Here is a 144179-nt window from a genome sequence, read left to right on the forward strand (position 1 = left end):
TCTACGGATACCACGATCCCAAGCTATACACAGTTCATAGTATACTCCCCACAACTCCGCCAAAGCGGCTGAACAAATGCCAATGTTGAGTGCAAAACCTCCCTGCCACATCCCGTTCTCATCTCTCACAACCCCACCTGCCGTAGCAAGCCCGAGATTTCCTCTAGATGCTCCATCTGTATTCAGTTTAAACCAACCATTAACGGGCCTCAACCTTGAGATCTGTTTCTCCACACGTTCCCGGACCACCAAGTGCTTTCTAAGCTTCACATTAGCACTTATCACTTCCTGAGCTTTGTCTTTAAGGAATTGAACCCTATCTCGACATTTTCCTTTCTCCCCAAAGACATAGCCACATCTCCATTTCCAACACCACCAAACAGTTAGAGCAAAGAACGTAGGCCATAAGTCTCTCTGTTCTGACTTCTTCCTCCCTAGATTCTCAAACAGCCATTCCATGAGAGTTTGGTTAAAGAATCTTGGTTGTTTAGATAGTGGGACCATTCGCGCCCATAACCCTGAAGCTGCAGGACAGTCGCGAAGAACATGAAGAATAGTTTCTTCACCACCCTTACACAATGGACACACACTATTCTCACTTATGTGTCGACGTTTGCGTTCCATATTTGTCATGATCGCTTGATGAGCTACCAGCCATAAGAAGACTCGGACCCGTTCTGGAGCAATAACGCGCCACACCCGATTATAAAATTCCTCCATGTTCGGTCTCAGCTCAACATCTCTAGTTAAGAAAGCATAAGCTGATGTCACCGTAAAAGATCCATCTTTGCTTCCTCCCCACGACATTCTATCTCGTGCTCCAGTGACATCATCAACTACTACTGAGGCCAGTCGTAGACGATTATCCATTGACATATATGGTTCAATTGTTTGAAGTAACCAACCATTCCCACTCTGCCAAAGATCACGAACCCTTAGCTCCAATATTTCTTCCGGGACATCTACCATGCTCAACTCAGCTAATGGTTCATTCAACAGCCAATTGTCTTTCCAAAAACGGACCCGGCGACCGTCGCCAAGGACCCAAAATAACCCTGGCACTACAACCTCACAGAGACTCAGCACCAAACTCCTCCAGGTCGGCGACCAAGTTCCCCGGACTATCAACCATGATAAATCTTCTGCCGCACCCACTCTAAATTTATTTCGCAGTATCTTAACCCATAAGCCCTCCTGTGTATTTAGTAACCTCCAGCCCAACTTAGCTAACATAGCAATGTTCATTTCTTTGGCTAACCGTATTCCAAGTCCTCCTTCAGTCTTCGGTTTACAGATCTTCTCCCAAGAAACTAAGTGTTGTTTTCTGTTTCCCTCACTACTTTCCCAGATAAAAGATCGGGCAATATTATCTAATTGATCCAAGGTAGCTATCGGGAGAGCTATTGTACTCATAGTATGAATTGTGATCGATGAGAGAACAGATTTAGTAAGTGTTATCCTCCCCGCTAATATCATGAATAAAAGATGGCCATACTATATAATCGATAGGAAAAAAAATCATAATATATTATGTCATATAAGTTTTTTTTTTTATAAAATTATTCGCTGACCTATATTATGTTATATACCTATATTTATTTTGTCATATATGTATTTTAATAAAGTGGTCATGAGTTTGACATATATACTTTTTACTTTTAAGTCATTTAATTTTGTTTCGCTATTAAAAACATCTACTAAAAGAACATAAGGAATTTGTATGATACATTTAATAAAAACAACCAATAAAAAAGTTATATAGTGTGGTAAATAACGAATAAATTAAAAAGATTACACATAATAAATCAGATCACATGTGTAATATGTGTAAGATAAGATGTGGCACTATAACATTTTATAAACGTATAAGATATCCCTATATATTAATTGAGAAACATTTGAAAAGATGTAACCTCAATTTTGTAATAATTAAAAAAACTTCTTGCTTATGTGTCAATTAATTAGGTAGTTAATTAATCCTACGTGTCAGTCTCACATTGAAACTGAAAAATAATGTTGGTCCAATTCGATTTTTATATCTCACTAGAAACATTTAATATCAATTATATGATATTATATGATATTAACTAAAGCAAGGTGGCTATTTATTATATATTATTTCCTTAAATAAAACCTACGGAATTACCTAACGTGATTATGATATATATATTTATTAATGATTTTAAATTATGAAGATTTGCTAATAATCTGTATGATTTCTATCATTTTTGTTTAATTCTTTACTATTAAAATAAATTACACAATTAAATTAATCATATATTAAAAATTTAGATTTTTTTTGTATATGTTGTATTTTGAATTTTTCAAAACGAGTATAAATTATTAAAACTGTTAAAAGTCTCACATAAACTTTTGTGATTAATGTTTAAATTTTTTTCTATAATAAGATACAGTAATAATAAAATCATATAAATAAATAATTTTATTTTAATAGGTGTTTATGTTAATATATATATATATATATACTTCACATCGTTTAAATTTAATTATATATCATATACGATAGATAAGATTGATTGTTTTGATTTATTTATTCTAAAATAATTACGAATAAACAAGAGCGGTCATTTGATTTATATGTGCAAGCCAATTTATTACATAATAGTAACTGATTTCTTAGTTATTTAATATATAATTATTATTTTATCATTTCATATTATGCAGAAAAATAGAAAATAAGTATTTATTCTGCACAAGGCGCAGATCTTAACCTAAGTATGTATTTCTTTAATAATTGTGAATCTTAAACATTTTCTAAATCTCAGGCCAAAATAAAAGAAAGAAATGAGAATAAACTCAAAAATCAATATTTATATCGATCAATAACCAAAATGACACAAAAAAGAGAAAAATATCGAAGATAGATAGGATTGGCACGTGAACGTAAACTTCTCATAACTATAATTAACTTTTAAATTGCTAAATCATGATATAAAACCGAGCTGACATAGTTTCATTGTAAGTTTGTAACCAAATAGTAGGCATGAGATTATTCGGCTTAAACGTTAGGTTTTTATGCGATAAATAAGTTTTTAACCTAAAATATTTTTAAAAATGGGATCAGTTCATTATATTATAGTAAACAAATTATGTAATTAACAAAATTTTTTTTTTAAATTGTTTAAGAGCCAAATATATTAATTCGATCAATAATATAATTTTTTTCCATACGATATTTCTTAAATAACTTTCATATAAATTTACCTTGCGAAAGACGCAGGTCTTATCCTAATATTCATTGTAATGTGTCGATTAGTCCAATAACATTATAAGTATTTGTCTTATCTTATACATTCTATACTAATATATATATAAGATAAACCTTATTATTATACACATACCATTACTATGTTTTAACCGTGAGGTCAAATGAATCTTGATATCTAAATGCTACGCCTAGAGAGAACTTATCCAAATGATTCAGACACGGACTGTTATTATGTTAATAAATTTTCCAAGGGAATATATTATTAAGACTACAGTTTGTCCAAAGTAATTATAAGAGCGACAGGTAAGCATTAATAAGTAGTTTGGAAACGACACTTCAGCAGATCCATTTTCTAATTAATACAAAATTGAACTTACAACTTTTTAAAAAATTCTAAAATAATATATAGGATATATGTCATGTCACATTTTTTAGTGAAAGTGATTGTAGTGATGACACATGACAAATCACTTCTCAAATAATATATATGAGATTTTTGTATTTGGTACGTATCTAATATAGTATTTACAATATATGGATGGTATATCTAAATATTGCTTTTATAAATAATATTGCATTCAAATAAAACAGTTAGATTTTAACTTGTTCATTTTAATTTTAGAATAACATTTAAATACTAGTTTTTTACGGTCATTTAAATGCTAGTAGTTTTTTTTAAATGTAAGATTTATATTAGTATTAAAGAACTAACTATATTGTAGACTAAAAAGAGTATGGTTTGATTTAGAAATTTTGACGATTTTTTGCAAATTTTGTGATTTAACAGAAATAAAAAATTTACAGTTTGGACGGGAAAATAGATTTTTGCATTTTTGGTGAAAATAAGAGTTGTGAATTTGGCTGCAAAAATTAACCAAAAATAATAATATATTTTCAGTTTTAAAAGAAAAAAACACAATTTTTATAATTTTGCAAGAAAACATGATTCTACAATTTTGACGAGAAAACTTGATTTTACAATTTTACGGAAAAATTTAATTTTGTAATTTTGACAGAAACACAGTTTTGCGGTTTTGGTGGAATATTCATTTTTGCAGATGTGACAGGAAAACAATATTTTGCAATTTTAGTAGAAAACTCGATTTTATGATTTTGGCAAGAAAACACAATTTTACGGTTTTGCCAAGAAATTTTGATTTTGCAGTATTAGTGGAAAAACTTGATTTTCTATTTTGGTGAAAAAACTCAATTTTCGGTATCAGCAGAAAACTTGATTGTACGATTTTGGTAAAAAAAACTCGCTTTTATGGTTTTGGGGAGAAAAATGATTCTACGGGAAATTTTAAATTTGTGAAATCAACGAAAAAATTAATACTTTTAATTTTGCATAATTTAAAAACTTTTGATTGTACGATTTTGATTGTACGATTTTGGTAAGAAAACTTGCTTTTATGGTGGTTTCGGTATTGGCAGAAAACTAATTTTAAAACGTGTTAAAATTTTAATTTTTTTAATTTTGAATAATTTATAGATATATTTTATTTGTAACTTTTATATATGTTATTGCTATTTTATTTGTTTAAAGAATGTATCAGTCATCTTTTAAATACCAAAAATACATCAAAACTAAAAAATTAAAACCTAAAAGCATGTTTATTGTATGTCTCTTAGGTTGGATCTCTTAACGTAATATAAGATACGGTCTCTTAGCTTTTAACTAAAAAAACTAAGAGACATATCTTAAATAAGAGATATAAGACACGTCTCTTAGTTTTTTTAGTTAAAAGCTAAGAGACCGTATCTTATATTACGCTAAAAAACCTAACCTAAGAGACCTGTAATAAACATGTTCTAAACCTAGAAACCAAAACAAAAACTTAAAAAGCAAAAACCAAAAACCAAAATCTAAAAACTATAAACCAAAATCTAAAATCCAAAAACTAAAACTAAAACTATTTCAAACATCGACACCTCGAGGAGATATTATTTGATTGGAAAAGTAAACAAATACTTCATTCACATCGGTTTTGGGTCTCTCGGCCATTGTGATTTTGAAGCCCTTGATTGGCCCATCATACCGGCTTTTATTGTTTTCAATTTTGATCAACTGATGTGTATTGCACAACCAGAGCCAACATCTGCGACTGCGCCACGAAATTAAGTTGAATCAGCTGGAAACATTTTCTTGGGCACGACAAGATACATTTTCTACGGACAGTTTCTTAAGTGATAGACATACTTTAATTAGTCCATTTAATCAAAATTTTGATGTCATGTGTATTGATTTGAATTGTCGGTTCCCTGCTGTTGGTGATGTTAATATATTTAGCAAGAGAGATTTCTATTCAAAGTTCAGAAAATAAGAGAGACTCCCGTTTTGCTTCCTCCGCTATCAGTGGCTCTAAACATGATCGTGATCGTCCGAGTCAACCCTGCTATCAAATTGTCCGATGAGTCCTTCAGTCTCTCTCTGACTTTCTTCGAGTTCGCTGGAAAACATCTTTGAATATCAGTTAGGACAAGATACATTTTCTACAACTAGTTTCTTACGTGATTGTCATATTTTAGTCCATTTAATCAAATTTTTGGTGTCATGTCACATATGTATTAACTTGAATTTTCGGATCTCAGCTGTTGGTGATGCTAATATATTTAGCAAGAGAAACTTCTATTCAATGTTCAAAAAAACAAGAGACTCCCATTTGGGCTTTTCTGCTATGCAGAGCGGTGCTAAAGTTTATGGTTGCCATAATAACTCTCAACAATAAAATAATACATGTTACGAGAGAATAGAAACATATAAATAAATTAAACTAACTTTGGTCAAAAAATAATAATTAAACTAACAACAAATATTAATTTACAACTAGATCTTTTTTATCTTTTTAATTAATATTAATCAATTCCTTAATCATTAAAAGTAATTTGCTGCCATAAGGGAAAGTTTATATTTCATACTATGATCATAGTGCTTTCATTATAGTATAAACTCCAATTCTAATATTTATATTTTGATATTTTCAGTAATTTAATACTGAAACTACTATAACGCCACCGGTTAACTATTTTAATAGAAAAATTTCTTGCAATCATACTTTAATATCAATTGAGATAATATAAAAAAGAAGATTATTCTCTTCTCCTATTGCCATCTCATCAAATAGGACAAGGAGGTGGCGACACATGTCTCATTTACAAAACACAGCGCATAACTTATTAACCGTGTCATTGTTTTCTTCGTTGAGCCGTCTAATTGTGAAGCCCATCGCGTGGTGAAAGTCGTGGTGAAACGCAGCGTCACTACAAGAAAACAGCGACATACTGAGAGAAAAAATCGTCGGTATGTCGTCGGAATAACGTTATTCCGACGACATACCGACAAAACAAGTCCTCGGAAATAACTCCTTGGAAATTCCATTTTCCTCGGAAATCCCTCGGAATTTTCCGACAGAATTCCGAGGAAACAAATTTCCGAGGAAACTCCGAGGACCACCAGTTCGTCAGAAATCTCCTCGGAATATACCGAGGGAGAACGTCCTCGAAATTTACCTCGGAAGTTCCGACGAAATGATCCTCGGAATTTTCATCAGAAAATTCCGAGGAAATGAACCCTCGGAAAATTCCGAGGAACAAGTCCCTCGGTATATTCCGAGGGTTATTTTCCTCGGAGTTTGAACCCTCGGAAAATTTCGAGGAACTTGTCTCTCGGTATATACCGAGGGTTCATTTCCTCGGAATTTTAAAAAAAATAACTTTTTAAAAAAAAATAAAATTTTTGAAATTTAAATTCGAAAATATAAAATTAAAATTAAAATTGAAATCATATTAGTTAATATTCAAAGTTGTACAAATAAAAATAAAACATTCCGAGTTTTAGAAAAAAAAAACTACGGGTCTGACACGTCCGGGAACACCTCGTTCGGGTACATCCTCTGCATCATCTCCATCATTTGGTGGTTCAACCTCATATGTGCCTCATAGCCCGCCTGTTGAGCCGCCATCTGGGTCTCCAACAAAGATATGCGATCATCCTTGTCCTTCAACTGAGCCGTAAGTACTTCTGGATCAACAAAGGGTGGTGGTGCAGAAGAAGGAGGAACCGACCGGATGCGACGGCCCAAACCGACCATACGTCCCTTCTTCTTTGGAACCGACTGAAATAGAAAATAGTCAAATTTAAATCAATAAATAAATGAATTAAACTTAAAAAAAAAAAAAAACTTACGGATTCAACGATTTCTTTGATTTGAAACCGGGACAAGTTGGTCGAAGCCGTCGAAGCGTCATCCTCGGTTTGAAGCTGAGACACTTCGTCCTGCACCTGAGTTTGGACCAAGGTGACCACTTCCCTCACAAGACCGTCATCAATCTGGTCGGTCTTCTTGTTGGTATACGCTCTCTTCATTAGGGCGAGATCATCAACCGGCTCGCCATCATTTTCTTCCGCCTTGAAAAAACATAAATTAAAGAAACATTAGAAATTAGAAGAAATGCACAAAAAAAATAAAATTTCAAAATTTAAATAATTGAAGAAAAAGCGACTGAACTTACCATGCGATCTCCCAGAGAGGCAATAGATTGAGCACCCAAGTTATGCTTGAAGACGCCCTTCCCTTTACGGTCGCTCCTGCGGTTGGTGGAGTTGGTGGAAGAAGTTTTTTTCGTCTCTTCCTTATCCCAATGCGCACACAACTCCGTCCAGACCGTGTTGTTTATCGACTTTGAGACCTTTTAATAAAAAAAAAGAGAAAATAGTTAAATAAATTAAAAAATCGTTTAATAAATTTAAAAAGTTGTTTAATAAATTAAAAACAAACCTTGTTGATTTCTCACTTCTTCTTCCACTCGTGGATCTGCTTCCCATAGTTGTTCATAACTTTATGGACGAAGTGGTGATAGATAAAGAGCGTCTCATCGGAATTCCAGTTGAACTCTTGCTGAAAAAAAAACACAATTAGTAGAAGGTTTATATTAAAGATTAAAAATATAAGTTAAAAATTAGAATACTTACCGCAAACTGACGAAACCACAGATGCTGCTTGTCGGTAGGGAAGTGAGTGAAAGTCGGATGTCCCCTGTCGAGGGCCGAGTACATCATACGGTTGATCCATGCGCTGATCCCGTTCCCGGATCGGTTGAACCTAACAAAAAGAACAAACGGTTAATAATGAATCAAATTAAAGAAACAAAAAATATGTTTAATTACCATGTTTGACCCCGTCCATATGGATACGGAGTGAGATAGGGAAGATGGTCACGACCGGGCTGTCGAACCAACTCCGCAACACTCATCACTCCCGGAGGACCCGGAGGAGCAGGAGCAGGTGCAGCAGCGGGAGCGAGAGGAGCAGGAGCGGGTGCAGCAGAGTGAGATTTATGGTAGGAGCTGTGGGGCGAAGGGGAATCCTGAAAATGGCTGGAATCCCGAGACTGGCTCCCCGTACCACCACGACCACGACGCTGTCGAGGCCGGGTCTGATCATCGTGAGACCTGTAAATTAAAAAAAAAAAATTTAATAAATATAGAAATATATAAATTAATTTTTTTTTTAAAAAAAAAAATCCCAAATAATAGTTTTTAATCACGAAAAAGTTTTATAGATATTAAAAATGTTTAATAAATATATAAAAATAGTTCTAATAAACAAACAATAGTTTTAATAAATAAAAAATAGTTTAATAATTACAAAAAATAGTTTTAATAATATTAAAAATGTTTAATAAATATAGAAATTTATATAATATAAATATATATATTTTTTTAAAAACAAAATCCCAAATAATAGTTTTTAATCACAAAAAAAGTTTTATAGATATTAAAAATGTTTAATAAATATATAAAAATAGTTCTAATAAACAAAAAATAGTTTTAATAAATAAAAAATAGTTTAATAATTACAAAAAATAGTTTTAACAATAATAAAAATCCCAAATAATAGTTTTTAATCACAAAAAAAGTTTTATAGATATTAAAAATGTTTTGTAAAATCGAAAAAATCGAATTTATATACAAAAAATGTTTTGTAAAATCCAAAAAATCGAATTTATATACAAAAATCGTTTTGTAAAATACAAAAATCTAATTTATACACAAAAATTGAATTTATATACAAAAATCGATTTTATAAATACAAAAAAAAAAAAAATTTATAAAAAAAATTCTAAATCAATTCAACAAAACAAATCATTCAACCAATTCACAATTCTAAACCTATTATACAACCAAATCACAATCCTAATCAATCACCCTAACAAAAATCTATCAAATCTACACAAAAACCTAACAAATAGAACCTAAGATAGTGGGATAGGGTCCTTACATGATTTGTGTAAGAGAAGGGGGAGATCGCCGGAGATATCGTCGGAGAGAAGGTGGAGATCGCCGGAGAGGAGAGAGGAGCCGCGCAGAGGAAGAAGAGAGAAATGGGGAAGAAGAAGCGGCTCGGGGTTATAAAACCTAGGGTCCGACGGATAGTATCCGTCGGAATTCTAATTTCAATTTTCGCGAAATATTTGCCCGGTTAAATGAAAAAGTTCCGAAGAAATTCCGACGGATACATAAATATCCGTCGGAATATTCCGAGGAATTTCCGAGGAACTAGTGTATAAGTGTTTCAAAACGAATTGTAAGTATTCCCTTTACCGTTCATTAAAGTGTATAAGTGTTTCTCTTATGTTGTGGAGATTTCGTTCATACAATCAGAAAAGTGTTTATTATAGGGTAAGGAACACATTTTTGACTTCATAATCAGTCTAAGACACTTAATAAGTGTTATATAAGTGTTATTCAAACTGCAAAACGTCGTTTTCGGTTTAAAAACCCTACTTCCTCGGAATTTCCTCGGAATATTCCGAGGAAATTCCGAGGAAACTCTTATCTTCCTCGGAATTCTCGGAATATTCCGAGGAACTAGTGTTTGAGGTTTCAAAACATCGATTTTTTTTGCCGTATTTCATTTCTTATACAATTGTAATGCATACCATTGAGGATTCTTTGTATAGATGATCATAAACCATGAAATAACAAAATTTCAAAATGAATTGTAAGTATTCCCTTTATCGTTCATTAAAGTGTATAAGTGTTTATCTTATGTTGTGGGGATTTCGTTCATACAATCGGAAAAGTGTTTATTATAGGGTAAGGAACAAATTTTTGACTTCATAATCAGTCTAAGACATTTAATAAGGGTTATATAAGTGTTATTCAAACCGCAAAACGTTGTTTTCGGTTTAAGAACCCTACTTCCTCGGAATTTCCTCGGAATATTCCGAGAAAATTCCGAGGAAACCCTTATCTTCCTCGGAATTCCGTCGGAATATTCCAATAAAAAAAAAAAAGTCGATGCTAGTTTGTTTCCGAGTCATCATCACCAGATGAATCTGAATCTGGATCTTGGTGAAACTCTCCAATCACTAGTTCATCCTCTACGTGAACGACGGCTTCCTCTCCGAAGTCGGTTAAATCGACTACAAGGCCAACTCCAGCTAAATCTTCTGCTGCACTTAAGTTGCCGGATGTGCTTGGTTGTAGTGGGTCTTCCAGCTCAGAACTTCCCTGAACTCGGCCTCTCGGGTTGAGTCTTGTAACAGTAACCCATGAATCATCTCTGTTCCTTACACGGGTGTACTTGATATAACAAACCTATAACATTTAGAAAAATTATAAATTAATACACATGATGATGAATCATTCTGAATAATTAACATTTAATTACCTGATCGGCCTGAGAAGCAAGAATGAAAGGATCATAATATTGCAGCTTTCGCCTCGAATTTACTGATGTAACACCAAATGCATCTGTTCTCACACCTCGATCTGGAGTGTTGTCGTGTCAATCACAATAGAAAACAGTACAGCGCAATCCAACCATGCCCAAATACTTTATTTCCAAAATATCATGTATGTGTCCGTAGTATACATCATCTCCTGATGCAGAACAAACGCCAGCATCATAAGTCGTACTCGAACGTCTCCTCTTCTGAGTTGTGAATGCATATCCTCGAGTACAAAATCTCGGATATGACTTCACAATAAAGTTTGGTCCAACGACCATCTCACGTATCCAATCGTCAAATGTTTCACCCCTGGCCAAACCAGCAGACACCTATTAATAGCACATATATATATGTTATATCAATAAGTGTGAATTAGTATAAATATGTGATAAAATATATTTTAATTTGTTTAAAGCACTCACATAAGTAAAGATTCATCCAGAAAATTCTCTCTGCTTCATTTCTTCTAGTTCGTCCTCTGTGGCGTATCTATACTCGAACCGCTTTTCGGCCATGAAAATCCTGTATATGATGACAATAATGTAATTAATTAAGATTTAAATTTCAACTTGTTAAAATAAAAATTTGTAAGTTAATTTATTTACCTCTCATATTGAAGAACGTCTTCGCAGTTGGTGAGCAAATATGTTTGCAAATGACTGCGCTCCTGCTCAGTAAGTCGACGATCCTTTGGTTTTCCGCTAACTCGTCCAACGTCTGTGAAAATGTCTGGAACCGTAACATGATATGTTGCCCATTCGCCTCTATCATCATGCCGAGGAGGCCTTCTGTTTTTGGTCTGAACTTCTGCTGGAAAGTAGTACTCGGCAAAGTTTGAAGTTTCTTCATTGATCATCTGTGCGACTAAAGAACCTTCCACCCTACTTAAATTTTTCACCATCTTCTTCAAATGGAACATATACCGCTCATACAGATACATCCATCTATACTGCACAGGACCACCAAGTTCCAATTCTCTTGCCAGGTGAATAACAAGATGCTCCATAACATCAAAAAATGAGGGAGGAAATATTTTCTCAAGGTTGCACTGAATCACGGCTATGTTAGTCTTCAAATTTTCAATACCTTCAAGAGTCACTGATCTCGTGCATAAATCGCGGAAGAAACTACTTAGCCCTGCAATTGCTTCATGAACATTTCGTGCTAATAGTTCCTTGAAGGCGAACAGAAGGAGGCGCTGCATCATTACATGGCAATCGTGGCTTTTCAAGCCAGTAAACTTTCCTTCCTTTCTGTCGATACAGTTACGCAAATTTGATGCGTAACCGTCTGGAAATTCCACATCGTTTGAAATCCAATCAAAGAACGCATCTTTTCCCTCTGCATCAAGTCGGTATATGGGAAAAGGAGCCCTACCATTCTCATCAACATGAAGTTCTGAACGAGCGGATATATCGACTAAATCCAGTCTTGACTTCAAATTATCCTTTGTTTTACCTTGAACATTAAGGATCGTGTTCATGAGATTGTCAAAAAAGTTCTTCTCAATATGCATGACATCTAAATTATGCCTTAGCAGATGATCCTCCCAGTATGGCAGATCCCAGAAAATATTTTTTTTGTGCCAGTTATGTAGTTCTCCAACAGCATCTACCGGAAAACGCTCATGTCCACCGACGTCTGGCGTCCTTTCTGCACCAAAATCTCTTAGTTGTGTCTTCAAATCTTTCCCACAAATTTCTGGAGGTGGACTATCAAACACCCTCTTGTTCTTCGTAAACAAATTCCTACTCCTACGATATGGATGATCAGGTGGTAGGAATCTCCTGTGACAGTCAAACCAACACGTTTTCCTTCCATGTTTTAGTTGGAAAGCATCAGTATTATCTTGACAATATGGACATGATAGCCTTCCATGCGTTGTCCATCCAGATAACATACCATATGCTGGAAAATCACTTATTGTCCACATTAGTACTGCCCGCATTTGAAAGTTTTCTTTACACGAAACATCGTATGTTTCAGCACCTTGAGCCCATAGTTGTTGCAACTCATATATTAGTGGCTGAAGAAACACATCAAGTGATCTCTTAGGATGCTCTGGTCCGGGAACGAGAATCGAGAGAAACAAAAACTCTCGTCGCAAGCACAAGTTTGGGGGTAGGTTGTATGGTGTAAGAATGACTGGCCATAGAGAATACTGTCTTCCACTCTTGCCAAACGGGCTGAAACCATCAGTACATAATCCAAGGTAGACATTTCTTCTCTCATACGCAAACTCGGGATACTTTGATTGGAAATGCTTCCACGCTTTTGCATCTGAAGGATGTCTGATCTCACCATCTGTTGAGTGCTCCGCATGCCATCTTATTGGTTGCGCTGTGCGTTCAGACAGATACAACCTCTGCAACCTTTCCGTCAAAGGCAAATACCACATCCTTTTATATGGCACTGGAACTCTTCCACTCGTATCTTTATAACGAGGCTTTCCACAAAATTTGCATGTAACCCGCTGTTCATCCGCCCTCCAATAAATCATGCAGTTGTCGCTGCATACATCTATTACCTGATACGATAAACCAAGACCAGCTACGAGTTTCTGAACCTCGTAGTATGAACCAGGAGCTACATTATCCTCGGGTAGAATACCTTTTACAAAATCAGCAATCGCATCCACACAGTCTTCAGCCAAATTATAATATGTTTTAATGCCCATCAATCTTGTAGCAGATGATAAAGCTGAATGACCATCTCTGCAACCTTCGTACAATGGTTGCTTTCCAGCATCCAACATATCATAAAATCTCCTAGCTTGTGCATTGGGTAAATCTTCCCCTCTAAAATGATCATTTACCATCTCCTCAGTACCTACACCATAATCTACATCCGTTCTAATTGGTTTTTCTAACCTAAGCGCTGGCTGAGGTTCGCTAGTACTACCATGTTCATAATCAGTTTCCCCATGATGATACCAAATTTTGTAACTTCGTGTAAACCCACTCAAATATAGATGAGTCCAAACATCCCACTCTTTAATAACCTTTCCATTTTTACAATTAGAGCAAGGACATCTTAACATACCTATTTTTGCTTCCGGTTGTCGGTGAACTAACCCCATGAATTCGGTTATACCTCGTTGGTATCCTTCCGTAAGCAATCTCGTGTTCGGATCCAAATGAGGTCGATCGATCCAAGAACGAAAATAATTTGAAGAAGACATGTTTTTTATGAATTAAATTCGTGTGTAAAGAGAGTAAGAGGGAGGATGAAGATATGGAGTGAATGAAGAGGAAGAGGGGTGGTTGTATTTATAGTTGAAATCCTGCCGACAGACCGAGGAAATTCCGACGGAATTCCGACGGAAACGGCTAGTTCGTCGGAATTTCCTCGGAATTTTTAAAATCCCCCAACGGCTCTCTAACGGCTATAATATATCCTTGGAATTCCTCGGTTTTTTCCGAGGAATACATTTTTCCTCGGTATTCCATAAGAATATTCCGACGGATTAATATTTCCTCGGAATTCCGTCGGTATATTCCGAGGAAATTCCGAGGAAACCAAATTTTGTGTTTCCTCGGAATATCCTCGGAAATTCCTCGGGATATTCCGAGGATTTCATTTTCCGTCGGAATGTCCGTCAGAATACCGTTGTTTTCTTGTAGTGCGTTTTTTATTAGGTTTAACATGAAGTGCTTGCTCGCGTCTCCAGAGGATGGCGACCCGCGTTCCCCAGCCGATCTTTCATCTCCTTCATCCTGCGCATCTCTGTAATCGATCAAGCGTCTTTAATCCCCTATTAATCGATCACCCACGATCTAGATGCAAGGCGGTGGAGTCGACTATAAGAAGGTATGCTTTCATCTTTTCAGAGACCACAACTCATTTGTTCTAAACTCATCGGAAAAAAATCTGTGCTATGGCTAACGTTTTGGTCTCCTCTCCGATCTGCAGACCGGCCGCTCCTCCTCCATCGTTGAAGTTTGCTCTGCTTCTGGGAGGCCAAAAATGTCCGTCCAAGAAGAAACCCGCAAAAGACTAAAGTCGATACCTTCTTTAGTGAAGACACGTGGCGCTGTTACATGAAAGCAATTTCTTAGGTGGCTGAAAGGAGAAGAGAGTCCCTCTCTTCTTTATTTAATAAGAAGATTAGGACAATACACATTTTCTACAGATAGTTTCTTAAGTGATAGACATGTGTATTGATTCGATTAGCCCGGATCTCTGCTGTTGGTGATATTAATATACTTAGCAAGAGAGATCTCGATTCAATGTTCAGAAAACAAGTAAGACTCCCATTTTGCTATCAATGGCACTAAACGTGATCGAGAACGTCCGAGTCAGCCCTGCAATCAAATCGTCCGATGACTCCTTCAGCCTCTCTCTGACTTTCTTCGAGATCCGCTGGATAAAGTTCCATGCTAGTCAGCAAGTCGTCTTCTACAGACTCACCGAGTCATCATCATCACCCCAGTCATTTCACTCTCACATCCTCCCAAAGCTCAAGCTCTCGCTCTCCCTTGTCCTCAGCTTCTACCTCCCCCTTACCGGCCGCCTCACGTGGGCCCCACAAGACCCAAAGCCGTGCATCATCGTCTCCAAGCACGACACGGTTTCGCTTACCGTCGCAGAGACCGACGCAGACTTCTCCCTTTTATCCGGCAAAGGACTACGTCGTCCGGCCACCGCCTTTCATCATCTGGCACCTGAGCTAACAGTCTCTGACGACTCGGCGACCGTTCTTTCTCTCCAAATCACGTTGTTCCCGAACCAAGGATTCTGTATCTGCATTGCATCGCACCACTCCGTCGTTGACGCTACAACATCAATAGCGTTTATGAAATCTTGGGCGCATATTAGCAGATTGCAAGAACATGGCAACTCCACGGAGTCTCCCCTTCTTCCAGAGGATCTAACTCCCAGCTTTGATCGTACCATCATCAATCTTCCTCCCGGGCTTGAGTCGAAAATGGTGTCGTATCTCTCAAAGGAGAGCCATAACTTTAAATCCCTGAAGCCGCCTCCCATCGATGAGATAGGCACGGACATTGTCCGTGTCTCTCTCGACTTAACTCTGGAGGACGTCGAGCAGCTCCGGGAACGGGTCAAGAACCATTCATCTCGGGAGCTTCATCTGTCAACCTTTGTCATCGCCTACGCTTACGCATGGACGTGTGTGGTGAAAGCGCGTGGAGGCGACGCGAACAGACCGACACTTTTTTGTTATACAGCAGACTTTAGGTCTCGGTTAGACCCGCCACTTCCCGCCACATACTTCGGGAGCTTCGTGTTTCCGACAGGTTGGTTCCATTACGAAGCGAGAACATTTCTGGAAGAAGATGGTTTTGTTAGAGCTGTCGAGATTCTAAGTGATTCGGTCAAAGGTGTTGGTTCACGAGGGATAGAGTCATTCTTTGAGGACTTTGTGGAGGCAAAAAAGAAATTTAAAACAGGTGTACAGTTCGGATCTGTAACCGGGACGACCAGGTTAGGGATATACGGGTTAGATTTTGGATGGGGCAGACCCGTTAAAGCAGAGGTTGTGCACATTGACCGCAATGAAGCCTTCTCTATGTCAGAAAGGAGGGACGAGTCAGGTGGCGTGGAGATTGGCGTGTGCTTGAAGAAGAGGGAGGTGAACACTTTTATTTCTTTATTTAAAGATGGCCTAAGACCATGCCTACACTCAAAATGGGTACCGAAACTCTAAAATAATGTTAATTCTAAATATTACATCTATGAAATAATTAACTTTTATATATAAGTACTCCTATTTTTGTTTTTTTTAATTAATAATATTATTGTATGTATTCTATTGATAATGTTCTTATTCTATTATTGAAGAAGATCGATGGCTTCTTGGAATTTTAGTTTATGTGTAATAAAGTATCTTTTCATTTTAAATTTGCAATTGTTTGCATATTAAATTTGCAATTGTTTGCATTTTAATTTAGTTGTCTTATTTGTGATGTTACGTGTTTATAAAAGTTGTTAAAAAAAGTTGCAAAAGAAATATCCTAATCCTAGATTCCTAGGTTTCCTTAGAACAGGCGCATCAGACAGTTTCTTCACAAAGCTCTTGACATTTTAATGATTAAAAAATTAAAAAAGGAAAAAAGAGACAGCATAGAGTGGAGAGACGTTTCGAAGTAATAACATCATTATCCCAAGCTCTTAATGAGTCTCTTAGATTAATTTTGAATTAAAACAAAATCAAAAATACATATTAACACTAGGGGAAGCAAGGGACGGTTCTTAGTGTACACATGTCAAATCTCCAAAGAAATCAATCTCTCAAAAGCCATCACCACCTCTGATATCCTCTTCGATATCCTCTCCGCCAGTCTCTCACACTCCTCGTCCCCACCGACGCCATGCTTTTTGACCTCGACATGAGGTACTCTCTTCCCATGTACATCTCCACCCTCAGTCTCCACGCTTTACCTCTCCGCCTCACGATTTCCGAGCTCCGATCACTCTCCAACGCCTCCTACGTCCCGACTTTCCTCACCAACGCCTCCTCCGTCCCGATCAATCTCTCTGCGTAATTCTCACTCGTTGCAATTAGGTTTCTCACGCTGATGATTCTTCTTCTTGTTCATCGTCATCACCTTCTTCTCACTCGTCGCAATTGGGTTTCTACCCTTCTTCTTCTTGGACAACCAATTGTTATCAGGAAAGAGAACCTGGAACTCAGCCTCTTCTATGCAACTCTGACAGTGACCTAAATCAGGTACGTTCTTTTATGGACTAAATTGATTGTTGATTGGCCGAAAATTGATTTGATATGCTTCAATCTGTCCCTGCTTGGTCTTGGATTGTAGATCATATGATCATTGTAATGAAACAACTTGTTTTAATAATGTGGTTTTGCGATATTGTTGTGTTTTGATTAAACCAATGGCTAACCTCAAGTTCGATGTGTTTTGATCTTCAGACTTTTTTAATGAATTGATTGGATTAGAAGGGTGAAGCTGATATCTCTGTTGTGCTGATAGATTCAGTGGCTCTGTTACTCTCAGTAGCAGCCAAGATTGGAAGGAAACGTTGAGGGTCCCACCTCCTGATACTCGTTATCAGACAGCGGTATAGCTTGCTTCTTCTGAGATTTGGTTTAATAAGTGGAGGGTCTCTTTATGTGTGTATGTGAACCTTCTTGTTCAAATATTGTCTGCGGGAAGTGACAGCTACAAAAGGAAATGAATTCGAAGATTACTTTCTGGAAAGGGATCTTTTAGAGGGAATATACGAGATGCGTTTCGAGAAGCCATCTCGTATTCAAGAAGAGAGCACACTACAAGAAAACAGCGGCATACTGAGGGAAAAAATCGTCGGTATGTCGTCGGAATAACGCTATTCCGACGACATACCGACGAAAAAAGTCCTCGGAAATAACTCCTCGGAAATTCATCTTTCCTCGAAAATCCCTCGGAAATTTCCGACGGCATTCCGAGGAAATGAATTTCCTCGGAATATTCCGAGGACTTTTTTCGTCGGAAATTCCTCGGAATATTCCGAGGAAGATGTCGTCGGAATATTCCGAGGGATACACTTCCTCGAAATATTTCCAAAATTTAAAAAAAAAAATTATAAATTTATTTTTTTAAATTGAAATTCGAAAATATAAAATTAAAATTGAAATAGAAAACATATTTAAAATACAAAAAATAATAAAATAGTTTTTATAAATAAAAAAAAATGTTTTATAAATACAAAATTAGTTTTAATAAATATAAATATTTTTATAGATATGAAATCATCTTTTTATAAATACAAAATGGTTTTTATAAATACAAAAAATAATAAAATAGTGTTTATAAATCAAAAAATGTTTTATAAATACAAAATTAATTTTAAAATATGAAATCATCTTTTATAAATCCAAAAATCGAATTTATATACAAAGAACGTTTTGTATATTTAAAAATAGTTTTTATAAATACAAAAAAAAAAATAGTTTTATAAATAAAAAAAAAATGTTTTATAAATACAAAATTAGTTTTAATAAAGATAAATATTTTTATAAATATGAAATCATCTTTTATAAATCCAAAAATCGAATTTATATACAAAAACGTTTTGTAAAATCGAATTTATATAGAAAAAACTTTTTGTAAATACAAAAATAATAAACAATTTATAAAACAAGTTCTAAATCAATTCAACACAACCAAATCACAATTCTAAACCTATTACACAACAAATCACAATCCTACCCAATCACCCTAACAAAAATCTATCAAAAAACTTCTAAAATCATCAAATCTACTTAAAAACCTAACAAATAGGACCTAAGAGAGTGGGATAGGGTCCTTACATGATTTGTAAGGGAATGGAAAGGATTCGCCGGAGAGATCGTCGCGAGAGAAGGTGGAGAACGCCGGAAGGAGAGAGAGATCGCCGGAGAGGAAGAAGAGAGAAATGGGGAAGAAGATGCGGTTCGAGTTTATAAAACCTTCGGTCTGACGGATATTTTCCGTCGGAATTCCCTCAGTATTTTCAATTTCAATTTTCGCGAAATATTTGGCGGCTTGTTTGCCCGGTTAAATGAAAATATTCCGAGGAAATTCCGACGGCCACTTAAATATCCGTCGGAATTTCCTCGGAATATTTTCATTAATTCGAGCAAAAAGAATATCCTGTGCATATATTTTTATTAATTTATATTGTTCCTCGGAATTTCCTCGGAATATTCCGAGGAAATACCGAGGAACTAGTGTTTGGGGTTTCAAAACATCAATTTTTGTTGCCGTATTTCATTTCTTATACAATTGTAATGCATACCATTGAGGATTCTTTGTATAGATGAGCATAAACCATGAAATAACAAATTTCAAAACGAATTGTAAGTATTCCATTTACCGTTCATTAAAGTGTATAAGTGTTTCTCTTATGTTGTGGGGATTTTGTTCATACAATCGGAAAAGTGTTTATTATAGGGTAAGGAACAAATTTTTGACTTCATAATGAACATAAGACACTTAATAAGGGTTATATAGGTGTTATTCAAACCGCAAAACGTTGTTTTCGGTTTAAAAACCCTATTTTCTCGGAATTTCCTCGGAATATTCCGAGGGAATTCCGAGGAAACCCTTTTCTTCCTCGGAATTCCGTCGGAATATTCCGAGGAAATTCCGAGGAACTAGTGTTTGGAGTTTCAAAATCTCGAATGTTTTTTTATAAACGCATCGATCGATGGATTTATGTCCAAAAACGCATCGATCAATCACTAAGATGGAACAAAGCGTAACAATGTGATCGATCGATGAGATTATCCCATCGATCGATCTAGGATATCAAGTGTTCCTCGGAATTTCCTCGGAATATTCCGAGGAAATTCCAAGGAACTACTGTTTTGGGTTTCAAAATCTCGAATGTTTTTTTATAAACGCATCGATCGATGGATTTATGTCCAAAAACGCATCGATCAATCACTAAGATGGAACAAAGCGTAACAATGTGATCGATCGATGAGATTATCCCATCGATCGATCTAGGATATCAAGTGTTCCTCGGAATTTCCTCGGAATATTCCGAGGAAATTCCGAGGAACTACTGTTTTGGGTTTCAAAATCTCGAATATTTTTTTATAAACGCATCGATCGATGGATTTATGTCCAAAAACGCATCGATCGATCACTAAGATGGACCAAAGCGTAACAATGTGATCGATCGATGGGTATATGTCCAAAAACGCATCGATCGATCACTTGTTCGTCGGAATTTGCTCGGAATTTTGTGAGGAACACATTTCTCCTCGGAATTTCCTCGGAATATACCGACGGATTAATGTTTCCTCGGAATTCCGTCGGTATATTCCGAGGAAATTCCGAGGAAACCCAAAATTTGGGCTTCCTCGGAATTTCCTCGGAAATTCTGAGGATTTCATTTTCCGTCGGAATGTCCGTCAGAATACCGATGTTTTCTTGTAGTGGCATTCCCATTGCTTTAACCGGTAGTGATTTCTTGCTAGAGACAAAACGGCACATGAAAGACTGGTGCCTTCTGCATTCCAGCTCTTGAGAAAATTGATCCAAATACCAATGTTATTCAAGGTATGCTGGTTTATTGTTAGGAACTCCTTCTGTATTTGCGAACAAATATAGTTACAGTCTTGAGTGTGTTTATTTTTTATACAGCCATGATTCTAGTTCCAACACGAGAGCTGGCTCTTCAGACTTCACAGGTTTGCAAGGAGCTTTCCAAATACTTGAATATCCAAGTGATGAAAAAATTGTAGGATTACTGCTAAAAATAAGTTTTCTGATTGATTGCATTTTACTCTATATAAATGCATTACTATACTTACCACTTTCTGTAATCAGTTTTAAAGTTTTAAATAGAAGTTGTTTTATTGTGCCATAAACTTCAAAGCTTTTAACTCTTTACAAACTATCTTACCAGGCCGACAAGCTGTTGTCCGCAGAGTTCCAAGCTTTTGTTTGCAGAGTTCCAGGCCAACTATCCTCTTGATACTCAACAGTTTACAATGTGAGTATGCACATGTTCTGTTTCATGTTACATCTTCTTCTTTTGTTGTTCTTGTTATTGATTATGGTGTGTCATTACTTGCATTGTGAAGATATATCAAAGTTTATTCTCATTGATGTGTTGTTTTATCATGATTATGGTTATAACTGTAGTGCACGGTTTCTTAAATAGTATTAAAAATTAATTAAGAGACCCTTAAAGGGTCTCTACGATAATGATGCTCTAAGGAGACTATCTAAAGAGTAGAAGAGACTCACGCGTTTAGGTGTCAAGTTGTAAGACCTTGATTATGGCTATAACTGTAGTGCACGGTTTCTTAGGTTCAATTTTTTTATTTTTTTGTCTGATTAAAAAAATTAAAAATTAAAAAGCGTACCAATCGTGGGTTGCCACGTGTTAGTGGGATCCGCGAACAATGCGAAAAATAGACCAAAATCGATACTTATTTCACGATTTCTGGAACCGATTTTAGAGGTTTTTGTGGAACCCAGACCATATAAGAAACCCACTAATCTCCTGCGATAATCATGCTCAAAGTGATGAGACACGGTTTCTTACCGACATAAGTTTCTTACAGACACAGTTTCTTACCGACATAAGTTTGAGACACTTTGGAAAGAAAAAAATCTGAGGTAAAGAGATTATTGGAATCGCCTAGATTGCTAAGGTATGCTATCTAGAAATCTGAAGATGAGAAGAGAGCTTCCTTTTGACGTAGTGGTGGAAATACTCGCTAGGGTTCCTGTTAAGGACTTAATACGGTTTAGATGTGTCTGCAAAACTTGGCGTTCATTGTTCCAAGAGGAGCGGTTTTATAGACAGCACATGACTCATCCCCCAACGAGGATTGTGTCGTTCCGTCGTTCAGATACTCTACTTGGTCGTTTTTCTTATCAAGATGGCAAGCCATGGTGGTACTCGAAGATGTTAAACGTTAGAGATAACAAATTGCTTCTCGGCGCTGGTTTAGTTGGTCACTGCCATGGACTGTTTTGCTTATATTTTGAAGATAAGACTTTTTGTGTTTGGAACCCGTCACTGAGTGAATTAATAAGAATACAAACAAGGCATGTCAGTAACTGGGCTGAGATGGGTTTTGGTTATGACAACTCAAGTCAAGATTATAAGATTGTGTTGGTTCTGGATATGCGAGGCAGCCATTCTAAAGCACTAGTGTTATCCTTAAAGTCGGGTGAGTCTCGGATAATTGATGTCCTGTGTTTAGAAAACATTGTCGTCATGATCCGCATGAGACTTCCTGGAACGCTGGTTGGTGAAAATATCTACTGGCAGGTGTATGATGATGAGTTAAAAGTAACTGATAAGATTTTGGGCTTTGATTTGGTGTCAGAGACTTTCAACTACTGCCCAGGTCCGAGTAATTGTGGTAAAGCATTTCCTCAAGATCTAGAGGGGTTGGGAGGAGGAGGTCTATGTACAGTGGGGGTTGATGCCCTGCCTGGTGATATCATCGAGAAGATTGGTGGTTGTAGTGGTGGTATCAAATCTTGGAGCAAGATGTGCAATCTCTCGAGGGGTCTTCTTGAAATCTCAACTGGCTGTCGTATCGATAAGATTCTGCTACTGTCTGCGATAACTTATGCAGGATTGCTATTAGTTTTAGAAAATATTGGTGGAAGAGAATCAAAATTGGTTGCATACAACTTAGAGGAGAAAAGTTTGACAAATGTTGAGACCAGTTTGTCCCACTATACCTGTGGGTGGGAGTCTTCAGACGTATGTTGAAACGCTTGTCTCTATTCCTGGCTCTTTCAGTTAAGAGGCTTAAAGATTTTTTGAGCTTTGCTTGTTTTGTTTTATCTATCTATCTGTAGCAAAACACAATAAACAAATCATTGTTTGTTTGTCTTTTTCCATGGATATTTAGTTTTGTTTTCCTGTCAACAGGAAAACGTTCAAGTTAACCTCTTCCCGTTAAATTCAGACAGATTCTTGTAATGGATTTGTTGCAGAAGATGAAAAACATATGTAGCAATATTTACTGTTGGTGCTATTAATGAGTTTACCATACTAAAGTATCCTATACTAGACCAATTACAAAGTTTGCAAAAGAAAGCTCCAAAAGTTCTTGGATCTTGCAAATTTTTCACTGTCAAGTGGTGTTGATACGCTAAAGAATGAATTTTTTTTTTCTGATGAAATTAATTTCAAAGTGAAATATCTAATCTATTAAAAATACAATTACATTTTAACAGTAACTTTATTTTATTAATTACAATGTTTGTCATTCAGTGTTAACTGAAAAAAATAAGTCTCAGCTAAGCCTCATTCTCGGCAAAGCTCATTAACAACTTTTGCCATTGGAATTAAAAAAAGCTGCATTAAAATTGTTTAAAGCATCTCCAACGATGACACCAAATTTGGTGTTGAAATTACACCAAATTTGGTGTTTTGATGTCAATTTTTTTTTGTCATATCCAACAATAACATCAAATCTTACATCAAAAGCAATATTATATATTATTTAATGTTTTCAGTTTTAAAACTTTTATATTTCTATTATTTGTAATTGATGAATAATAATATAGATTATATTTATATTTTATTATTTGTAAGTGATAAATAATAATAGTTATTTACTTATTTATTTTGAATATAATAATAAAATTAAAATTAAAATTTTAATCATATGAAAATAAATTAAAAATACAAATAATATTATATTATTTATGTTTAATTACAAATTTGATAGTAATTGATCTATATTATTAAATGAAACATATTAAAATGTATTTTAGAAATTTTGTGTGATGAATATTACTGCACCAAATGTGAAAATAAATTTAAAATAAAAATAATACAATATATTTATGTTTAATTACAAATTTGATAGTAATTAAACTATATTTTTAAATGAAACATATTAAAATATGTATTTTAAAGATTTGGTGTGATGGTATCAAATTTGGTGCTTTGTTGGAGATGAAACCACACCAAATTTGGTGTTTTGGTGTCTTGTTGGAGATGGTCTTACGTGTGTTTTCAAATTTAATTCAAATTAATTATTTGATGTTAACGCTGTCTCCCATGTGAGCTATGCCTCGAAACTAGAGGAACGACTTTGGCAGAAGAAACTGAATGTTTTAATTTTCTCAGAGGTGAAAAGGGCATATAAATATCTATTATTAGGCTTTAGCAGAATAAACTGAATGTTTACTTATTTGTTGGCATCTAATGTTTACTCTTGATAATGGGTGTACACCGATGAAGTTGATATTTTAATTATCAGTCTTGAGAATACTGAAATATGAACACTTTCAACGTTGACATCCTAAATGTTAAAAAGAGTTAGTTAATATTTTGTTTAGAAAAGTTAATATTTCCAAAAATCTAGACTATACTATTCATTCAGTTACAAAAAATACAAAACTAAGTAATATATATTGGAATATGTTATATTTCCCAAATAGATAAAGTCGGTTTAGATACCTTTCCATATTCAACTAGGTTTGAGATCTTGTACTTTGTATAAATATACGACCTTGTGATCTGAGAAAAACAACTTGAACATTCATAGATTCAGTATTTGTCATGGTATCAGAACCATCGATCTGAAAACCTAAATAATTTTTTTCTTCTTTATTGCCTCTCGGCACAAGTTCTCTTCTTCCTCCTCTGTTTTCTTTTCGAAAAACAGAGTAACCTAACGAAACAGAGTACACTAAACCCCTCGGTTTTTCTATCCTATCTCCTCTAGTGATGTCTGTCCAGACAGTTCAACAAGAAAAACGTAAGACAATATCTCCTTACGATTTAACTTCCGGAGATAATCCTGGAGCTGTGATCTCGCAACCTCTTCTTAATGGGAATAACTATGATGAATGGGCAATTAACTTACGTATGGCTCTCAGCTAGCGTAAGAAATTTGGCTTCTTGGATGGTAGCATACCGAAACCATCAGCTGATTCATCGTACCTGAAGATTGGACTGCAAACAACCACTTACCTGTTGGCTGGATTAGGCAAACAATAGAGCCCAAGCTTCGATCTTCTATATCAACCTGAGAAGTTGCCAAAGACTTATGGGACATCATCAAAAAGCGATTCTCCATCAAGAGTGGAGCTCGTCTTCAACAACTTCGTAATTCGCTCGCGACGTGCAAGCAAAACGGATCTTCTGTCGATAATTACTTCGGTAGGTTAACAAAATTATGGGATGGGATTGCAGAGTGTTTAAACACCAAACGGTGTGAATGTGGCAAATGCACTTGTGATCTCAATGCTGCTCATGAAAAGGAGACAGAAACTCTCCACATCCATGATTTTCTCGCTGGATTAGATGATTCTGTTCACGGCGTCATCAGGTCTCAGTTATGTGCGATTTCACCACTCCCTGATCTCGATAGTGTCTATCAAACCGTGGTTCAGAATGAAACAATCCGGTCTACAGTTACTCAAGACGCAGCTGTCATGAGTTTTGCTACACAGGCTCCACCGCAACGCTTTCCACAAAACACTTCAACAGCTTATTCTCGTGACATCTCGAGACAGAATGGATATGATGTACCACCTCGTACTGGTCCAGGAAACTTTCCAGGAAACAGAGATATGTCTCGTACATGCACAGTGTGTGGTCGTAAAGGTCATGAGGCTTCTTCATGCTTTCGGGTTGTTGGCTATCCGGATTGGTATGGTGGAGATAAATCTCGCTCTAAACCTTCAACAATGAATCGTGGTCGTGGCACACCAGCTCGGGCAAACTCGACTCAAATAGCTACTGCTAACTCTGCTGCAACGGCTTCCAACGCTACTCTTACTGATGCTGATCGACAAGGCTTTACTAGAATTACAGATGCGCAGTGGCAACAAATTCAACAAGTTCTTGGAGTCGGAAAAGCTACTGAACGACTGAGTGGTAAGAATAACGTTCCTTTATGGATCTTTGATACTGGAGCCACGCATCACATGACTGGACGGATTGATCTTCTTGAAGATATCAAGGATATCGATCCAATTTCAGTCTTTTTACCTGCTGGTTCTAATGCTCAAACAACACAGCAGGGCAATATTCGTCTTACCTCATCATTGACACTTATGAATGTTTATCTGGTTCCGGGTTTTCATACGAACTTGATTTCGTTTGGACAACTTGTCACTGATAATTTTCTGGTTGGACAAGTAACAGATATGCTTCTTCTTTTACAGGACCGCACTTTGAGGATGCTGATTGGACTGGGTGAACGAGAGAGAGAGGGACTATACTGATTTCGCGGATTGGAATCACCAACGGCTATGCATACAAGTGTTCCGGCTGATCTTCATCTGTGGCACAGTCGTTTAGGACATCCATCCCCACGAATTACTAGCTTGGTTCCTGGAATTAGTAAATCTTCTATGACTAGAGATGCGTTATTTCAGAATTGTGATATTTGTTTACGAGTAAAACAGACTCGTCAGATTTTTCCAGAAAGTTTATCTAATGCTAAAGAAAGTTTTGATTTGATTCACTGCGATTTATGGGGTCCTTATCGCACTACTGCGTTTTGCGGATCACGTTATTTCCTTACTATAGTTGATGATTTCTCCAGAGCAGTCTGGTTATATTTACTTCCTGGCAAAACGAGAGTCGCACAACAACTTCGTGACTTCTTGGAGATGATTGAAAGGCAGTTCTCCAAGAAAATCAAAACTATACGATCTGATAATGGCTCAGAGTTTCTCTGCCTCACGAGATACTTTACGGAAAATAGGATTTTACATGAAACATCATGTGTTCATACACCTCAACAAAACGGACGAGTCGAGCGCAAGCACATGCATATCCTTAATATTGCAAGAGCACTTCGATTTCAGGCACATATGCCTATTGAGTATTGGGGCGAGTGTGTTCTTGCCGCAGGCCATATTATAAATCGTACTCCATCGGCTCTACTTGGCAACAAAACGCCATTTGAAAAGTTATATGGGTCTGCGCCCTCGTATAAGCACTTGCGAGTCTTCGGTTGCTTGGCTTATGCACATAATCTTGATCACAAAGGTGATAAGTTTACATCTCGCAGTAGTCGCTGTGTCTTTCTTGGTTACCCGTATGGCAAGAAAGGATGGAGGCTGTATGATATTGACCGCAAACTAATCTTTAACTCGCGTGATGTTGTGTTCAGGGAGAAAAATTTTCCATTCCAGACCATGCTCTCAGATTCTACATCGGCTCCTGCTATAGTTAATTCTCCAGTTCTATCCGGTTTCAGTGAGGATGATGGTTCAGACTTGGAAACAAATCCGCCTAAGGTGACACAAACGCCTCCTGATCCAGAGCTTGCGAATGTCCCTACTGAACTACTTGGCAGAGGTCACCGTGTTAAGAAGCCATCGACACGACTTCAAGGCTTCGTAGCTAATGCGGTTCAGCTCTCTCCAGTATCTCTCTCTCTCTCACGCCACCTTCATCCTGTCCACAGCATCTCTCAGGTCCAGTATATCCTATCTCAGACTATCTATCTTCTGATAATTTTTTCAAGAAACATCGTCTGTTTATATCTGCTTTGGCAGCATGTGTAGAACCACGCTCTTTTGCAGAGGCTATGAAAGACAAAGTGTGGCGTGATGCAGCTGCAGTGGAAATTCGAGCCTTAGAGGACTAACATAATGGGATCTCACAGTCTTACCAAAAGGAAAGAAAGCATTGGGCAGTAAATGGGTATTTACTATAAAATACAGAGCCGATGGAACAATAGAACGGCACAAAGGACGTTTAGTGGTTCTTGGGAATCATCAAACAGAAGGCTTGGATTACACTGACACGTTTTCACCGGTTGCAAAGATGACTACTGTTCGTTTGTTCTTGGATTATGCAGTTAAAAATAATCATCAAATTCATCAGATGGATGTACACAATGCTTTTCTTCATGGTGATCTTAATGAAGAAGTTTATATGAAGCTACCTCAAGGGTTTGGTTCACCAGATGACACTCGCGTCTGTCGTCTCCGCAAATCTTTATATGGGCTTAAACAAGCTCCGAGATGCTGGTTCGCAAAACTCACTAAGGCACTACGTCAATATGGGTTTCATCAGACCAAATCCGACTACTCACTCTTTGTATTTACTGCAAAAGGAGTTTCTATTCGGGTCTTGGTCTATGTCGATGATCTCATTATCTCTAGTAACTCTGTGACAGCGCTTGAAGGGTTTAAAGAATACTTGTCAACCTGTTTTCATATGAAGGACCTTGGACATCTCAAATATTTTCTTGGTTTAGAAGTTGCTCGGAGTCCAAAAGGCATTTACTTATGTCAAAGGAAATATGCTACTGATATTGTGTCCGAAGCTGGGCTTCTTGGGTGCAAGCCGGTAGGTTCACCGATTGATCAGAATCATCGCTTGGCTCTTGCTAATGGGAGACTTCTTGCTGATCCAGAAAGCTATCGTCGGTTAGTGGGACGTCTCATTTATTTTTCTGCAACTCGACCTGATCTTACATATGCCATTATATCTTATCACAATTCAGGCATTCTCCAAGAGAGGAGCACTGGCTCGCTGCATTAAAAGCAGTCAAGTATCTTAAAGGTGCTATTGGTCAAGGTATCATCTTATCTGCTGATCCAGAATTACATGTTACGGGTTGGTGCGATTCTGATTGGGCGGCCTGTCCCATAACCAGGCGTTCTCTTACTGGTTGGATAGTACAAGTTGGGTCTTCACCTATCTCTTCACCTATCATTTGTCAATATAAATGATAAGATGATAAAATAGAAATAACATATTAATAAATGTCAAATTCGCAAATGATTAATGAATTGTATATTCAAGTAATCTATTAAGAGAATTCGAAAATTTGAATAGTACCATTTTTGTTAACCTAAAATCATGCAATCACGAAATCACCTAATATCAAAATGTGTCTATAACGTTAATCTTAACTGTTTTTAACGCTAATTAGTTAAGATGTGTATTGGTTATGTATGTAGTTCAGAGTTTCTTTAAAAAAAAACGTAATTTAGAGTTAAAGTCAAAGCATCTATAAATGTATGAAGTTAAAGCCTATGTTTATATTAAATATTTCAGACTTATTTACAATAATTTAATATGTTAGCTATAAAAGTCATATATATATATATTTTTTTTTTTTTTTTTTTTTTACAAAAGTATATTAAGTAATTCTCATATGAATAAAATTAACAAAAAAAATATTGGAATTATAAAATAAAAAAATATTCGTAAGTAATTATTAAAATTTATAAATTATTATATAATAATTAAATTATACAGTGTGCAAAATAAACAATTCTCAACATTAATATTACCTTAATTCTAAAATTGTTTATTTATGCTTTTTAAGTGTTGTATGTTCCTTATTTATTTTCATTATATAGTAAACTGAGAGACACAAATTTCAAAAAGATAAAAATTATCTGCCATAAAATATTTGTTTTAGAAAATTAATGTATTATACACAAACATATTAAATGGTTAGATTTATAAACAAATACTCCTCATGTTTCATAATAAGTGTCATTTTAACTTTTTTTTTGTTACAAAAAAATGTCATTTTACAATTCCAATGCAAAATATATTTACTTTCGGCTGAAAATTAATTGAAAACTGCATTGATTTTATTAATAATTTTATTTATCTCAAATACTATTGGTCTGAGAAGTATAATTAATAACAACTTACATATATTTCTGCTACTTTCTTAATCTATGTGAAAAATGTCAAAGTGACACTTATTGAGAAACGGATGGAGTACAATATAAAAATGGTCCATGTAGTAGAAATGATCAAATTTATTTAGTTGTCATTTTGATTAGTTTAGCATCTAAACACAATATAAACAACCAACACCTTTATAAATATTTATAATCTATCTATAAATCATAACTAGATCATAATCTTATCTATTACAAACAAAAATACATCCGTGCGTCCAAGATCTAGTAAGTTTTAATATATAAACTGGGAGCATAAAAAAAAAGCTCCAAAATTAAAAGTTCAAAAGAAGTCTGACAACTAAAATCCACACCGGAACAATTTACTAAATCAAAGCATAAAACTAAAACCACTGCTGGATCCAGATATACGATTAACAACTACACAGGGCACTCACGGATGATTCAAACATGAAAGAAAAAAAATGACGACTTGTAAAAAAGGGGTTATTTGTGAAATAACCAAAAAAAAAACTAAAATTAGTTTTTCAAAGAGAGAGTAGAGAGATATAGGAAGAAAGAAGGGGAGAGAGAATGAGGTTTTTGTTATAAATCATATGATGGATGTTCATAACCAGCCCGACCCATAACCGGCCCAACACCTAGAGAGAGAGAGAGGTGGCCGAAGGAGAGAGAGAGGAGAGAGAGGCGGCTTAGTAAAGGGGAAACCCTAGTTTCCTTTTTCCTTGTATTTGTACAATTTCCATATTTATGTCTTTCCTTTTATCTCTTTGTAATTCCCATATATAAGAGCACCTTATGATTGCGTAATAAGATGAAAAACTTACAGATTTCAATCCTTAAGTTTACAACACGTTATCAGCACGAAACTCTAAATCTCTGAGCTAAGAAACCAAATCGAAAAACCCCTAAAACCCTAACCCTAGCCGCGACCCGACGAACCCTAATTCCCAATCGCGTCTCTTGCATCCCGATCCGAGGAGTTCCCGATCCGAGGAGTTCCCGATCCGATAGCCTCAGCTCGCGATCCGTCTCAGCTCAGCACTCAGACGACCTCAGCCTCAGCTCGCATCCCGGACGGCCTGCGTTCCCGATCCGACGTTCGCGACTCGATAGGAGCGACTCGACCCATTCCAGCTCGCGTCTCCGATCAACTTCAATCCGCGCGTGTCCAGCTCGCAATCGGCACGCATCCGACGATCAAGACGTTCCCGATCAGTTCATGTCCAGCTCGCGGACAGCTCGCGTTTGTTCCTGTTCGTATTGCAGCTCGCGGTTCATACTTCTTGGTGGTCTGGTTTCAACAATCATCTAGGTTAAAAGGTAATTCGAAGTCTAAGAACCTATGATCGAATTTGGACTGTTTGATAAAGAATGAAACCCTAAAATCCTAATATTTATGATATAAGCCATAGGATAATAGATCAAACCCTAATGAGTAAATCGAAGCTCAAAAGTTCGATACCCTAAACCCTAAATCGAGAATGATTTATTGATCAATTAAAATCAAAATCTTTGATGGTTTTGAATCTCAAAACAATCTCCTTTGATCTAAGATCAAAATCGAAACCCTAAACCCTAATTTGAAAATCGGTTTTGACTGTTTGAATTTTAATCTTGATTGATTGTTTTGATCACCTAGAACTGTTGCTAAGATTGTTTAAACTCGAATTTGGTATTGAATTGATTGAAACCCTAATATTGATAGCTTTGATACTTTTTAAATTAAAATCACTAAGACCATATCATCTCGTGGCTGTGCAGCCTTGTTGCATTCATACCTAACTTGATCACAATGATTGATTGCAATTACACTTAGAACCTTATGCTAGGATGATATTGAATTGAAATCAAATAAGCCGTGTGATTGTTCTTTGACTTGGCCGAGAGGTTTTGATTGCATCATGAACTGATAGAAATCATCTATGCTAGGATTGCAATGAACTTAATGCATTAAACCGAACTGATTGCATTCATAGCCGTGCGGCTTGTTATCTGTCTTGGCCATGAAGCTTCATTGTTGGCCGTGAGGCTTCCTTGTTGGCCGTTAAGGCTTATTGCTTTGTTTGATCATTAGAATTGCTAAATTATGTAATCTATGATTTGAGATGTCAAAAATCAACCTGGATTTTGCTGCCTTAAATCTCTCTGGAGATAGTTATATACAGTGGGCGTTGAATACAAAGATTATCCTAAAGTCAAAAAGACTTGGTGAATGTATCATAGAAGGCAATAATGCCAAATGAGAAAGATTGATACATGGCAATATTAATTATTCGCCATCATCTTATTGAGAGTCTCAAAGATCAGAATTTGACAATTGAGAATCCTCTAGACCTTTGGACAGAATTCAAATCGAGATATGATCACCAAAGAAAGGTGTTATTACCAAAAGCTATGGAGGAATCTCAGAATCCAGGACTACAAGTCCGTGGATGAGTCTATTGCTAGCTAAGCCTCCAATACTGATAAGAAACAATGAATTGAGACCTCCTGGATCAACCCCATTACCTGAAGCCAATAAGGCCGCAAAGGAAAAGAAATAATCCAAAGAATCTAATCACGTCCAGAATGATAGACCACACGGCCATGGCCGTGGAGGGTAGAAAGGACGTGGCCATGGCCACTATTATACATTTGGCTGTGGGAACCACTATGGCAAAGGCCCTGGGTATCAACCTAATTTGAGCCATGGTCGAGGCAGAGACCGTGGTATATCCTTTAAACCACAAAGCTCGACCAAATCAGTGTGCCATAGATGTGGAATGGGGAACCATTGGGCTAAGATATGTAGGACTCCCAAACATATTTGTGACGTCTATCAAGAGAGTCTGAAAGGGAAGAATCCTGAAGCTCACTTGGTATATAAAGATGATAAAGATGATTTTGATCATGAAAGAGATGATCCTACGGAATATGAAACTTCTGATTGCCTAAAAGAATAATGTTGATTTCGACTTCTGTGTTTGTTTTGCTTTTATACTTGCTTTGTTTTATCACTTTGAATTTATTTTATTGCTTTGTTTGCTCCGAACTTAATAAAAGGAATGAATGATTTTTCAAATATATAAGTTTATAAGAAATATAGTTGCGGGTATAACCATTCTCATGATAAGCTACGACCAGACTAAAGAAATTTAATGATTTATATTCACTCATAGAAGCCCATTGAGTTTAAAAGATATAAGAGTGGTTTCCATATTGAAACAGTGGGCAAATGAAATAAAAAGTTCCTTTTAGATATATAAAATTCGCCCAAAACCATCGAAAAATGGTCGAGACTGTACATGCATTCTCTACTGGTCTTTACTATGTCAAGATCAGGATGATAGAGGCTAAATGTCTGCGAAAAATATTCACTTTATGGCATGACCGGATTGGCTATCCTGGTTCAAACATAAATGCGAAATTGATATACAAATGAACACACATTGAAAGGAAGAAAGAGTTATCCCAAAGAATCTCACGTGTGTAGCATGTACACAAGAGAAACTCATTGATAGGCCATCACTAGTCAAAGAGACTAAGTAAATAATAAACTGGTAAATACATGTCTCAAGCATTTAAATGATTATGGTATGTCCATGAGCGTAAGTGTGGACAATTCTGTGATACATGTCCATACCAAGAACGGCTTGGCCGAAATCTTTTATTAAACGCATAGAACAGATTGCTAGACCATTACTTATGAGGTCAAAACTCCCAGTCACAGCTTGGGTCACACGAAATTTACATGCATCTAAGTTAATACGCATCAGGCCATTTGGGTGCATCTAAGTTAATATGCATAAGTGAGCATAGATATTCCCCATCGATTAGATAACGGGTCAAGAGCCAGACATATCCCATCGTAAGACATTTGGATGTGCCTCTATATACAAATTACTCCACCACAGAGAACTAATATGGGACCTCAAAGGAGGATGAGGATATATGTTGGATATGTTTCTCCCACGATTATTAAGTACATTGAGCCAAATATGGGTGATCAGTTTGAGGCCAGGTACACGGATTAGGGGGAGAAAGTAATAAGCTGGTAAAAGAGTAAAAGAAATTACATGGAATAAGCCACGGCCGTGGATGAGGAAACCATAAACATGGTTGTACCTAAGGTGCCTAACAATAAGGCTTGGGACGCCAAGCTTCAGGGTACTGAAGGTCATAACGAAACCTCAATAAGTTATGTCCGGGACACAAATGGAACAAGAGAAAGAATGTCGACATTGATGATATATTTGCATGCAGTGTAGCACTTGAGATTATGAAATGAATGAGGATCATGAACCCACGTCCATACATGAGTGCACCAACAAATCAGATTAGATCAAATGGAAAGGGGACGTGGAGTTAAGTTCATTAAGAAAAGAGAGGTTTTGGTCCCATAGTTCGGACACCTCTAGATGTGAAACTAGTTGGACAAAAAAAAGAGTCTTTGTGAAAGAAATGATACATGGCGAGATAGCAAGATATAAGGCACAGCCATATGCACAAGGATTCCACAAAGACCAGGAATCAATTATGAGGAGACATACTCCCCTGTGGTGGATACAACAAACATTTAGATTCCTAACAAGTCTGGCCATAAAAGAAGAAAAATAGACTTGCGGTTAAAGGATTTAGAAACCGCCTACTTGTATGGTCCACTGGATAATGAGATATATATAAAAGTCCCAGAGGGTATTGAGTTGTCAAATGCAGCAGGTTCTCGAGAACTAAAGTATACAAGCATATGTTAATGATCTAAAATATCCTAGGAACCTCCGGAGAGACTTTCAAACGATTATCTAAAGAAAGATATTGAAATAAAAATTTGGGACAAACAAAGTTTTGTTTAGGATTACAAATTGAACATCTTAAAAGATGGAATCCTTGTGCATCAAAAGACTTATAGAAAGGTATTCAAACGGTTTTAACATGGACCAAAGCTCGCCCATTAAGTTGTCCCATAAGGTCCCTTGGTCCGGACACAAACCCATTGTAAGTCCCAAGAAGGACATGGTCGTGAGTACCCCTGACTTGGACACGGATCCTTTGGTCCCAAGATGGACAAGAAATATGTCCTTGGTTCGGTCAAGTCCCTTACCCAAGTGCCATTGGCGCCTTGATGTAATAGGCAAGCCATACTAGGCCGGACATGTGTTATTGCCGTGAATCTCTTATATATGTTTAGCTAATGTTCGACCATGAGGCACTGGAAATATAGACATACACGTCCCTTACCTTAAGTACTATTGGCGCCTTGCCTTGATGTATTTGTCATGTCATACACATCCGGACATGAGTATTGATGTAAACCTATTGTCTAGGTTTAGGTCATGTCCGAACATAAGGGATTGGGACAGGATAAAATACATCCTATGTTACCTATAAGGAACTAAAATTTGAGATTACATTATACTAATCAAAACCCAAAGAAGGGTTAATATGTTTTGATTGATACAAGTTATCTCTCGGATCCACAATGATAGATCCCAGGCAAGTTATATATTTGCAACGCGGTAGCACTACTTTACCTTGGTATTGAGACCATTAGTCATTGGCGTCCATGAAGCTCAACCATCAGGTTGGGATGCCAACTTGAAGGATATATACGGAGGTACAAATCAGGGAGAGTATACGTGTTGTACTCTTTTTCTTTCACCATGGTTTTATTCCACTGGGTTTTCTTGATAAGGTTTTAATAAGGCAACATCCAAAGCGTATTACAATCCATGTATGGTTATGACATCCAAGGGGAATTGTTATAAATCATATGATGGATGTCCATAACCGGCCCGGTCCATAACCGGCCCAACACCTAGAGAGAGAGAGAGAGAGGCGGCCGCAGGAGAGAGAGAGAGAGGAGAGAGAGGCGGCTTAGTAAAAGGGAAACCCTAGTTTCTTTTTTTCTTGTATTTATACAATTTCCATATTTATGTCTTTTCTTTTATCTATTTGTAATTCTCATATATAATGACACTTTATGATTGAGTAATAAGATGAATAACTTACAGATTCCAGTTCTTAAGTTTACAACAATTTTAGTCATTTTGTGAATTTTGTTTTTTTCTTAGTTACCAGAAGCGATTTCTCTAAAAAATTACCCAAAAAAAAACACAAAAACAAAAACAAATCAAGACTGAAAAAGAAGAAAAACTCGTAACGAGGCCCATTGACGTAGGCCCATTATATTACTTTGGAGTTTGGACCAATAGAATCAATAATCCCCCGGTGGCTTCATATAAAACTGAAGCCGAATCCTCTAGGGTTTTTATCGGCACGCAACTCGCTGCAACAATTGTGATCTCTCTCTCTATCCTACCTCTTTGATTAACCGTTGAAAACGATTGTCTAATGTTGGTTATTTGAGTATTATTACAGACAAAGGGAACAGGGAGTTTCGGAAAGAGGAGGAACAAGAGCCACACTCTCTGTGTGAGATGTGGTCGCCGTAGCTTTCACATTCAGAAGAGTCGCTGCTCCGCTTGCGCTTACCCTGCCGCTCGCAAGAGGACCTGTAAGACCCCCATTTTGCTTACTTCTCTTACTCTTTAGCAGTGTTCTCACTTGATATTTATCATCCATTGCGTTTTGGATTTTTTTTATTACTTGAATCTTTTGCTTACTTGTTAACTTTGTACGGTGTCGTAACGTTTTTTTTCTCGACACCTTCGTTTTGTTGTTAATTGTAATAAATCATCTGAATTCTCAGAGAAATGTTATGAGCATATGTGTCTGAATGTTTTCCTTACCTTTATAGACAATTGGAGTGTGAAGGCGATCAGGAGGAAGACTACCGGTACTGGTAGGATGAGATATCTCAAAAGTGTCCCCCGCAGGTTCAAGACTGGTTTCAGAGAAGGTATTGTTGTCTTGCTTTGAATTTGATATGGTTTTAAAAGTTGTGTTTCAGTCTAAAATGGGGTTTTTAACATTTTATTTGTTACATTAGGTACTGAAGCCAAGCCCAGGAACAAGGCGGCAGCAGCTTCATCAGCCTAAACAAAATCCAGATCTAGATAACTGCCGGGAAGAAGTAAAACTTAGCACTTTTGGATCTGTTTCAGTATGAGATCGCTGGTCCTTGGATAAATCTGTTTACATTATTCAATCATGTTTTGTGTGTTTTGTTTCCATTTGCTTATAAAAGTTTTGAACCTGGTTGAAATATCAGCTTACATTTTTTAACAAGCATTTCTTTTATTCTTTGCAAATTATATTTCATTGAAAAGTGCTTGCTGGCTCTAATTGATCGTAATCTTGAGCAAAACCAATCCATAACCTTGGAACCATGTATTCTTACATTTGAAATTGACAAAACGTTTCCCGTGAGAAAATATTTTGATGGGCATGTGATTGAAGCATATAGGAAAGTGAAATTCTGCATAAAGTAACGAACTAAAAAAATGGCCTTTATGGCATCACTAAATTGTCCTGACGACACAGAAACGAGAAGATCAGATTGGTGATGCATCTCAATCTGTGGTTGGTGTTTATGCTCTTGAGACTCTGTATTCCTGGTGTTTATTTCATACCCAAACTAAACAATAATTTGAATTTCATACCCAAACTTTAAAATTAACATATAAACTACTTTGACTAATGTTTGGTTAGTCAACCTTTAACTAAACTAATTAAAAAACACTCACTATGACTCGAACCCACGCCTAGAGAAGCCCTAAACTGAACATTAAACAACTGGACTAAGACAAATTTTTTAAAATCTACATATATACTAAATTATATAGGTACCAAAACGAGTAAAGAAATCACTAGCTTCTTCTCCTTGTGGCTATATCTCTCTCTCAGTTGCCAATTTCAGAAAATTCAGTCTTTAGGAAGTTCTATTTTTGATAGTAATGAACATTTTAAAATCGCATGAGAATGTAACTTTGGGAGCCAAAAAGATTAGCTCCGGCTATAACACATAGACAGGAGAGGAGATTAGTTTCTTCGTCTAAAATGGATTAGCATGAACAGAGGCATTATCAAGCCCAAGAAATCGAATCCATTTGATCAGGGATCAATCCGCGATGAATCCATGAGCAAACCTAGTATCGAGAAGAAGTAAAACAATGGTGTAACATGAAAGTAGATATAAATTAGTATATATGTAAATATGACAAAAGTTACTGACCTGATGGTAAAGTGTTCGTTTAATTCACTTGTCTGTGTCTGGCATGGGTCCGGCCCTCCAAGTGACAAAATTTTACTATTTTAGCTAAAACGACGTTCGTTTTAACTCTCCCTCGACATGACATCTCTGCTTAGACACTGACGCGCTCAAAAATAACAGTTGACTAACCAAACGTTAGTCAGAGTAGTTTTTTTATGAAATTCAAACTCACTACAAGAATTCATTAAATTAGCTACGGGTTGGCAAAAACATTTTCGTAGCCAAATTTTTTACCTACATATGTAGTGACAAAACACATAATTTTAACTTTGTAGCTAAATATGTGGCTAACTGTACCAATCTGTAGCTATATACCTATAGACGGATTCCATTGGTGGTCTATAGCTAAATAGCTACACATTGGCCAGAGATAAGTGGTTGATATAATTGTTCTATTTAGCAACGACTAGCATCAATTATTTATTTATATAGCTACGACTTAGCTAAAGAAACATAGTAGCAGCTAAACTCTATAGCTATTTAGCAAAAGAGCACTCTGCAGCTATGTCGTTTCTATTAAGCAACAAAACACTTTGTAGCCATGCAGTCGCCAATAGCTACCTAGTTTTCTCGCAAAATTTGTCGCTAGCAAGCTACAGAATGGCGACGAATCGGGTATAGCATCGACGCTGACGCCACGGTTCCAATCCGTAGCAATCCGTCGCCTTTTGCATTGTAGTTACAAATTTTTCTTTCTAGCTACGAAAAATCAGTAGTTATATGATTGATTTCTTATTGTGACTATCGTTCAGTTCGGGTATGAAATTCAAATTGTTATTCAGTTTGGGCATGAAATCACACTTACTCATTTTTCAGGTCTAAAAAGGCACGACTGAAATTGTACGGGATGAAATCAGCACTTTTCTTTTATCCGACTAAGCATGGTTTAACGGTTGACTAACGATAAGTTAGTCAAGGTAAGATTTCATGTAACGGAGTCAAGTTTGGGTCGAAATTTTTCTAAAAATCTCAGTTTAGGAATAATTTTACACTTATATTTTGTTTGGATCTAAATAGACATGACTCAAATTTTTGTGGTGGCCGTTTTCCCGGCTGATGATGGTAAGGGTTTTTTGTGCAGCTTGAAAACAAAGAGCCTAACATGCAAGTTGTTTGAGTGTTACAATGATTGCCTTGCATTGTGTTCATATTTTATTATCATTTCTTCAACCAATTATTGATCAACACTGAAAACAATGAAAGCCGATATGATGGTTCAAACCCATCTGAATTAATATTTTATAAATAACTAATCCAATATATTTAAATATATTTAAATATATGTTATATTTCTAATGAAATTTCAATGCATTAAAATAATTTATTATATTAGTTTTAATATTAGCACATTTCTATTTTCTCTATTTTAATATTATTACATTTTAGATTTTGTACAAAAACATAAAACATGATTTTATATTTTCTATTTATGTATGACATTGTGTTTTATTAAATAAAGCGGCGATTCAATATGTTTTTAAATATTATATTTTTGAAGTATTTTAGAAATAAAACAAGATTTTGATTCAGAAGCGGGAAGAATTTTGAGTCATTGTTAACAAAATTCGACAATCGGTCAAAGTTAGAAACCCATGAGTAAAAGATGTTCTAATATCTATTCTATTAAAATTGTAGTGTGACCCTTTGATAAAAGTATGGTCCAACTATTATTTCTTTTATCTTTATCATTATTTAGAATATTATTTATTATGTTTTATACCATTAGACCTATATTTAAATTAACAATTGAAAAGACCTAAAAAGATGTAAAACAAAAAATATATCCCGCCTTTAAAGGCGGGTCAGAATCTAGTAGGATATTAAAATATTATAATCCACCGACTATTGCATTGAAGAAATCATAACACGTAATACTGTACAGTCAGTACTACCTACTTCTTTTTGTCAAACCAAACAAGGAATTATATTTTAAGGTTCTCGAATCTCGCATATAACGTGGAAGATTAGTAATAGTACATGGATAATATTTTGAGTAGCAAAAATCTGATAATGAACCGACAGACTATAAATAGAAGGCAGCATAACACTTACTGCAAACACACAAAAATATAAATTCGATCTACTTAACATCATTGAGAGGTAAACTAATATAAATGGCGATGTTCCACGCCCAGCCTTTGCTTCTTCTCCTAATTGTATCACTCCTTTTTTTACCTGCTGCTTTGGGGGCAACCAAATTCAGAAAATGCAATCGTAAGTAGCGTTTAATGCTAATTTTTTGATAAATATATAAATGAAACTTACTTTGATTCGTAGAAGTTAAAGAAGATAATAATGGTAGTAATATGTTGGTATCAATTTTTTTTGGCCAGCCGACCGTAACTCTCCCGTTGAGGTCAAGACTCTGACGATCTCTCCAGAACCCCCGGTTGAGAGTAGCACTAATGGAAACATTACTGTAATCGGTGATTCAAGTAAATAATTCCCTTTTTGGTTTTAAAGTTTACTCTTCTGTCCCTTTTTATTAAAAAAAAAAAGTTAACTATTCCAGTATTATTCTCAATATTGGTATGAACAGGCATAGAGATCTCTGATGGAGCAACTGTAAGTATCATCGTTGCACCAAAAAGGTCAGATAGAAGAAGCTACTCCTTATGTGATCTAGTGGCGTGCCCTGTTGCACCTGGCCCCATCGAGTTTACTGTCCCTAACGTATTCACTAAGGAAGAACTAGACGTAGTAAGTTTTTCTTTACATTAACGACTAGTCTGAGACAAATTTTATAATCGTTGCATTTCAGATCGACAAATTCTAACAGATCGTTTTTTTTTAAATACTTTAGATGGGAAATAAGACATATTTGGTTAGAGTAAGCATAATAATGCCGGAGCACCAGAAAGAGCCAGTGATGTGCATCAAGTTCTCTTGTGCTATACGTGAAATGTTTCCGTCTAGGCAAGCTATCGAGTGAAACTATGTTCCAAGTCTTTTATGAGTCTGATCTACTCTTTTAGGCATGGTAATCCTAATGTTTGTTTCCGTTTTACTTTTTACGTGTCGTCCAACGAATAAAAGTCTTTTATGTATCGTCATAATGTTACCCATCTGAATGTAATACTTCATTTGTTTTCTTTTCGAAACAATGTACTATTTTCCAGTCAATGTATTGTTAGCCTCTTTACAGTAAACACCCCTTATATAGTAAAATAGAAGCATTTTAATAAATACATTCACAATGTAACAGACACGTGGCAGCTTTACAATGATTTGATAATAAATATGCTAACACGTTCACACTATATTCATAAATGTGTTCACACTATTTACTTTGCGTTTTTTTAAATATAAAACTCACATACATGGTTCTAATAAAACTCTGGATTTTTCGGTTCGAATAAAAATAGAAAACGAATCAAAAGCCAAACTATATCTATTATTTTTATTGTTTACGGATAAAGTTGAGCAAAATATTCATAAATTTTGATTCGATTCGTTATTCGTTTTGATTTGAACCAAAAAATCTGGATATACGTAACTCTACGAAACAAATCAAATACTAAAATACAATATCTAAAAAAGAAGCAAACCACAAATACCAATATTTTTAAGAACAAATATCTAATTCGATATGTTATATGCATATATATACATATATGTAAAGAATCATATATATACGTTATATATATTATCCTTTAATATCATTTTTACAAGATTTTTATGAATTAAATTTATTATATTAGGTACTAGAATTTAAAAAAGTTAAATAATGTTTTATTATTGTAATAAAATGTTATTATTAAAATTTTCAGTTATTTTAAAAATTTTATTTTATTTACAGATCAAATCGGATATTCTTTAAAATTCTAAAATATTTCGGATATCTGAGTCACAGAATATCTAGGTGGTTAAAGATCGAATCGACACGAATGCTTCCAAATATCCAGATATTCGATCTGTGCCCACTCCTATTTACGGATACAATTTAATTTTCTAAAATGACTAATGTCAAGGCCTTTTTATTTTAAATTAATTTTAATTTTATCATTCATGTATTATTTTGAACAAAAATGTCATTTAATATTAATTAATAATATTTTTTATATATTTGTCAACTATTTTTATATACTTTTTACATACACATACATGTGCACCTTGATGTAAACACCTTATAACTAAGTATTAAGCACAACTGAAGTATCTAATATTTTTGAAAGTTGCAATATTTTTTCTCAATGCTTCTTTCACTACTGACCAAATTGTAGTGAAATGATTTGTCTTAATAATTTTTTTTTCTTTTTCTTAAACTATTATCAGCTTAGAAACTATAATATGAAACTATTGGTTCGATATGATGACTATCTAAAATTCATAAGATGAAAATAGACAAAAAATATTATTTTTTGGTTTTTACCGGAAAAAAACCAAAAAATCAAATATTTTAACCGAATAAACTAAAATGAATATTAATTTAAAATAATAGTTATATTTTAGAAGATTAAAAACTAAAAAAAACTTAAAACCGTACCAATATCGAGATTAAACAGATTTAATGTCTTTTTTAATAAAAATAAAGAAATTAATAATCATATTCCGCGCAAAGCGCATATTATTACCTAGTAATTGATGGGTGTTTTTCAAAACCAACCCACAATTTCTAGTCAAACCCAAAATAAACCTTTTTTTTTGTCATTACTATTCATCAATAAAATTTTCATACTATCCCTATGTTTTGAATTATTCACAAAATTGCCTTTTTTATTTAATTTTTTATTAATTTCGAAATTAACAAAAAACCAAATACACCCTAACCATTTCTTCTTATTTACAAAAATGCCATCATCATCAATTTTTCCAACCACCATGAACCACCATTTTTGAGCTCTAAAGCTCAAGAATTCAATTTTTACTTTTTTCTCATTCTAACCCAAAAAACTTCATTTCCTCTCATCTCCTCTACATTTTCATCTAAAAAACTCTCATAACTTTCATTTTCATAATCACAAACTTCATATTTTCGAGTTTCTTCATTAGTGAATAGTCAAAGATGTTTCTTTTTGCTCATATTTGGAGTTTGGATGGTTGAAAAGGTTGGAAATGAGCTTTACACAGGAAAAAGTAACTATTTACATGGTTTTCGTTCTTTTTCAGATCTGTGTCGCGACGGTAGACTGTTTTGTATGTCTACGCCTCCATGGAGACTTACGATGCAGTCTATTTGTCAACGCACGGGTTAGTTTTGCAATTGACTAAACAAAATTTTTTTCTAACGCAGACTTCCCTAGTAGTCTCCGTCTTTACCTTTGACAACAAAAATAAAACTTTCGGTAGACTTACTAAGATGTCTACTTAAAAGAGGTTAGTTTTTCATTTGACGAACTTTTGACTTTTCAAAATAGACTTCAACGGAAGTCTACCAAATGTAGACTGCCAACAAAGTCTATAAAAGGTCAGTTCTGCATTTGACCAAAACTTTGACATCGTTGAATAGGTTTGTTTTGTGTTTGACCAAAAAGTTTAAAAAGCAATCAAAAATTTATTAAATTATAGACTTCATATGCAGTCTTCTTATCTTAGAAAAAAAATGTAGACTGCATGTAAAATCTACTTTTTTATTTTGGTCAAATGCAAAACCAACCCGTCGGATTTGAGAGTAGACTTCACAAGAAGTCTACACACCCGTAGACGTTCATTTCAATCTACTGATTGGAAGTCAAACTTAGTCAATTGCAAAACTAACCTCTTTCAAAAAAATTCAAACATGTAGACTGCATATGAAGTCTAGTTCTGAAAGTCAAATCTTGGATGAATTCTGGTCAATTGCAAAAACTAACCTTTTTAAATTGTAGACTGAAATGAAAGTCTACATGTACAAAATCACAGCTTTTTTTCAACTATAGAAAGCAACCCGTAAAATGGTCAATTGCAAAAACCAACCCAAAGAGTAGACCTATTTGACAGTCTACGTCTGTAAACTGAAACGAACATCTAGATCTTCAGAGACTGAATATTAAGTCTGCATAGAAAAATCTATAAAAATGTGAATTTGTGTATTATTCATTAAGTTTTTTTTTGTTTGACAGTGTGTGTTAGTTAATCCTAAAGGGTTTGAGTGATTTTGAAAAGAAAATGTTTTATAATTATGAAAGTGTAATTCATTTGGTTTGACAACATTGTTAGCTAATAATTGTAGACATATTTGTAAGTCTTCGTTTATAGTTTTATGAAACATAAAATATTTCTTTGCTGATTATGTAAGCCTGTATTTTTTTGCAGGAAATGACTCATATACCTGTTGTGTACGGAGAATGGGTGGTGAAAGGCTCTTTGCGGGAGTTTGTGGTCAATAATTGGAAATGAGGGAGAATGTTTCTTATGTCGGGTGGTTTTACACATGGTGAACTTCGTGAAATGACACTAGAAGATTATGGTCTGGACAAAAAAAACGAGAAGGTGGTGCTAACATATTCCTTACCAGACGTCATGTCACGAATGATAGACAAGTGCGGAACTTGATCGAGTTAGCTAAGACACACTTTGTACGCCTTTGTGTATCAAGACAGAGCCAACTAGAAATTTTTGGTGTTAGATAATAAGTGTAGACGTCTTTGTAAATCTACAAAGGTAGACTGCAGTTGAAGTCTACGTCGTAAATTCTATTAAAAGTGCAATTGTGTATTATTCATCATATTTTTTCATGATTTAATTATTTTACAGTGTATGTTAGTAATTTAATGGTCTTGGGTGAATTTCAAAAGTTAATGTATTATAATTATACACTTGGAACTTATTGCAAAAAAATTTGATTAGTTTTACTCTTGAAACTTTTTGAGAATTTTGTATAGATTTTCTTCTTCTCACATGTGTGTTAGTTATTATTTTAGCCTATGGTGGTTTTACTTGTTTGGTTGATTAGATCTTGTGAAAAAATTGATATCTAACAAAAAATTAATAATATCATACAAGTGAAACACAACTAAAAATGAATACAATCATTATAGATTATGCATTAAACAATTATTTAAAAATTAATATTTTATTATGAGAAATTATTACAGAGCAATATATTAAAAAGTATTCTTGAGTATGTTTGATTTTTTCATAATCTTGATGCCTCAAATAAAGTCTTGAAAAAATTACCTGCAAAATAAGATAGAGTTATGAGAAAAACATAAGATAAAAAAATAAATCATATTTTAGTAGACTTTTTATTAAGTCTACGTAAAGTTATTGTTTAGTAGACTTTAGTTGAAGTCTACACTGACGTAAAATTTTCATATCTAAAAGTGTACATTTAGAAAATTTGAAAATATTCTGTTTTGGAAGATATTTCAAAAATAGTTTTTTTTTGTCATCCTTGTAACAAAGCAAAAACATAAAGTATGAATCTTTAAATTTAGTTCATTATAAACAGAAAATATCTTATAACGAATATATGTAAAGCTTACATTTTTGGGAAGATGATTTTAAAACTTTGGAATAGAATACCTGCAAAAAAGATTAAAAATTAAAATCATATTTTGAGTAAGCTTCTAATGAAATATGCTTAAAATTCAAGGCTTGTAGACTTCTTTTCAAGTTTACCAGCCTTAATTTTTAAGTAGACTTCATTTGAAGTCTACTCTATCAAAAAAAATTAGATCTGAAATAAGTTAAATTCTAAAAAACTTTTAAAAATATAATTTAATAGATAAAATAGTAATAATTAAAGACATAGAATTTGAATATGTAACTTTATTTTAATATAAATACTAGAACACATATTTAAAATGTATAGATGTAAACCTTACATTTTTGGGAGGATAAGAAAACAACTATGGAAAAAAATAACTGCAAAACAAGATAAAATTATTAAAAAGCATAGAAAAGAATTAAAGTCATATTTTTGTAGGCTTTCAATGAAGTCTGCTTAAACTTTGGGGTTTAGTAAACTTCATATAAAGTCTACTAGCTTTAGTAAACTTCTTTGGAAGTCTACACTGTGTGATAATTTTCAGATCTGAAAAAAAATCTATACATTTTGAAATTTGAAAATAATTTTAAATCTGAAAATACTTTTCAAAATAGAATTTATAAGATAAACTAGTAGCAAATTAATGCACAGAGCTTGATCTATAAATTTATTTGAATATAAACATATAAATACATATTTAAAATCTATTAATCTAAAACTTACATTTTTAGAGGAGAAATGAAATCCACGAGTGATAATACCTACAAAAAAAAATAATATTGTTAGAAATAAATAACATAAAAATATACATTTAAAATCTATAGATCTAAAACTTACATTTTTTAAAGGAGAAGATGAAAACCATGAATCATAATATCTAAAATGACAAGATAACATTGTGAGAAAGACTTGAGAAAATTTTAGAGAGAAAGAAGAGAAATGAGAGAGTTTTTAAAAGAATTGAGAGAATTTTAGGGAGAAGGAAGAGAGTTTTAGAGAGAAGGGAGAGAGTTTTAAAAACTTGTGTAGCCACTTTAGAGAGAGACTGTATTAATTTTGTTTATACAGAGAGACAAAAATGTAACTAGGTTAAAATTTACGATGCTGTTGACTTCTTTTGAAGTCTAATAAAATTAAAATTTTGGAGTAGATTTTACTATAACATAGTAGACCTTTTTAGAAGTCTACTATAATAATTTCATTATTGTTGCTTATTCTTTATTATTTTAATAATTTTAATATATGATTTACTAAATTTATTTCTTTATTTTTTAATAGTTATAGTTTATGATTTTTTTTTTAAGGAACTTAACCTAGTTTAAATATAATGATTTTTGGTAAAACAATTTGAAAAATATAGACTAAAAAGACGTCTTCAAATAAATAGACTTTATTGTAGGTCTACGATACTCTAAACCACAAATTTCAAACCCTAAATGTTTTGCTTAATAATCAAAAGGTCTCAATTATACAAAATATAAACTACTAAACATTAATATGCAGATTTAAGTTAATAAAACAAAATCAAAACAAAATCTAAAATCTAACCCTATGAAATCAACCACTAAAAAACATAACATGTTAGAACCTTTTGTTTCTAAACTATGAACATTGTCTAACACATGATAACCAAATTAGTATATATTCTTCAAAATTGTTCAATTATATGAAATTTTAATTTATTTACTTCATATTATCCATTATATTGATGATTAGTTAAAAATATCACAATAATTATTTTTATACATTCTCAAAATTAAATCATTAGATCAAATTAGAGTGTAGATTCCAAAATAAGTCTATAAGGTAGACTTCGTAGGAAGTCTATATATATGTAGACTTTTTTTATTACGTGTAGACTTCCGAAGGATAAAAACGTAAAATATATTTCTGTTTTTTTTGTTTGGTCATAAAGGTTAAATAGTACTTTTACTTTTCCTTTAGGTTGGCTTTGCATTTGACCGAAAGTGGGGTACACTTTTAGGTTTGACTTGAATATTCAAGTTGTTTTTAGCAAATGTCCCGTAATTGATTAAATAATATCTTATGCATAATGTAACCAATCACATGGTTGTAGTTAATGCAAGTCCATCTCTCGAGGATCTCGCTTCCCACGCTTTAAGATAGATTGCTAATTAATTGATGCTTTTATTTGAATAAGGGTTCACCCCGATCGTGAACCTTTAAATTCATTTCTCTTCGTATTACCAATCAAAATATTACCTGGATTAATAATAAAATATATTAATTTTATTTAAAAAAATCTGAAATAATTGAAAAAAAATAATAACACCAATTTTAATGATGTTAACGCCAATTTTAATGATGCTAACGCCACTAACTAAACTCTAAACTTTAAATCTAAACTCTAAACCCAAATCCTAAACTCTAAACCCAAATTGTAAACCATAAACCCTATATCCTAAACCCAAATCTTAAACCCTAAACCCAAACCGTAAACCCTAAACCTTATATCCTAAACCCAAATCATAGACTCTAAACTCAAACCATATATCCAAACCTAATCCATACACCCTAAACTCAAATCGTAAACCCTGAACCCAAATCCTATATCCTAAAGGTTTGGGTTAGTGTTGATGTTGTTTCTTTAGGGTTTAAGATTTGGGTTTAGAGTCTAGGTTTGAGTTTAAGATCTAGGGTTTGAGTTTAAGGTCTAGGGTTTTGGTTTAGAGTTTACGGTTTTGGTTTAAAATCTAGGGTTTGAGTTTAAGGTCTAGGGTTTGGGTTTATAGTTTACGGTTTGGGTTTAGGGTTTAGAGTTTAGAAATTGGGTTTAAAATATAAGATTTGGGTTTAGGGTTTAGAATTTAGGATTTAGGGTTTAGATTTAAGATTCAGGGTTTAGTTAGTGGCGTTAGTGTCATTAAAATGAACGTCATTAATTTTTTCAATTATTTTAGATTTTTTTAAAAATAAATAATATATTTTATTATTAATCTATGTGGCATTTTGATTGGTAGTAAAATGAGAGGTGAATAATATTATATTTCTCCCATATAATATATGCTTGAATAAGATTATGAATAAGATTAGGATACTAATGAGATAAGATCTATTGGAACCCGAGGAACCAACTCGGTCGTGGGCCAGACTGTGTTGCTTGCTTTCAGGTTTACTCCTTATGGGCTTTGCGGCAGTACTGGTACAGCATAGGAGGATGACAAGCTTCGAATGTATCCCAGCATTGGCATTATCAAACGCAATCACAAATATTTCAGCTTCTGCGTTTGGAGAACAACTGCGTTTAGAGCTAATTTTTGAAAAATAAAAACATCGGTAGAGAAGACCAAGGTTACAACAGAACAAAAAGTTGTTACGATGCTGATCACTGATTGACTAGAGCCAAAACCAAGAAGCAGAGGATAGATTCACAAAGCGCCTAAGTATTAATTTGAAAGGGCAGAGTGGACTAGAGATTGCCTAATTATTTCTCTTCAAGCATGACACTCTTATCATAGAAATCTTATCGAAACAAAGTAAATAACGAATGTTTCTCGTGAATCCTTAGAGCATGTTTTTTGTAGGTATCTTAGGTTGGATTTCTTGGCGTAATATAAAATACGGCCTCTTAATTTTTAACTAAAAAAGCTAAGAGACGTCTCTTAAATAAGAGATATAAGATACATCTCCGTATCTTATATTACGCTAGAAAACCCAACCTAAGAGACCTGCAATAAACATGCTCTTATCTACGTATTTCCCTTAACATACCGGTCTCTGGTGACATTAAAAACCCTCTTGAATTAGAGTTTACATGGTAGATCTCGTGCAAAGCTCTCGGTCTGGGAATATATGGATGCTATTTGTCGAATATGAGAACATAACTATACCAGTACCCGTTGTATTGAGCGGGTCGTTCGACGCAGGCTCACCGAGATTCCCCCCGAATAAGGGTTCCAGAACACGAGCCTGGTGTGTTCTTTCGTGATGCATAACAACAAATATAGTGGAGTGATGTCCAGTTTTTCTGAATCATACCCATCTGAATGTAATACTTTATTTGTTTTCCTTTTCAAACAATGTATTGTTAGTCTCTATACAGGATAAGTAATCCCCTATATATTATTTGAGAAGCATTACAACTTCTTTTTGTAGCCACATGTCATCACTATAATGATTCTTAGAATCATTAAAGAAATATGTTGGTCCATCTAATTATATAATAAGATTTTTATTAAACTAACAATAAATTCATCATTAATGTACTTTATTATTTTCTTAAATAAAATTTACGGAATTGCCTAATGTGGCTAAAGTATATATGACAATTAATGATTTTGAATAATAAAGATTTGATAAAAAATAGTGTATCTTCTATCATATTAGTTTAATTTTAAACTATTAAATAAATTAAACAACCACAATAACCATATAATAAAAATTTAGATTTTTATGTATATCTTATATTTTGAATTTTTATAAACGGCTATAAATTATTAAAACTGTTAAAAGTCTCACATTCAAATTTTATGATCCATGGTTTAAAATTTTTGTTATGACAAAATACAAATGATTACAAAAATTATATAAGTAAAAAGTCTAATTTAATTAATTATTAAGATTAATATATATATATTATTTTAAATTAAACTATACACCATGTAAAATACAATATTTTAGTTTCAAAATTTACTTTGAACAATTTTTTTGATAAAAGTTTTGAACGATCATTGACAACTTTTTTTTTTTTTAAATTATAAATTACTAAAACTATTAATCCCACAATGAAAATTTTGTTATCAGTAATTTAAATTTTTTTCTATAAAAGATACAAATGATCGAAAAAACTATATGAGTAAAAATCATCATTTAATAGACATTAATATTAAAAATATACTAAAATATATTATATATGTTAGTATCATTTAAATTTAATAACATATCCTATCAAATATAAAAAAAAAATATTTTTTGGATTAATAAAATTGATTTATATGTTCGCACCAATTTAATTATATATTTAATAGTTACTGACTTTTAATTATTTAATATATATTTATTATTTCATAATATGTAAAAATATTTAATACATAAAATAATTTATATATATAATGTTGATTCCGCGCAAGGCGCGGATCTTAACCTAGTAATTAAATAAAATGATATCATATGCTGGGAATCAATCACATGGTTGTAGACGAAATTGTTCATTTTAGTTTAATTTATTGCATTCATGATGTAAGCGCAACTATTATAATCCACCGATTATCACACTACTACATATTTATTTTGTCAAACCAAACTGCGATACAATATTTTAACAACTACTATATTTTATGGTCCTCGCGTATGACATGAGAAATTATTATAATTAAGGGATATTATCTCGAGTAGCAAAATCTTATAATCTACCGACTATAAAATAGCAGGCCGGCAGGCATGTATAGATATAGGGGTATTACTTTACAGCCAATCTTATAATCGGTTGCATTCATGTAAGCGCAACAGGCCAACACGTCCTCCACTACTACATATTTCTTTTGTCAAACCAAACAGCCATACAATATTTTAACAACTTACTATATTTTAAGGTTCTCGCATATAACATGGAAAATTATTATAATATATATTAGTTTGAGTAGCAAAATCTTATAATCTACCAACTATTAGAAAAGGGAGGCAGACAGGCATATATAGACATAAACATTTAATTAGGCCAAACACAAAAAGGATATAAAGACTATCTACTGAGGATCGAGAGCTAATTATTATATATATGGCGATATCTCATGGCCAGCCCTCGCTTCTTCTGCTCCTTGTATCACTCTTTTTCTTACCGGCTGCTTTGGGCTTATCTACTGGATTCGTAACCTGCAATAGTAAGTAGCGGTTGATGTTTATTTTTGTATTACTTTATTTTTGATAAAAAAAAGCAAAATAATGCTACTTTGATTTGTGAAAGTTAAAAAAAATATTCGTAGTAAGATGTTGGTATCATTTTCTTCTGTTTTTTTATTTCTTTTGGTAGGGACTTTTGACTATCCCGTTGTTGTCAACACTGTGGAGATCTCCCCAGACACGATTACGAGTAGCACTAATGCAAACATTACGATAACCGGGGTTACAAGTAAATCTTTATATATATATATTCCCTTTCTTTATGATTGCCAAGTTAACTTTTCCAGTATTGTTTTCTTGATAAAAAGAAATGTTGGTATGAGCAGGCATAGACATCCTTGATGAAACAACCGTAGAATTTAACCTTTGGTCAGTCCTCTTGCAACTTCTTTACGCTTTTTAGATGTTTAATAAAAATAAAAAGAGGTTAACGTCAAAAGTCTTGAACGCCGGCAAAGTGCGCTTGAGTATTATTTAAGTCTCTCTCTCTATCTTTCTTGATTCTCCTCGAGTGTTTTTGGATTTGATTTGGATTATGCTTGTGTTGTGCATGTGTGTGATCAGATGATTATCATGTGAAAACAGATTTTTTTTCAAGCATTCGTTTTCATGCGACTTTAAGGATTGGTAAGATGGAACATTCTTAGCTTTACGTTACTACAATATTTCTACGGGCTTGAAACATAAAAATTGACTTTATCAACAATGATTTGGTTTGTGTATTTTTCTCATGTTAAGGATTGTATGGATGGATCTTTAGACGAAACTAGCGTGTGCTCTGTGTGAACATGTTGAAGAAGTTGGGGATGAAGGCCGTCTGCTAAGGGCGTGTCTTATCCTAATTTCTCTAAGAGCTTGTTTTTATTACGCGCAAGAGATCTCAAATTATTTAAACTCTCTAACTAGATCTTGGGATCGATGCATTTGTGCATGATAAACTTGCTAACGAAGATGCAAAGTCACCCTTGACGGTAAATAGTTTATAAATCTCCTATCAGAAACTGAAAAATCTACAGTGATTAATGAGAGGGTTTCATGGTTGTTCCTTTTTTCTGCAGCTACATCCCACGATGATGAATGTAGCCTACAGTGATCAAATAAGATGGTGTCGTGGTTGTTCCTTTCAAAATCTCAAAACGATCATGGTTTGACTCGAGCGGCTACTTCCATTCATATGGTTCATGAAAGAAATCCAAACAAGTGGATTTGAGCTCTAATGAATTTATTGAAATGTAAAAGAGATGTTAATAGATAGTTCCTAAAACTTTTTTATGCAAAAGAAACAAAAAAATGAAAAACCTTAAGATTTGTCACCAAGAACAAAGTATATTTCAGAATACATCTTACATATTAAAATAAAAGTCATGACTTCTTTCATGTGTGATTTTTTAATTTGGATCATTAGTTAGAAATCATATTAAATGCATTTTATTAAGACTAATAATACATAGAATCTTTAAACTATTTTAATCATAATATCTTTTGATATCTTTTCATTTTAAATATAAAAATATTTATTTTAAAATTCTGACAAATTTGTTTTAAAAGATTTTTACAAGTTCTTCATTTTCAAAATTATATTTAAATATTTTCATTAATTACGAAATTAATAATTATACATTAATATATTCAGTTATCGTTTATAAAATGAAAATTAAAAAATTATATAATATTTTATCTATTATATAATCATAATCAATCATATTAAAAGAAAATTACTATATTGAGCTAAATATAATAAAATTGTATTAAATTTATATATTTATATATTTTATTTTCGTAAGTAGAAAATATTTATGTTCAAAAATAAAATCTAATATGTTGGTGTTTAATTGTATCTTTTCGCTTCATTTATTACAAAAGTACAAAACATAAATTACCTATTTTGAAGTGTTTTATTGTATCTTTTCGCTTCACTTTCTCACTCTTTTTAACTACTTCACTAATCATATTTACTATTATATTTTGGCAGTGTTTATTTACATATTAACCATAACAATTCGACATGTTTAAATGAAATTTCTTCATTTGTGACAAAATTCAAAATAGTTAACAAAACGTTTTTTATTTGTTTGCAGAATTAGTTAGTCATAGACATTCGGGTACCAGTTCAGGTACGAGTTGTTCCTTTCGGATATCGTATTTTTTGGGTTTTCAAATTAGACTTTATTCGGGCATTGTAAATTTTTGGGTGGGTTTCAAGTTGGATTCTCCCAAGTCTGGATGGATTTGGTTTTTATGTATAGAAACCTAAAAATGTCCAAAAACTAATGTCTCTAAAATAATTCTGGATATTTGTACCAAAAGTAACCATATTAACCGATTTGATTTGGGTTTTTTGAATTCTAATTAAAAATAAACTAAAAATAACCAAATAACCAAAAGTAATCAAATTACCCAATTTGATTATGGTTCGGTTCTAATGTATATGAACCTAAAAATATTCAAATACTTATACAATTGATTACATCATGATACATATAAAATATACTCCCTCCGTTTTATAATGTAAGTAGTTTTGCCTAAAAGCACAAACATTAAGAAAATTATTATATTTTAAAAAGTATTGTATAATAAATAGGTTAGATATAATTTAACCAATCAAAAATAAGTTTATTTAATTTGATTGGTCACACTATATTCAATAAATATAAAAGTTACCTAGAAATATGAAAACTACTTACATTTTGAAACAAAATTTTGTTCCTAAAACTAGTTACAATATAAAACGGAGGGAGTATAACACTAATCAGTAAAAATAAAATATCAATTTATGAAAAAGTAAAAATTAACACCCGCACAGACGTGCAGACCAATCTCTAATAAATGTTAAAAGAGAGGTCGCTCTAAGCAGCCAAAGTTACATTATATGTTAACAAATATGATTCCTTAAACATTATTTGTTTATATGTCTGCGCTATGTTAATTTTCAAAAAAAATGACACGGCTTTGTAAAAAATATGATATAACTTTTATCTTATAACAATATTACAATTTTAATAGTTAACTTTTTATGACAGTATTTTTTTTTAAAAAGTTAAAAATTAAAATTTTGAATTATGACAAGATTTCTAAATCAAATATAAATAAATTTTGAATATATAAAATTTTGATTAATTTAAAGATACCTATATAAATTAATGATGAAATTTTAAATTATAGTAATATTCTTGAATAAAGTATAACTAAATTTGGATATATGTCCTAAAATAATTTTAATAAACCAAAAATTAAATTAAAACATTGTTAAACTAAACAGGAAAAATATCTGTTTACTTATTTTTTTTAAATTTAAAGTTAATGAACCGAAAAATAAAAATTTATTATTTAAAAAAATTATTGTTTTAATTGTTAATCTAGTTTTTTCTTAAATGAGTAGCAGTTGTTTTCTGTTCAGTTTCTATTTGTTTGGCCAATTTAATTCCAGCATTGGGTATAGTCATTGTTTAATCTAAAGTTTAAAGTTAATTAGAATCGGTGCCGGACTTTAGCACTATATATGCTTAAAGTCATTACAAAGCATCTTGTTTTCTTTAATCTACGACTTTACGAGTTTTTTGTGGGTATAGGTGGGATAGAGAAAAAACATATTTACAAAATATAGAAAAAAAATCGTGGTATTTATGCAGGTCTTCACCTAGTGATATTTAAAAGAATACAGTTTGGACACCTAATCGCGTGTGTTCTGTAATCACTAACTTTATATATATTTTTTCAAAAGCATTTAGATCAAAGTCTTGGAAGAGAAACGCATGGGTATAATCATTGTTTAATCTAAAGCATAACGTTAGAATTAGTGCTTAACTTTGATTAAGTTGCACTAATGCTTAAAGTCATAAAAAAGCATCTGTTTTCTCAAAATTACGACTTTATGAGTTTTTTGTGCTTTTCATTGTAAAAATATATATATTTAAAAAACTGCATTTATCTAATTATTATTTCTTAAAAATTATTGAAAATAGCTAACTGCGAAAAATGATGGAGAGAGAGAGATTTAATGTGTTTTCATATGTGAAAACATTAAAAGTATACTACATGTTTCATTTTATTTGTAGTTTTAGAATTGTACACACATATTAAGAAAACATTTAATTTTATATATTTACTAAAAAAAAACGTCATTACAGATACATCTAACCACATTTCAACCAATAGAAAAATAGATTGGAATACAAGTTCAATAAATTTTGCATTGAAATTATAAAACAAAATTTATTTTGAAAGGAAATATTTTCTCTACAAAGACAAATAAAGTGAAACGGAGAGAATATATTTTAAGGAACAGAGGTAGCATGCATGTCTTATGATCTATTTATATTCATTTCACACACTAATTCAACCTAATTCCGATAGTGTGACCAGGCTATATTGTAACGTGGGAAGTATTAACGCTGGCACAGTTTCATTTTTGAGTATGGGTAAAGTCTCTTTCTCTCTTTCTTGATTCTCATCGAGTGTATTTGGATTTGATCATTTGGATTATACAGATTTGTCCAAGGATTCGTCGAAGGGGAGCTTATCAAGACAGGATCTCGGGGGATCTTCCATCTCATCCCTCTCCAAAGGCAAACAGGTTTGCTGATCTATTTCCGAGATTAATTCTTCATCATCAGTGTTGAGAAATCTCTGTCCTTTGATAAGTTACTAATTTGTTTTCTTACTTTTCTTTGATCGCTGAAATCTCAAACATGTTTGGTAGATTTTCCAAGGTCATAGAGAAGTGTTTACACACTTCATTTCACTACCATTAGCCACACACTCTAAGCTGCAGGATGAGGTTAAGGGTTTTCAGGCTTCTGTAGTGAGTAAGATCAAACAAAAAAAGTTAATAAAAAATTTAATTATTAGTGTTTGTTTTGGTATTAAATTTTTGTTTCCCTTTGTCATACCATTTTTTTATACTGGACAGATATGGGTTTCCACGAATCATTGCTTGTTTCGCCAAGTAAATTACATTTGACTGTGGTTATGCTAAACTTAAAGGACGTGAAAGATTTGGATAAAGCTAAGCGTGTCCTTAAGGTTATAATTAGTTTCCCGTGCGTTAAGAGATATTGTATGCTTCTTCTTCTTCTTCTAGGATTGCCTTTGATGATTGAGTGCTTGTTTTTTTGCTTTATGAAAATCAGGATATTTCTAAAAATGTGAATGATGCTTTGGATAACCGACCTGTCGCCATACGACTTAGAGGATTGGTAAAATGGAACATCCTTGGCTTTAAGTGACCACAATATTTCTAGTGGCTTGAAATATAAACTTTGACTTTATCCCCAATGATTTGCTTTGTATATTTTTCTCTTGTTAAGGAATGTATGGAGGAATCTTTAGACAAAACCCGGGTGCTCTATGCACCTGTTGAAGAAGTTGGGAAAGAAGGCCGTCTACTGAGGGCATGTCGTATCCTAATTCTCTAAGAGCTTGTTTTTATCACTCTTGTGCCTTGTTTCTAAGATGAACTGATATCTCACAACGAATTTGGGGTTTCTCGAACGTCTACTACCCTTCCCATGGTTCACTAACTTTTCCAGCATAAGAAAATGATCAATAGCCACGTTTAATCAAACGTCGCAGACTCTGGTTGCCCTACGCTAGGCGACCTCCAAACGAACAAGACCATCTATGTCAAAACAGTGATCAGTGGTAATGTCAACATATGTAATATTTGTGTGGGAGTGTGAGTGTGAGTGTGTGTGTGTGATTGCAGCAGCATATGTAATATATGTGTGATTTAAACATCATAATATGGCTTGCTATATCAAAAATAAACAAAAGAACTTCATATCTTACCTGGTTGATCTTTTATCTCTTCGACTAGGTTCTCTATCAAATCTTAATCATGTTTACAACAAGGAACACAGTAGAGGTGAGAAGCAGCTTTGTATGAATAATTTGAGCAAAGCATACTTAACGGTCATAACAGTCAATTTCAAAACTATGGGGTAAATACTATAATATCTTAGAAGTTATGGGGTTATTTGTGATAATTTAAAAATAAATAAAACATCGGCACGGGTGAGGAGGCGGAGGAAAGACAGATGTTAACTTGCAGGTCTCTCTTCTTCAGGTTCGGTTCTGATAAAAATCGAATCTTTATCATCTCTGTTTATGTTTCATATCGTTTCTTTTTGGAATCTTAGGATTGATCGTGTAGTTGGATTTACGAGTAGATGTCTTAAATCGAAGCAAGTAAGCTACTTTTTTTTTTTTCTTATAAAAACAAACTCATTTTGTCTTCTCTTCTCTTCATAGCATTGAATTGATGTTTGACGTTGAAGGAACGTTTCAGTATCATGAGCTTTAAGGGGAACGCTGCAATGGATGGAGGAAGCAAGAAGGAAAAGATGGTGAATTTAGTGTGGAGACCCATCTCCACTCGCTCCTCTTCCGTTGTTTATTCAGGTTATACTTTAGCAGTTTGATCGTTTAATAGCTTTTTTTTTATATATATCTTACATGGATTCTCTCATGTTGAAACAGAAGCAGCAGAAGGTCAGTGTAGCAAACCAAGTGGTGTTTCTGAGAGAGCACCAGTTGTCTCAGCTGGAAAGCATTCAGTTTCTCTTGAGGTCCTGATGTTTCCTGTAACCTCTTTTGTTTTAAACTGATTTTGTCTGACTTTGTGTGATTGGTCCGCAGGTTGGGGCTTCTTTGATGAAGTTCATTAAAGGGAAAGAGTAAGAGCTCTGTTTTGTTAATCATATACACTTGTGGGGGGGTTTACTTTAGTGCTAATGTGTTTGCGAACTTTGCCAAAAAAAAAAAAGAGGGACTACACAGATGAAAATTGAAGACGAGATGGGAGTGAAGATCATTTTTCCATCATCAAGAAACGAAGATCACATCAGTAAGATGTTTTTTTTTTGAATTTTACAACCTGGTGTCTATGCCCTTATCCTTTTTTTTTTGTTTCTCTTTGCAGTCATTGAAGGTGGTTCAGTGGACTGTGTGACCAAAGCTTCAGAAAGAATAGCTACCATTGTAGATGAGGTTCCCTTTTGGTCTTTAGTATTGTACTTGTTTTTTAGATTGTGCTCATTGGAATTCACATTATATAGGTTGTAAAGAGTCCAAGCCTTGACTACTCACACTTTGTATCACTTCCATTAGCCATACACCCTGAGTTAGTGGCAAAGCTAGTCAATTTTCAGAACTCTATTCTCGGAAACCAAAGCATAGCTGGTGATAAACAAGACGTGCAGTCATCTACTTTGTTTGGTAAGAACATGAACTAATCTCCTGTAGAAGAAAGCGTGTTCCTCTGACATGCTCGGTACGTTTTATAAAATGGCAGACTTGGGGATTGAAAAGTCTATATTCATAAAGCCGAGTACTTTCCACTTGACTGTGCTTATGCTAAAGCTATGGAAGAAAGATCGATTCAATACAGCTCGTGATGTTCTGAAGGTAACTTCTTTCAGAAGAGATTGTATTAGGAATGCTTCATGACATTGAGTGTTTTGTTTACTGAAAATGCTACTAATCTTCTCTTCATAGAGCTGAGAGATTGATTCTCGATGCTACTTTAGTTGGTCAGTGCCATGGACTGTTTTGCTATTGTTTTGATTATCATATTTTTGGTATTTGGAACCCGTCACTTAGGGAATTAAGAGAAATACGCAAACCTAATGTCAGTGACTGGTCTGAGATGGGTTTTGGCTATGACCCCTCAAGTCAAGATTATAAGATTGTATTGCTTCTTAAGAAGCAAGGCATCCACTCTGAAGCACTTGTGTTTTCCTTAAAGTCAGGTGCGTCTCGGATGATTGAGTTCCGTGACATTGGCATGCTCCACAGTATAGTTCCTGGAACACTGGTTGGTGAAAATATCTACTGGCATGTCTATGATGCTAAGGTAAAAGTAACTGATAAGTTTTTGGGCTTTGATTTGGTGTCAGAGACTTTCAAATTCTACCCAGGTCCGAGTAATTGCGTTAAAGGATTTCCTGAAGTTATAGCGGGCGGGTTGAGAAGAGGAGGCGGCCTATGTACAGTAGGGGTTGACGCCCTGTCCGGTGGTTTAATCGTTTGGTCTGCCCAACATGACGACAAGATTGGTGGTGGTATCAAATCTTGGAGCAAGATTTGCATTCTCTCGCCTGGCATTCTTGAAATCTCGACTAGTTGTCGTATCCATCGCATTTTTGTAGTGTCTGCGATAACTTATGCAGGATTGCTACTAGTTTTAGTAGATATTGATGGGAAAGAATCAATGAAAAGAGAGTCAAAACTGCTTGCGTACAACTTAGAGGAGAAAAGTTTGACAAATGTTGATACTAGTTTGTCCCTCTATTCATGTGGGCGTCTTCTGACGTATGTTGAAACGCTTGTCCCTATTCCTGGACGGTTGAATCTTTAAAGGTTCTTTTGAGCTCTTTTATTTTTTGTTGTGTTTTTATCTATCTATCTATCTTCATCAAAGACAAGACAGTAATTAACATATCATTGTTTATTTGTCTTTGTATCGCTTCCAGTTAGTCAATTTTCAGAACTCTATTCTCGGAAACCATATCATAGCTGCTGATGAACAAAACCTCCAGCCAGTGGATTAAAAAAGAACATGAACTAACTCTGTGGAATGTCCGGTAGAAAAAGCTTGTTCCTCTAACATGTTTGGTACGTTTTATACATTGGCAGACTTGGGGATTGAAAAGTCCATATTCACTTGACTGTGCTTATGCTGAAGCTATGGAACAAAGATAGAATCAATACAGCTCGTGATGTTCTGAAGGTAGTTTCTTTCTGAAGAGATTGTGTTCATTCCTTTTAGGAATGCTTCAAGACCTTGAATCTTTTGTTTTCTGAAAAAAAAAAGACAAGAGTATATCTCCTGGTGTGATGGATGCTTTGGATAACAGGCCGTTATTCATTAGACTTAAAGGACTGGTGAGATTGATACGTTCCTTTTGCTTTGCTTTCATTTACCTACCGGTTGGTTTTGCCTCACTCATCTGCTGTTTTGTTATCTTGTTAAGGATTGTATGAGAGGATCATTGGCTAAGGCTCGTGTGCTTTACATTCCTGTTGAAGAAATTGGTGATGAAGGACGGCTTTTACGTGCTTGTAGTATCCTAGCTTTCAGTGTTAATGTTAATTTAGAGTTTTAGCGTTATGTGCTTTTGACTTTTCTTAACCGCAAGTTCAGAGGTTATTACTGATGCATTTGTGAAAGCTGGACTTGTTTTAGAAAAAGATGCAAACCAAAGCTTGAAGGTAAGAAGAGCTTTCTGAGTTTATTACCTATGGTGAGATTGTTGCATTCACTTGGCTAACATCTATTTTGGGCAGCTGCACGCTACTGTGATGAACGTGAGGCACAGGAAGAGGTGATTCTTAATCCCAACTTCAGATTTTATGTCCGGATAAAGAAAACAATGTTGCAAGAGTCTGATTATCTGAAGAACATTGTGTGGTCTCAGAAAGGACAAGAGAAAGAAGATGGATACGTTTGATGCAAGAGAGATCCACAAACAGTTTGGAAACGAAGACTGGGGAGAGTATCTGATCCAAGAAGCTCATCTATCACAGCGTTTTGTGTTTGACCAGAGCGGTTATTACCGTTGCTGTGCTTCCATACCCTTTCCTGGAGAACATAGAGACTGAGAAGAAACATTAAACCAGCTAGACTCTCTCAAGTCTCAAGCTTTACCTGAGTCCCAACATGTCTCTGCTATGTGTGTGACACTATGAAATTTCACAACTTTGAGAAGTGAACCGAATTGTAAAATTGTACCGGTCATCTTATGTTACCCAAATAAGTGTCTTCGGTTTGGTTTGTCTTGGTCATCAATAAACCGATCTACAACGTGCTTGTACTTTTTACAACTAATACATATACTGAACATATTTGTTGAGGGAAAATCCCATTAAAAATCTCTAAAGTGGTCATTACTTTCATTTTAAACTTTCAAACTAGATTTGGACCCGCACAACCGTGCGAGTATTAATTTTCATGTTTATATATATTTTACAAAATTAGAATATATTTTTAAAGTTACTTATATATTTAAATGTTTATATATAATTATTTTAAATATAACAATTTGATAGTTTTCATGTTGTAAGTTAATTGATTATTTCAAATCATCACATATATTTGATATTTTTTATTATAGTATTTTAAAATTATTTTTTATTCAATTATCATGATCTTGATCCGTAATTCAAAGCGCTAGATTTCCTTTTATCGATATTTTTTTATGTTTATTCACTTAAAATAATAACTATATATATATATATATATATAAAAGTTTAAGATAAGTTAATTTTATACATGAATTATCTAATTTACTAATGTTAACCCGTTCTACCAACATATTATATTTCTAGAATAAATTTTTAATGTTTGTGAAAATAAAATATATTAATTTATCAATTTAAAATAATTTTATCATATTTAGTTAAATACAATGTTTTCTTTTAAAATGATAGATATAACTATAAAGTAGTAAAATTTGATATAATTTTTTTTATTTTATAAAAGATAAATGAGTATATATATATTAATGTATAATAACATTAATTTTATTACTAATTACAAAATTAGTTAAAATATTTATATACAATTTTTGATAATTAAGATATTGTTATAATGTTTTTCAACACATTTGTTAAGAAAATTAAATATATATATTTATATTTTAAATTAAAAGATATTAAATTATATTATGATTTAAGTAGTTAAAAGATTATATATTAGCATTAAGGACATACATTTAATAAAAAAATTAAATGATGATCCAAATAAAAATAGTACACATGAATCAAGGTGAGTTTGTTAACCAATCCGGGTTTTTAGAAATCGATGTTATATTAAGAATGATATATTATTAATTCATATTATTAGTAATAAATGAATGATAAATGATTTCTAGTGAGTGTCTATTTTTAACAAAAAATACACATGAATCAAAGTAGTGACTTCTGTTTTAATATATAAGATTTTAAAATTTTATAATATAACCCTCAAATTAATAATACTCTCAATAAAAACTATGAAAAAGGCTCACGTGTTTTCTTTATTATTATAGTGGATATAATTATAAACACCGTTGACGTGATGCTTAATTCCACTAAAAATTTTCAAAACGAGATTATTTCAATTTTAAATCTTTAAACTTTCATAATAAACCCACAAATTAATAATACTCTTAGAGCATCCGCATCGCGGTTAATTTGGGCCGTCTCTTTATTTTTTTTTTGATTAAAAAAATATTAAAAAAAGAAGAAAGCGGAGGAGACGAGTGTTTCGTTGGCTCGGGAAGAAACGTCTGTTGGTGGACGCATGTCAACAAGGGAGTGGGTGGAAGTTCGGTTACGCGTTAAACGCGTTTGAAACTTGATTTTTTCTCTCTCTCTCTCTCTCTCTCTCTCTCTCTCTCTCTCATCCTCTCGACTTGGCGATTTCTATGGCGAATCTGTCTCTTTCTCTCTCGAATCCTCTCGACTTGTTCTGATCGGTTGTTATGTGTTGGTTCTCGTCGAATCTGTCTCTCGGTGGGTCTCCTCGACGGCGAAGGAGGTTTCCCGCGGTGGCTCGGCTCTAATCAAAAGGTAGTGATAGGAGATCATATTGATTTTGATTATGCATGTGATTGATTATTGTTTAACTTGTTCTGATCGGCTTATTTACTTTATATTTTGTTTGTTCGGTTCGATTTGGCGAGCTATGTGGCGACGGAGCTCTCCTCGACAAGGCTGTCTCTGTCCTCGTCAGCGACGGAGCTCTCCTCGACGGCGATGAAGCTGTCTCTCGGTGGTGACAGAGCTCTCTCACTTTGCTTCTCCTCGAATCAAAGGTAAAGTTTCTGTTGTTCCTCAAAGTCTTAAATATTTTAAATTTTCATGGATCAAATTGAATTTGTTAGTAAGATTGTTTCAATATAGATGGATTGATCTAATTTGATTTGTTAAAAGTCACAGATGAAATCGTTTTTAATAAGTTCTGAGTAGTACTTATTGTTTGTGTGTTTGTGTCTAGTTTGTGTTCCTCAAACTCATGGATCTAGTTTGTGTTCTAGTTTGTGTTCTAGTTTGTGTACTTATTTGTTAAAAGTCATGGATCTAGTTTGTGTTCCTCACAGTCATTGATGAAGTTTTTACTTCTTGTTTGTGTGTTTGTGTCGGAGTGCGTGGCTCGAAGGTACAAGAGGAAGGAACCTCAAACGAGAAGAGGGCAAAGCAGAGCAATAAAGGTAAATGTCTACTCCTTTCGAATTTATTGAGTGCTTTAAGGTTGAGTTAGGTAGTTAATGGTTGTGTTAGTAATAAATAGGTGTAATGGAACAAAAATGCGTCTACTTGAGAGCTTACTTGCAAGGAAGGAACCCTTAGATGATTATGAAGAAGCTCTAAAGAAAAAGCTCATAATTGAGTGCTTGTCTAACTAGTTTAAGTATGAATTTAAGTTTTAATTTTATGTTCTTAATCTTCTCTGTTGTTCCTTTTATCCAAACTTATGTGGTTGCTTCTGTTGTTTTTTTAAGCTTCTGTTGTTGTTATGTCTTGACTTTATAATATATCAGTTGTTGTTGCTTCTGTTCTGTTGTGTTTATAACTTGTTTTAAGCTTCTGTTGCTTTTTTACAGACTGGACCATTGGAGCATGTCACAGACTCGACAGTGAGAGCATCATAATCACATGTCAAGCAAAAAGACAAGCTCTCTTGTCTCCTCATGTCACGGACTCGATAGGAAAAAGACAAGTTCTCTTTTAGTCAATGATTCTGTTGTATCACATGTGAAGGAAAATGCCAAGCTCTCTTGTAGTCATATGATTATGTTGTATCACGGACTCTTGTATGAACTTGTATAAATGAAAGCTTATTTCACAATTGCAGACTTCCATCTCAAGTTCTTTTATCTTTTCTCTCAAGCATATTCTGTTGTATCAAGTTTTTTTTAATCACAAGTTTATAAACGCTTGATCACTAAATTCCTTCATCCAAAGTTCTTCTTAATCTCTTATATTCCACTCCCTATTATCTCTTAATCACAAGCTTCTCTCTATTTAATCACTTAAATGGCTTCTTCTTCTTCTCAAAACACTTTTGATGATACATTTGATGATACATTTGATGAGCTTTTTGATCAAGCCTTTGAGAATTTTCAAATTCAAGATGATCAAGAAGAACGAAGAAAAAAAAGAAAAAAAAGAGTTTATATTGAAAGACATCGTGAAGAAGGGCATAATCGTTTATGGAACGATTATTTCAGCGAAACTCCGACGTATCCTCATAATTTATTCCGGCGACGTTTTAGAATGAACAAGTCATTGTTCATGCACATTGTTGATCGACTCTCCAACGAAGTTCAATATTTTCGGAAAAAAAAGATGGTCTCAAAAGGAATAGTCTCTCTCCACTTCAAAAGTGTACCACCGCCATTCGTGTCTTGGCGTATGGTTCTGCAGCTGATTCTGTCGACGAATACCTCCGGCTCGGTGAAACAACAACTCGGTTATGTGTAGAAAATTTTGTGGAAGGAATAATATATTTGTTCGGCGAAGGGTACCTAAGAAGACCAACCCCAGCTGATCTTCAACGTCTATTTGATGTTGGAGAGTATCGTGGCTTTCCCGGGATGATAGGAAGCATCGATTGTATGCATTGGGAGTGGAAGAATTGTCCCACCACTTGGAAAGGGCAATATGCTCGTGGTTCGGGTAAATCAACAATCGTTTTAGAGGCGGTTGCTTCATATGATCTCTGGATATGACATGCGTTTTTTGGACCTCCAGGTACATTAAATGATATTAATGTTCTTGATCGTTCACCAGTTTTTGATGACATAATAAATGGTCAAACTCCGAAAGTCACTTTCTCTATCAATGGACATCAGTATAATATGGCTTACTATCTCACCGATCGTATTTATCCAAAATGGTCAACTTTTATCCAATCTATTCGTATACCGCAAGGGCCGCAAGCAGTTTTATTTGCTCAGCATCAAGAAGCTGTCCGAAAAGATGTAGAGCGGGCTTTTGGAGTCTTGCAAGCTCGCTTTGGCATTGTTAAAAATCCAGCGAGGAGTTGGGGTAAAGTCAAAATTGGGAAGATTATGAGAGCATGTATCATTCTCCATAATATGATAGTAGAAAACGAACGAGATGGATACACTCAATTTGATGTTCAAGGGTTCCAACAAGGAGAAGACCAAGGAAGTTCACATGTTGATCTCACGTATTCTACAGATATCCCTTCAAATATCGTAAATATGATGGGTGTTCGAACAAGAATTCGTGATACACAAAGGCATAAACAACTGAAAGATGATTTGGTTGAACACATATGGCGTAGATTTGGAGGTGATGAAGATAATAACTGATCTCTGATGCTTATTTCAAATAATTCTCGTTGATTTTAATAATTTTTGTTTTCACGTTTTAAATTTAAAATCTATGTTTAATATGTTGTCTTTTATTTATTAAAAAATATAAGTTTTTAAATAAATATTCAATATTATTTTATTTTCAAAAACTCGAAAGCAAGAGACTTGCAATGCAGACATCAAAATCTCAAGGTTCTTGACAAAGCCTCTTTAACACCTTTATGTCTTACATATTATTAAAATTTAATCAAGAAATCCTTAATGGAGTTGTGGGATAATGATGCTCTTAGAGTTTATTAGAGTTTGGCTGGAGGAAGCGACGCCTCTCCCAAAATTGTTTTATTTCTTCCACCATAGAAAGTGATATTGGCTTCTTTGTGTAAGTCTCATTCTATGTCTTTTAAAATTATAGTACTGCACATAAAAACATTTAATGTGACATATATTATATAATAAGATAGAGAAAACCAAATATCAACTTTTTAATGCTTTGGTCGAAGTAGTGCATGTCATATGTATTGGCCTTGGCATCGTAATGGTACCAACTTTTATTTGTTTTGAGTTCCTTGTTCTTACACTTTTACTTTTTTTTGTCATTTCAATAGTCATGCTTTTAAAAGCTTTGGTTTGAAGATGTCAAAATTAGAAGTGGGGCCCATGATGGAAAGATGATAGTATGTTTAGAAAAACATAGATGTGGAGAGGAGGTTCTTAGGACATCAACAATTATGTCATACAAAACCTTAAAACTATGTTAAACGAATAAGTTTTAAAAGAACAAGCTATTCAAATAGAATAAAATAAACAACTAGTTTACTAAATATATAACAGATTTTAACAAAAACAAATTGACATTGTATTAGTTGAATAGACATTAATGAGCGACTGAGTGATGGCGTGAGTGGATCTGGTGTTTATTGATGTTTGTGACTAATACAATCGTATTTTATATAACAAAATTTGTGCAGTTCAACTTGCGAGCAAGAGAGCCACAAAATTTTCTGACTCATGTGAACAATCACATCGATGAGCAACTGGAAGAATATCATGAAAAGATTGCATGAGAAAATAAGAGAAAAAAAACAAGCTAAGAAAGAAAAAGAAAATTCGGTTAACAAATTTCTTTGAATATTCACATTTTGTTAGAAACAATATTAGTTACATGATTTGTCTTTTATGTTCTTTTTAATTGTTATCACTTATTCTAAAACATAATCTTGTCTTATATGTATGTTTAAATTCATCAATTGTGATTCTTTAAACAATCATTTACTATCCCATCACAAAATATCCATAAATTTGTAAGATTCGGTCAATTAGTTACGATTTAAGGCAATATATCATTATTTTAAAATCGTAAGAAATGGTGTTTCTTACATTTTCGATGTAGTTTTAGAAACCGTAGTCAATTTTTTTCCTAACCATTAATGTATAAATTCCCTAACTCCATAAATTTAAAAAAACTGGGATTCAAACATAACTTTTAATTCGTTTATTTTGGGATAGTTGTTTTCCTCGATGTAATTAATTAGTTATAATTTTGTATCCCACAGAAAAATGAGAAAAAATGATAAATAATTAAAGGTTTATTATCAAGTAAGTAAATAATACAGTATATATAAAGGCTTCTTGCCGAGTTTAAAACGTGATTTACGCCACTTTTTCTCTAATTAACGTGATATTGTATGTTAAATTAGGTTTATCATAGACTTAGGGAGTTATTGGTAGTTAAATTTTGAAGGAGTTATAAAATTTAGAGATTCTATTGTTATTGGTTTATGTATTCTTACAATCTTGTTAAAATCCTTTGTTATTGGTTTATGAACTTTTAAATTCTATATAAAATCCTTTGTTATTAAAAAAGTTTAGTTTTTATTGATTTTTTAATTCTAGTAAACTCTCTTGTTATTGGGACATAAATTTTATCTAATTTTACTCATAACACTCAACTTTATAAATATCATCCATACTCATAAGATTCTTAAAATCTATGTAACAAAAAACACAACTATACAAACACAAAAAGTTGTGTATTACATTTTTGTTGTCATGTGAAAGATAATTGTAAAAAGAAATTTAAAGATAAAAAAATTATTAAAGATAACATAATCAAGAATCATGAAAAAAATCATAGGTTGACCTTATAAAAATTTAAACAAAAATCAAACAAGACAAATTCAAATATTAAAAAATAAAAAAAAATTATTTTAACATCAAATAACTATATTTCTTGAAATAAAAAAAAATTAAGTATTTTTATTGAAAGATAAATCTGGAAAGAAAAACATATATGGAAATTCATGCTATTCAATCATAATCAATGACAATTTATGCAATACATATGACAAGAATTCATCAAATCTACTTAACTCTTAAAAATCTTTGAACTTTAAAATTTTTCAGATTCCACACAAATTTCATTTCCAATAGGTCCCCGTTATAATCCAAAACCAATTAATCAGTCAAAATTGACAATTAACATTTTATATATCTTCTAAAGTTGATGTAACATTTTTTTTTATTCATTGATACCTTTTTCAGATTCATCATAAACAATTGTAAGAACAACATCTATGATACAAGATCAGTGGCTTTGAGAAGTGAACCAGACTGTAAATCCGTACCGGGCATCTTGTGAAAACCAAATAAGCGTCTTCGGTTTGGTTTGTCTTAATCTTCAATTAACCCAGCTACAACGTTGTACCTTTTTACAGTCAAATTTAAAAGGTTTTTAAATTAATACATATACATTTTCGTTTAAAACGTGGTTAATCATAGGTGAAAAGCTGCTTTATTATAGGCTATTCATTAATAAATGTGCTAATTATCAAGTCAAACAGATCTAAAATTGGAAAGATGCTTGGGCATGGAGGCAACATGACAACGAAAATCAAGCTTATTAAACTCTTAAGATTGGTATAGTTCCACCGGCTTATCTAATCACAACTAACTAAAGTATTATATAATTATGCATGTTTAAATGAGTTATCATTCAACTAACTGAGCTTAATATATAGATATAGTTAATTAAGATAATAATGATCCCATCGAAACGACTCTTGGTGTATTTGATAAGGTGGCAGGCTGGCAGTAACGAACCTTGTAAATATGTATTCAGTTTCTTGAATTAGTAAGAACCTTAACATATAGACTAGAAATTAAACATCAACACATGTCATTCCCATCTCAACATAATGTTTGGTTCTGAAAAATCTTTTTTAAGAAATGCCTTTCTAGTTATTATAAGAAATTATAAAACTGAACATACAAACGTTATTTTAAAGTTTGCTGATTGTTAGACACCAAAGGTATCTAGGTAGCATTGGATTCAATAAGAGTAACAATTATGTACAAGATGAATCAATGAGTGTGATGGAGAATGTTCGTAGAAGGGTGAATACTGGAGGCCTAATTAATTAACATTGTGCAATGGAATATAATCATGAACGAGTCACATCTTCAAAAAAGATCATGTCACATGCAACCACCTCATATTTTGGCCGGTCTATCAGCCATACACATTGATTACAGCTCACGCTTGTCCCTCCTTAGTTTTCCTTGTTCATATCCATTTGTTTTCTTGTCACTCTATTCTCATCTTTATGTTTTATCCTCTTTTCTGTTTTTTGAATTTTGAAGCTCCTCTATCTTTTGGGTCTATCACACCACCATCCTTATTTCAATAACTTCAAAGTTTCCATTTTTACTCATTTGAATATCGGATCCTTAATAAAAAATCCGATTCAAATAGCTGACTATGTTTTTAAACATAATAGCCGCTCTATACAAAATGTTGCCAAACAATATTTACTTATATAACAAAAAGCAATATATAGCTCAAAGTTTATAAGGAAACTATCAATAATATTATAACGCCCCGACCGCCAACGGCTAATGGGCCTCCACGCCCGCTCTCTCGGCCCGTGGGCTTCATTCTATTTGATGGTCGGTGTGTAAATTTTCCAAAGTTCGAAATCATTGTTTACTGACCCTGCAATCACCACATGACATTTCTATGTGCTTTGACTTCACTTGCACGGTATCGCGAATCACTTCCCGAGAAGTCACACATCCTTTCACTATTCCAGCCTAAGAACTCTTAACTCTGGAGTTTTAAACGGATGTGTGACGGAAAAAGTAAGTCAACTTTGATGATATAGATAGCCAAATCAATTTTATTAAACCTTTTCATATATCACAAACTCTATATACAACTTGGATGTTACAAATATAATTTATGTGTCCGAAGTATCAGATGATTCACATCATTTATAAATTTTTAAACTAGACAAAAATTTAAATCTAATAAGAATCTACAAAACTTTAGGGAGAGTTGCTAACTGATTCAAAACCCCTTGGTCAATTTAGAAGAAAAAAACTTCGTAAATTTGAAATTTGTAGGAATTTGAAAAACAACCTTGATGGTATTTTGAAAATCAAAACACAAAATTGGTATTTTGCGAGTTTTCCTATATAGTTTTGTTTTAACTAATGAAACATTAATCAATAGAAAATCATTATTTGAATAATATTCACTATTTTGTCGTACTAGTGTTACCCTGTAATTTAGATGGTGAGAACTTCGTAACCACGACTAGATTACATATAGTAAAAGCATTACTATACCTACGTGTGTGGTATATATATATTATCTTGCTTTTCTCTAGAGTGTTCGGTTACATGTAAATTTCATTATTTTAGTCTTTTTAGGCAACTTCCTAACACAATTCACGAATAGCTATAGAGTAAAATGGAACCACGCATGAAATCATTTAATAATTTGTGTCCACCCAACAAGAAAAATAAACTCCTAATTAGTAAGGTTAGTTTAAAAATATTTTATGCATGGATACATGAGGAGACTCCTATATAAAAAGAGATGGGCATGCCAAAGACTATCATCTTCTTCATAAAGCAAAATAAAACTTTCACACTTTTTCATTCTTCATCTAAAACAATGGCAGGAATTGCTTTTGGTTCTTTTGATGATTCTTTCAGCTTGGCTTCTCTAAAAGCATACCTCGCCGAGTTCATCTCCACTTTGCTCTTTGTTTTCGCTGGTGTTGGTTCCGCCATTGCCTACGGTTCGTAACTTATAAACATATCTAAATAGTCTTTCATAATCTGTAACAATGGGTCCATTATACTTAATGAATGTGTCATATTTATGTATATAGGGAAGCTGACGTCGGATGCGGCTCTTGATACCTCGGGGCTTGTTGCCATCGCTGTGTGCCATGGTTTCGCCCTCTTCGTGGCGGTTGCAATCGGAGCCAACATCTCCGGTGGCCATGTGAACCCAGCCGTCACTTTTGGACTTGCTCTCGGTGGTCAAATCACACTCATCACCGGACTTTTCTACTGGATTGCTCAGCTTCTCGGCTCCACCGCCGCTTGCTTCCTTCTTAAGTTCGTCACCGGTGGATTGGTATGTCCTCATCATAACGTCCTTACTAATATAATAAATTTTGTTTCTATTAATAGAACCTACATACACCAAAAATCATCTTTTCACTTACAAGGAAAGAAGAAATTAAATCAATTAAATCTCTATTGACTTTTAGCAAAATAAACCTTTCGGAAACAAAAAGTTATGTCATAATATATAGCTTTGTTGGTCTACATTTAAAAATTCATAGTCTAGGGTCTTGGAAGATAGATATTAATCGAATATAAACTAGGTTACAACATAAGAAGGGCATAAGATACATAGTAGTTTACAAGGTCAAAAAATTCATCTCCATGTTTTTCAATAGTTTTTGTTTGTCCATTTCTGTCTTTTATGTTAACTATATACGAGACATAAGATTTTTTTTTTTTTTTTTTACGAGACATAAGATTTGTTAAAGTTGAAGTTATATAATATTGTAAGTTTATGTCTAATTCAAATGAACTAATGAAACAAACGCCCTGAACTATTCTAAAACGCAGGCGGTTCCAACTCACAGCGTTGCGGCTGGACTAGGAGCGATAGAAGGAGTAGTGATGGAGATCATTATCACCTTCGCTTTGGTCTACACTGTCTACGCCACCGCCGCTGATCCCAAGAAAGGTTCTCTTGGAACCATCGCTCCTCTAGCCATTGGTCTCATTGTTGGTGCCAACATCCTCGCTGCTGGTCCATTCTCCGGTGGATCCATGAACCCAGCACGTTCATTTGGACCAGCTGTTGCAGCTGGAGACTTCTCTGGTCACTGGGTGTACTGGGTGGGACCACTCATCGGTGGTGGACTCGCTGGACTTATCTACGGAAATGTTTTCATGTCATCTTCCGAACATGTGCCTCTTGCATCTGACTTCTAAGCATATAAAATGCGATGATTCTTGATTTATATTTCTGTGTATGATTTCTTTGTCTCTCGATTGATATGTTGCTTTGTTTGGAGTTTGGTCCCGTTTCGTTGTAATTGTTTATCCAATATGTATGAATATCATTTAATGGAAGGCTATTTGGTTGTTACAAAAAAAACAAAAGGAAGGCGCTATTTGGTTACATTTTAACCTTTTTATCTAAATAGTTAGTTGTATGGTTAAATATCGATACTTAAAAAAAAAAACGTGACGACAGTTCTGTGACATAGTAAGAACTTAAAGAATCGTTTAACGTAGAAGTTTGGGTATCATCATTAAGCAGAGTCTTAGGAATATTCGATTCCATTCATGAGCCTTCCATATGAAAACTCTACATGTGTTTCTGTTGTTCATTTGCTATATATACGAAGACAGTGTGTCTGTGTGTCCAAGTAACCAAGAAAGGTAATGCAGTTTTTTTCTTTGAAGCGTTTTTGTCGTTTATATAGGACTCAGTCAACAAAATTCAAAACTTTGGAACTGGAAGATTCACTGACATCAACTAGAACAAACAAAAATATCAAAAAGAAAGACCATCATTAAGAAGACATAAAAGGGTAAAACAGTAATAATTCTCTAGCAGTCGCCTGCGTCGAGAATAGAAGAAGCTGCGAGGAGGAGAAACGCGAGCAAGGCGAAGACGACGGAGATTGCGAGATGGTCACAGAAGAAACCGAGAGACTTGCAGAAATTTGGAATAGGCATGTGTCTGATTCCTGTTCTGTTCATATTCGTCACACCTAAAGCCGCTGATCCTCCACTCACCATCGCACATCCCAGTATCTGATCTGCAATGAAACAAAACCATGCTTGTGTTCTTGTCGGAACAACCGGTGTTTTTCTCATTAGTCTGGTCCCACTTAAAACCAGTTGCACGGATGAGTAAATAACCGTCGCTGATGTAACCACCACTAGATATCTGCAACGTTAACGACCAGTCAATTATATGTAATGTATTAAGTATTCATTTGCGATTATGAAAATTGGCTTACATGAGGGAATCTGAGAGAGACCAAACGGCGTGGAGCTGAAACTCGAAACCGTAGAGAGTTGTCATGGTAGTCTCACGGGCTGTCACCATTAACAACAAAGACACAGCCGATACGGCCATGCACATGGCTCGTAGCACAACCATTGCCACGTCATTGCGTGTGCCTCCGTGACGGTTATCCTCGTCGTATGTTATGGTGACCACATCGCGTATGTCAAGCTTCGTCTCTTCCACTGTTATAGAGTTTTTCTTCTGCTCTGTTGCTTTCGCCATGGCGTATCAGAATGATATACTAAGGCGAGCCAAAGACGGGTGTATATAAACACACAAGCTGGACATGTGGCTAGTTTCTACTGGAGGTTCAAAACAGTGCCCGTGACTGAGGCTTCTCTTGTTCCATGTATATCAGTGTCTTTCAAGCAGTCGTAGTGGTGGTCGTTCTGCACGAGGCATGGACCTTTGTCTGCTCAAATACAAACAAATATTTAAATGCTAAAAGAGATTTTTATAACCAGATGTTACCAACTATAGCTTGCGTCGATACAAAGACAACTTCAAATTTTGAACCACTAAGGAAATGCCAATTCGGAGAAGCTTAAAACACCAAACATCAATCAAGTCAATGAACTTTGAGACCATCGACTTTGATCATACCACACTTTTCAAACTGAGAAAATCTGAAAGCAGTTAGCTATTATGATCAGTTCCTAAGATAGAAGAAATGAGAGGCATACACGAGATAAGGCACTTAATAACACTACCTCTATACCAGTTATTATCCATGTAAAGAGTCAGAATTCACAATGCCCCAAAAGTAAAATCACGATCAAAGACACAGCCATATCTAAGCAATGATTAGCATATTCTAAGTACTTGGTTCACCTATAATACATAACACACATGAAGGTTGACAGACAAAAAGCCTAAAAAACAGTGCTATAGCATCGAAGACATTGGGAGACAAACACAGTATAAGGCACACTTGATAAGACTACCAATATTATGGATGCATATCTTTTAAAGTGTCCAATTTTCTCCCAAAAATATTTATGATTCTTTAAATTTCAGATTTGGCTCTGGCTAAAGATTTTATTATATAAAGATGTTGACAATATCAAATGAGTTGGAGACGGAAGAGGATCTCTAGATTCATTGTGCAGGTATACAATACATATATATATACACACCCAATCATGTTTCTCGATAACCCTAAGTCATCTTTATTAAGATTACTCTTGTGATAGGTATATACTAAAGGTAAAGCAGAGCATAGGAGACCTCAGATGTAAAGATTGAAGTTTTACGATTTTATTAACTTAGTTTGATACAACCCTAAACATCTCTATTTATATAAAGATAAGAACCATTCTAGAAACATGACAGCTAGCCCTGACAGTTCACTCTTCCTGCTCTAATAGCGCGTCAAAGCGGTTACTGAGGGTGACTTGACTGGCTCGTAGAACCGTACCTTTGTCTTCTTCCTTTCCTCTGTTTTGTGTTACTGATGTTGTTACCGTTGCAGGTAACTGTGAGCAGGACGTGGGCTTCACATCTTGATGGGCCAGCTTCTTTATATCTTCTGATCCATTGGGTCTAATACTCCCGCGCAAACTCGAGGTGGGTGACAACGCAACGTCGAGTTTGGAGCGCAGACTGAAATAGTTCCGTTGAGGTAATGACTTTGTAAACACATCTGCCAGTTGTTGAGCTGCTGGAATGTGCTTGACAATCTGTGATCCATCCGCAACTTTCTCTCTCGCAAAGTGATAGTGAGTTGCAAAGTGTTTCGACTTTCTGTGTAACACAGGGTTAGCCGTGAGGTGGACTGCTGATAAATTGTCACAATATATCTCTGCTGGATCAGTTTGCTTAACTCCTATACTCTTCAACATCAAGCTAATCCAGGCAAGCTCTGCAGCAGTATCAAAAAGCGTTCTGTACTCTGCTTCTGTGGATGATCGAGCAACTGAATCTTGTCGTTTGGCTGACCACGATATGAGGTTACAACCAAGAAAGGTGCATAAGCCACCTGTTGAACGTCTAGTGTCTAGACACCCTGCCCAATCACTGTCACAGTATGCTCGCATGTCGTGAGTCTGGGTCTGATTCTAGCTGAACTCCCATCTCAATCGTTCCTTTAAGATATCTCAAGACTCGTTTTAGCAAATTGAAGTCTGCAACAGAGGGAAGATGCATCTTTTGACACACCATGTTGACAGCAAATTGTATATCAGGCCTGGTCAGCGTCAGGTATTGCAATTTGCCTGCTAAACTTTGAAAATAAGTTGGATTACTGAAGGCTTCATCTTGATGAGGTACTCTGTCCAGTTGCAGTGGCAGAGGTGTGGGCATGGGAGCACAGTCTAACATACCAGCTGCCTGTAGTAGATCCGTAGCATACTTTGCTTGATTCAGAAATAATCCAGTAGGAGTAAACTGAGCCTGAATGCCAAGAGAGTAGCTCAACGGTCCCATATCCTTCATTTGAAACTGCTTCTTCAGAGAGTGTAACAACTGATGAAGAAGATCTTTGTTATTACCAGTGATCACCATGTCATCTACGTACAGTAGAAGAAACATCACATCCTTTCCCTTCAAATAAACGAACAAAGATGGATCTCCTGTGTTACAGAGGAACCCAAACTCTAGTAAGTATGAACTGAACTTGTCGAACCATGCCCTCAGGGCTTGTTTAAGACCGTAGATAGCCTTGCGCAGAAGGCAGACATGACCAGGATGATCTTCATCTTCCAACCCAGAAGGCTGTCTCATATATACAGTTTCAGACAAGTCTCCATGCAAAAACGCATTCTTAACATCGAGTTGTCTAATGTCCCATTTCTCTGTAACTGCGAAATGAAGTACCATACGTACCGTAGCTGTTCTAACCACAGGGCTGTAGGTTTCTAAAAAATTTACTCCTTCTTCTTGCTCATTTCCTCTGGCTACAAGTCGTGATCTCAGCTTGAGAAAAGTACCATCAGCGTTCAGCTTTACCTTGTGGATCCATCCACATCCAATAGGTCTTATATCTGGTGGTGGAGGAACTAAGTCCCATGTTCCCACCTCATCACGCATGTCTATCTCCTCTACCATAGAACCATTCCAACCAGAATGATTTAAAGCTTCAGTAAGAGTCTTTGGAACTATTGGAATGCCTTTTATTGTCATCAGGGCATATCTTGGGTTAGGCTTCACAACTCCAGCCTTTCTTCGTGTTGTCATTTGATGACTGTTCTCAGGGACCTGAGGTGGTAATGGTTCAGCCGCAGTTGATCATCAAGTTCAGAATCACTACCAGTCTAAGAAGATCGTGAAGAACTTGATATCGTCTGTTCCTGAGCATTATCAGCATTCAAATGAGGAGCTGTATTCATTGGGTTAGGTAAGACAACCGAGACCGCCCTACCAATCTCTTCATGTGAAGACGTGTTGTCGGATCTTTCTTGCTGATGCACAATCGGTTCTTGAAGTCTCCAAGCAGCACTCAACTGAGTAGTTGGTGAAGCAAGCAAGTGTTTATAAGTGTCTTTGAATGGAAGTCTTTCCTCATCAAACAAAACATGTCTGTTAATGTAAACTCGCCCCGTTGGTGGATGATAGCATCTATACCCCTTGTATCTTTCATTATATCCAACAAAGACACATAGCAGAGATTTAGGATCGAATTTGTTCTCTGCATATGGCCGTAAGTAAGGATAGCATGCACAACAGAAGGCTCTGAGAGCTGTGTAGACCGGTGCCTTACCATTCAGAATCTCAAACGGACTGATCATCTTGTCATTGGCAGAGGTAGGTAGTAGATTACTCAGGAACGAAGCTGTATAAAACGCTTCCACCCATAACTTTTGCGGCAAAGAACTCTGAAACATCATTGATAATCCCAGCTCTGTGATGTATCGATGTCGTCTCTTTGCAATACCATTCTGTTCCGGAGTGTGTGGACACGAGACTAGATGTTTATTCCGCAGGAAGCAAAATGTTCCATCAGACGTTTATTAACAAATTCACCACCACCATCTAACTGGAACACAACTATCTTAGTTTTGTATTGGTTCTCTACGTGAAGTTGGAATGATTTGAAGACAGAGAACACATCAGACTTCAATTTTAGGGGATAAAGCCAACAGAATCTCGAGCAATTGTCAATAAATACAACGTAAAACCGAAAACCTTGGGCTGAAACAACAGGTGCAGGGCCCCATACATCACAGTGTATTCTCTCAAGAACTCTGTTGGAACGAAAGTCTGAACTAAAAAAGGGAAGTTTACATGTCTTTCCTAACTGACATGCTTCACATAACGACTGGGTAGTTTTATTGAAAGAGATAGCTTTGATTGTTGATAGATGCTTCAGAAATTGATCATTGGGATGTCCTAGTCTCCTGTGCCACACGATGTCACTTGTACTCTGCTGTCTTGAAGAATAAAATGACAGAAACTGTGGATCATCCAGCCGATACAGCCCCTTAGTTTTGTTTCCCCGACTGAGAACCCGACTAGTGAGCTTGTCCTTTACATACACAGCATTAGCATCAAACGTAAACTCACAAGGGAAATCATCGGTTAGCTTAGACACAGACAGCAAGTATTTTGTTATATTAGGGCAAACTACGACATCCAAGAGAGGAATACTACCTGAGGCAGTAGGAATTGAAGCAGCTCCAACGTGAGTTATCGGCAGAAAATCTCCATTGCCTACTATCACATGATCACCACCATCATACTCCTGAACTGTGTCCAAATGTTGAGCCGAGTTTGTTACATGAGCAGAAGAGCCACTATCAGGATACCACTCTGCACCAGCTTGTCGATTGTTTCCAGCTGTGGTGAGAACATTTGCTTGAGGAGGGTCGTAACCAGTAAAGCTTTCGTCAAAGGTAGTGATATTTGTATGCATGATGTCCATACTTTCCACATATCTGGCAAGTGGGTCTTTGATTGTTTGAAGAGCCTCTGCCTTGATAAGCCCCTTGACCAAACTGCTGAAGAAAGCCTCTTCCTTGAGTTGAGTATGCACCACGACCGCGATAGCCTCCTCTGCTTTGTCCTCTTCCTCTGCCTGAATAGCCACCACGATTCACATAGTACGCCTGATGTGGTGAAGGCTCAACAGTTGCTTTATAAGCTCGTACTTTGTCATCAAATCCAATAAGTTTGTACGCAACATCATCAAAGCAAGGACCTGGAGTACTGTCCATGGAATGCTCAATAACAGTGCACACAGCTTCGTACTCCTTTCCAAGGCCATTGAGAACCCTATAAATCTTCTCATGTTCTGTTATGGGTGCTCCTATGGAATCAAGTTGATCACAGAGTAACTTTATCTCCGCGAGGTAAGCTGACATAGTCTTGTTTCCTTTTACTGTGGTCTGAACCTTCCTCTGCAGTTCCAGACGACGAGTAGCAGACACACGATTGTACTTCTTTGCAAGAGCCAGCCACACCTCGTGAGAAGTATGCAAGCCATAGATTGACTTGAGAGCATCTTCCGTCAGTGTTCCGTACAACCAAGCCAGTATGGGTTGATCTTTCTGCATCCACTTGTTGTATTTGGGATTGACAGCGTCAGTAACCTCATCTCCTTGAAGAACGGTGACCGTCGACAGAGGCCGCGGTGTTGCTTCAGTGATGTGACCCAGAAGCAATTGACTCGAAAGAAACTGTTCAAACTGTAATTTCCATAGAAGGTAGTTTCCCTCTTTGAGTTTCAAGGTTACAGCCTGCGTAATGGTAAGCGCATAAACCGCAAGAACTTCTTCGTTTTCATCCATGATCTACTTCCAGAGCTCTGATACCATAAAGGTAAATTAGAGTATAGGAGACCTCAGATGTAAAGATTGAAGTTTTACGATTTTATTAACTTAGTTTGATACAACCCTAAACATCTCTATTTATATAAAGATAAGAACCATTCTAGAGACATGACAGCTAGCCCTGACAGCTCATATACCTAAAATAAAACTTTGCTAATTTCACTTACTGGTTAAGGAAGAGGTAAGTGCAGAGATTTACAAAAAGTGGGGTTGTTGAATATTCCTCTCTTTTAAACTTGGGCTTCTTTTTCTACTACTTTTTTTCTTTGGCTTAAGTTTACTTAGATATAGAAAATTTTAGGGCAATTGACAAGAACCATACATATCTTTTTTTTTAATTGCTGGCATTTTTTAAATATCAAGCGTGCCTTTTTTTTACGTTAAGAGAAAAAACATATTTACAGGAATGCCATTACTTTTCGCTGCCAAATAAGCAAAAACCAGTGGCCACGTAGGAATTATGTTTCATGTTTTCATTAAGCCAGCCGTAATTCGCTACATATGTCGTTACAGCTGATTTATATCTACATGTCGGCTGAATAAACAAACGCGGCTGAGTTAAGAGGAAAAGGCTGACATAAGAACATAAGTCAGCCGGACGGTACGACTGAATTACAAAAATGTGGCTGATTTATTGGAAAAAGGCTGACTTACAGACAAAGGTTACAGCTGACTTATACATCGGAAGTTTGTTTTCTGGAAATTTGGCTGAGTTGTAACTAAGAGACGGCTGAGTTATGTTTCCCCGGCTGAGTTAATGAATATCGACTGGCTGAGTTATATAATTTACGGCTGACTAATGTGATGTTGTTACGGCTGAGTTTATGATAAGTCGGTTGTAATAGGATGGATTAACAGTAAACTCAGCTCGGTTACGGCTGTCTTATTAGCGAAAGATTAATTACTAGAATTTCATTCGTTTGATGGCTGATCTATGTGACGATACGGCTGATTTATCGTTTTTCATCCTAATTACGGCTGATTAAGGATCAAAAGAGTAATTACTGAAATATTTCCATGGTTCGACTGACTTACATTGTAGATGAGACCTGATTTACGTAGGCTGAGTTATATATTTGTTTGTCGGCTGATTAACCGATTTTCCATGTCATCCGCCATGTCATCAACTCGGATTTGCCATGTCATTGCTAACAAACTACTTTACAACTACGTTTGTCTGTTTGTTCATCTTTTTTCTTCATCTTCTTTATCTATCTATATATCTATCTTCTTCATCTTATTCTTCATCTTTCTCCGAGATCTTATGGATCCGGTAATTATTGTTTATGGTAACTGGATTAAGAAAAACCCCTGTTCGGAATTACGCTACGCGTTAGTCGGGCGGTGACCCTAGGCCTAGCGAGTTATAAAAAAATCGGGGATTAAGCGGGGCGTACTCGGCGCCTAGTTATAGTACATATATTAAGTAAGTGACAAATAAACACTAAGACTATGTAGTCTAGCGGTCAGTGTCGCTTTCTTAGAAATTCATAGGGTCGCGAGTTCGAGTTGGTAACACTTTGTTTTGCATCATTTTTCTGATTTTAGTTTAATGAATGACAAAATACGATTTTACCCCCATCTTCAACCTCTTATCTGCGTTTTCCAGATCTCAAAATCTCTTGTTCTTCATTTTTTTTTGCACGATTTCATAGTTTTCACAACAGATTCTTGTGAATTTCACCTAAATATAATAGATTCATGAGATAGATGCCGATTTAGCTCTTGAAATTTCGATTTTTCAAAATTTTTTAGTTTCAGCGCCTAGAACCACCGATTACCTCCTCCTCGCCACGGTAGCCTTCCGATCACCATTTAATCGGGCGAGTAAACGGCCAGGCGGACGCGTTTTTGAACAGGGAGAAAAACATATATCTATTCAACGCCGACATGAAGAATTCGCAAAGTCTGTACTCGATGATTACAGATTGAATGAATTGAGAACAACAGATTGAATTCGCAACAACAGATATGTATTCAACGAACGACACTCCACCGGTGAGAACAAGGATGACGAAATGAATCGGAATGACAGAGCAAGAGAGACGATGAAAAGAATTGGGTTTAAATGTGTATAACGGCTGGGTTTTGGGTTTTAATGTTTTACATTACGACTGAGTTATATAAACATGTTACGATTATATTGGGTTTTCTTGATTAGTATAATGGCTGAGGTATGGATTTTAATGTTTTCGTATTACGACTGAGTTATCGTTAATTTCTGCCTTATTTAACTTTTTAAACTCCTCGTGATTATCGTCTCCATGTTATAAATGGCCTCGATATTAGTTCTGAGCCGTCAAATCAAGAAAGACGAAACGTCCCATTATTATAAAGCGTTTAATATTATAAAAAAGGATTACCGTGAATGTTAAATCAGTTTTTAAATACTGAAGTATCGTCTCGATGTTATAAAAGCCTCGATATTAGTTCTGAGCCGTATTTTCCACACTCAGTCGTCCCAAAGTATCAATCCTAAATCTCGATGGGCCATGATAAAACCCAAAATATTAACGGCTGAGTTATGTTAATATTAATGGCTGAGTTATATTATGAGTTAAATAATAATGTATTACCGTCTCGATCTCAACGAAGGCGTCGATGTTATATTAACCAACATGGCTGAGTTATGTCAAATATCTTTGCTTAGTTATATGAACGTTACATTAATGGATTATTTCCCGATACTTGAATTGCCTGAAGAGATTCAGGCGTTAGTGGTTGAACGTGTGGCCGGTAACTCCTTCACAGATCTCTATGGCCTAAGAGCATCGTGCAAGACGATGAAGGCGTTAGCAGAGCGGAGCAGGGTAAACCATTTTTACGATGTGTTATCCGTTCCCATGAGACTCAATATGCCTCCTGAGTTGTTTAAAACTTGCTACGCAGAGAGAAATCCAAGCACACTTTATATGAAGGGTGTACAGTTTTTCTTCACATTTAACCTTCAGGAAGAAGGACTTGCTTTCATGAAGCTTGCAGCTGATGAAGGATATGAGCGTGCTGTGTATACATACGCAATGACTAGAAAAATATTTTGGGGGTGATGAGGAGTATTTTGCTCGTTTTACGAGGGAATCAGTTGACAGGATCGGGAAACTAGTTCGATCTCTAAAATGGGCATGGGGTTTGTCGCACAGTGACGAGTTTCTGGCAAAGAGGGACGAGTTCATTTCAACTGTTGTTCCATCGTTTTATAGTTGCCAATGTGTTCCTGTTATGGAGCGAGATTGGGTCTTGTGGTACATTGAAAACAGTAAGGGTGACAAAATGTGTAACCGCTGTTTCTGGATCAAAGAGTTGGGGCTCTTCTTCCGTGAGTTTGAACCGATGAGTGTGATTATGGACACAAGGGAGTGGTGAAGATGCATTCTATCAGAATCTTTTCTCTTTTTATGTTCTTTGCTGTGACATTATTACGGCTGGTTTATATTTTACATTATGACTGAGTTGTTTTCTTTTAATTACGGCTGATTTTTGTAAAAAGAGTTCTCTTCAATTACGGCTGAGTTTTAATTTCATAATGACTGAGATATTTTGGAGTGTTATTAAACTCGAGCATAACTGGGTTAATTAAATACGTGATAGCCGAGTTATTGTTACTTAAAGGCTGAGGTAATGTTAACTTTTTGGCTGAATTTTGTAAAAAAAATCCAAGATACAGACTTGGAATCCGCCATGTCAACAAACTCCTTGCCATGTCATCACTAACGAACAAAATTTATAACTTGCTTTATGAGACTGTTCATGTTCTTCTTCATCTTAGTTATCTATCGTCTTCATCTTTCTCAATTGGTTATAGATCCGGTAATTATTGTTTCCGGTAACTGGATTAAGAAAAACAAATATGTATTCAACGTCGACAGTAGAGGGTGTAAAGTTCTTCATTTAAATGAGAAAACAACACATGAAGATTTCGCAAAGTCTGTTCTCGATGATTACGGATTGAATGATTTGAAGGATCATATTCAGCTTAGCTACATGTTCTCGAATAGAGCATTGAAAAAGATGGCGCACGACACTCCCCCAGTTTACGTGTCCAATACTCGACAATTGCAAGGTTTTCTAAGCCTGAAGAAAATCGAACAACTACATCTCTGTGTGGAGATTACGGAGAACAGAGCAAGCGAGAAGAGTAAAACATTTTTGAGCTTTAGCTCAGAAGCAGAAGCAGAAGCTTCAGTAGTTGAGTCCAGAGACGAAAATTACAGTGGGAGTTACGATAGTTACAGTTTAGAGAAGTAACAAGAGGACAATGAGATTGACTGCTCAAATAATGTCGAAGGAGAAAAACATGACGTGGTCGGAGAAGATGAAATAGGCGAAGAAAACGAAGAAGATGATGAATTTGAAAGCCGATTTGATATATTCGACGATTCAGACGATGCGTCATCTGAAGATGATAACTTCAGCTCATATGGTGAGTCCCCTACAGATGACAAAGATTCACCAACTCTACCTCCCAAGAAGAGAGATCAGAACTTCTCGATGAGGGGATCTAAAGGGAATTTGGAGGTTCTAAGTTTGGAGATGTCGTCGATAGACATTGCGGTAGGTCAACGTTACGATAGTAAAGACGATTTGGAGAAACGACTGAAACTTCTTACAGTGAGGTATAAATTTGATTTTGATGTAGAAACATCAACCCCGACATCATACGTTGTTAAGTGTTGGGTTGATGGATGTCTCTGGAGAGTTTGTGCTTCTACCTTAGGAGAATCCAAGGCGTTTTTTGTTCGTATTTACGGTTCGAAGCATACATGTTCCTGCACAGAGCGTTCTAATCGACCTCGACAAGCAACACCAGATATTTTAGGTATGTTGTACAAGAACTTTCTCGGCGACGTTGGTCCGGCCGTTTGCCCTATGAGCGTCGGAATAGCTATCACTAAGCAGTTTGGTATAAAGGTAATTACTTTGTTGTGGCTAAGTTATTTTAACGACACGGCTGAGTAATGTCAAATGTACAGGCTGACATAATCATACAATTCGGCTAGGTTACTATATATTTAGATGCGGCCGAGTTATAGTAAAATAGGGTTGAGTTATTCAGTACATTATGGCTGTCTTAATTATTTGATGTGGCTGAGTAATAAGGATCATTTTTCATGTGAACAGATGGGTTATTGGAAATCACACCGGACGCTGAAATTTGCAAGGGAAATCGATGAGGGAACACCTGAGTGTGGGTTTGAAAGCTTGCCTTCTTACTTATACATGATAAGAAGGGCAAATCCGAGTACAGTTACGCGTCTTCAAATCGATGAGCTTGGAAGATTCATGTATGTGTTTCTTGCCTTTGGTGCGAGCGTTAATGGGTTTCCTTTCATGCACAAAGGTGTTGTAGTCGACGGTACGTTTCTCAATGGTAAATACAAAGGGACGCTACTCACAGCACTAGCTCAGGACGGTAACTTCCAGATTTTTCCAATAGCCTTCGCAGTGGTTGACACAGAAAATGATGATTCGTGGCATTGGTTTTTTACGCAACTAAAACTTCTGATTCCTGACGACGAGGGTCTTGCGATAATCTCGGACATGCATAGCTCGATAGGGAAAGCAATTAGAAATGTGTATCCGTTGGCTGCTCGGGGAATATGCACCTACCATTTATATAAGAACATATTGGGACAGTACAAAGGAAAAGAAGCATTCCGTTTGGTGAAGAAAGCGGCAAGATGTTTTAGGATGTCTGACTTTACTGCGATTTTCGAGGAGATTGAAGCGATTCATCCTGCACTCCACGGCTACCTCCAAAGAGCTGATGTCCGCCTGTGGACGCGTGTTCATTTCCCGGGCGAGAGGTACAATTCGATGACTACAAACATAGTGAAATCAATGAACAGAGCATTGTCGCATGCTAGAGGTCTAAACATTGTTTGAATATTAGAATCGATACGGGTTATGATGACCAGATGGTTTGCTGAATGTTGAGAGGATGCCAGATCGGAGCCAACGACGCTTACGCGTGGTGTCGAGAAACTACTACATGTAAATCAGTCGTAACAGTAAAAATAAGTCTGTCGTTTCATAAAATTCTTAAGTCAGCCGTTTCATAAAATTCTTAAGTCAGCCGTTTCATAAAATTCATAAGTCAGCCATTATAATTCTTAAATCAGCCGTAATATGTAATAACTCAGTCGTTTCATATTTATTAATAGGGTCGTGTAACTGCCGCCAGAGAATTGACGGTCCAAAGGATTGATGATCATCACACTGAAGTTAAATATGGATCTTCTAGCGAGTCTTTGAATGTTGTTAATTTGGTAGAGCGAAAGTGCACATGTCAGCGTTTCGAACGCGAGAAATTACCATGTGTACACGCAATCGCAGCTGCGGAGTACAACAATGTTTGTCGTATATTCCTGTGCAGTCCGTACTATAACAGTGAATATTTGGTGAGCGCATACGCCGAATCTATCATGCCGGCTGACGAAGCGCAACCTGTTCCAGAAATCGTGGCAAACCAACCGTGCTTGCCCCCGTATATTCGTCAACAACCAGGAAGACCTAATAAAAATAGGATGAAATCTGCTTTAGAAGTTGCACTGTAAAACAAACGTCCTAGAAAAGAACACACATGTTCTCGATGTAGACAGAGTGGCCATAATGCGAAAACTTGTCCGATGTAAGCAAGTGTTGTAGGGATTTTCATGTTTTTGAATTACGGCTGGGTTTTTGTTTTCACTTATATATATTACGGCTGGATTAGGGATTTTCATGTATTTGAATTACGGCTGGGTTTTTGTTTTCATTTATATATATTATGGCTGGATTAGGGATTTTCATAATTCCCGCCCAAAATTCCAAACGTCGCGAAGTCAATAAACGGCTGTATAAATAAGGCATTTCTCGAACAATTATATGTTCAACTCTCTATTTTTTACACAACTTCTCTCTCTATCTAAATGGAATATTTCCCTCTTCTTGAATTGCCTGAAGAAATTCAGGCGTTGGTGGTTGAACTTGTGGCCCGTAACTCCTTCCAAGAACTCTATGGCCTCAAAGCATCGTCCAAGTCGATGAAAGCTTTAGCAGAGCGGCGTGGTGTATACTATTTTTACGATGTCTTATCCATTCCCTGGGGATTCAATATGCCTTCGCAGTTGTTAAAATCTTGCTACGCTGAGGGAAATCCAAGCACACTTTATATAAAGGGTGTACAAGTTCTACTTCACATTCGGCCTTCAAGAAGAAGACCTTTCTCTCATGAAGCGTGCAGCAGATGCAGGATATGAGCGTGCTGTGTATACACACACAATTACTCAAGCAATCTTTTTATGTGATGGGCAGTATTTTCATGGCATTCCAAGAGAATGGGTTCAGAGGATAGGGAAACTAGTGTGATCTGTGAAATGGGGATGGGGTTTGTGGCATTCTAACGAGTTCCGCCAAAATAGGGCGCTGTTCATTTCAAAGTTTGTTCCGTCTTTCTACAGATGCCAATGTGCAACACATGTGTGGCGACAATGTCTCTGCTTGTGGCACCTTGATATGACTAAGGATGACAACATGTGTGAGCGCTGTTTCTGGATCAAAGAGTTTGGCTTGTTTTTACGTGATTTTGAACCCATAAGCATTATTAGGGACACAAGGAAGTGGTGAAGATGTAATCTATCAGTACCTTATCTTTTTAAGTTCTGTGCTATTTTCTTTTTAAGTTCAAATGAATGTAATGAAGGTTTAGTTATTGTTTCTTTTGGCTGATTTATTGTTCAATTACGGCTGCATTACTGTTTTATCACGGCTGATTTATTATGCATTAAACACTTGAAAAAAGGGGTTCATTCACGTGCATTGCAAAACGTTCAGATTTCTTAGTTTACGTGCAGACATGTAAAACGTCAATTACAAACGAACGGATGGAGTAATAATTAGCCTCGATATTTTAAACACGCGCCACCATTAATCGACAACTCAATCCAATCAAGCAAGTGGAAACGTCCCATTAATAATGAAAGTGGGTGAGTGATAATCTTCGTTGTGGTATAAACAATGATGAGTTAGCTGAGTTACTTTACACTTTACCGCTGAGTTACTTTATACATTACGACTGAGTTACTTCATACATTACGGCTGCACGACTGAGTTACTTTACACTTTCCAACTGAGTTACTTTATGCATAACGGCTGAGTTACTTTACAACTGAGATACTTTAATACGTTAAGTCTGAGTTACATTAATCGTAGGCTGACTTAAAAAACATTACTAAACAAAGTAGTAGTAGTAGCAAAGTAACGACATTCCAACCCCACAAACAAACACATTCCTCAAACACCGACCCTGACTCATACATTCTTCTCCTTTTCCCTCAGACGTCGTCTTCATTACTTCAATCTCTTTCTCCAACTGAGCAACGTTAAGTCTGAATTCCGAGATGTCTTTGTTCATGCCACTCATCAGTGAGTTAATATCATCAACCTCTTCAACCAAACAATCATCCGCCCATTTGAATAAATGTCTCTGTTTTCACAATATAACCAGATCTAAGTACTACGTTACAGAACATGCAAAATAAGAACCAAAACGAACCTTATTATATACTTTTCCGCAGCAATAGTACAATCTTCCTGGATTTGTAAAGGTTCCAGATGTAGAAATGTAACAGGGTTCACCACACCAACACTGTTTCGGCGTTCCTCTTTCCGCGTTCAAAAGGCGTTTGTGAGAATTTCTTGAGACGCAGGATGAAGAAGACATTTTGATTCTCAAAACAATTTCAGAAACGAAATGGAATTACATAAAATTAGGGTGAGAAAGACGACATGATGAAACGGCATCGTTTCAACACACGCCATAATTAAAATAATATTTAAATGTGTCGATATTGTAAATCCCTCGACACATGCGTCAGAGAGTGTTAATAATTAGCCTCGATATTAGGTTTGAGCCGTATTTTCTACACACGCCATAATTAATCGACAACTCAGTCCAATCAAGCAAGTGAAAACGTCACATTAGAAATGTATTATATTAACATTCACAGTCGGGTTTTGTCGTTTTACAATGGCTGAATTATGATTAATTTATTTACGGCTGAGTTTCGGTCACTTATGGCTGGGTTTATCGTAAACTAACATTCACAACTGAGTTACCTTATACGTTTTGGCTGAGTTAACTTTAAGTTTTCACTAAGTTAACATTCACAGCTGAGTTATTTTATATGTAGAGGCTGAGTTATAATATAATACGGCTGAATTAAACAAACACATTATGACTGGGTTATAGTACTTAATATACAAGAAATACGAATTCGACATGTTTACATTCAGAACCGAAATTATCAGATTCTCAAAACAATTTCTGAAACGAAATGGAATTACATGGAATTAGGGTGGAAAGACGACATGATGAAACGACATCGTTTCCACACGCGCCATAATTAAAATAATATTTAAATGTGTCGATGTTGTAAATCCCTCGACACATGCGTCAGAGAGTGTTAATAATTAGCCTCGATATTAGGTTTGAGCCGTATTTTCCACACGCGCCATAATTAATCGACAACCCAGTCCAATCAAGCAAGTCGAAACGTCACGTTAGAAATGTATTATATTAACATTCACAGCTGGGTTTTTCCGTTTTACAATGGCTGAATTATGATTAATTTATTTACGGCTGAGTTTCGGTCACTTATGGCTGGGTTTATCGTAAACTAACATTCACAACTGAGTTACCTTATACGTTTTGGCTGAGTTAACTTTAAGTTTTCACTAAGTTAACATTCACAGCTGAGTTATTTTATACGTAGAGGCTGAGTTATTATAAAGATACGGCTGAATTAAACAAACACATTATGACTGGGTTATAGTACTTAATATATAAGAAATACGAATTCGACATGTTTACATTCAGGAACCGAAATTATCAGATTCAAAATACAGACAAGGCATCACTTTCAGAAACCAAAATTGTCAGGATCAAACTCTTCAAACATGTGGACGAGATCACGCCAGACTCTTGTTAGCATCCACGGAGGCTTGTCGCCTCCGATTGCCCAAGTTCTCTTCAAATAGCGCATCTGGCAACGAAATAGCATTCTGGCCACAAGATTAAAATGTATCCAAACTGTCGAATTATGCCTTCGACCCCACGTGTTTGTTACAGCGAGTTGAAGAAACCAGTGTTCCTTAAAATGATCGGGAATTGCGCGGTATGTCGGCCAATCATGAATCCAGCCTTCTGCAAGAATCGACGGGATGACGAGAGAGAGATCACTTAAAAATTTGAACCAGATAGTACTGGTTGTGTCAAGTAATTCACCCGGACCAGGGTATAGAAGAGGGAGGTTTTCACGATTTGCAGAGCTTAGTATCGCATTGACACTGTTCCCTAACATCGTCGAATAACCAGGAACAATCGTCATAACTTTTGATGGGGATAGAGAGTTTTTGTTTATGTTTTTTTTAGAGAGATAAAGGTGTAAGAGAGGAGACAATATATAGAGAGGTACAAAACGTCAAACGTCTCGAGTTAAATTTTCCCAAGAAGCAGTTATTTTTTTCCCGCCAAACGTTAGGATGAAGTTACAATTTACGGCTGAGTTACAGACCACATTTACGGCTGACTTAGTAAATGGGGTTTAGGGTTTAGGGTTGCTTATTTAGGGTTTAGGTTTGCTTTTTTGGGTTTTTAAGTTTGGGATTTGGATTTTATGGTGCAAGAATAGTTATAAAAACACAAATTCATGATAAATAACACAATAATAGTTTATGAGTTTTAATTATGCTCACACCTTATATGTATCAGTTAAGTTTATGAGTAATTGTAAGACAACATATACCTCAAGATCATGATTGATTCTAAACTCGTAGATTCAATAAAGAAGACACATTCAAGTGATTATATATTCACTTCAGATATATAATTGGAGTTTTAATTTAACATTTTAAAGTATAAACATTTTTTTTGATTATAGGGTATGTTTGAGGTATGCATGAGTTATAATATCGTGTTATATAAACATGTTATAATTATAGGGTATGTTTGGGGTAAGGCTGAGTTACGTATATACGACACGGCAGGGTTATAAAAACGATAAGACTGAGTCAAATACCTAATAACAACATAAGTCAAGTACAAAATAACAACATAAGTTCATCATAAAACAACAACAACAAAAGTCAAGTACTTCGTAACAACATTTGGCCCGTCAGAATTTTTCTTCCTTCAGCGAGGATATCTGCTGCTATCTTCATCCGTAAACCTTGAATATTTTGATCTTTTATCCCATCAAACGTTACACTAAGCGCTAGACACTCCACAAACTTCAATGAATACACTCCACAATAGCCAACCTGGGTGTTTTGTGGAGTGTATCTTTTGCTCCTCCTTCTGAATGAGAACTTCTTCCTGCTAATGGGTCGGATATTGGCAGGAATATGTACACTCAACATAGCAGGAATCATGTGCGTCAGCGGTTTAAATGAATTCAGAATTCTCTGCTCACTTTCGGGTGTTACCTCTCCAAAGATTGGATCGTAGCAATCAATCTTCTCCTTCTTCAGATCCACGTGATACGCAACCCAGTGATTTCCGCCGGTTTGAAAACATCCGTACAAGTGATCCACATCTTCTTACCACTTCAAGTTTGTTCGACAATGATCGGGAATCCTACCATTTATCATATCTTCATAACAATTGCCTTTGAACAAGAACATTGTGGGTTTCATCTTGAACTGACCGTAATCGTGAATCAAAAAACTTTGCCACCAAACCTCAACGAAGGCAATCCGCTTGGACCAGAATGGAGTGGGCTCTCGCATGGACCTTTTAATGAGGACGTTCATATACGCCACGACATGCTACACAAATAATATTAACAAGTCAACCGTAATCAAATATATAACTCAGCCGTTATATAATAAAAGAATATATAACTCAGCCGTTATATAATAAAATAATATATAACTCAGCCGTAAAAATTAGATAACACAGCCGTAATAAAATAAAATAATATATAACTCAGCCGTAATAAAGACTTACATTATCAAACACCCATCCATACTCATCCTCTGGTCACAATCTCTCATGGATGAGTATGCTGTAAAAGTCACTCTCATGATCAGCTATTAGTACTTCTTTTTTACCTGGTGGTGCTGGTGGTTTGGGTGGAATTGCCTTGATGTGTTGCATAAGTTTCTCCAATAGCGCCGGATCAACAGGTGCTAGAGGGTCATATATTGCTGATGAAGGAGTAACATTCTTCCTCATGCACGTAGTTCCATCATGTCCTACCTTCGGAAAAACTAATGATGAAGAAACTGCCGTCATTGACAACCCTTTTGGAGTTAACCGAACACTTTTCTCCCGGTACTCCTTAATTATGGCAGATCTAACCACTTCAGAATTCTCGACATCAGACTCCGGCGCGAATTCGTTCTGTTCTGCAACAACTTCGTCAGTTATATCAGCCAATGAACTATCCTCTACATCAGGTTGCACCTTGCATCTTCTTACACCGTCACGCGGTGGAGTCACCTTTTTGTACTTTGACCCAGCCTGGTTTTGCTTCTTTAGCTCAGCCTCTTGTTTCTTCTTTAACTCAGCCTCTTTTTTCTTAGCCTCAGCCACATTTTTCTTAGCTTCAGCCTCTTTTTTCTTATCCTCAGCCTCTTTTTTCTTAGCTTCAGCCTTCTCCTTCCTCTTAAACGCAGCATCTGCCTGCGCTGCTTTTTTCTTCTCATCGGCTTCCTCACCCTTAACAATACGCTGGCGCCTGCAGCCGCGTCCATAGGCTGGATCCTTAGCACCCTTATCATCCTTATTAGCCTTATCATCCTTAGTAGCCTTTGCAGGAGAAATCACTAGGAAATCAAGAGGCCGCATATCAGTAGCTTTATCGACACTACCAAACTCCTCATCCAAAGCACTTTTCACCCCTGATTCCTTTTCAACGTTTTGGCCAAATTATTTTTCGGTCCAGGAGTCGCAGCTACTAACGCTGGACTATTGACAGACTTCTGATGCGTTCGAACCACCGGTGATGCCTTCGATAAAGAGTTATCTGATAATGGTGGAGAGGGGTTATCATGGTTTTCGGGAATTTACCCAATCCCCAGATCTTTCAGACGCTCCTCCAGTAAAGAATTCACTCTGTCTTCAATGGCCTTTTGATCCATCAATGACCTGTTCCGGTCTAACTCGTAAGCTTCTAACCGTGAGTCAACCTGATCAATTTTTCCAGAAATAATATCCAGAGTATTCATAATGGTCGTTAGAGTCGCTTTGTTCTCCAACTCCAACTCTTTGCTACCTTCATTCTCGCTAGAACCCTTTCCCGCTGCATCAGCTTCAGACTCATTATGTGTCTTAACTTTCTTCTGCTTCTTAGTGGGTAGCTCAGCTTCTGACGAAACTCCACCCTTCATTCTCTTCTTCTCATTCCCCTTCCCCTTCCCCTTTGCATTCCCCTGCACTTCCCACAAACCTTTCACAAATCTACCTGAATGTATGTCTGTTATCAACTTAATGAGTTGTGGGTCGTCATCTTCACCCGGCCAAATAGGAAACATCTCTTCAATTGAGTCCTTCAAAACCATTCTCCTCACACGCACCTGCAACTAGGCCTGGGATTTTTATCCATAACCGAATACCCGAACCGAAACCGATCCGATTTTGACCGGTTCGGATCGGTTACGGTATAGTCTAATTTAACCAATGGATAATATTATAAAAATCCATGGGTTGCGGGTCGGTTCGGGTTTTTATCCGGCCAAAACGGATACCCAATTTAACCCGACTTTAATAACACGACATAGCAGTTAGGCGTGATTACCAGTCTCGATACAATCCCCAATTTCCCAAAAATATGTAATTACGAACCCTACTTTCTCCCTTTTCGATTCGTTTTCTTATAGCATTCGAAAATCGTAAAGGTCTCTTCTCTCTACAAATAAAGCAACCGGTTTTATTAGAAAGCTTCAAAGCTGGATCCATTAGCAAGCAACGATCGTCTTTTCTCTCCACCGTCTGCATCTTCGATAATCCAGTCGGAGGTAAGCAACGGTTTCTTTTTTGATTGTTTGATTCCTTTTTTGCATTATATTGATTATGATTTCTTTTGTGATTGTTTGATTCCTTTTTGCGATTGTTAATTGTTTACTTACGTATGTGTATGCAGATGGGTTCTTCTCCTACCGATCAACAAGCTGAAATGAATCATGTATTAACAGATGAAGAACTATCTGCAGATGAAGAAGTACAAACACCGGGTTCGAGAGATAAAGCTGGAGGTTCTGGTGAAGGGTCAAGAAAAAGGACGAGGTCTGATGTTTGGGAGCATCTCAGCAGGCTACCAAACAACTACGACAGATGTAAATGCCGCTATTGTAGTAAAGAGATGAGTTGTCCAACCAAGTCAGGGACCACCAATCTGAGGAAGCATCTCACTAACTGTAGGTCATTCATGGCTTGGAAGGCTGCAAATAAGTCAAAAACCCAGTCCCGGTTAGCTACAGATGCAGAAGGCAACATGAGTGTTGGTAAGGTGGATGACAGAGTGTTCAAAGATGCTACCAATGATATGATAGTCTTAGCAGAGTTACCGTTTAACTTTGTGGAAAGCTTGGCGTGGAAACACTTCTGCAACAAAGTGCAGCTACAGCCGCCTGTTTGTAGGAAGACATGTACAACGGAGATTGCGGCAATTTATATGAAGAGGAAAGCAGAAATGAAGAAAGTTCTTGGACAGAACAAGCAAAGACTCTCTCTGACAACAGATATATGGACTGCTCCTTACACTGCGGCTAGTTACATGGTAATTACTGCTCACTTTGTTGATTCAAACTGGAAGCTGAGAAAGATGATCATAGGGTGTAAGAATGTGGATGATCACAAAGGGTCTACAATTGCGAGAGTTCTTGTGGATTGTTTAGCAGAGTGGGATATTAAAAGAGTCTTCTGCATCACAGTTGATAATGCCACAGCTAACACAACATCCATGAAGAAGTTCAAGGAAGAATTTATCAACCAAGGAGAAGATGCACTGGTTTTGAATGGTGAGTTCTTGTACATTAGGTGTGCGACACATATTATTAATCTGATTGTCAAGGAAGGGTTAAATGAGGTGGATGATAGCGTCAATTCCATTCGAAATGGTATTCAGTACGTGAGGTCTTCAACCAACAGACAGAAGTCATTCGAGTTTTGGGTTGATACGGGAAAGATGACCAGAGGAAGCCTTCCATTAGATGTCAAGACAAGATGGAACTCGACGTATCTGATGCTAGACCAAGCAATCAAATTCAGGGCAGCTTTCGAGAAGATGGAGGCTGAGGACAAACCGTACAATGACTACTTCTTGGAGCTTGAAAATGGGAAAAAGAGGATTGGACCGGCTTCCACAAGAGATTGGGAAGAAGCTGAGAGGTTGCTACACTTTCTTATCATCTTTTACAATTCAACTTTGATGCTCTCGGCGACAAAGGGGATTACGTCGCACAAGATCTACAATGAGATTGTCACCATCACGAGTAATATTTGCAAGATAAGCTCTGCACGAGGTGCTGATCACACACTACAGTTGAAGGCTTTGACGATGATGGGGAAACTAAGGAAGTATTGGGATCCATTTACGGAAGTATCTGAGCCTGAGAGTAGTAACTCTAAGAAGTGTAAGATGAATAAGCTTTTGATTGTTGCCTCTGTTTTTGACCCTAGGAAGAAGATGAACTTTGCTAACCTCTGCTTTGAGAAGCTCTATGGAAAAGAAAGCATCGAGTATACTCTGCTTTCTGAATCAATTATGGATATCTTGAAGCGCTTATATGATGAGTACAGTGTTGGATACAGCACAAGTGGTGGGGGATCAGGTGGTTCACAGTCTCAAGGAGGATCTTCTTCACAGCCGCAGTCGCAATGCAGTGGTGCTGCTGCAGTTCTCCAGAGTCAAATCATAGGCAACGGGATCGGGTATGAAAGAATGGATAATCTGTACGAGGAGCTTGTCGAAGAAACAGGTACACAAGATTCTAGTAATGAGTTAGAAGTGTATTTGAGAGAGAAAGTAGAGGTTACAAAAGGTGGTAATGGACTTGGAACCGAGTATGATGTTTTATCATGGTGGAGAAGAAACAGTGTGAAGTTCCCGATCCTGTCTCAGATAGCTGCTGATATTCTTGCGGTTCAAGCATCATCTGTAGCATCAGAAAGTGCATTTAGCACTAGTGGGAGAGTCTTAGACCCATATAGGAGCTGCTTGACACACTTTATGGTCGAGGTGTTGGTGTGCACGGAACAATGGTTGAAATCCGAGATTCACATAAATGAGAAGGGCATTGTTACAATAGAGCAGATGCTTTCAGATGTGGAGCAACAAGATGATCTTCTCAGAGGTATGATTCACTTCTTTTGAACTCTTTACAATAGATCTTGATGCTTGAAGTTTAGAACACTTATATGTTTTGCTTTCTTTTTCCCTAGAGTTTGAAACTGGATGCAATGTGGAATAAGGAACGGACTGTTGAGTATGGACGAGTGAGAGTGACTGTCTCATTTGTATGGACGAGTGAGAGTGACTGTCTCATTTTCATTTTCAGTTTGATGGTTGCAAGTTGAAACTATGTTTTATTTTCTGTTTTTCATTTTCGGTTTGGTGGTTGAAACTATGTTCTACTTTCTGTTTTTCATTATAAGTTTGTGTTCTTGTTTAATTCTTCAAGTACTTTGTCTTTGACATTTAAGTTAATGAGTTTGGTTCGAAAATCAGGTTTAGTTTGGCATTGTGATATCGGGTACCAAATTGTTTCGGTTTAGATTGCGGGTACTATTTTATCCGAACCGTTAAATAACCAAATTGTTCGGATCGAATATGATTACTTTTATTGAAAAAACGATCCGACCCGAAACCGGTCGGTACCGAACCGAAACCGAACCGTAAGTCTTCCAAGTACCTATTGGATACATATTTTAAATAACCGAAATACCCATACCCGATCGGGTCCTACCCGAAACCGAACCGAATACCCGAAATCCCAGGCCTACCTGCAACACCAGGTTATAACAAAACTCAGCCTCCAAACTAACACAAAACTCAGCCATCAACTAAAATAATTCAGATGTGATTTAACACATAACTCAGCCATCAACTAAAATAATTCAGCCGTAATTTAACACATAACTCAGCCATTAAGTAACTCCGAACTCAGCCATCAAATAAATTAAGTCAGCGTTAAATCTTACCTCGCCATGCTTTTCGATTTTGGCAGACAATAATTTATCAAGCTTGCACGTGTACGCTTTCCACCCCATCGGAAAAGCGGAACGTCTTCGTTATTGATCACTCTCCCAAAACTCTCACCGAAGCATGTGACGGATTCATAAGCCCAAATCAATAACGCGTCCTTCATGCCGCTTATTGTGTATGAACCTCCATCTGGAGCCAACGTTTTAATAGAGTCAATTAGAACTTTGTATGCAGTCCGACCCCATGGATACGACCTCATGGCTTCATCGTCGAATACCCTTATTGCACTTTGAAAGAGTATCCTTGAATTGTGATGCAAACAATAAACTCCAATGGCTTGAAGAAGTAGCAGCCCCAACCACTTGCGCTTTTCAAAACTCCAACGCGGACAGAATACTAATGTTGCCTTCAGTTCATCTAACTTTGGTCCCATCCCAAGCGGCACCTTCAACTCCCCCCAAAACTCGTTGTATTGACCAGGATCAAATTTTTCTGTTAGGAATGGACCTGTGTTTAGCCCAGTGATCTCACCAAACTCGAGCAAGCTAAACCTGATAGCCTCATCAGCCACGAGACACCATATCTCCTTCTTTATAGCTTGCAGCTGTCTACACAGTAGATAGTGCACTGTCCTACCAGACCACATGCTTTCGCGTTCAGCTAGCCTAGCAACTACTCCTATGGGAGAGTTCACCAGTTCTTCCCACACATCAAGTCATATTGTTTCTCTAACGTGGGGGAAATGCCCTGGATGGAAATTGTGATTATAACTTTACCATCTAGGTTAGAAGACCCTTCAAGGTAAAGTCTTGGTGGGAAATCCCTTGATTTAACTTCAGCATCATCCATCTGATCATATAACCAAACAATAAAATCAGCCACAACAAAACAGTAACCCAGCCGCATCATAAGAGTAACATAGTCATAACATAACATTTAGGTTATTCACGACACAAATATAACTCAGCCATAACATAACCATAACTCAGCCGCAGCAAAACCCTAACTCAGACGCAACGAAACCCCCAACAAAACAAAATCACAGCCGCAACACAACCCTATCTCAGTCGCAACAAAATATAAATCAGATGAAATATAATACATAACTGACCCACAAACTCAACAAAACACAATATATAACGTCGCGATATCCTACCGGAAAGACGAACTCGTAGATAAGAATGCGGTGAAGACGGCGGCGAAGACGATTTCATACAAACGAGTTTAGAATTCTGATTTCGGGCACGATGATAACAGAGAAAACAGAGTACAACGACAGAGAGCTATTTCGACGAAGAGGAAGTTAACACAGACAATGTCGATGACGAAGAGTAGGAGTATCCTCGCGGTTCCTTCTTCGACGGTTCCTTCTTCGAGACTAGAAAACAATGTTCTTAGTTAGTTTTTTTTATAAACTTCGATTTAGTTAACTCAAGAGAAGAGACAGTTTAGTTTCTATTGTGGTGGTGATGTGTAATTTTAATTAGTGATGTGGATTATATGTTTAAAAATAATTTCAATTTAAAAAAAATTAACCAAAAGCCCTTATAGTCATTTACTATGGATGTCCAAACATTCTAGTCATTTTAAAAAGAGTTCAACACTCTAGTAATAAACCAACTTTTGTTATACATTATAGTCATTTTCTCTAACTTTGTGGTACAAATTATACTAGTGGTAACTATCTGGTGAAGGATTTAAACTTTTAAGACAAACTAGAAAGAAAGTATAAAGACAAAAGGTTTACCCACAGTGACAATAGAAAACTGATGCAAAAGATGCAGTTGTGAAGTGTGTATATACTATATACCATCATACTAGAAGGCCAAGTCATTAAAGACACCCACTAGTTTATTTTTGTATGTATTTCAATTTATTTTATATAGAAAAACATGACCTAATATCCACATATAGATGGCCGTAATACATGGTGCAATCTAAAGTACAACAAAAGTTGATTAAAAATCCAAAATCTCTTTTTCTTTTCCATTAACAATAACATAATTAAAATTGTTTGTGTAATGTTCCACGTTTAAGTACTTTGTAGAAAAGTCTTTCTCCCTTTCCCCTCTATAAATCCCACACACATTGATCCTTAGTCCATAAGCAAATATCAAAGCCAAAGAAAAACAATAATCCCATTCTCTGACTCTAAATTCAAGAGATGGAGAAGAACGTACCATTAAGCAAGAAGCTATGGAACATCGTACGTTTTGTCATGTACATGTTACACAAAGGCATCTCCAAGCAAAAGCTCCTCGCCGACTTTAACGCCACTCTCAAACGCGGCAAGAATCTCATGTTCCACAACCCACGCCGCGTCCCAGCCATCGCCCCATCACAGCCGCGGAAAGAATACGAGTTTAGCTGCAGCGATACTCCAAACTACTCATTCCCCTTTAGCATGGCCGCCTTCAAGAAGAAGAGTTACAACATTGGTCTCTTCGCGTGTGGCAACGCGCCACCGACCATGGACGACGATACCTCTGCATCCAGAGCCGTACTGGAGCTTCTCAACGGCCTCGGAGGACAAGAACGTGGCAGTAACACGCCGGCTTTGTCCGTCGAGGCTTTGACGGCGTTGTCTCCTTACTTGCCCGCATATGAACGGAGTTCTCCGTCAGTGAGACCTTTACGTGTGACGGACTCACCGTTCCCAATAGGGGAAGATGGTGACGTGGCTAACGGACACGTGGACAAAGCGGCGGATGAGTTTATAAAGAAGTTTTACAAGAACTTGAATCAGCAAAAGAAGATGATTGAGTTCTCGCCTTATTAATAAGTATTTTTCTCTAAATACTTTATCTCTATTTTCTGAGTTAGTTCGAAGTTCGTATAATATTTTTGGAGGGAGTGTATAATATTTTTGGAGGGAGTGTGGGGGATTAGATTATCAGAATAAACAGTCATTGGGTGACTATTCAGAATGGTGCGTTCTCTATATTAACCTGGAAAATGTAATGGGGGATTAGATTATCAGAATAAACAGTCATTGGGTGACTATTCAGAATGGTGCGTTCTCTATATTAACTTGGAAAATGTAATGGATTTTTAAGAGACTACTTTCTTGAAATAATTGAAATAATGAGTTTAGATTCTGAATGAAATGCATTCATATGAACATGCACCCATATGTTCTCTGATGCTAAATTAAAACATGGTATTTTAAGCACTGTTTTTAAACCTATACCGAAACCAAATGGTCGGCCCGGGTTAAAACTATGAACCACATTCGGGTCATGTGGATAAAAACTGAATTGGTACAATAAAATTAATTTTATTTTTTATCTTTTAAACTATTATAAGTACTACAAATAATTTTTTAAAAAAATTATATTCAATATTTTAGTTTTTATGATTCACAATGATAAATAGTTAAATCAAAATTTTGATTTTATATTTGAAGTCAAAATATTAGTTTTATATTTTATTTTCATTTAGTTTGTACTTAAATTTTATTTCACAGTTACTTCTATTGAAAACTTTAATAACTAAACTTAATTATGTCTATAAAATTTACCAGAGATAACTAACTAAGATATCCATCAGTTCAATTTTTGATTCTTAATTTCTTTTTTTTGGTGATTCAAATCACTTGGAAGCATTGATTGTTAACATTTTGCAATAAATATTACTAAAATTTTACATCTTTAACCTAACAAAATTGTGGTTAATTGTAAAAAAAATTAGAGGTGGGAGCTAGTGCACCTCCCTCGAAAATGTGGTGTTAACGGAAAGAAGGAATGTTCCAGAGAAGTGCTTTCTAAGGCCATGATTATCGAAGGTTCTTAATAGGGTTTTTAGTTTAATTATGAATTAAAAAAAAAATAACAATTAACATAAGCAACATATCTTAATTAGGGTGCATAAGAGATGCCTCTTGTAAGCTAGGCGTCAGCTTTTTGTAGATTCTTCAATGGTGTCTGTAGTTTCTTCAACCACTCTCATCACCTCCTCCTTCCAACTCTCTCTTCTCCTTCCCCACCAGCTTCTATCCAGTTTGCTCAACCCTCTTCCCTCACCTCAATCTGCTCCACACAAGTGGCTGTGATAATGAAACTGCGTTTACATCCCACCAATGCAGCTCGTGTACAGCTTCCTGATGGTAGTGATGTTGTTGATAATTGGATTAATCTATAATTAACTTTGTTGGTCAGATCAAAACTTAAGCCAGCCTGGTTTGTTTGGGAATTACTAATTATATAGATGAGACCTTAAGCTTTTAAAAGGTTGTATAGTTTTACTGATCGTTTTGGTTGATTAGCGGTTAATGTTTGTGACCTGTGAGGATTTATTTTTGCTGTGTTTTGACCTTTTCCTTTGTATTATTTCTGTTTGTTCAGGTTCTTTGCTGAATGAAGGCCTAGGTGGTTTGAGATTCGTTTAGTGAAGTTGTAGCACACCAAGATTCATTTGACAGGAGTCAACCATGTCTTGTGATCTTAGCTTGAAATGGTAAATGTGTTCTTGCGGGTTTTTTTTTCAGTATAAAACAATGTCTTCGTTTCTATTAACTGCAAAATGGTTTTTTTTTTGTGAAATGGAATTGCTGCATTGTTTGGTCTTGAATGCTTTGATTGGTACTGCATTGTTTGATCTTGTTTTTTGAACAATAAAAAACAACATTTTTTTAAGAACCCCTTAATAAGAAACTACCATTGGAGAATATGAATCAAGGTGTTTCTTAAACAAGGTTTTTATTTACATTTAATTAGTAAAATATTTATTAAGAGACCTAATGGAATTTGTGGGTTAATCATGCTCTAAGTGCTCAAATCACCACTATCTTTTTTGTTTAGGGCATCTCCAACCATAACACCAAATTTAGTGTTGAAATTATACCAAATTTTTCAACACCAAATTTGGTGTTTTAGTGTTAATTTCTTTTATCATCTCTAATCATGACATCAAATATTACATTAAAAATAATATTATATATTATTTGATGTTTTCAATTTTAATAATTTTAATAATTTTATCATTTGAAATTGATAAATATTTTTTTTATCACACTTAGATATTATGTTTGTCAATTATTTAGTTATATGTTTATAATATTTATTTACATTTATAATTTTCTCTAACAATATTATACATTATATGTATTTATTTTATATATATAATATTATATTAAAAATTACAAACTATTAATTATGAAAAGCACGTAAAATATAATATATTTCTTTTAATAAAATTTGTATTAGTTAGTAATACAAGTTTAACTATATTATAAAATAAAAAAATAAGAATTTTATTTTATTCACTACAAGAAAACATATTTTTTACTAGGGCAGTATTCGTTGAAAATTCGTCGTAAACCGGGTGTTACGACGAATTAACGTCGAAAGACGTTTCGTTGTTAAACGGCCGTCGTAACGGAGGTTTCGTCGTAAACGACTCGTTACGTTTACGACGAAATATATTCCTCGTAAAGCGCAGAGAAAGGATTCGTCGTAAAAGCCACGTAAATATTCGTCGTAAAGCCCACGTAATTATTTCGATGTAAAGCACACGTAAATACTTTCGTTGTAAATCACTCGTAAACATTTCGATGTAAAACCCTCGTAAATATTTCGATGTTAATCACTCGTAAACATTCGATGTAAACTCCATGTAATGTTTATGAGGAGTTTACATCGTTTCTTATTATATTATTATTAATTAGTATATAATAGATTTTAATTTATATTTAATATTCAGAATTTAAAATAATTTAAATTTTAAAACGAAATATGAAATTGGAAAACATATTTTAAAAAGTCATACAATAATATTTAAATTCATAATACAAACATAAAAATAAAAAAAAACTACATATTCTCGAAGTAGTTGGTGGGGTTGCTCGGCTGTTGACGGGTTGGATCGGACTCTTGGGGATCTCGTGGTGACATTCCAAGAGCGGCTCGTCTCTCACTCAACATTCTCTGCATAACCAGGTTTCCCACGGCCATCACGTCTAGCAAATCCTCAAGAGAGTCTAAACGAACCTGTTGGCTATCCATTCGAGCCTTCATCTGAGCAGTCTCTTCATCCCGTCTCGAAGTGTATGACGAAGTTGCCCTTGCAACTTCGTTAACAGAGCCTATACCGACTATCCGTCCCTTCTTTTTAGGAGCCACCTATAAAATCAAAACATATATTAATATAGTTAATTATGTTAAAATATTTAAAATAATGTAAACAAAAATTTTAAGTTACCTCTTCGAAGATTCTGTCGACCTCTTCGGTGGACAATGTGACTGGTAATCCATCGGGAGACTCCTGGGTTAGTTGCGTCTCCCGTTCTTCAATCCGACCAGCCACTGTTCGGAAGAGTTTCTCAGATGCAGGATCCACAAAAACTCCGTCGGATGTGGCGTGAGTCATCTTGAATAGGTCAGACAGAGAAGGTAAGACTCCCGTCTTCTCGAACTACAAAAAAAATTAAATTAAATATTATAAATTATATTAATTGAATATTTAAAATATATATTTAAAACAAAACTTACAGCTTCTAGACGGACTCCTGCATGAGGTTTTTGTCCGGTTCTGTGAAGCATGGGCAAATGACCATCTTTATCCTTCGTCCTTCGAGAAGCCGAGCACGAATTGGCCTTTTTGATCGAAGAGGGGTGCTCCCAATAGGCGATGAGGCCATCCCACACATCCGTCGTGAGCTCAGTGGGCTTTCCCTCATACCCGTAGATCTCCCACTTGTCCTTCCAATCAGAGACTGTGTTGCAGAGGCGTATCTTTGCCTTTGCAACGAATTCCGCCTTCACCCTCTCGGTGATTCCCAAAGACCAATGCCACTTTTGCTGAAACATAAAAATTTTGAAAAAATTACAATTAATAATAAATATTAAAATATATATATATATTTAAAAGTGAAAATTTAATTAAATTTAAAAATCTTACCGCAAAACATTTAAACCACGTGATCTTAACGTGATTTGGTGTCTTGCTCCAGTTCGGGTATGCCCCGTCGTAGTAACCCTTAATCGTCGCCGAAACGCTCCGGCTAACACGGTTGTTAGCCCCAAACCTGAAAAAAAAACAATTTAACCGTTAGAAAATAAAAATTAATTAAATTTTAAAGTAATAAAAATTAATAACTTACCAATAAGTTCCTCGGGGTCTATCGGGGTCTAGAACATCCAAACCCTCCCGTCCAGGCTGGGCAAGCAAATCCTCCACCGTATATCTCGCGAAGGGAGCATATGAAGGCACACGCAAATCCGGATGAACTGCACCTTCTGGGACAGGCTCAGGTGCAGCCGCTGGAGGAGGAGGTGGAGGCATCTGCGGTGGAAGAGGAGGACTCGAAAAAACTCTCTGAGAAGTCTGAGAGTCTGGAACTGCATCGGAAGACGATGGACCGGAAGAAGATGTACCGGAACCATCGCCAAACAACTGGGCATAAGTAGGTGCTGCTGGTTTCCTTCTAGGAGCCATCTAAAAAAAATTTAAATAAATTTAATCAATTATGACGACATAATTAAAAAATTATTCCGTTACCTAACTAATCACCTAAACTATAGTATTCCGTCATCTAACTAATCACCTAAACTAATTATCTAAATAATCACCTAAACTAATTACCTAACTAATTAATAACCTAAACTAACTTAAAAAAAAAAAAAGGAGGAAAGAGAATGTACCTTAGAGGGAGAGGAGAGGAGTTTGGGAGGAATGGACGAGGCAGCCTCGTCTCGGCGTCCCAATATATAGAAAAGGTTTCGTCGTAAACGCGACGTAATATTACGACGAAGTTACCAGGCCCGCGTTTTTTCATTTACGACGAAGTTACCAGGCCCGCGTTTTTCGATTTACGACGAAATTACGTCGAAACATCGGTTTACGACGAATTTACCAGGCCCACGTTTACGACGAAGTTACCAGGTCCGCGTTTTTCCATTTACGATGAAATTACGTGGAATAGATAACCATTTACGACGATTTTACAACGCTTAACCCTAAACACCGAGAATGAAATCCCTAAACCCCAAAGTCACATATCATCTAACATCATATCTCTCCTCTACTACTTTGTGCTCTTTCTCCAACTTAAAATCTAAAACCCTAAAACTCCAAATAATTTTTTTAAAATTAACACAAATACATTTATATAAAACAACATTTGTTACACATACATTAGGATGGTAAAAAAAACAATATTTCTTTAAACATACGTTACAATAGAGAAATACAACATCAGAGACATATATTACATCACTCTAAATCGTTTTCGTTCTCATCAATATTACATCACTCTAAATCGTTTTCGTTCTCATCACTATCATTACAATCATCATCGTCGCTTCTCTCGAACTCGTCTTCACGTGCTTCATCTGTCGCATCTTCGGGAATATCTTCATATTGAAAGTTTTGCGGGTCGATCAAAAGGATTTCATCAGTTGGTTGTTCTGGTACCTCAACTTCATTGATAGCGTCTTCTTCTTGCAAGGGCGGTTCTTCTCCAGCGACAATGCGTCCACGAGGTGTAATTTTGATAGCAGCTAACCAGTTTATCCCGGAAGTTCGAAGCCGAGGATAAGGAAGGAAGCTAACTTGCTCGGCTTGTGAAGCTAAAATGAAAGGCTCAAATTTGTTGTATCTTCTCCCAAAATTGACATCCACAACACCAAATTTGTTATACCGAATCCCTCGGTTCACAACAGGATCGAACCATTCACATTTGAAGAGGACGCATTTTAGCTTCAATAACCCCAGAAATTCCACTTCAATAATCTCCTGCAAGATCCCGTAAAAGTCCGTTTCACCTTTCACACATATTCCGTAGTTACTCGTTGTCCGATGTCTCCCATACTCGTATGTGTGAAAGGTAAATCCTCGTGTGAAATACATAGGTGATGTGGTGACCTTTGCAACTGGACCTTGAACCAATTCGTGAAACCATACGGGATAATAAGGATCGTCATAATCAACCTGCAAAAAGCAGTTATTCTTAATTAATATTGAAGTATCAAAACACTTACTTAATTAATCAATGTATGAGATATATGAGATATATTACGTACCTGTGATTTTAACCACTTGACAAAGTGCTTATCTTTACGTGTGTCCACATCAGTTGCAGATATTCCAGGTATTGCTTCTTCAACTTGAGATACAAACATGCTGCAAATTAAACAAATAATCAAGTCATACATAATTAACTGCAATTCATATAATTAACATTCACAAAAATATTTACCTTTCAAAGTAACGGGTCACTGCATCGTCGCAGTTGAGCAGAATATAAGTGTGGGCACTATGTTTATCCTCTTCACATGACCACCATACTTTTTTCGTTTTACCACCAAACCGTGCAATTTCGCAGAAAATGTCAGGAACACCATCAATTGGATATGATGTCGGTACTCCACCATCATCATATCTTCTAGGAACTCTTTTCCTCGTACGAACAGTTGGAGCAAAGTAGTATGATGTGAAGTTAGATGTTTCGGCTGTCAAACTTCCCGCAACTATTGAACCTTCCACCTTTGCAAGATTTCTTGCTTTCCCCTTCAAATGTTTCATCTGTCGCTCATACGGATACATCCATCCGTTGTGAACAGGTCCACGAAGCAATGCTTCATACGGTAGGTGGACAACTAGATGCTCCATGACGTCAAAAAATGAAGGAGGAAATATCTTCTCCAGGTTGCACAATATGATCGGAATGTTATGATGAAGTTGTTCGATGACTTCTTCCTTGAACGTACGTGTGCTGAGATCTCTGAAAAAAGCGCCGATGGCTGTATATTGCAAAAGTAATCAAATTAATAACATTTCATAACATATGTATATATATTAACGTTTTATAATTACCTGCAAGTGCTTCATGGACATTTGCTGGAAGGAGCTCGGCAAAAGCAAATGGAAGTAGTCGTTGCATAAACACATGACAATCATGACTCTTCATTCCGGAGAACTTTTGACCTCGTTCAACACATCTTGACAGATTTGAAACATAACCATCAGGAAACTTAACTTCTGATGCAACCCAGTCAAACAAGGTTGTTTTGGCTTCTGATGACAACCGGAAGATGGGAACAGGAACGTTTCCATTGCTCTTGATATGTAACTCACTTCTTGAGCAAATATCAGGTAAGTCCATCCTTGACTTTTTGTTATCTTTTGTCTTCCCAGGGACGTTAAGTAATGTATTCATGATGTTCTCAAAAAAGTTCTTCTCAATATGCATGACATCCAGATTGTGGCGTAAGAGAAGATCCTTCCAATAGGGTAGCTCCCAAAATATACTCTTCTTATGCCAATTGTGAGACACACCATACCCATCAGGCATATTTCCAGGAACATGCCAATTTCCTCCAACTTTAACTGTTTCCTGAGCTCCGTAATAATCAATGTCTGCTTCGATCTGCTGGCCGGTGAGATATGGAGGAGGACCGTCTCTGACAATTTTTTTGTGCCGAAACAATGTCTTATTTCTTCTGTACGGATGGGCAAGTGGAAGAAAGCGACGATGACAGTCAAACCAACAACTCTTCCTACCATTCTTCAGTTGAAAAGCATCCGTCGATCCAAGACAATATGGACAAGATAATCTTCCATGTGTTGTCCAGCCAGACAACATCCCATAAGCAGGGAAATCACTTATCGTCCACAGCAGAACTGCTCGCATCGTAAAATTGTTTTTCAAGGAACAATCGTACGTCCTCACCCCTTCTGACCACAATTGCTTTAGCTCTTCTATCAACGGTTGAAGAAAAACATCAAGAGACCGTTTTGGATGCTTCGGCCCAGGGATTAATATGGTCAAAAATAGAAATTCTTGTTCCATGCACATATCCGGCGGTAAATTGTACGGCGTAAGAATGACTGGCCACAAAGAATATTGTCTACCAGACATTCCAAATGGACTAAATCCATCGGTGCATAACCCAAGATAGACATTCCGAATATTTGTAGCAAAATCTGCGTGTACCTTGTTGAAATGTTTCCACGCTCTTGCGTCTGATGGATGTGCAACCTCACCATCTCTCTGGACATGTTCCGCATGCCACCTCATCGACGCAGCAGTCCTCTCAGATTGATATAATCTTTTCAATCTGTCTGTAATTGGTAGGTACCACATCCTTTGGTACGGTACCCTATTCCTCCCACGGCCTTGCGGTTTGAATCGTGGTTTTTTGCAGAATCGACACTCTTCTAACTTGTCATCTTCTTTCCAGTAGATCATGCAGTTGTCGATGCAAACATCAATCATCTCCGAAGGCAACCCAAGACTATAAACCAATTTCTGAATCTCATAATAAGATTCAGCAGACACGTTGTCTTCTGGCAAATACTCTTTAAACAACTCCGCCCATGCATCCATGCAATTCTCAGGTAAATTATGATCCGTTTTAATATTCATCATCCTAGCTGCTAGAGACAATTTAGAGAGACCTTCTCTACAACCAGTGTAGATTGGTTGATTTGCAGCATCTAGCATTTCATAAAACCTTTTTGCATCCAAATTAGGTTCTTCTACATTTCCAGTTCCATCAGCTATTGTTGTAGTTGTTTCTAAAAATGCATCACTAATCATATCTTGAACCCTATCATGATCTACCATCTGCTCATGATCTTGATGATAATTATATTCATTATGCAAATGATTCGGTTCTTCACTATGATGACCATCCTCAAAATTATTATTACTACTACTAGCTTCATTTCCCCCATAACCCTCTCCATGTTGATACCAAATGTAGTACTGTGGTGTAAATCCTCTGTTTACTAAATGCTTCCATACAGTTTCACTACGTGCAAATTTTGAATTCTTGCATTTCCGACAGGGGCAGAACATCTTACCGCTTTCCTGTGTGATCGGTGTACAGCCCGCCTGGTGCATGAATGTCTCTAGCCCGCTCAGAAATGCGTTCGTCACCCTCCCGTCGGAATCTTTGTGCAAATACATCCAACTCCGTAACTCGTAAATACTACCGCCACCGGCCATTTTTTTCTTAGATTTTTTTTTGAAATCTTTTTTTTTCTGATTTTTTTTTCTGATTTTTTTTTCTCCCGTTTGTGTGTTGTGAGGAAGAGAGTTGTGGGAAATGACATATATATAGAGAAATTTTCGAGTTGGGTAGTTGAAATATAACAACGATTTTACAAGGAATATTTTACATGAATTTTACATGGTTTTAACATATTATTTACAACGGCTTTACAACGAAATTAGGTAAGTTAAAGCACATTGAATACACGTTTTCACCTAAATATAACGGTAACATGTTTCGTTGTAATGTCGATGTAATGATTACGACGTATTTCTCTTTCCACGTACATTCGTCGTAAACTTACATGGAGTTTACGACGAAATCTATTCGTCGTAAATTTACATGGCGTTTACGACGAAAGTTGGATTCCTCGTAATTGCGTTGTAAACATCATGTAAATTTACGACGAAATATTTTCGTCGTAAATGTTCGTTGTTATGGGCACGTTTTCTTGTAGTGATTGTTTGGTGAATTTAATAGTATTACACAAAGTTTTAATTATTTACTATTAAATGTAACATTACAATAATGTAATATTATTAATTTTTATTACTGATTAAATATTATTTGAATAAAAAACATAATCAATATATTAAAAGAAAAATACATGATACGATAAAGTAAATGATAATAATAATTTAGTGATTTCTTATTTAAAAATAAAATAAAATATAAAAGTTCTATGATATTTTATTTTTACAATATAAAGAAAATGATAATAAGTGATCTCTTATTTGAAAATAAAATAAAAATATTTTAACTATGTAAAAATAATTAAAAAATATAAATAATGCAATACATTATGTTTAATTACAAATTTAACTGACTGATAATAATAATTGAACTATATCATTAAATGAAGCATAATAAAATATAAATATTTAATATTTAGTGTGATAAATAGTATTACATCAAATTTGGTGAAACACTATTTAGTCTACTCCAAATTTGGTGGGAAAGTATTATTTTTGGTGTCTTACTGGAAATAAGATCATATTAAATTTGATGTTTTGGTGTCCCAAGCATAAGAGTTGGCCTTATGTACAAGGACGTGAACTGGGAACCCAAACCTCGTAAGGAAGAACATGAATATTAATGTGAAAGACGTATAACTTAACCCAGTGAATGTTCTCTACAATCTTAGAAGTTTTTAGAAACTTTAGCCATCAACAAGAAAATTTGTAACAAATAAGAAACAAATTATATTCGAGTATTTGGCGTTCGGTGTTGACAGAGAGATAAATAATGGTGCTGATCTAATGTGTTTTTCCTTCAATTATATTACTTTTTCTTGTAGCAGAATCAATATAACTAGGACTTAAAAGTAAAAGGTTGAAGTGTTTTATCATTTAGGGATCATCTATTGGCTATTTTAAATTTTCTAATGATTACTGTAAACGATCATCCTCACTTGCATCTTTCTATTATATATTGTTCCACGAAGAGTAATAAACTCAATGTTTGATTTGTGTGGTCACACGCTACCAACCCTCGAAAAGGACATCCCCGCCCGCCTTCAGAGTCGTGCTGGAACTGTATGACGGCATCAGCTCTGATGGTCAATTGACGTCATTGTCTCCTTAATTATTGCCTATTTTTTTATAAAAGGCTTCTAAATTCAAATGCATAGTTAAAATTTAATTTCTTAAATAGTAAAAACATCATAGTCTACAATGATATATATGATCATCCATGTAACCAAAAAAAAACTTCTATAAAAAATGAACAAGAAAAATAAAAGATCGTGTGTACGTCGTAAAGCCGTAAAGGCATAAAGGGCCAATGCTAAGACATGCAAGCTGTGTGGCTCCTTCCTAAAAGCAAAAGAAAGGAGGAAGTAACCTTTCTCACTTTTATCAAACTTTTTCTTTAACTTTCCTCTTCCACTTTTTATGTTTAATATTCAACACCGAGATATGAAAGTCTCTTCTTTGTGTTTCACGAGTTTGAACTTTTAGTCGCAGAACAACAAAATCTGCCACTATAACATAAAAGCTATGAGTCAAATAAAAACTTCTTGTTTTTTTTTTCTTTAAGAAACAAAAAAAATTTGAAAAGCAAGTTTCGCCATGTTATTATCTTATTTATAGGGGTTAGGCATGTTCTTTCCCTTAGTTGATACGTAAAAGTTGACGTCATTTTATTTTAGGTTTGTATAATAAAATATAAAATGACGTTATTTTAAATTATTAAAAAGTTTGATTTTACTGCACAAAAACGAAATTTGATGTTAATTATCTCGTGTAATCATATATACTACTTGATTAAACGGGTTTAACAGAAAGTTGAATGTTTGAATTTTCGAAATTTTGTGTTATGTCTCGTAAACCCTTATACCAGAAGTTCTCATGTAAAAAAAAAAACATCAAATAAAATTTGAATTGTGATCTCATGAAACATGACGGAGACAGCAAGACTAACATCGCTTGATTTGCTTAAACTTATAATTAACGCGCAATTATTTATTTAGCATTTCTCGAAGAGCATCTAAATAGTAAGGTTTTGTGAAGTAAGTGCCCTTTTAGGTTTGATTTAGTAGAAGATATGTAAAGTGTAAAGACTTGCTTCAAGTGACTTGTGTGCCTTAATATATAAGGGCGTCTTTTGATTATTATGTTGTATTCATAATGAGCAAGGAATCTATATTATTAAAGTTGAAGTAGACATTGAGATTGTTTGGCAATATGGATAGTAGTTAGAAAAATAGTATTGTTTGGACACATGGATAGCAGTAAGTTAGGAAAAATAATAATAAGCTTATTCTAATAAAAAAATTGGAAGTCTATTACATTATATTAAAAAGTAATGGATTTATGTTACTTGATATATATATTTAAATCAAAATAATAATTTAAAATTGATTTATATCAAAAATTCATTCAAAAATATACATATATTCAAAATTTGATTTTTACTAACATATTTTCCAATAACTATTATAAAAATGTTTTCAATATATATAAGAAAAATACAATACAAAGCCCAATTTCAAACACTAACTTAAATTATGGCTTTTATATTTCACATTAAATTTTAAAATATAATATATGTGATTATTTATATGATTGTACGTATAAAATATTATTAATTATAAGAAAACTTATTTGATGATACGTATAAAATATGATTAATTATATGATAACACATATTTTGTAACCTATGATGACACATATAGGATATATATATATATATTAGCGATTAGAGGTGGGCGTTCGGATTCGTTTTCGGGTCTTTTTGGGATTTCGTGTTCAGTTCAGATCTTTGAGGATTTTGGTCGGATTTAGATAACCAATTTAAATATCTATATTATTAAAGTTGAAGTACACATTGAGATTGTTTGGCAATATGGATAGTAGTTAGAAAAATAGTATTGTTTGGACACATGGATAGCAGTAAGTTAGGAAAAATAATAATGAGCTTATTCTACTAAAAAAATTGGAAGTCTATTACATTATATTAAAAAGTAATGAATTTATGTTACTTGATATATATATTTAAATCAAAATAATAATTTAAAATTGATTTATATCAAAAATTCATTCAAAAATATACATATATTCAAATTTTGATTTTTACTAACATATTTTTCAATAACTATTATAAAAATGTTTTCAATATATATAAGAAAAATACAATACAAAGCCCAATTTCAAACACCAACTTAAATTATGGTTTTTATATTTCAAATTAAATTTTAAAATATAATATATGTGATTATTTATATGATTGTACGTATAAAATATTATTAATTATAAGAAAACTTATTTGATGGTACGTATAAAATACGATTAATTATATGATAACACATATTTTGTAACTTATGATGACACATATAGGATATATATATATATATATATATATATAATAGCGATTAGAGGTGGGCGTTCGGATTCGTTTTCGGGTCTTTTTGGGATTTCGTGTTCAGTTCAGATCTTTGAGGATTTGGGTCGGATTTGGATAACCAATTTAAATATCTATATTATTAAAGTTGAAGTACACATTGAGATTGTTTGGCAATATGGATAGTAGTTAGAAAAATAGTATTGTTTGGACACATGGATAGCAGCAAGTTAGGAAAAATAATAATGTGCTTATTCTACTAAAAAAATTGGAAGTCTATTACATTATATTAAAAAGTAATGGATTTATGTTACTTGATATATATATTTAAATCAAAATAATAATTTAAAATTGATTTATATCGAAAATTCATTCAAAAATATACATATATTCAAAATTTGATTTTTACTAACATATTTTCCAATAACTATTATAAAAAAATTTTCAATATATATAAGAAAAATACAATACAAAGCCCAATTTCAAACACCAACTTAAATTATGGTTTTTATATTTCACATTAAATTTTAAAATATAATATATGTGATTATATATGTGATTGTACGTATAAAATATTATTAATTATAAGAAAACTTATTTGATGGTACGTATAAAATACGATTAATTATATGATAACACAAATTTTGTAACTTATGATGACACATATAGGATATATATATATAATAGCGATTAGAGGTGGGCGTTCGGATTCGTTTTCGTGTCTTTTTGGGATTTTGTGTTCAGTCAGATCTTTGAGGATTTGGGTCGGATTTGGATAACCAATTTAAATAGGTTTGGTTTAAATATTTGGGTAGAGAATTAATAATTATTTAATTATTTTTAGAGTTTTGAGTATATTTTAACGATGTAAGATATTTACGTTTGATTATTTGTATATATTTTCAAGCATTTAAGCGAACTTAAAAGTATCATATATATTCTGGATGTTTTTATATATATTAAATCTAAAAATAATTAATATATATAAGTATATAAATCTATTTTGGATACCCAAAATACTTCGGTTCGGATCGGATTAGGTTTCAGTTCTTCAAATATCAAAATTTTGAATAATTCGGATATTTAATCAATTCCGGTTCGGATTTAGTACTACTTATTCGGATTGGGATCGGTTCGATTCTTCGAATTCGAGTTTTTTGTCCAACCCTAAATAGTGACATAAAAATCAAATAGCATCATATTTGTTTTAAAAAATACACCCGCACGAGCGTGCGGATCAAAATCTAGTTATTCTTTTAGTTTCAAAACAAAACTTGTTCTTTTCCAAGTACAAATATACAATGATGGAGCATCTAAATAGTATAAGCACTACAAGAAAAAAGCGGTATTCTGACGGACATTCCGACGGAAAATGAAATCCTCGGAATATCCCGAGGAAATTCCGAGGAAACACAAAATTTGGTTTCTTCGGAATTTCATCGGTATATACCGACGGAATTCCGAGGAAATATCAATCCGTCGGAATATTCCGAGGAAAAATATGTTCCTCGGAAAAAACCGATGAATTCTGAGAAAATATTATAGCCGTTGGAGAGCCGTTGGGAGATTTTACAAAATTCCGAGGAAATTCCGACGAACTAGCCGTTGGCGTCGGAATTCCGTCGGAATTTCCTCGGTCTGTCGGCAGGATTTAAACTATAACTACAAGCAGTCCTCTTCCTCTTCATTCACTCCATATCTTCATCCTCTCTCTTACTCTATTTACAGACGAATTTGATTCATAAAAAATATGTCTTCTTCAAATTATTTTCATTCTTGAATCGATCGACCTCATTTGGATCCGAACACGAGATTGCTTACGGAAAAATACCAACGAGGTATAACCGAATTCATGGGGTTAGTTCACCGACAACCGGAAGCAAAAACAGGTATGTTAAGATGTCCTTGCTCTAATTGTAAAAATAGAAAGGTTATTAAAGAGTGGGATGTTTGAACTCATCTATATTTGAGTGGGTTTACACGAAGTTACAAAATTTGGTATCATCATGGGAAAACTGATTATGAACATGGTAGTACTAGCGAACCTAGTGTATACCAAGCCCCAAGATGAGAAAATTTGAGTAGATTGAGTGGTCAGTCAGTTTGAATCCATTGAACATTCTTAAAAGCATGGATGTTGTTGGTTTCCCGCACACGCATCGATCGATGTGTTTTTGTACAAATACGGATCGATCGATACGTTTAAAAAAAGGCTCCCGAGATTTTGTTCGATCCATCGATGGGATAATCTAATCGATCGATCACATTGTTACGCTTTGGTCCATCTTAGTGATCGATCGATGCATTTTCGGACATATATCCATCGATCGATCCGTTTATAAAAAAACTTACAAGATTTTCCTAGGACATTCCGAGGAACGCTTGAGATTCTCGATCGATCGATGGGATAATCTAATCGATCGATCACATTGTTACGCTTTGGTCCATCTTAGTGATCGATCGATGCGTTTTTGGATATATATACATCGATCGATCCGTTTATAAAAAAACGTACGGGATTTTGTTCTCGATCGATCACATTGTTACCCCAAACCCTGTTTCCTCGGAAAAGCCTCGGAATATTCCGAGGAAATTCCGAGGAACACCTGATATACTCTATCGATCGATGCGTTTTGGTACATATATCCATCGATCGATCCGTTTAAAAAAAAAATTGACGTATTGAAACCCCAAACCTAGTTCCTCGGAATATTCCGACGGAATTCCGAGGAAGAAAAGGGTTTCCTCGGAATTCCCTCGGAATAATCTGAGAAAATTCCGAGGAAATAGGGTTTTTAAACTGAAAACAACGTTTTGCGGTTTGAATAACACCTATATAACCCTTATTAAGTGTCTTACGTTCCTTATGAAGTCAAAAATTTGTTCCTTACCGTATAATTAACACTTTTCCGATTGTATGAACGAAATCCCACAACATAAGAGAAACACTTATACCTTTTAATGAACGGTAAAGGGAATAGTTTCAATTAGTTTTGAAACTTGTTATTTCATGGTTTATGCTCATATGTACAAAGAATCCTCAATGGTATGCATTACAATTGTATAAGAAATGAAATACGGCAAAAAAAATTGATGTTTTGAAACCCCAAACACTAGTTCCTCGGTATTTCCTCGGAATATTCCGAGGAAATTCCGACGGATAGGAAATTCCGATGGATATTTTACTATCCGTCGGAATTTCCTCAGAATATTTTCATTTTACCGGACAAATATTTCGCGAAAATTGAAATTAGAATTCCGACGGAATTCCGACGGATAATGTCCGTCGGACCCTAGGTTTTATAACCACGAGCCCCTTCTTCTTCCCCATTTCTCTCTTCTTCCTCTGCGCGACTCCTCTCTTCTCTCCGGCGATTTCCCCCTGAAATCCGACGATATCTCCGGCGATCTCCCCCTTCTCTTACACAAATCATGTAAGGACCCTATCTCACTCTCTTAGGTTCTATTTGTTAGGTTTTTGTTTAGTTTTGATAGATTTTTGTTAGGGTGATTGGTTAGGATTGTGATTTGGTTGTATAATAGGTTTAGAATTGTGATTTGGTTGAATAATTTGTTTTGTTGAATTGATTTAGAATTTTTTTATAATTTTTTTTATTTTTTTTGTATTTATAAAATCGATTTTTGTATATAAAATCGATTTTTGTATTTTACAAAACGATTTTTCTATGTAAATTCGATTTTTTGGATTTTACAAAATCTTTTTTGTATATAAATTCGATTTTTTGGATTTTACAAAACATTTTTAATATCTATAAAACTTTTTTTGTGATTAAAAACTATTATTTGGGATTTAAAAATATTTTTAATATATATATATATTATTAAAACTATTTTTTGTAATTATTAAACGATTTTTTATTTATAAAAACTATTTTTTGTTTATTAGAACTATTTTTATATATTTATTAAATATTTTTAATATCTATAAATCTTTTTTTGTGATTGAATTATTTAGGATTTTTTTTAAAAAAAAATAATTCATATATTTCTGTATTTATTTAATATATTTTTTTAATTTACAGGTCTCATGATGATCAGACCTGGCCTCGACAGCATCCTTGAAGGACAAGGACGATCGCATATCTTTGTTGGAGACCCAGATGGCGGCTCAACAGGCGGGCTATGAGGCACAGAGGAGGCTGAACCAGCAAATGATGGAGATGATGCAGAGGATGTACCCGAACGAGGTGTTCCCGGACGTGCCAGGCCCGTAGTTTTTTTTTTTTCCAAAAACTCGGAATTTTTTTATTTTTATTTGTGAAACTTTGAATATTAATTAATATGATTTCAATTTTAATTTTAATTTTATATTTTCGAATTTAAATTTCAAAAATTTTATTTTTTAAAAAAAAATTAATATTCCCTCTGTTCCTGAAAGTAAGATTTTCTAGAGTATGCACGCTTATTAAAAATTTAATAAATGTTTATAATTTAATTTATTTTTTACTTTATTATACACTTTCCAATAACTTTCCACCAATGAAATTTAATCAATTCAAATATTCTCAATTAATGCTCCTCAAAAGTATAAAAAAGTACCTTAACAATATAGAAAATCTATCTTTGTGGAACAAGAAAAAAATCTAAAACATCTTACGTTCGGGAACAGAGGTAGTATTTTTTACATTCCGAGGAAATTAATTATATTTTTTACTCGATCGATCGATGCGTTTTTGGACATATATCCATCTATCGATCTGTTTATAAAAAACGTTCGGAATATACCGAGGGACATCTTCCTCGGAATATACCGAGGGACACCTTTCCTCGGAATATACCGAGGGACATGTTCCTCGGAATATTCCGAGGAAGATGTCCCTCGGTATATTCCGAACGTTTTTTTATAAACGGATCGATCGATGGATATATGTCCAAAAACGCATCGATCGATGAACTTCCGAGGAAATATCCCGACGAAGTTCTCCCTCAGTATATTCCGAGGAGATTTCCGACAAACTAGTGATCCTCGGAATTTCCTCGGAAATTTGTTTCATCGGTATATTCCGAGGAGATTTCGGACAAACTAGTGATCCTCGGAATTTCCTCGGAAATTTGTTTCCTCGGAATTCCGTCGGAAAATTCCGAGGAATTTCCGAGGAAAGAAGAAATTCCGAGGAATTATTTCCGAGGACTTGTTTCGTCGGTATGTCGCCGGAATAACGTTATTCCGACGAAATTCCGACGATTTTTTCCCTCAGTATCCTTGCTGTTTTCTTTGTAGTGTAGGTCATTGTGTTTAACATTTAAAGATAAACCGATATTAATAACCTTTCTTTTCTTTTCTTGACATCTAATAACATTTCTATTTTAAAGAACATTTTATCAAATCTATTTTACAAATTACGAATTCAAATACGAGAAAATATCACATACAAAAGAAAATATAACACAAACAATGCATCTCCTTTTCTTTCAGTGGAAACTTTAGTTTCTATATATATACATATATATCATGTTACGTTATGTTATATTATAGTATATGGTATGGTCATAATTAAGAATATAAACATTTAACACAAAAAGGATTGGTATACACTTGATTGTATGGTTTATGTTGCATTCCGCTTGTGAGACTCACTAAGTTTATATCTCCTTTGGGCCTCAAAGTCTTGTTCTTGGCCAGTTTAATTTGCTTAAAGCTTCAAAGAGAACTTAGAAGAGTTCTTCGAAAGCACATTTATTTCTTATATATTTCCTTAATCTACATATACACTTAGGAAATAAATCCTTTAAGCTCTTAAAACGAACCAGCAAGTAGCTTTCTTAGGTATGATGGAAGATCCGACGATATAATGGTACATTGAGAGTAATTACAAGTGCGACCCAAATTTTGTGGGCTCAATTGCTACTGTGTTAGTGGGCTTCGCTATATTTTTCGCATCATGTTTGCCTTCGGCCACTAAATGTTCAACCTCGTTTATTTTTTTTCTTATTGACTAAAGTTTTTTTTTTTTTAATTCGTGAACACAAATGGAGAATTATGATAACGATAATAATCTCTTATATATTAATTGAGAAACATTACAACTTTTAAGTGTAGTCACGTGTCATCACCAGAATGAAATTCAGAATCCTTAGAAAATATGTTGGTTCAATTAAATATATATTATATTTTTCATTAACTAATCATAAAATTAAAGTGTATAATAACTATTTTCTTTTCTTTCCTTAAATAAAATCTACGGAATTACCAAATATGACTAATTTATATATATGACAATTAATGATTCTAATAATAAAGATTTGATAACAATTTATATCTCATCTATCGTTTTTGTTTAATTTTATATTATTAAAATAAATTAAACAATTACACTAATCATATATTAAATAATGAAGATTTGCTAATAATCTGTATACTTTCTATCATTTTTTAATTATTTCTTATTAAAATAAATTACACAATTACATTAATCATATATTAAAAATTTAGATTTTTTTGTATATGTTGTATTTTGAATTTTTCAAAACGATTATAAATTACTAAAACTGTTAAAAATCTCACATAAACTTTTGTGATCAATGTTTATTTTTTTTCTATAATAAGATACAACGATAATAAAATCATATAAATAAATAATTTGATTTTCATAGGTGTTTATGTGAATATATATATACTTCATATCGTTTAAATTTAATTATACATCATATACGATAGATAAGATTGATTGTTTTGATTTATATATCCTAAAATGATTGTGAATAAACAAGAGCACTCATTTGATTTATATGTGCAAGCCAATTTATTACATAATAGTAACTGGTTTTTTAGTTATTTAATATATAATTATTATTTTATTATTTCATAATATGCAGAAAATATAAAATAAGTAATAAATATAAAATATTTATTCTGTATAAGGCGCATATCTTAACCTAAGTATGTATCTTTTTAATAATTTTGAATCTTAAACATTTTCTAAATCTCAGACCAAAAAAAAAAAAAAAAAAACTCAAAAATCAATATTTATATAGAGCAATAACCAAAATGACACAAAACGAAAAAAAATATCGAAGACAGAAAGGATTGACACATGAACGTTAACTTCTCATAACCATAATTAACTTTTAAATTGCTAAATCATGATATAAAACCGAGCTGACATAGTTTCATTGTAGCCAAATAGTAGACATGAGATTCATCGGCCTAAACGTTAGGTTTTTATGCGATAAATTTTGACCTAAAATATTTTTAAAAATAGACCAGTTCATTAATATACAAATTATGTAAATAACAAAAAAGTTTTTAAAATTTTTGTTTAAAGCCCAAAAATATTAACTCGATCAATAATATAAATTTTTTTTTTCCATACAATTTTTCTTAAATAATTTTCATATAAATTTACCCTGCGTAAGGCACAGGTCTTATCCTAGTCTATTACTAAAGTTTGCTCAAATCTCCTCAAATCACATTTTGTACCTACTAAAGAAACTAAATATCTATGATAATATATACAAATCATTTACGTCGGTCTAGACCAGTTGATCCATCTCTTGATATCAAAAATGTGTTTATTTAAGTGTGGATAGATCGCTTCACAAGTGGATCAAAAGAAAATGCATTGTTTATTTCGTTATACGTTAAATAATATTATCCTCAAAATCTTAAATCAATCATTTGATTATCTTTGGTTATCAGAACTGAACTTGTCGGTAACATTGTGGCTAAAAAAAACTTATCTTAAACAAAGAGGAGTATATATTAAATAGTTTGTTGTTGTCATAAACGAAAATTTCCGGTAAAGATAATATAAAATAAAAGCTTATATATAGTAAATTTTCAAATACGAATTCAAACGTACGTTCCACCACAATTCTCTCTGGTCTTTCAAATATCTCAAAATACCCAAAACAAAAGTTCCTCATCTCTGTTTTGTGTGGATGACTCGTCGGTGTTCGCATTTTAGCAACAATGGACACAACTCTCGCACGTGTCCGACGCGTGGGAGTGGCACGTGCGGTGGACTCGGAGGATCGTCTTCCTCCGCCGTGAAGCTATTCGGCGTGAGGTTAACGGATGGGTCAATTATTAAGAAGAGTGCGAGTATGGGTAATCTCTCTGCATTGGCCGTGCACCATCGTGTGTCTCCGTCGTTTCCTTTAGCGACGGGCATTCACAGCGACTCGCCGTTATCGGATCACGCGCGGTACTCGAATCAAGATAACGAAGGGTACTTATCCGATGATCCAGCTCGTGGTTTCGGGCCTATCCACCATTGTGTGGAGAGGAAGAGACGTAAAGCTGTTATCCATGTTTGTGTGAGTTTATGATGTTCAAACCGGTATCGGTTTACTACTGAAATTGACTGTGTCGTACCACCAGTTTAGTGAAGTTGTTTGTGTGAAAGCATCATCTCATTTGAACTTGAGTCCATGGTTATGTGTGAGAGTTTATGGCGTGGAAATTGATATCGGTTTACTGCTGAAATTGATTGGGTCATACCACCGGTTTAGTGAAGTTGTTTGTGGGAAAGCATCACTCATTTTGTGTACCATGTTGTTGAGCATGGAGTCTATGGTTATATGTGCTTAAGCGTTATTGGTGATGTAATTTGACATGTTTAAGTGGGGTTTACAGGTGTTCCTTGGACCGAGGAGGAGCACAGACTATTCTTAGTGGGTCTTCGGAAGCTAGGTAAAGGAGATTGACGTGGTATATCAAGAAACTATGTAATGTCAAGAACTCCTACACAAGTGGCTAGCCATGCTCAAAAGTATTTCATCCGCCATACTTGTTCCAGCCGCAGGAAAAGACGTTCTAGCTTATTTGACATGGTTAGTTAGCATCATCTGTTAGTGATAAAGGGCCGGGCCTGAGATCTATGGGCATGAAACGATTACCGTATAAAAGCTGGATCATGATCCATGTATCTATATGTTGTAGATAGTTTGGGACCGGAAGACCTATATATATATATATTGAACATTTAAAATTTGGGAGCTAAGATGAATGTTTTATCCGGCTGGAAAAGAGCGATGGAAATACTTGGTAACTTGTATTGAATATCTCCTCTGTTCTGCTTTCTTTAGGTAACGGATTCATCACCAACACAGGAAGACACTTCCTCTCCAAGCAAGGAGCTCAAAAACAAAACCTACCTTCCTTCACTAGAGCTCTCACTCAATAATACTACAGAATCTGAAGTGGTCACAGCCACGGCGCCACCACCACAGGGGGAACTTGTGGAAGCCATAGAACCATCAAACGGTCTTTCACCAATGCTAGTACCAGGCGGTTACTTTCCTCCTTGTTTCCCAGTCACTTGCACGATTTGGCTCCCTGCGAGTTCCACTTCACTTCAAGGAACAGGCATTCCTTGGAAGCTGAGACTTCTTGTCAGCAGCGTCAGGTTATAAAACCAAAATCTGGATTTTCTAAAGAACGTGTGAACATGGACAAGCTGGCCGGTATGTCTCAGCTTAGCATAGGAATGATTACAAGACATGAAACCGAGACGTCCCACTCTCCATGCCCGCTATCTCTGAAGCTTATAGGAGAGCCCTCAAGGCCATTTGCGTTTCACTCAAATGGCTCGGTTAATAGTTCGGATTTGAGTAAAGGCAACAGTGCGATTCAGGCCATCTGAAAATTCTTGTTGGTGATTCAATATCGGATTAGGAAGGTCCTGAGTCCTGACCAGATTAAACCAGAGCATGTTGTTGGTTCTAGGAGGAAACAAACCAAGACATAAGCCATTAGAGTTCAACGTACTTACAAAGAAAGAACATATCAAACTGTAACGACTAACGTTAGAGTTACCATTCACCAAATAGTCACACAGCGTCACGTCATACTTGCATAAAATAGTCACACAGCGTCACGCCATCTTTAACGCAGGATCTAATGCGTTTTTTAAAGAGTGGACCCCACACTTTTCATAAAAACCGGCTTCAAATGTCGCGAAATAAGAAACGGGTTTGGTCCGTTTGTTACACTATTTCGCGGGCTCCACGATACGTGGCGGCCCGCGATTGGTTCCATTTTAAATTTTTTTTTTTTAATCAGATAAAAAAAAAAAAAAAAAAAAAAATTTAGAAACCCAAACGGGTTTTACCCGATAATCATGCTCTAATACTACTCTTTTTAATGTCTCTTCATGTTTTTTTATTATTATTTAGAGATTCGACAATAAGAAATGTTACAAATCAGATATTAGAGCATCATTATCCAGAGTTTTTTAGGACTATTTAAGAAACAGTTTCTTAACTTTCTAGTTAAAAATTAAAAAACAGTTTCTTACATTCTCCTAAGAACCCAGTCCTAAGAAACCCTGGATAATAATGCTCTTAAATGTTTTCCGTCAACTAGTTCTACTGTTGAATGTTCTAGTCGAACATTAAAATGGATATCTATAATTAGGTCTGGGCATTCGGATACCCGTTGGCGTTCGGGTCGGGTATTTCGGATTTCGTTTTTTTATATATCACCTCATAGGTTCCATTCTAGTAATTTAGGATCGGATATAACACCTCGGGTTCGGATCGGTTTTGTATCACATTTGAAAACCCATAAAGTATCCATATATTATTTGGGTTCGGGTTTTTTTGGATCGGTTTGGGTTATACTGAAGTAAAAGACAAAAAAAAAACAATAAATCAAAAGAAACACATAACTGAATATGTGAAACTAAATACAAAGGTTTTTAAAGCAGAAAATAGCAACATCCTAAAATGCATCAATACTGAAAATAGCAACATTTAAAAGTTTTGAAACTGAAGACTTAAAAGAAACAACAAACATAAACTGAAAGACACACGTAAATGAGAGAAATTGGAACAATTTTGAGCTTAGGAGTACTTGACAATCATGATGTGGAACGTACTACTCCTGCCAAAGAAAAACGTAAATGTTAAGCTAAAAACAAACTGAAACAGAAGCAAATCATTATAAACCAAAGGGTGTTTAGTGCAATACCTTAGAAACGAAGAGGCTCTTGATGTCTTATAGCAAATTCTGATGCAAGACATAACAAATCAAATCAGTAAAGAAACAAAATTTAAATCTAAAAGTTACAAGATAGATGACATACCTCTCTCAATCTTTTATTGTTCTTCAATGTCTTCAATGATTGCTGCATTAGTAAGCACTCTTGATTCGCAAGAAATGTCTTGCTTAAGCCATTGTTCAGTACACATCAATACCTCAATCATGAAGTGAGTAAGGCAGCTTCGAGATGGGCTTATGATCCTTCCACCCATACTGAAGGCACTCTCGGATGCAACAGAAGAAACCTGCATTGCGAGGATATCCTTTGCAATCCATGACAAAATTGGGAACTTGGTACAATTTCGCTTCCAAAACGAGAGCACATCATATCCGGATTCTCAACTCCTTCTTTCAAGTATATATCCAGCTCATCCCGATTATCTTTTACTCCAATCTCATTAAGCATCTCCTCGTACCTTCGGCCAATTTGCTTGTAACCTAAACCATCATCATGTAAATCCGTACCAATCATGCTCAGTTCTCGACTACAAGGAGTGGATCCACTGTTGTTAGTTTTAGCTTCATCAGATTTCCCACTGGCTTCCTTCCCATATCTTGCACCATACTCTTTAAATAAACTGCGCAAAACAGACATCACTGAATCATACATTGCTTTCCATTCCAAACTGTCTTTCTCGTAGAGCTCATCAAAACACAAGCGTGCCAGCACCATCTTCTTTGTTGGATCAAAAACTGTTGCCACAATTTACATCTTGTTGATGTTCTTCAGCCCATCCCAGTACTTGTCAAACTTTTTGAATATCTCCTCAGCCTTATCCTTCAGCTCATGATCTGTGCTTTCACTTAACGCCAGAAGGTTGGTGGCTATGTTCACAATCTCCTCGTAACACTTATGAGCATTGAGAGATGTTGACGCAGACACAACTAGTGTAGAGTTGTAGAAGATCACCAAGAAACGACCTAGTCTTTCGATTGCTTTCCAGTCAGCGTATTGAGGAGGTCCCGCTCTCTTCTTTCCTTTATCCCCCACTTCCATAAAATAATTGTTGTAGATTTTATCCTCTGTCTCCATCTTGTCAAACGCAACTCTAAACTTCAAAGTTGTACTCAACATCAGGTAAGTGGAGTTCCACCTAGTAGTAACATCTAAAGGCAAGCTTCCCCTAGTCATTCTACCAGATTCTACTTTCTGCTCAAAGGATATCAACCTATTTCCTGAACCTCTAACATAGACTACAGCATTACGGACTGCATCCACACTCTCATTAGCATCAGTCAATCCGTCCTTCACAAACAAGTTGATGATGTGTGCACTACATCTCATATGCAACCATTCTCCATCTAAAACTAGTGCATCATCAGACACTAAAGAGAACTGACCATGAAATCTTCTCAAGGCGGATGAATTAGCAGTTGCATTGTCAACAGTTACGCAAAATATTTTCTCAATTCCCCAATCAGCCAAGACATCTAAAAGAACCCTAGAGATTGTCTGACCTTTGTGATCACTAACAAGTTTGAACCCTATGATAAGCTTCTTCAGTCGCCAACACTCATCAATGTAATGCGCAGTCACCACCATGTAACTTGCCCCTGTGAACAATAATAAGCATGCCAACACGTTAGCTATAAGCACCCAAATATCAGTACATACTCATTTAATTTAAGATTCAAAATGCTTACGGGTTATTTTAGCCTCCCAAATATCAGTAGTCAGAGATACTCTTTGCTTGTTTGCTTCAAACCACTTTTTCATAGCAGCCTTCCTCTGCAAGTACATCTTTACAATCTCCCTTGTTGAGGTTCTCCGTGACACAGGTTTGTCTAATTTCATCTGCACAGATAAAAAAAATTTTATATAAAAGAAGTCAAAACTAGTCCAATAAACTAAAGAATTAAACAAGTAGATACCTTGTTACAGAAGTGTTTCCAAGCCACACTTTCTATCCAACATAATGGTAACTCCCCTATCACCATCATCTCATTCGTTTCTTCTTTGAAAGTTTCTTCACTGACTTTTGCAGACATCACATTCCCTTCTTCAGCTATGACTTGCTGAGTTGAACTTTGGCCATCTGAATATGAGTAGAACTGTTTGCATATGCTGATATGCTTCAGCAAGTTTGAAGTTCCCGATTTTTTTTTACAACAAAACTTCTTCTTTCAGTAATGACAAATACATTTGTCACGGTTCTCCTTCGTCCTTGTGTAACGGTTCCAGATTTTGGACCTTGGAGGAAGAATCCTGGGAGCTTTATTGGCTCCATTGGCTGTAGGAGATTCTTTACGTTTGCCTCTACTATCTGGAATAGTCAATTCTTGTTCTTCTTCGTCCTCTACATCTTTGTTGTTGTCAAACGAAACTTGGTTTGGAGTTGATGAAGAATCCATCTGTGACAAGTTAAATGGAACCATTATCAGACAATTATCCATCTCAGACAAGTCAAATTGAAGTTGGAACACTAAACAATCATCACGGACACAAAATGGTTAAATAGAACCGTAAACCATCATCAACTACACGAAACCCTACATAACCCTTAAATCGCAAAACAGAACAAGTTGGAGACATACCTGAGATCGATTTCGAGAAATCGCAGATGGTGGAGATAGAGAGACTTCCCAATTTTGGTTTTGAAACATGAGTCCCTTCGATCAACTATCTTTGATTTTATATGGAATTAGGGTTTTCTCAAGATTAAGAAGACGAGGAATCGCCTAGCGTGAGAAAACAAAACTTGGAAACATAAACAATTAATGTTACGCGTGTTTTGGTTTGAAGGAGAGTATATACATGTATATTACTATATGTATACATAAGTCTGGTTATTTCGGGATACCTATTTGATTTCGGATTAAACCGAACCGACCCCGATAACCGAAATATCGCCAAATCAAAACCGATCGGGTATCTCCCAAAATATCAAACCAAACTGATATCCATTTTTCGGGTCGGGTTCGGGTTTCGGATATTATGCCCATGCCTATCTATCTATAATAATAAAGGAGATTTTCTCCCTTTTCCTTGTGTCACCTCATCGTATAGGATAAGGCATTTTAGGACACGTGTACACTGTTTGAAATTTTTTTTCAAAATTGTGTTTTCAATTCGTTTTGACTTTGACTAATGGCCTTCAGCGTTAAGTTTGGCCCACTAACCCAATACGAAAAGTTAGGATTACCTTTCAAGAAACAAACTGGGCAGAGATGAATCCACGCCTCTTGCCTCTGTCGTTTCGTTTCACCTCCCACAAATTTGTTTTTTTGCAAAACGGTTGTCGTTATGGCAATCAATCATCAATTATCCCTAGGGATGTTAATACGGGCTCAACCTAACAGGGTTAGCCCTAACCCTGCAAACTCATTTGTAACCCTAACCCGGGTTTAAACAGGGTTGGCCCTAATAGGACCAGGGTTTAAATTCTAACCCTTTTATTTTGATTCACACAACTATTATACAATATTTAATAATGTTTTTCACCAAAAAAAACTTAGAGTCGAGTTTTCTCGCCTAAAACTAAACAACGAAATTTTCCGTCAAAACCGTAAAATCGAGTTTTCAACAAAAACAACAAAATCGAGTTTTCTCTCCAAAAAGGCAAAATAGAGTTTTTCGTCAAAACTTCAAAATCGAGTTTTCCCGCCAAAAATCAAAATCGGTTTTGCGGTTTTGGCGAAAAAACTCGATTTTGCGGTTTCGGCGGGAAAACTCGATTTTGCGGTTTGGGCGGGAAAACCCGATTTGCCGGTTTCGGCGGAAAACTCGTTTTTGATGTTTCGGCGGGAAAACGCAATTTTGTAGTTTTGGCGGAAAAACTCGATTTGCCGGTTTCGGAGGGAAAACTCGTTTTTGCGGTTTTGGCGGGAAAACTCGATTTTGCGGTTTTGGCGGAAAAACTCGATTTTGCGGTTTTGAGGGGAAAAACTAGATTTTGCGGTTTCGGCGGAAAAGTTTATTTTGCTGTTTCGGCGGGAAAACTCGATTTTACAGTTTTGGCGGGAAAACTCGATTTGCCGGTTTTGACAGGAAAACTCGATTTTACGGTTTTTGCGGGAAAACTCAATTTTGCGGTTTTGGCGGGAAAACTTGATTTTGTGGTTTTGGTGGAAAAACTCAAATTAGGTTTTGGCGGAAAAAACACAATTTTTGTTTTTTGACGGAAAAACTTTATTCTTAGTTTTGGAGCAAAAACTCAATTTTGCGATTTTGGGAGGAAAACTTTTGATTTGATGCTCAACAAATTGGCGGAAAGAATCATATCATATCTTAATTTTTCTAGTTTTATCTTTAAAATTTAAGAACAAAAATAAATGAAATATTTTTTTTCAATTAAATGAGTTAACCCTGGTACCAACCCTAACCCTTGATTATAATAGGATTAAAATAGGGTTGGGTTTATAATAAACAAAAGAGGGTTGAGCCCTAACCCTGTAATTAACATCCCTAATTATCCCCACTACTTTTGCTTCATTGCTTTTTTACTTCGTTTTCATCGTCGCTCATGCCGATATATGGAGTCGTTTTGCGAGGCTTCACCGAGAATCCAGCTCTCGATTCTTAATTAGAAAACCTAAATCGTTTTAAGTGAGCTCCGAGGATGGCAAATCAACAGTTCAATTTATTTGAGCTCAAGGCTGGCCTCTGCAGGCATAGTGTTGTCAGGAGACTTTTCCAGTTCTGGAAAGCTCAAAATGTGAAGAGTTGATGGGCTTCATCTGGTACTGCTAGAAAGGAAGGTAACGAATATTGGTCTTCATTTTGCTTTATTAGCATGTACTCATTCCGGAAGAAGGTGATTACGTGCTCTGTAGAATGGTTCGCAGTCCACTTTGATTCATCTCTGAATCAGTGTCCATCGGCTCAATACTTTCAGAAACATTTTGAAGCAAGGCAGGCTGTATGATCTAAGTGGGTTTGATGTAACAAAGACCAACCAAAGCTTTTGCCGTTCAGACTCCCCTGTATCAATCAATTCGTTTTACAGACACAGACAAAATTTCATGAGTTTCCTGAGAACAATGGAACTCTTCAGGTTCCGGGATTACGATCATCCAATGTTGTTGGCTAACACAAACACTGACTTGCAAGGTGATTCATTATTTTCCCCATTCATACCAATCATGTAGTATGCCTAAATGTCCATTTTAAATGCCTGCAGATATTGTTGGTGACCTGTTTTGGAATTAAACTACCTACAATGAAGAAACCCATTAAACGGAGAGTATTAAGGCAACAATACGCATTCTAAGGTCTGCCCACCTACTCTCTTCTATGTTGTTAGGCTACTAACGAGAAAGGATGGTTTACGTTTTAAAACTGAGTTATTAATCTACTCTTTCATCGCGCAGGGAGGCAAACGTTTGTCTTAGTATTTTTGACAATCTTGCTATGCAACTCCTTGATAAGTTGGGTTATCCATAGGGATGTTAACTACAGGGTTAGGGCTCAACCCTCTTTTGTTTATTATAAGCTCAGTCATATTTTAACCAAGCCCTATTTTAACCCTATTATAATCAAGAGTTAGGGCTGGTACCAGGGTTAGTTCATTTAATTGAAAAAAATATTTCATTTATTTTTGTTTTTAAATTTTAAAGATAAAACTAGAAAAATTAAGATATGATATGATTCTTTTCTCCAATTTGTTGAGCATCAAAATCAAAAGTTTTCATGCCAAAATCGCAAAAACGAGTTTTTGCGACACAACTAAGAATAAAGTTTTTCCGTCAAAAACAAAAATTGTGTTTTTTTCCGCAAAAACCTAATTTGAGTTTTTCCACCAAAACCACAAAATCAAGTTTTCCCGCCAAAACCGCAAAATCGAGTTTTCCGCCGAAACCGGCAAATAGGGTTTTCCCGCCGAAACCGCAAAATCGAGTTTTTCCGCCGAAACCGCAAAATCGAGTTTTCCCGCCAAAACTACAAAATCGTGTTTTTCCGCCGAAACAGTAAAAAAGAGTTTTCCGCCGAAACCGACAAATCGGGTTTTCCCGCCGAAACCAAAATCGAGTTTTTCCGCCGAAACCGCAAAATCGAGTTTTTCCGCCAAAACTAAAACCGCAATATCGAGTTTTTCCGCCAAAACCGGCAAATAGAGTTTTTCCGCCAAAACCGTGAAATTGAGTTTTACGGGTTTCCAGAAAAACTTAATTTTACATTTTCACGGGAAAACTCGATTTTGAGGTTTTGGCGAAAAACTCGATTTTGAGGTTTTGGCGAAAAACTCGATTTTGATTTTTTGGCGGGAAAACTCGATTTTGAAGTTTTGACGAAAAACTCGATTTTGAAGTTTTGACGAAAAACTCGATTTTGCGTTTTTGGAAGGAAAACTCGATTTTGTTGTTTTGGTTGAAAACTCGATTTTCCGGTTTCGACGGAAAATTTTGTTGTTTAGTTTTTGGCGAGAAAACTCGACTTTAAGTTTTTTTGGTGAAAAACATTATTATAAAATATTGTATAATAGTTGTGTGAATCAAAATAAAAAGGTTAGAATTTAAACCCTAGTTCTATTAGGACCAACCCTGTTTAAAAAATGAGCGTTAGAGTTACAAATGGGTTTGCAGGGTTAGGGCTAACCCTATTAGGTTGAGCCCATATTAACATCTCACGGGTTATTGCAGCTACCAATATCAATCCAAAATTGGTTAGACGTATGCATGTCCCGGATTAGTAATATGATTTACAGTTTTACATACTAAAATTTTAACCTTATTGCAGGGTTTCTTTTCCTAAACCCAGCCTCAGTAACCCTTTTCTACTTTTCCGGTAAGTGTGAGGCCAACACAAGTTGCGTCAAGGGGTAAGAGTTTATGCATTTAACATTTTTGTCATTTTTGTAAAGGTCCTATTATGTTTAGACCCATCGTTTTTCCTTTTATTCATGTTGGTGAACATTGATGAGGGTTTCTTCCTCTTCACCCAAAAAATTTACAGTTGTCAAGAAGTTAGAATCATTGACTGTTTAGGAACTGAATTCATTTGTCCTCAACTCCCCTCCGCAGGTAAACCTTTGTAATGAAACCCATCCTGCTTACTAGCTTCCTCTGTCACACTACTGTTGCTGTCAATACCACTTGAAATCACTGCAGAAGTGCAGGTTGAAGACCTCCCATGAGAAAGGGGTATGGTCCGTGTCCGGCTGTAAGAGACGACATTCCTTTCGAGGAGTCTCGTGTTGAAGATTGTGGACCTCTGCAAAGAAGCCACGTAATGGTTGAACTCCTGAAGATCGAAGTGAAAGTTGGAGTTCTGGTTTCACAACTGCTTCTTTTACCTTTAATTCCCAGCGTTTAATAAGTTGTCACTGAACTATATTGCAATGTTTTCTGCTCATTTTTTGTTTTTTTTTATAAATCAGCCTTACTAATTTCTCGACTGCAAGGCAGTATTTTAAACCCTTATTAAATTGTTATAATGTTATGAATATTAGTGCCAATTATTTCATATAATGTTTCAATTAAGCACTAGGTTTGCCTGGAATATTATTCTTATTTCCTTTTGACAACCTTCATTTTTCAGGTCCATGTAACATTTTCTTATTTCCTTTTGACAACCTTCATTTGTCAGGTCCATGCAACATTTTCTTTATTCCTTTAAGATTGTCGCACTTAGGGCAAAACAATGTCATCTATATTAATGTCAAATCCTTTACACATAGTTTTCAGGCATTTTTACTGGCTTTGAGGTAAAACGTGGTATTTAAAATTCTGCTTGGAAGATTGAAAACCAAAATAGATTAGTTTGCAATTTATGTTACTATGACAAACAAATGAGGAAATTTTCACACTTCTAATAGCCCCACTCTTCCCATTTAAAAATAAGTAACTTCAAAATAAACTAATAAAGTAATACACTACGGTCGCTAGCCACTATCAAAAGGATCGGAAAAAAATATTTTCTCTTTCAACATATTTTCATCTCCATATTCTTAAACAAATTTTTTTTACTAAAACCACAAAATAAATTGTAAATTTATTTAAAAATAAAACATACGAACCCGGCGCGTAGCGCCGGAAAACTACTAGTAAGAGAAATAAAATTAAGAAAATAAAAGAGAAGAGTATTGGTTCTTTGGTGTTGAGCTGCTTTCAATAATGGCAAAGCCAAAAATCAGATCAAGAATGAGTAGGAGGAGATAGAAAGAGAATCAATGCTGCTTGAGAATAATTTCACACAAAAAAATAGTCGAATTTAATTTGTAAATGATTGCAATTCTGCCCCCAATAATATTCCAAATTTCCAAACAAGCAACTCTCTAATTCTTGTTTTTTTTTTTTTGAGCAACGTCACTCTCTAATTCTAAAATAGTAAAATTATGCCAACATTTCCCTAAATGTGTATTCACACTCTTTTAACTATGTTCCTTTCTTGTGCTTTCAATGTACCGCCTCTATCGTTTCTCGAACGACCAGTACATAGTTTATATTCGTTTTCCCTTTTTAATAAGTTGATGTTCTGAATGGATCCAACCTATAGTAATCACGGGTGTGTCGTCAATTATATATGTAGAAGCGTTTGATGCTGCACGAGCACATGCCACTACAGTCATATGCTGTGCAAACCCTTATGTCTATGCGATTCAACAAACTGTATTCTTTCAACCAAAAAAAAAAATCAATAGATGCATATATGAGTCCGTCACCTCTTAGAAGGTACTTTTGGTTTAGTTGGATCTCCTCTTTCGAACCATAATTAATAGATGCATTCATGAGTTCATGTTAATTAAGTACTAAATTATGCAAGTACATATGCTATCCAAGAATCAAACTGCATATGATATCAACGGCATAACAATATTGGGGGATATCAAGAACAAGAAGGAAACAATATTTTTTTAAATGCCGAGCTTTTAAGTATGATTGTAGCCTCTAAGTATATGCCGGCCAACTCTGGTAACTAACACAGTAGTCAAACTTCCGATTGCACTTTAATTATCGCAGTGACCATCATGCTCGCACCATTTACATTTATACTTAGTGATTGTTTTGCTTTAACTTTCAACTTAGGCAAAAAAAACATGAATCTGATCTGTAAAAATAGTACTGAAACCGAAACTGGTTAAATATCTGAATGTGTTCAAAAATTTAGTATCAATAAAACCGGAACTGAATCCAATCCGAACTAAAATATTTTAAGTATCAGAATATATCTGAATCAGATTTATATACTTAAATATATATAAGTTATGTTGGATTTAATATCCAAAAAATATTCAGAATATATAATATATTTTTAAATTTTCCAAAATATTTAAAAATATATACTAATGGTGAATAGTAAATATCTAGAATTGTTACGCAATACTCAAAACACCAAAAATACTTAAAATATCCAATGATTATCAATCCAAATATTCAATCCAAACCAAATTTTATATGAAACTTAGGTATTTTGACATAGATTATTCAAATTTATGTTATATATTATTTTATTTTTAAATTTTGAAAAATTTAAGGTATATATAAATTTAAAATTTTTAAAAATAATTTAAATGGGTTATCCGAACCCAAACCAAACTTTCAAAAATCTGAACCGAATCCGAACCAAAATTTATAAATATTCGAATAAGACTAGAATTTTTAACTCCAAAAACTTGAAATCTAAATAGACCCGAAAGTAGAACAAATCTGGAATCTCAACCCTAAAAAACATTCCTGAATCTTACGAATCTCACAGAGCGTTTGCTCTAAGAATCTTCTCACTTGAAAAAGTGTTGAACTGTCACTGAAGCTCACGTTTTTTCTACACTGCAACCACTACGGGTACTATGTCTCGACGCATCTCATATGCTGAAAAAGGAAAAGGGGTCCAAAGACCTAGCTCCCCCCCTCGACGAGGAAGAGTCCAACTTCCTGATTATGACAACTCAGAGCTGCTGAGGAAACATGCCTTAACACTTATCGGTCGAGTCACCAACCCTAAAGCTCAACGACTATGGTCTCTCATCCCCTTCTTTGCTGACCACTGGAAGTGTAAAGCAAGACCTTTCGGTTCGGAGCTAGGAAACGGAAAATTCCAATTCCAGTTTGAGAATCAAGAGGACATGCAATCAGTTCTCGACAACAGACCGTATCGCTTTGCTAAGTGGATGGTTATCCTCCAACAGTGGGAGCCTAACATCTCACCAGAATTCCCCTACCAAATCCCCTTCTGGATAGAAGTGCAAAATGTGCCAGTACACCTGTGGAATGAAGCTATCTTAGAAGGCATTGGAAAGGATATTGGAATATTTGAATGGGAGATAACACCTGCAAAGGCAAGACTTAAGGCTTTTATCAATGGCCTCCGCCCTTTAATGTTCACCTCCACGCTGGAATTTGCAAACGGTGACGAAGTCGCAGCCTCCTTGGTTTACGAAAAACTGGAAAAATACTGCAATCTATGCTTTATGCTAGATCATGAAAAGGAGGATTGCCCACTCAACAAAAACCAGATGAACCTCAAGAATACTACCCAAGAAATCAACACCCGGCGCTCTAGAGAACACTCTACGTCTCTACAGAAAAACACTATTTTGTCATGGACCGGTAGTAAAGAGCAGGACTACCGCCAACCCTCAGGCTTTATGAGAGATGCAAGAAAACCTGCTACTGGTTATCCAAGCACCTCACCTAGACGAAACTACTACGGTAATGACTCATATGAGGGGAGTAGAAGATTTAACAGAGACGCAATTGCTACTAGACAGGAGTACCCTCATAAACAACTATCCGGACCGTCTCGCCCCCACACCTCTCACAGAAATGCTGAACCCAGATGGGTTGATACCGGAAGAAGACTAGCTCCCATGGGGTACTCTCGCTCGAGAGAAACGCAACACTCTGCAAGCGCAAATAAGGATTGCAATCCTCCTGGAGGGCATGAAGATGTTCTGTTTCACAAGAACCACCTTGATACAGAAGCTTCCTCCTTCCGAAACTCGTAAACTTGCCTCCCAACACCTCCCCCTGAGATACCGAGTGCTATTGAGAGAGCAACAATGGAAGCACGCGCAGAGTTACGGGAAGTTATCATCCAATACACCAGCTGCGCTGACCCATCCGAAAGTGCTGCAAGAAGAGAAAGAATGAGGTTAGCTGAGGAAAGGGGAGAAACAGATGAAGTAATTCAAAATATGGTTGCAACCGCTACTGCATTAAATGCGAATATGATTAATGCTAACGAAGTAAATGTCTTGGGACCTACTATGGAGAAAGGTACAAGTGAGCATATTGAGCACAACCCAGCAAGAATCCCTGCCATTAATCGTTTGGGACCAGTCCCTAAAGATAAAGCAACCATGCTAACCCCAGAGGCAAACAGAGTCCACGCAAAAAAGAGATTGAGAAGGCCCCCTCTTGCTACCAAGCCACCTAAACCGCTGGGAGTTAATACTAATGCAAGTGGCAAAAAGAGAAAAGTCCCCATTAGGATCTCACCTAAAAGACGCTTAGCCCCAACCTCTTCTACTAGAGGGACAAGCCCACGAAGGAATGCTTCAAATGCACAGACTAGTCAACCCCACACAGGAGCGCAACTGCAGAGTCTCAACCACAATCTCAGATCATCCCTGCGATCGTGAAGAGGAAAGTGGATTTTCAGAATCCACCCGCTCCAATTCCTTAAAAATTATCAGCTGGAACTGCCGAGGGCTGGGGAATACCTCGACAGTCCAGAAATTGAAAGAGATCCATAAACGTTTCTCTCCTGATATCTTATTCCTCTCGGAGACAAAGAATCCCAATGAATTTGTCCTCCGGAAATGCAACTCATTGGGATATAAAAACTCTATGCTGATTACACCACAAGGGCATGGTAGTGGCGGGTTAGCTCTATTCTGGAGAGATGGTCTGCAGCTGACTACTACCACCAGTTGCAAGAATTTTATTAATGCAGACATCTGTTATGAAAACAAGAATTTCCTCGCAACCTTCTTGTATGCTGACCCTGATCCGAGTCTGAGGAGACAGAACTGGCTTGAGCTCACTGAATAATTTAACGAGAAAGACATGGCTTGGTTCCTTATAGGAGACTTTAATGACATTATTAGCCATCAAGAAAAAACAGGAGGCCGAGAGAGAGCAGAAGGCTCGTTTGGAAACTTCAGATCCTTCCTCTCTGAATGCGACATCTATGACCTGCCACATTGTGGAGATTTCCTATCTTGGAGAGGGGTTCACGGAACTGAAGTAGTAAGATGTCGCCTGGATAGAGCCATGGCCAACAGCCACTGGTTTGAGCTATTCCACTCAGGAAGTGTTGAATACCTAAAGTATGAAGGATCAGACCATAGACCCATCATTGCTTGCTTTGATACCAAGAAAAAGAAAGGAAAAGGGATATTTCGTTTTGACAGAAGACTAAGGGATAACCCGGATGTTAAAAAGCTGATTGAAGAAACTTGGAAGAGGGCAGGCAAAAGAAACGTTCAGTTCAAGATTAGCCAGACAAGAAGTGCCATAGTCCAATAGAACAAAGAACAACAGAGAAACAGCAAACTACTTATATGCCATTGGAAGGAGGAACTGGAAAAAGCGATGACCAGCCCAGTTAATAACGAACAGCTCCTCACAAAGCTGAACTCTGATCTCAAAGAAGCTTATAGACTGAAGAGGCCTACTGGAAACAAAGAAGTAGAAACTTATGGCTCAGCTTGGGAGACAGCAACTCGGGCTTCTTCCATGCTCTCACCAAGGGAAGGAATGCGATCAATAATTTCTCTGTAATGGTTAATGCTGAAGGAACCCCTGTATTTACAGAAAAAGAAATTACAGAGACAATTGTATCTTATTTCTCTGATCTCTTCACCTCAGTCCCAGGGGATAGAGTGCCAATCGTCTCAAAAGCCTTAACCCCAAGAGTCACTGAAGCAGAGAACCAGGCACTTATCTCTACACCAACCACACTCGAAATTCACTTGGCTTTACTTGCTATTCATCCGGACAAAACTCCTGGACCGGATGGGTTCTCAGCAAGTTTTTTCCAAGCAAATTGGTCCACTGTTGGCCCAGAAATTGTTGCTGAGATACAAGCGTTCTTCACCTCTGGTATAATGCCAAGATCACTAAATGATACGCATGTCAGATTGATCCCGAAGAGTACTGGAGCGTCCGTAGTTTCAGATTATAGACCAATTGCGCTATGCAACGTCTACTACAAAATAATCACAAAACTGCTAGCAAACAGACTCAAGCAGGTTCTACCGGACCTGATCTCGGAAAATCAATCTGCCTTTGTGCAAGATAGAGCTATTGTCGATAACATACTGATATCTCATGAAGTACTACACTTCCTGAAAACATCAGACGCCTCGGTACGTTGTTCAATGGCCGTAAAGACTGACATGAGTAAAGCCTACGACCGCCTTGAATGGGATTTTATAGAAGCTGTTTTCCTTCAACTTGGGTTCCACGTAAACTGGACAAACCTGATCATGCAATGTATCAAGACAGTCTCCTACTCTTTTCTGATAAATGGTTCAGCGCAAGGCAGAGTGAAACGAAACTGAGTAATCAGACAAGGAGATCCCCTATCTCCCTATATCTTCATCATCTGTAGCGAGGTATTGTCTGGTCTTTGTAAATTTGCCCAAGAGGACAAGACGCTGAAAGGGATAAAAGTTGCTACTAATAGCCCTAGGATAAACCATTTGCTCTTCGGTGATGACACACTCTTCTTCTGCAAGACAAACCCCCGAAGTGTGTCTACCCTGCTTAGCATCCTGTCTCTATACGAACAAGCTTCTGGACAGCGCATCAACCCGCTGAAATCTGGCGTCACTTTCTCAAACAAAATGCCCCAAGAATTGAAGGATAAAGTACAGTCAGATTTGGGCATTGAGAAAGAGGGAGGAGTGGGGAAGTATTTAGGAGTACCAGAGCACTTTGGAAGGAAAAAGAGAGACCTATTCACCCCTATTGTAGATAGAATCAGACACAAGGCGTCTAGCTGGTCCACAAAACATCTCTCTATGGCCGGGAAGATGGTTCTACTCAAAGCTGTACTCTCTGCAATACCCAACCATTCAATGCAATGTTTTAAACTACCACAGTCCTTATGCAAAAGAATCCAATCAGCTTTAACCCGATTCTGGTGGGACTCAAAGGAGGGTAAGCGTGGAATGTCCTTAGTGGCTTGGGATACTATGATCAAATCGAAAAGAGACGGTGGATTGGGTTTCAGAGACATCCAAAGTTTCAATGATGCCCTCTTGGCGAAGATCAGTTGGCGCATCCTCTCGTCACCATCCTCCCTTCTAGCAAGCGTCCTGGCTGGCAAATATTTCCACAACCAAGAGTTTCTCCATGTTAAAGCTCCATCTGCATGCTCCCACGGCTGGAGGGGCATCCTTATTGGACGTGACCTGATAAATGAACAACTAGGATGGGCCATTGGAAATGGGGAAAGTGTGTCTGTTTGGAACGATCAGTGGCTCTATGCTGATAGAAAAGGTAGCCCAATGGGACCTGCCCCTGAAAGCTCTAAGGACTTAAAAGTCGCGGATCTCTTCAGAGAACAGACATGAGTATGGGATTCCCAAAAGATCGAGGACCTGTTTCCTCTCCTTCAAGGTACAATCATGTCGATCAAACCCAGTAAGTGCGGAGGCAGTGACAAGAGAATTTGGTTAAACCAAAGCTCGGGATAGTACACTGCTAAGTCAGGCTATTTTGTTGCCCTTCAAAAGAACTACCCTATGCTGGCTGAACCTCAGGTTCACCACCAAGACTGGATACAAGATCTTTGGAAAATCCCTATGACGCCTAAAATAAAGCTTCTAATCTGGAAGATCAAGAATGGCGCATTACCAGTGGGAGAAGTTCTAAGGGCAAGACAGATTATCCCTAACTCTAAGTGCATCAGGTGCGATTGCTCTGAAACTATCATCCACCTATTTTTCCATTGCGAATTTGCTCGTAAAGTTTGGGAATTAATACCTGTTTCGGGAGGCTTTAACTGTGATCAAGTGGTGAACTTTGATGCGGCCTGGAAGTCAGCCCTTCAGGCTACTGTTCTCCCCCCAATAGGGCTAGCTGATACTTCTCTTGCCCCATGGATAATTTCCTCAATATGGACGGCGAGGAACTTCCTGATTTTCCAAAAAAGGCAATTCTCAGCTCAAGAAACTATGGTAAAGTCAATTTGCGATGCAAAGGAGTGGAAATCAGCACAATCAACCCTCTCCCCTCCAACTCGCAATACGATCTACCCGCCCATTAGACACAATTCTGAATTTACCTGCAGATCAGATGCGGCGTGGAAGAAAGAGCTCAATAGTGGAGGCGTGGCGTGGAGTTTCTACAACTCCTCTGGTGAGAGAATCAACTCTCATAGCAAACCTGTTGCGTTTGTGATCTCGTCTCTTGTGGCGGAGGGACTAGCAATACGCTCAGCGATGGAGCATGCAATTGCTCTGCAGCTTGGATCAGTGATCTTCGAATCAGACTCTCTACAGTTGGTGGCAGCTATTGTGGGCGATTCAAGCTTCTCGGAGATTCATGAAATCCTCTCTGATATTCGCATTTTATCTACCTCTTTTGTTTCAATTTCGTTTCGTTTTATCCATCGAGAAAACCTTAAGTTTGAAGACTCTATGGCTAAACAAGCTCTCAGTCGTTTTGTAGTGACCCGGTTTAACCAAGCCATCTAATGAAATTTCTTGTGTTACAAAAAAAATAGACCCGAACCAAACCCGATTGCCCACTCCAAACTTTCAACCACGAGATCTACTCATAATTGGAAAGCAGTATGTTTATTTGGGATAAGTAAATGAAATTAGCTATTTCATAGTTCTGTCGGAAGTCGGTCCCCTATGATTTAACCTAAACTCGAGTCTTTTTATTTTACTTTTACGATTATGATTAGTCGTTATCGGATGATTTATTTGGTTTAAATAATTTATGTGATTATAGCTTTTCGGATTGGGGGGAATAATGTTCATAATATCGGGGGTGTACTTATTCATGAAAGTGATGGAGGATAAAAAAATAATAGCATATACTTTATCTAAGAGTGTGATAGATGACTGAATTTACCGGTTTCATATAATGTGAATTTTTTGAATTTGTATTGCTGAGAAGAAACTTTAATAGAGTAATCAGCAAGAAAAATCTGCTTCCGTGTCGACATTCGATTTTGAAACTAGTCATCTTCAGTCAAGTCAACATTGTGCCCTTTATAAAGTACTTAGTTTAAATTAGGTGCTAATAGCTACTTACTATGATTTTAGTAGCAAAAATTTCGCATCATGTAGATCCAACAAACAATCTTAATACAACTTTCCAGAGAATATCAATAGTTTTAAAAATCTATTAAAACATCTATTAATCTTTTAATCATATAAAACTAACGGTGGAACAAGCTAGTCTTCTAAAACATTACAAGGCTGATTTTGTCTTATTCATATGTTAAGTTACATTTCTTCCATTTTTACCCCAAAAGTGCCATTTAACCTTTTTGTTTGTAAGAAGTATCGTTTTATATTTTGATGTAAATATTGAATAAAAATAATTTAATACTAATTTTATTTATATATTAATTATAAATAAATTTATTTATTACATTTATTAAAAATTACTTGAAATTGTATAGTTTTTCAAAATGTACAAAAGGAGAAAGTATCACCAATCTAGTTTAAATTGTCTATTGATTTTCTAATAGTACATGAAAATTAAATTCTACATATCATCTCCTGACCAGTTAAAATTAGAGAGCCTTAAAACTTATAAATATACAAAAATTTAAATAAATGGAGTATGTTATAGAAATTTATCATGCTAATATGATTGAATAGTTTTTGGCAGTGTTTCAAAAAAGAAATAGTTTTTTTTGGCATGATTTTTCTCATTTTTGTCGATACTATTCAATAGTGTAATTTATGCTACAGTGAAGGTCGGAATTAAGGAGAATAATCGAGATGAGACAGCAAGCAATAATAAAACTTATATTCTAAACCCACTTACACCCACAATATGTACTAGACAGGTCTTTATTTGAGATTGGTTTTTGGTGGGCGGAAGAATAAATAAAGTTGGGAGTATATGATCAATCTCTCTCTTCTGTAATTCGATGTCACGATGCTTGTCTGAGAGCGTAAGAGACAGAGAGAGAAGGAACAATTATGCTGTAGTGATAAAAAGATCGTATGTGTCTTTGTGTCAATCATTTAGATCACACTTGCAATGTGCTCTGCTTTTGGTTCAGTTTTTTTTTTTTCCTTTTTAGGTACTTGTTCCTAATTTCCAATAACAGAAATTTAAGGTTTATTATTATTTTATTTTTCGTTGGCCATATGTATCTTATTCTCTCTTTTTTTGTCACCTATTTCATATTATTCATATCCTCCATTAACTTGTAACTTTTATAATATTAGAAAAATTAATCAGAAGTATGATCCGCGCGCGTCCGCACGAGCACTGACCCTTCGTCAACACACTCTCACTTGCACACTCCTTCAAAGTTTTTGTTGTTAGATAGATTTTAACCAATTCATGTTGTTAAATTAATGGTTGAGGATTCGTTCTTTTAGTTGGCGATTATGGTTTAATCTGTGATTTAATTATGACTAGTCATTTGTAGACATCTTAAGTAGCAAAAAAACAATCGAAATTTCCACATTCCTAGCCAGGAATTAGTCTAGGTTTTGGTGTAGGATTATTCCGACTAATAAAAAATGAAGTATACAAATTTCATATTCAAATTTAGACTATCGTTTCAATGTTTTGTTAATAATTTTCAGTGTTTAATATAGGACTTGAAACTATGATGTATTAAATAAATTTTATTGATAACTTGATTCTTTTGTCAATAACAAGATCTTTATATAATCAAATTGTATTTAGTTGTGGATGTGAAGGTTAACGTTAAGTATTCTGATTACTCTGAAAAGTAGTAACTATAACTGGATTTCAAGTTCAAAAGTTCTCTCACTTTCAATATTCTTTATATTGTATATTAACATTGTGGTATGTATTATATGTAAAATAGTTTAAGAGAATTTATTTAAGTATTTATAACATCAAGATACATTTGTTTTTGGTTATTTGTTTAGAGAAGATTTCAATGTTTAAGCGTGTTTGAGTTTGAGTAGTTAAATGATGAATGACCTATCCGTGATATTACGTGAATGAGATCAAAACACATGAAAATATTATATGGTGATTACATGATTAGTAAACAAATCTTTTGAGCCTCCAAAAATTAACATACAGTCTATCATACATAATATGATCCACAAACCGAGTGAGCGGACATGGAAAACCCATTAGTAAGCGGTCAAAGCATTACAAGTGGTATAAGAACCGAAACAAAATGAGTAAAGGGTCTTATATGGGCTTACACTAACATGGTTTACGTTCCTGAGACACAACGAAGATGTTGCGTTATGTAAGAATGGTAATTGTAACATCTCAGCTTGTGCTATATGTGAAATGGTTTAATTGAATTTATTTGGCTATCTATGTCACGAGAGTCCATTAATCTTTCAGCCATTTATCCAGAGAAAAATTTAAACTAAATGTGTTTGAGATTGAGTAATCAAATGATCACTACAAGAAAACATGAGATTAACAACGGCGGTATTCCTCGTGAGTTCGTCGTAAAAGAGGCTTTATGAGGAATTAGCAAGGAAACACGTTTCGTCGTTACTCGTTCGTCGTAACACATATTTCCTCGCCAATTTGTCGTAACTTAGCGAGGAAAACATTTCGTCGTAAAGACGAAGTATATCATTTCGTCGTAAAGACCATGTAATTATTCCACGTAAGGAGGTCGCTATATTTCCTCGTAAATACCTCGAAAAGAGTTCCTCGTAAATTACACATAAATATTTCGAAAGTATTTCCTCGTAAAATTCACGTAAATACCTCGAAAGTATTTCCCCGTAAAATACTCGTTTAACCTTCCTCGTCATTTCCTTGTAAACTTTCCACGTAAATAAGTCGTAATTTAGCTACGAATTTACTTCGTTTTTTTATTTTACAGAATTTAAAAATATAATTAAAATTATTTAATTTATTAGTAAAATTATAATTTAAAATAAAAATCATTACAAAAATATTTTATATATAAATAAGTTTGAATTTATAATACAACAACCAAAAAAAAAGAACTAAGGGTCCTTCATCGCCTGGTAGAATTCCTGACTCCTCCTCGCAACATCTGCCTCGTTATGTGTGTCGGATGACTCGCCTGGAATGGAATGTTGTTGTCGCATGTTCCTCAACATGGACTCTCATTCCGGATTTGTGGCCGCTATAACGTCCAAGAAGCCCTCGACTTCACCCATACAAGCTTTTGTCGAGGCCAACTCGTTACGCAGCTCAGTGACTTCCTCATCCCGTCTCTGACCATAAGACGATGTCGCTCTCGGAACATCGTTGACGGAACCAATCCCCAACGTACGCCCTTTTTCTTAGGGACAACCTTAAAAAACAAAAGATAGATATTGTTAGTAAAAATTTAAAGTTAAATTAAATGAATAATAAAAAAAATTAAAATTTTAAAAAATTTACCTCCTCGTAAACCCTATCCACTTCAAGTGTGGATAAGGTGACGGGGAATCCGTCGGTGGACTGCTAGGTCAGCTGGATCTGGCGGTCATCAACCCGAGCAATCAAGTCGTTGAATATTTGCTCGGACTTGTCATCTAGAAATTTACCCACCTTGTTCTTGTGGATCCTCTCTTAAAGTTGCTAAAGAGACGGGACAACTCCCATCTCTTTGGCCTAAAAAACATTTAAGAAAGTTAGAATATATATATATATATATTAAAAATAATTAAATAAAATATTTAATTTTCATTTCCAAACGGACACCGGCGTGGAATTTTTGGCCTGTAGAGTGAAGCATCGGCCCGTGGCCGTGATCATCTACCGTGTTTCGGGAGGCAGAGCAAGACTGGGCGATTCTAATGGCGTCAGGATCCCGCCAATAACGGATGAGGCCATCTCACACATCCGTGGTGAGCTCAGCGGGTTTGCCACGCTCATACCCCTTCACGATCCAGTCACCCTTCCAGTTGGAGACCGTGTCCAACAAGCGAACTTTCGCCTTCGCGTAAAACGCTTTCCTCACCCTCTTATTGACCTCCATGGACCAATGATATTTTTGCTGTAAAAAAATTAAATTAGTAATTAGTTTTTAAAAAATATATATATATATAAATCATGAAAAAAATTAAAGTATATATAATTAATTAATAGTAACTTACAGCGTATATTTTGAACCACGTCTTTCTGACGTAGATCGGCGTCTTTTTCCAGTTCGGATGTGCCATGGAGAAGTAATCTTTGATCGTGTCGGTTACGTCCGATGCAAGACATCCGTCAACCCCAAACCCGAAAAAAACAAATTTAAAGTATAAATTATTTATTAATGTTATAAAAGAATTTTAAAAGAATTAAAAAAAATAATAATTAATGTACCATACCACAAAGTTCCGTCCGGTCGGTCGGGGTCTATGACTGGTAAACCTTCTCTGCCTGGCTGACCGGTTAATATCTTGCATATTCACATTATTTTATCTATTTATTCATGTGCATTTTCATCATATAGATTAGGATTTAGCCATGTCTAGGTTGCATTTTGCATACATATGTCTCTATTAGGTATTAGAGTACCACATGGAGTTCCTGGAGACATTTGGGTGCATTTGAAGCTCAAAGGAGGTAATTAGAGTGATCTTTGGACGAGCACTGCCTGGAGCGACTTTCCCAGAGCGACTATCTCAAGTCGCTCCAGCCAGAGCGTCTTACCGGAGCGGCGCCATGAACTCGCTCGCCCTATTCGCTTCGGAGCGACCTCCTAGAGTGACAAGGCGAAGTCGCTCCAGCTCCTAGAGCGACCTCACCACAGCGACATCTTCAGAGCGACACAGCCAGGTCGCTCGCGAGGAGACAACCCGGGAGCGACATCTTCGGAGCGACACAGCCAGGTCGCTCGCGAAAAAACGACCCGGGAGCGACCTCTCGCAGCGACGTGCCGAGGTTGCTCCACGTCTATTTGTTTGGCCGAATTCATGTTTTCTCAAGGGCCTTTTGGTCATTTCATTATGCACGTTTTTACTTTTCGAAACCTATGTTTTAAGTACCTTTTGTAGCCACCAGAGACGAGATCTTTTTTCTGGAGAATAACTAGTAAAACTTCTTTTGATTCAGATTTCATTGCTTTCATCTTGTGTTCTTGTTGATTTCTTATCTATTTCTCTACATGATTAATCTGAAATCCAATATGGGTTTAAGAGGAATCATGGAGATTAGTGAGT

The 144179-nt window shown here is 35.5% G+C and overlaps 13 protein-coding genes, 2 long non-coding RNA genes and 1 pseudogene across 18 annotated transcripts; 15 read left to right on the forward strand and 1 right to left on the reverse strand.

The window, feature by feature from the left end:
- Window positions 1–14510: 14510 nt before the first annotated feature.
- LOC106355210 (BAHD acyltransferase At3g29680-like) lies at window positions 14511–18377 on the forward strand. The gene has a single exon (XM_048753116.1). It carries the CDS (start codon window positions 15234–15236, stop codon window positions 16632–16634), a length of 1401 nt encoding a protein of 466 aa, XP_048609073.1. The 5' UTR covers window positions 14511–15233; the 3' UTR covers window positions 16635–18377.
- A 2080-nt stretch (window positions 18378–20457) lies between these two features.
- On the forward strand, window positions 20458–23485 carry LOC106355212 (putative F-box protein At3g16210). The gene has a single exon (XM_013795197.3). The coding sequence runs from the start codon at window positions 22085–22087 to the stop codon at window positions 23159–23161; it is 1077 nt and encodes a 358-aa protein (XP_013650651.2). The 5' UTR covers window positions 20458–22084; the 3' UTR covers window positions 23162–23485.
- A 320-nt stretch (window positions 23486–23805) lies between these two features.
- On the forward strand, window positions 23806–28036 carry LOC106356373 (retrovirus-related Pol polyprotein from transposon TNT 1-94). 2 transcript variants are annotated; one of them, XM_048753118.1, is made up of 2 exons: window positions 23806–26290; window positions 26581–28036. In XM_048753118.1, the coding sequence occupies exon 2, from the start codon at window positions 26668–26670 to the stop codon at window positions 27931–27933; it is 1266 nt and encodes a 421-aa protein (XP_048609075.1). In that variant the 5' UTR covers window positions 23806–26290; window positions 26581–26667; the 3' UTR covers window positions 27934–28036. The 2 variants fall into 2 exon arrangements, with proteins under 2 accessions (XP_048609075.1, XP_013651590.1); XM_013796136.3 differs by having other exon boundaries at window positions 24206–26290; window positions 26581–26882.
- Window positions 28037–36020: 7984 nt separating this feature from the next.
- LOC106356374 (60S ribosomal protein L37-2) lies at window positions 36021–37226 on the forward strand. The gene is made up of 5 exons (XM_048749516.1): window positions 36021–36041; window positions 36160–36321; window positions 36403–36538; window positions 36782–36883; window positions 36974–37226. The coding sequence occupies exons 1-5, from the start codon at window positions 36021–36023 to the stop codon at window positions 37021–37023; spliced, it is 471 nt and encodes a 156-aa protein (XP_048605473.1). The 3' UTR covers window positions 37024–37226.
- A 3015-nt stretch (window positions 37227–40241) lies between these two features.
- On the forward strand, window positions 40242–41320 carry BNAC03G39530D (MD-2-related lipid-recognition protein ROSY1). The gene is made up of 4 exons (XM_013796138.3): window positions 40242–40411; window positions 40531–40632; window positions 40737–40897; window positions 41001–41320. The coding sequence occupies exons 1-4, from the start codon at window positions 40312–40314 to the stop codon at window positions 41127–41129; spliced, it is 492 nt and encodes a 163-aa protein (XP_013651592.1). The 5' UTR covers window positions 40242–40311; the 3' UTR covers window positions 41130–41320.
- Window positions 41321–50723: 9403 nt separating this feature from the next.
- On the forward strand, window positions 50724–53015 carry LOC125584517. Its single transcript, XR_007321433.1, has 6 exons — window positions 50724–51448; window positions 51598–51696; window positions 51794–51836; window positions 52032–52094; window positions 52206–52438; window positions 52526–53015. It is a non-coding gene; the product is annotated as an uncharacterized LOC125584517 (long non-coding RNA).
- A 2546-nt stretch (window positions 53016–55561) lies between these two features.
- Window positions 55562–57253, forward strand: LOC106356377. Its single transcript, XM_013796139.3, has 6 exons — window positions 55562–55885; window positions 55955–56040; window positions 56167–56272; window positions 56377–56489; window positions 56597–56662; window positions 56774–57253. The coding sequence occupies exons 1-6, from the start codon at window positions 55771–55773 to the stop codon at window positions 56879–56881; spliced, it is 594 nt and encodes a 197-aa protein (XP_013651593.2). The 5' UTR covers window positions 55562–55770; the 3' UTR covers window positions 56882–57253.
- A 192-nt stretch (window positions 57254–57445) lies between these two features.
- On the forward strand, window positions 57446–61339 carry LOC106358143 (activating signal cointegrator 1 complex subunit 1). 3 transcript variants are annotated; one of them, XM_048753122.1, is made up of 14 exons: window positions 57446–57531; window positions 57605–57653; window positions 57754–57866; window positions 57945–58033; window positions 58104–58141; window positions 58232–58311; window positions 58387–58454; window positions 58523–58682; window positions 58759–58871; window positions 60285–60350; window positions 60440–60530; window positions 60610–60677; window positions 60753–60790; window positions 60884–61339. In XM_048753122.1, the coding sequence occupies exons 3-14, from the start codon at window positions 57758–57760 to the stop codon at window positions 61065–61067; spliced, it is 1104 nt and encodes a 367-aa protein (XP_048609079.1). In that variant the 5' UTR covers window positions 57446–57531; window positions 57605–57653; window positions 57754–57757; the 3' UTR covers window positions 61068–61339. The 3 variants fall into 3 exon arrangements, with proteins under 3 accessions (XP_048609079.1, XP_048609076.1, XP_048609077.1); XM_048753119.1 differs by having other exon boundaries at window positions 57450–57531; window positions 57743–57866; XM_048753120.1 differs by having other exon boundaries at window positions 57488–57516; window positions 57743–57866.
- A 9227-nt stretch (window positions 61340–70566) lies between these two features.
- LOC106358144 (aquaporin TIP2-1) lies at window positions 70567–72240 on the forward strand. The gene is made up of 3 exons (XM_013797896.3): window positions 70567–70875; window positions 70969–71219; window positions 71723–72240. Exons 1-3 carry the CDS (start codon window positions 70671–70673, stop codon window positions 72092–72094), a joined length of 828 nt encoding a protein of 275 aa, XP_013653350.2. The 5' UTR covers window positions 70567–70670; the 3' UTR covers window positions 72095–72240.
- A 283-nt stretch (window positions 72241–72523) lies between these two features.
- Window positions 72524–73559, reverse strand: LOC106356378 (CASP-like protein 3A1). Its single transcript, XM_013796140.3, has 2 exons — window positions 73135–73559; window positions 72524–73061 (listed from the first exon to the last, which is right to left on the reverse strand). Exons 1-2 carry the CDS (start codon window positions 73404–73406, stop codon window positions 72719–72721), a joined length of 615 nt encoding a protein of 204 aa, XP_013651594.1. The 5' UTR covers window positions 73407–73559; the 3' UTR covers window positions 72524–72718.
- A 9398-nt stretch (window positions 73560–82957) lies between these two features.
- On the forward strand, window positions 82958–85503 carry LOC106355220. The gene is made up of 5 exons (XM_048749518.1): window positions 82958–83190; window positions 83305–83857; window positions 84068–84753; window positions 84840–84867; window positions 85111–85503. Exons 1-5 carry the CDS (start codon window positions 82958–82960, stop codon window positions 85501–85503), a joined length of 1893 nt encoding a protein of 630 aa, XP_048605475.1.
- Window positions 85504–93072: 7569 nt separating this feature from the next.
- On the forward strand, window positions 93073–95401 carry LOC125582996 (zinc finger BED domain-containing protein RICESLEEPER 2-like). The gene is made up of 2 exons (XM_048749519.1): window positions 93073–95284; window positions 95373–95401. Exons 1-2 carry the CDS (start codon window positions 93073–93075, stop codon window positions 95399–95401), a joined length of 2241 nt encoding a protein of 746 aa, XP_048605476.1.
- A 2626-nt stretch (window positions 95402–98027) lies between these two features.
- On the forward strand, window positions 98028–101139 carry LOC125584518. The gene is made up of 2 exons (XM_048753124.1): window positions 98028–100240; window positions 100479–101139. The coding sequence occupies exon 1, from the start codon at window positions 98300–98302 to the stop codon at window positions 98912–98914; it is 615 nt and encodes a 204-aa protein (XP_048609081.1). The 5' UTR covers window positions 98028–98299; the 3' UTR covers window positions 98915–100240; window positions 100479–101139.
- A 17825-nt stretch (window positions 101140–118964) lies between these two features.
- LOC106356381 lies at window positions 118965–121901 on the forward strand (annotated as a pseudogene).
- Window positions 121902–127065: 5164 nt separating this feature from the next.
- On the forward strand, window positions 127066–132222 carry LOC125584519. Its single transcript, XR_007321434.1, has 5 exons — window positions 127066–127677; window positions 127753–128029; window positions 128100–128190; window positions 128290–128378; window positions 129656–132222. It is a non-coding gene; the product is annotated as an uncharacterized LOC125584519 (long non-coding RNA).
- Window positions 132223–137612: 5390 nt separating this feature from the next.
- LOC106355221 lies at window positions 137613–138566 on the forward strand. Its single transcript, XM_013795206.2, has one exon. The coding sequence runs from the start codon at window positions 137613–137615 to the stop codon at window positions 138564–138566; it is 954 nt and encodes a 317-aa protein (XP_013650660.2).
- The last annotated feature ends 5613 nt before the right edge of the window (window positions 138567–144179 follow it).

The sequence above is a fragment of the Brassica napus genome, chromosome C3 (assembly GCF_020379485.1).
Source record: "Brassica napus cultivar Da-Ae chromosome C3, Da-Ae, whole genome shotgun sequence".
Classification (NCBI taxonomy): domain Eukaryota; kingdom Viridiplantae; phylum Streptophyta; class Magnoliopsida; order Brassicales; family Brassicaceae; genus Brassica; species Brassica napus.

Bases quoted from the DNA above. Each gene is read 5' to 3' on its own strand.
- LOC106355210 (XM_048753116.1), top strand. From the start codon at position 15,234: ATGGCACTAAACGTGATCGAGAACGTCCGAGTCAGCCCTGCAATCAAA.
- LOC106355212 (XM_013795197.3), top strand. From the start codon at position 22,085: ATGCTATCTAGAAATCTGAAGATGAGAAGAGAGCTTCCTTTTGACGTA.
- LOC106356373 (XM_048753118.1), top strand. From the start codon at position 26,668: ATGCATACAAGTGTTCCGGCTGATCTTCATCTGTGGCACAGTCGTTTA.
- LOC106356374 (XM_048749516.1), top strand. From the start codon at position 36,021: ATGAATAACTTACAGATTCCA. The intron at 36,322-36,402 runs GTGATCTCTCTC...GTATTATTACAG, and splicing joins CGCAACTCGCTGCAACAATT to ACAAAGGGAACAGGGAGTTT. The intron at 36,884-36,973 runs GTATTGTTGTCT...TTGTTACATTAG, and splicing joins CAAGACTGGTTTCAGAGAAG to GTACTGAAGCCAAGCCCAGG.
- BNAC03G39530D (XM_013796138.3), top strand. From the start codon at position 40,312: ATGGCGATGTTCCACGCCCAGCCTTTGCTTCTTCTCCTAATTGTATCA. The intron at 40,633-40,736 runs GTAAATAATTCC...TGGTATGAACAG, and splicing joins TACTGTAATCGGTGATTCAA to GCATAGAGATCTCTGATGGA. The intron at 40,898-41,000 runs GTAAGTTTTTCT...TAAATACTTTAG, and splicing joins CTAAGGAAGAACTAGACGTA to ATGGGAAATAAGACATATTT.
- LOC106356377 (XM_013796139.3), top strand. From the start codon at position 55,771: ATGATCTATTTATATTCATTTCACACACTAATTCAACCTAATTCCGAT. The intron at 55,886-55,954 runs GTAAAGTCTCTT...TGGATTATACAG, and splicing joins AGTTTCATTTTTGAGTATGG to ATTTGTCCAAGGATTCGTCG. The intron at 56,041-56,166 runs GTTTGCTGATCT...CATGTTTGGTAG, and splicing joins CCCTCTCCAAAGGCAAACAG to ATTTTCCAAGGTCATAGAGA.
- LOC106358143 (XM_048753119.1), top strand. From the start codon at position 57,503: ATGTTAACTTGCAGGTCTCTCTTCTTCAG. The intron at 58,683-58,758 runs GTAAGAACATGA...ATAAAATGGCAG, and splicing joins GCAGTCATCTACTTTGTTTG to ACTTGGGGATTGAAAAGTCT. The intron at 60,351-60,439 runs GTGAGATTGATA...TATCTTGTTAAG, and splicing joins TCATTAGACTTAAAGGACTG to GATTGTATGAGAGGATCATT.
- LOC106358144 (XM_013797896.3), top strand. From the start codon at position 70,671: ATGGGCATGCCAAAGACTATCATCTTCTTCATAAAGCAAAATAAAACT. The intron at 70,876-70,968 runs GTTCGTAACTTA...TTATGTATATAG, and splicing joins TGGTTCCGCCATTGCCTACG to GGAAGCTGACGTCGGATGCG. The intron at 71,220-71,722 runs GTATGTCCTCAT...TCTAAAACGCAG, and splicing joins AGTTCGTCACCGGTGGATTG to GCGGTTCCAACTCACAGCGT.
- LOC106356378 (XM_013796140.3), bottom strand. From the start codon at position 73,406: ATGGCGAAAGCAACAGAGCAGAAGAAAAACTCTATAACAGTGGAAGAG. The intron at 73,062-73,134 runs GTAAGCCAATTT...TTAACGTTGCAG, and splicing joins TCTCTCTCAGATTCCCTCAT to ATATCTAGTGGTGGTTACAT.
- LOC106355220 (XM_048749518.1), top strand. From the start codon at position 82,958: ATGGCGCACGACACTCCCCCAGTTTACGTGTCCAATACTCGACAATTG. The intron at 83,858-84,067 runs GTAATTACTTTG...TCATGTGAACAG, and splicing joins CTAAGCAGTTTGGTATAAAG to ATGGGTTATTGGAAATCACA. The intron at 84,868-85,110 runs GTTTGCTGAATG...ATTTATTAATAG, and splicing joins CGGGTTATGATGACCAGATG to GGTCGTGTAACTGCCGCCAG.
- LOC125582996 (XM_048749519.1), top strand. From the start codon at position 93,073: ATGGGTTCTTCTCCTACCGATCAACAAGCTGAAATGAATCATGTATTA. The intron at 95,285-95,372 runs GTATGATTCACT...CTTTTTCCCTAG, and splicing joins ACAAGATGATCTTCTCAGAG to AGTTTGAAACTGGATGCAAT.
- LOC125584518 (XM_048753124.1), top strand. From the start codon at position 98,300: ATGGAGAAGAACGTACCATTAAGCAAGAAGCTATGGAACATCGTACGT.
- LOC106355221 (XM_013795206.2), top strand. From the start codon at position 137,613: ATGCTGGCTGAACCTCAGGTTCACCACCAAGACTGGATACAAGATCTT.